This window comes from Zingiber officinale, chromosome 9A, assembly GCF_018446385.1.
Source record: "Zingiber officinale cultivar Zhangliang chromosome 9A, Zo_v1.1, whole genome shotgun sequence".
Lineage (NCBI taxonomy): Eukaryota > Viridiplantae > Streptophyta > Magnoliopsida > Zingiberales > Zingiberaceae > Zingiber > Zingiber officinale.
Genome location: NC_056002.1, coordinates 97,110,293 through 97,254,471, shown reverse-complemented (window position 1 = coordinate 97,254,471; position 144,179 = coordinate 97,110,293). Strand labels below are relative to the sequence as shown.

At 37.9% G+C, this 144,179-nt stretch overlaps 3 protein-coding genes and 1 long non-coding RNA gene across 6 annotated transcripts; 3 read left to right on the top strand and 1 right to left on the bottom strand.

Annotated features, from left to right (window-relative positions):
• Positions 1-55,739: 55,739 nt before the first annotated feature.
• On the top strand, positions 55,740-62,400 carry LOC122021632. The gene is made up of 3 exons (XR_006122591.1): positions 55,740-56,153; positions 60,416-60,905; positions 62,194-62,400. It is a non-coding gene; the product is annotated as an uncharacterized LOC122021632 (long non-coding RNA).
• Positions 56,407-60,877, bottom strand: LOC122021631 (auxin-induced protein 5NG4-like). Of its 3 annotated transcripts, XM_042579770.1 has the most exons (7): positions 60,742-60,877; positions 58,800-59,067; positions 58,665-58,727; positions 58,236-58,575; positions 57,996-58,154; positions 57,628-57,779; positions 56,407-57,534 (listed from the first exon to the last, which is right to left on the bottom strand). In XM_042579770.1, exons 2-7 carry the CDS (start codon positions 58,985-58,987, stop codon positions 57,369-57,371), a joined length of 1,068 nt encoding a protein of 355 aa, XP_042435704.1. In that variant the 5' UTR covers positions 58,988-59,067; positions 60,742-60,877; the 3' UTR covers positions 56,407-57,368. The 3 variants fall into 3 exon arrangements, with proteins under 3 accessions (XP_042435704.1, XP_042435705.1, XP_042435706.1); XM_042579771.1 differs by lacking the exon at positions 58,800-59,067 and having other exon boundaries at positions 60,742-60,875; XM_042579772.1 differs by lacking the exons at positions 58,665-58,727; positions 58,800-59,067 and having other exon boundaries at positions 60,742-60,869.
• A 579-nt stretch (positions 62,401-62,979) lies between the features above and the next one.
• On the top strand, positions 62,980-63,459 carry LOC122019359 (E3 ubiquitin-protein ligase RHA2A-like). The gene has a single exon (XM_042576832.1). The coding sequence runs from the start codon at positions 62,980-62,982 to the stop codon at positions 63,457-63,459; it is 480 nt and encodes a 159-aa protein (XP_042432766.1).
• Positions 63,460-76,558: 13,099 nt separating this feature from the next.
• Positions 76,559-77,568, top strand: LOC122019358. Its single transcript, XM_042576830.1, has 2 exons — positions 76,559-77,371; positions 77,419-77,568. The coding sequence occupies exons 1-2, from the start codon at positions 76,559-76,561 to the stop codon at positions 77,566-77,568; spliced, it is 963 nt and encodes a 320-aa protein (XP_042432764.1).
• Positions 77,569-144,179: the final 66,611 nt, after the last annotated feature.

Below are 144,179 nucleotides of genomic sequence, written 5' to 3'. Positions count from 1 at the left end.
CTAGATTTGTTTAACGACAACCTCGGAAGTCGGGTACTAGCCTCTTACTTTAAATTACTTGTTATCTTTTCTAATTAGACCTTGGTATTTTCTCTACTCATAACTTCTCATAATCCTCTACAAAGGTTTAATAGGGCACATATGGCTAATAAAAATCTGCACATATGGATACTAAAAATCTGCATATATGAATCTGCACATATGGCTAATAAAAATCTGCACATATGGATACTAAAAATCTGCACATATGAATACAAAAATCTGCACATGTGAACAACAAAAATCTCCACACGTGAAACATTAAAAATCTACAAATAAAACAGAATTAAGAACTAATACTGCTCATGCTATTCTATACTGCATACTTTAAATAAAGGCTATTCTTGCCTTTTTGAGTTGCAATGAAGATACTAATCCCATTCTTATACATGGCAACGAGATGAAACACTAATACTACAAAGTGAACAGCCAAAATTCTCAAAAATCAGCAAGCATAAATAGAACCTGTTTACACACTTTGATTTGCAATCTAGATTATGCAAACCTTCTAGAAAAGAACTAAACTCAACAATAACTAGCATACCTAGCAAATGTTATAGATTAGCTACGCCATTGATTTGTATCTCACAGCAGGAAACAGCATAACAGGTAATCTAAACATTTCTTACTGTGCTTACTTGCTATGAATTAAAATGAACTCCTTCTATACATTTAAACTCAAACCATAAATTAGCATGCTTAATATGTATGCTACGGAAGGTAAGGAATGAAAGGAAAAACCCTAGCTTATAATCCTATTCAACAGCAACCCAAGCAAGAAACTTTCGGCACAGCAACTTAGCATGGTAAATTCTGCACAGCAACCTCTAAAAGAAAACTAACGTAGAAATTTCAACACAACAACCCTTGCTTACTCAAAAGGGAAGCCCTAGCATAAAAATCCGAAAACCTAATGCCCTAACATGGCAAATTCGGTACAGACACCTTAACACAGCAATTTAGCACAGCAACGCAAACCCTAGCATATAGTTCTACTTGGCACAGCAAGATCCGGAAGCAAGGAAACGAAATCCAAAAGTTCGGAGCAACTCCTACCATAGGTGAGTAGTACTTACAGTGATTTCTTGGACTTACAGCCGAAGGAAAGGGCTGCTATGGTTCGGCGAGACTCAAAATCACAGCACCATCTTCGCGTCTACGTGCTCTCCGCGTCGAGGAGGTCACGATGATGAGAAGGATTCTCGGAAAAACCCCCTCGCCGACCGCCGGAGGAGGAGCCCTAACTCAGCTTCGTCTTCGCCCAAGCACAGCGCCGTCGCACGCATCGGGAGAAAGGTAGGAAAGGTTTTTGGTCTCGGGGAAAAGAAATTAGGTCTTTTTAAAACTAGGGTTTTATTTATCAACTATAACATATATATTTCTCGCTTCATACTTATTAACAAAACACTCGTAGCTCGGTTGGTTGGCTGCGTTCGGTTAAGTCAGGTTCGGCCGGAGGTCTTGGGTTCGTGTCTCAACTTCCACATTTTTGGTCAAAACTTCTTTCTTTTTGTAAACATACTAAACAACCTCCAAAAATTACGTAAAATACTCTAAAAATTCCTAAAAATCTCTAGAATATTTTAAAAGTATTTCTAAATGTTTTTGAAGACATTTAGAACTCGAAATAGGGAAAATTGGGTCGTTACATAAGGGCTTTGGATTTCTAAAATTTTGGTATGGGATAGAAGGGGTGAGGGTATAAAATGTATATATTCCCTCCAACCATGGTTTTAATATCCCACAAGAAGTTATGGTTGCGTACCAAGTGACATAGGCATTAGTATTGATCTTGCAAAAGCAACACCAACGTGGCCTTGGCTTCTTATCACCAAGCTTGGTACCGGTTTTCGAATATCAGCACCAACATGATGTTGATCTTCTCGGACTAGTATTACAATGTATATAAAGATTAAAATAGTTTAGAACAACGCTAGGAAGGTCTAAAAAGAGTAAATGAGAGCATATTTAGACTCTTGTGTTCCATATGAACTCATAGGACTTAAAATGGGTCTGATCAGAGTCCTCTAGGTCCATCAATGGATTTTGACCAAAATCCATTGATTAACCTAGGGCCCTTAGATTTCTAAAATTTTGATATAGGCTGGAAGGGGTGAGTGTATAAAATGTATATATATCCTCCAACTATGGTTCTAAGACTCATACAAGAATTTATAGCTCCGTGCCAAGTGGCACGGACGTTAGTGCTGCTCTTGCAAAAGCAACACCAATGTGGGCTTGGCTTCTCATCACCAAGCTTGGTGCTAGTTTCCAAAGGTTAGTACCAACATGGTGCTAATCTTCTCAGACTAGCATCACAATGTACATAAAGATTCAAATCATTTGGAACAACGTTAATAAGGTCTAAAAAGAGTAAATGGGGGCATATTTGGACTCTTGTGACCCATATGAACCCATAAGTCTTGAAATGGGTTTGATCAAAGTTCTCTAGGTCCATCAATAAGTTTTGACTAAAACTTAATGATTGACATAGGAGCCTTGGATTTCTTAAATTTTAGTATGGGATGGAAAGGATGAGTGTATAGAATGTATATATGCCCTCCAACCATGGTTCTGAGACTCCCATAAGAAGTTGTGGTCGCATGCCAAGTTACATGGATGTTGGTGCTAATCTTGCTAAATCAACACTAACAACCAGCACCATGTTGGTGTTGATTTAGCAAAAGTAGCACCATGTTGGTGTTGCTCTTGCAAAACCAGCATCAACGTGGCCTTAGCTTCCGATCACCAAGCTTGGTGCTTGTTTTTGAAGATCAGTACCAACATGGTGTTGATCTTCTCAGACCAACACCACAATGTACATAAAGATTCAAATAATTTGGAACAACACTAGGAAGGTCTAAAAATAATAAATGAGGATATATTCAGACTCTTGTAATCCATATGAACTCATAGACATAAAATGGGTCTGATCATAGTCCTCTAGGTCCATCAATGGATTTTGATCTAAACTCATTGATTGACCTAGAACCACTGAAATTTTTGAATGAGATGGAAGGGGTGAGTGTATAGAATGTATATATGTCCTCCAACCATGGTTCTAAGACTCCCACAAGAAGTTATGGTCGCATGTCAAGTGGCACGGATATTGGTATTGATCTTACAAAACCAGCACCATGTTGGTGATAGTCTTGCAAAAGCAGCACCACGTTGGTGCTGCTCTTGCAAACGTGGTGTTACTCTTGCAAAACTAGCACAACGTTAGTGCTGGTCTTGCAAAAGCAACACCAATGTGGCCTTGGTTTCTTATCACCAAGCTTTGTGTTGGTTCCAGAAGATCAATACCAACGTGGTGATGATTTTCTCAAACCAACACCACAAGTACAACAAGATTCAAATCATTTGAACCAACACTAAGAAGGCCTAAAAAGTATAAAGGAGGGCATATTTGAACTCCTATGATCCATGTGAACCCATAGGATTTAGAATAGGTCTGATTAGGGTCCTCTAGGTTCATCAATGGATTTTGATTGAAACTCATTAATTGACCTAGGAGCCTTGGATTTCTAATATTTTGATATGAGATGGAAGAAGTGAGTGTATAGAATGTATATATGTCCTGCAACTATATGTAGGATCAAAACGCGCTAGAGGGGGGTGAATAGTGCTCGTGGCTTTCACTTTTCGTATTCAAAAAACTTACGAATAAAGCAGTGGAATAATAAATAGCACAACACAGAATGACCCAAGTATTTTTACTTGGTTCGGAGCCTTGGGCAACTCCTACTCCAAGTCCCACACTCGTTGAGTTTTTACTTTGGGAAATCGCTATAAGTTTGGAAAAAGTATAATTAAGTATTACAATTAAATGCACTAGAAATTTATACTGACAATAAGAGATCGTAAAACTGAAGCTTCAAGTCATCGGAATGTCGTTACTGTTGGATCGAGAAGCGCTAGATGGGGTGAATAACGCTCGTGGCTTTCACACATTTCGGATTCGAAAATCGTTCAAGTAAATGCAGCGGCAATAATAAAGAAAAGACAAACACAGAAAGACACAGGGTATTTACTTGGTTCGGAGCCTTGTGCGACTCATATTCCAAGGCCCACGTTCATTAAACGTTTACTTTGAGCAACACCTACTATTTCATAAAATGATTACAAATGAAGTACAATTGAATACAAAAAATATACCGACAACAATAGAAATCACAGATTCAGAGCTTCGGGTTGTCGGTGTCAAGTCGCAGCTTCGTCGGAAGGTCTCTTTAGCAGCTTGTAGCAGAAGGGTTGCTTGTTCAATGTTGATTTTGTTGCTGCCTCGAGACTACCTTAAATAGGCTATTGGAGGCGCCTCAAAGCTCCTCCAAGGTGCCTCAAATATGAAGTTTTATCCCCGAGTCGTGCGCTGTGATAAGCCCTGCTGCCTGCTCGTTATCCCTGCCTGGAGGCGCCTCCATCAATCCTTTGAGGCGCCTCAAAGCTGTCCAAGGCGCCTCGGACTCCATTTGAGGTGCCTCAAGCCTCACTTCGCAGCCAACTAACCCCTTTGCACCCGAGGCGCCTCCAAGCTCCATGGAGGCACCTCGGACATTGTTCATCCGAGGGAAAACCTTGTTCTTTTGTACCTGCAAGATATGTTAGTCCCAAAATACAAACATATCATGCAAAAACAAAGTTAGCACAGATAAATATATTAAATTAAGTGTTCGACAGTCTCCAGACTATCCTGTTCTGACTTCGGATTTCCGATCGGAAACCCTAGGTCAAACCGACGCCTATTGTTCCCTCTTCCGGGGAACGCGTCCTCACCTACTCCCCTCAGGAGAGATTACCTGATGCCAGAACGATCCTCCAAATCGACTGGATTTTTCCGCCTAGGGTTACCACCCCCTAAGGTTTTTCCCCACCAGGGTTACCACCCCCGAGGACCTAAGGTTACCCCCCTTAGGATTTTCCTTCACCTAGGGTTACCACCCCCTAGGACCTAAGGTTACCACCCCTTAGGATTTTCCTTCACCTAGGGTTACCACCCCCTAGGACCTAGGGTTATCGCCCTTTAGGGTTTTCACCTTGCCTAACCGCAGCTAGGACTTTTGCCTAAGAATACTTAGGACTTTCTTGCAAGCTCAATCAGATATGTTAGATCACAAATAAGCTTAACTTTGAATTCCTTTTCCATTATCAAAACAAAGGTTCGATCGTCGGATGCTTCCCACACCAACAGTTACAGCTTTCCTGGATCATCTCATTAGCAGTGCACTGAAGAAAGATGGCTCAGAAGTGATTGATACAAGCTGCTAGTCGAGACTACCATATAAAGGTTGTTGAGGGTGCCTTCAAGCCCCTTGAGGGCGCCTCCAATCACCGGGTCAGCCATTGCGTGGATGAGAGTCGATGTAGTCTACACCTATCCACCTGAAGGCGCCTCCAACCTCCTGGAGGGCGCCTTCAAGGCTGTCCGAGGTGCCTCTAGCTTCTTTGGAGGGTGCCTCTAGCTCTGTTGTGCATGCTCCTTTTGGCTTGCAACCCAGGTGCATCCAAGTTCCATGGAGGGTGCCTTGGGTACTATTCATCCATGGCAAAACTTGCTTCTTTGTCCCTACAAGATATGTTAGTCCCAAAAATACCCTGCAACACAAAGTTAGCACATAATAATGAATATAAAAAGATGTTTGACAATCACTAGATTGTCCCGTTCTGACTTCGGATTTTCGACCGAAAACCTAAGGTCTAACCGACACCAACTGTTCTCTTAGCGGGGAATGCGACCTCACCTAACCCCAACCATTCCATTAGATTAATTCTACACACAATCAACAACTAATTACAAAATGTATCACCATCTAAATTAATCAAATTTAACCATGATTTATATCTAAGATCAAAAACCTACATACAATCACATAATCAAACCATACCTAAATCTACACATAATCTACAACTAAGTAGTTCACAGGAGAAGAACTCACCTCACTAATCAAAACCTGCTCTGATACCAAAAATATTGTCACGCCCCAGGTAGTCCCTGCCAGAAGAAATTTCGACAGCATCTCCCCTGTACGGGTGACAATATGAATCCAGAATACATATATCCATACATCGGCACACACGACCAGAACAATACTATACAAATAATAACCAAACCACGCAGTTTATATCAACATTCCACATAGTTTAATATGAACAATCCACGCAGTTTAATATAAAGAAAAAGAAGATATAGAAATCATCGCAGATATATATATAACGTCCTACTCCACTACAACGAAGAAAACGAAATCCACGAAGTAATGAAAATATCTGCAGTGGAAAACAAAAGTAGCAAACCCAAAGGTTCGACATTAAGTCCATAATACAAAACCCACATCACCGGTATATACATAGAGGTGAAAACAGAAATCGACAACTAGAAATCCTCGCGACAAGGGGGCTAGCGACTGGATTATCTCCCGACGGCATCAACCTGAAAGGTAGTAATATAACGGTGTGAGTCCAAAGAACTCAGCAGGTAATCCAATAGATATGTACAGCAACATATAACTACCAGCAACAATCCTACGGTACAGTATCCTAACTGTATAACATATAGTACAGTCTCCTAACAGTATAACAGGATGCATAACTGAATAAACTGCAGTAACCAACAATAAGCATGTAATACAGTCTACTGTAAGAATAATAATAAATGCATAACTAAAATAAACTGTACTCACCTGCGAGACTTGTGAAACTGACTGTGAACATACATAGATAAAAATAGTCAGAGCAAATGCATATAACCTATATGCATGTCAATCATATGCAATCACCAAAATGCATCAATCACAAATAATGCAATATGTGCGTATGATGCAAATGACATGTCCAGGTCACCCCTACTGCCAGTCAGCCATCTCACACACAATGGTGAGACCGAATGGGTAGGGCTGTGACAACCGTGCACTCTGCCGTCACTACCCCTGATGAGTGACCGAGTGGACGGGATGCTGTCGGAGTACACCTATCCTCCTACCTCAAACATAGTGAGGGAGCGCAATGCTCTCATCTCCCGGTACACAATGATGGGGAGGGACCCCGGCGTGCTACCACGCTCCTGTCACGCTACCCATGAGCGTCCTAGCGGAGCACCACCGAGCAACCTACCATACACACCCTAAGTGTTGTGCCACTACCCATGCAGTGGTCACGTGTGCAGAGGTCCATGTAGCCGGCCGACGAGCTCAACAATAATGGAGTCGTCAATCGCCCAGCATGCAAACATGCGATATGGTGCATGCGGCTACAGCATGTCATACCTGAACATATCCTCCTCCATATATCGGTGCCATAAAGGTAAACACATATATAAAGAGGATAATAAACAACATGAATCCAACATCACATATCCAACATATCCATCAACTAATCCAGTATAGAGGGAAGCACAATAAATACCTCTATCTCTATGAACACAGATACACATAGCCAGAAAAAAAAAGCATGTCAGACTAATGTATAACAGTTAACAGTAGAAGCATGTATCAGGTATCAACTAAACTAAACCCAGGGCGTGCTTAATCTACCAAATACTACTAGTTATATGTAAACTACACATTCATAAATCCAATAACACATATCAAGAAGGTATAGCAACTAATCTAGTGGACAGAAACACTATATATATATATATATACATATCCATCTCTATAAACATAGATACACATGGCAAAAGATAAAAGCATCCAGTTCTAATGTAAAGTAACTAACAGTAGAAGCATGTATCAATTATCATCTAAGCTAAGATGAGGGAAGAGATAAATCCACCAACTGCCACTAGTAATTATATATAAACTGCACATATCATAAGACACTATCAAGGGATAAGTCAAAGGGTACCCGCCTCAAATAGCAGGTAGTATCACGCCAAATCCAACGTCGAGACTCCTGTCTCGAATCAGAGTCCTGTGTCAAACAATATATATATTTTATTTAGCTAAATTCAAATGAATAGCTAAATAAAATCCCTAAAACTAAATTAGGGCAAAACCCTAATCAACACAACCTCAATCTACATAATTAAATCTAATGGTTAATTAGGATTAGTTACCTAATCCCTAATCAGCAATTAGATTAGAAATCCAACAGTTGACTAGGGTTAATTACCCTAACCCTAACCATTCCATTAGATTAATTCTACACACAATCAACAACTAATTACAACATGTATCACCATCTAAATTAATCAAATCTAACCATGATTTACATCTAAGATCAAAAACTTACATACAATCACATAATCAAACCATACCTAAATCTACACATAATCTACAACTAAGTAGTTCACAGGAGAAGAACTCACCTCACTAATCGAAACCTGCTCTGATACCAAAAATATTGTCACGCCCCAGGTAGTCCCTGCTAGAAGAAATTTCGACAGCATCTCCCCTGTACGGGTGACAATATGAATCCAAAATACATATATCCATACATCGGCCCACACGGCCGGAACAATGCTATACAAATAATAACCAAACCACGCAGTTTATATCAACATTCCACACAGTTTAATATGAACAATCCACGCAGTTTAATATAAAGAAAAAGACGATATGGAAATCATCGCAGATATATGTATAACGTCCTACTCCACTACAACGAAGAAAACGAAATCCACGAAGTAATGAAAATATCCGCAGCGGAAAACAAAAGTAGCAAACCAAAGGTTCGACATAAAGTCCACAATACAAAACCCACATCACCGGTATATACATAGAGACGAAAACAGAAATCGACAACTAGAAATCCTCGCGACAAGGGGGCTAGCGACTGAAATATCTCCCGACGGCATCAACCTGAAAGGTAGTAATATAACGGTGTGAGTCCAAAGAACTCAGCAGGTAATCCAATAAATATGTACAGCAACATATAACTACCAGCAACAATCCTACAATACAGTATCCTAACTGTATAACATATAGTACAGTCTCCTAACAGTATAACAGGATGCATAACTGAATAAACTGCAGTAACCAACAATAAGCATGTAATACAGTCTACTACAAGAATAATAAGAAATGCATAACTGAAATAAACTGTACTCACCTGCGAGACTTGTGCACCTGACTGTGAATATACACAGATAAAAATAGTCAGAGCAAAAGCATATAACCTGTTTGCATGTCAATCATATGAAATCACCAAAATGCATCAATCACAAATAATGCAATCTGTGCATATGATGCAAATGACATGTCCTGGTCACCCCTACTGCCAGTCAGCCATCTCACACACAATGGTGAGACCGAGTGGATAGGGTTGTGACAACCGTGCACTCTGCCGTCACTACCCCTGATGAGTGACCGAGTGGATGGGATGTTGTCGGAGTACACCTATCCTCCTACCTCAAACATAGTGAGGGAGCGCAATGCTCTCATCTCCCGGTACACAATGACGGGGAGGGACCCCGGCGTGCTACCACTCTCCTGTCACGCGACCCATGAGCGTCCTAGAGGAGCACCATCGGGCAACCTACCATACACACCCTAAGTGTTGTGCCACTACCCATGCAGTGGTCACGTGTGCAGAGGTCCATGTAGTTGGCCGACGAGCTCAACAATAATGGAGTCGTCAATCGCCCAGCATGCAAACATGTGATATGGTGCATGCGGCTACAGCATGTCATACCGGTTCCACTGTACAAAAATTTTGTACAAGTGTCAAACATTTCCTTAAATAACCTATTGTGTTCTTTAGAAGTTAAATTAGGAATCGTAGACGGAACTTAACATCATTAATTTCAAATTTAACTTATCTGTTCTTAATGGTTTAGATTTGAATCGCAAGTGGAACTTAACACTATTGATTCAAATCTACCTAAGTTATTAATTCCATAAATATTAATTTCCAAAATTGGCTTCCAGGACTTCATGGCAAGGCACATGACCTTCTTGGATATGGGAGCAATCACCACCGCCTAGGCAAAGCCTTTTAAGGAAAGCTAATATTTATTTCCTTAAATAACTCTAGGTTAACCAAAAGGAACAATCGAATCACAAATTCGAAAAAGAAGAAAACACAAACTTGAAAAATAAATTCGATAAACTAGATCTAATTGCCTCTTGTATTTAGAATTCTTACAAAGAAAATAACTAGTATGATGCGGAAGAAAATTACTAGTTATACCTTCTCTTTGTAAGCTAATGACCTCGAGATCTTCTGCCGTATTCCTCGCCTCGCCTTGGATGTCGTGTGGGTGACGATCCTCCAAGATGAACACTACCCAAAAGCTTCCTCCTCTTCTTCTAAAATTTGGCCACCACCACCACCAAGGAGAAGAGAGCAAAGGGAAAGGGAGAAGGGAGAGGGACGGCCACCAAGAGATCTCCAAGCAAGAGAATAAGAGTTGTGTCTCATGAAGCCCCCTCACCCCTTCTTTTATATTACTTGCCCAAGGCAAATAAGGAAAAACTTTTTACAAAAAATAAAATTATCCAAGAGTTTTTCCTTTTCCCTTTTAATTTTTCCTTTTCTTTCCTCTTGATTGAATCAATCACCAAATTTGATTTTGTGATGATTTTAATTTATTTTATTATGGTCGGCCCCTTGCTTGGGCACCAAGAAAGGTGGTCAGCCACCTTATCAAGGGAATAAAGGAAATATAATTTTTAAAAATTTTACAAGAAGAAATCCTCTTATAAAATTTACAAGCTCTCTTTCCTAAAGTAGGAGTTAAAAAAGGAAAGTTCTAAAAATTAAAACCATGTTTTAAAATTTAAAACTTCTCTAATAAAATTTACTTTTTTAACATGATGATAAAAATTTTTAATTTTAAAACTTATCTCCCTTTTTTTTCTTAAACCATGAGGATGGTTAAAAAAGAAAAGTTTTAAAACTTTTAAAACTCTCTATTAAAACATGTGGCCTAATTCAAATAAGGAAAGTTTTAAAAATTAAAATCTCTCTTTTAAAACTTATAGTTTTCTACAAAGAGAAGATTTTAAAAATTCAAAACACCCCTCCTATTTGAAATAATTGTGGTCGGCCCCCTACATGCTTGGTCACCAAGCAATAGGGCCGGCCCTATTAAAAGGAGATGTGGCCGGTCATTGCTTGGTCATCAAGCAATGGGTCGACCCCCTTCTTGGACACCAAGACGGGCCTTTCTTTGGATGGACTTGAGGCTTTAATGAGTCTACGACAGGGACCTAGAGGAGAAATTGGTGTTGGCCTTCCGATGAGCTTGAGTATCCCGTGCTCGCCCCGAACACACAACTCAAGTTCATCGATAATAACTCATTCCACTAGAGAGTTATTACCACACTACCGCACCAATCCCAAATTACATTATGGGCTCCTTCTTATTATGAGTGTGTTAGTCTCCCTGTGTTTAAGATTACGAATGTCCACTAATTAAGTAAGTTACTGATAACTCACTTAATTAATATCTAGCTCCAAGAGTAGTACCACTCAACTTCATTGTCATGTCGGACTAAGTCCACCTACAAGGTTTAACATGGCAATCCTTATAAGCTCCTCTTGGGGACATTCTCAACCTAGATAACTAGGACACAGATTCCTTCTATAATCAACAACACACACTATAAGTAATATCATTTCCCAATTTATCGGGCATATTGATTTATCGAGCTAAACCTCACCCTTTGATAAGTTAAAGAAATAAATATTAAATATATGTGCTTGTTATTATATTAGGATTAAGAGCACACACTTCCATAATAACTAAGGTCTAGTTCTTTTACTAAGCCAGTACAAAAAAAACTTGCCTAAATGATCCTACTCAATACACTTAAAGTGTATCAGTGTAATTTATTAGTCAAGATAAACTAATACTTAATTACACTACGACTATTCTGATGGTTTGTTCCATTCCATCTTAGTCGTGAGCTACTGTTTGTAATTTATAGAGAACCGACAACATGATCTTCTGAGTGTGACACCACACTCCATGTTATCTACTATATAAATTAATTGAACAATTACATTTAACAAATAAATGTAGATATTGACCAATGTGATTCTTTTATTTCAAAAATCAAATGTTTACAAAAACTAGGCTTTTAGTATACACTCCAACAACAATGACGGGGAGGGACCCCGGCGTGCTACCACGCTCCTGTCACGCTACCCATGAGCGTCCTAGCGGAGCACCACCAGGCAACCTACCATACACACCCTAAGTGCTGTGCCACTACCCATGCAGTGGTCACGTGTGCAGAGGTCCATGTAGCCGGCCAACGAGCTCAACAATAATGGAGTCGTCAATCGCCCAGCATGTAAACATGCGATATGGTGTATGCGGCTACAGTATGTCATACCTGAACATATCCTCCTCCATATATCGGTGCTAGAAAGGTAAACACATATATAAAGAGGATAATAAACAACATGAATCCAACATCACATATCCAACATATCTATCAACTAATCCAGTATAGAGGGAAGCACAATAAATACCTCTATCTCTATGAACACAGATACACATAGCCAGAAAGAAAAGCATGTCAGACTAATGTATAGCAGCTAACAGTAGAAGCATGTATCAGGTATCAACTAAACTAAACCCAGGGACGTGCTTAATCTACCAAATACTACTAGTTATATGTAAACTACACATTCATAAATCCAACAACACATATCAAGTAGGTATAGCAACTAATCCAGTGGACAGAAACACTATATATATATACATATCCATCTCTATAAACATAGATACACATGGCAAAAGATAAAAGCATCCAGTTCTAATGTAAAGTAACTAACAGTAGAAGCATGTATCAGGTATCATCTAAGCTTAAATCAGGGAAGAGATAAATCCACCAACTACCACTAGTAATTATATATAAACTGCACATATCATAAGACACTATCAAGGGATAAGTCAAAGGGTACCCGCCTCAAATAGCAGGTAGTATCACGCCAAATCCAACGTCGAGACGCCTGTCTCGAATCAGAGTCCAGTATCAAACAATATATATATTTTATTTAGCTAAATCCAAATGAATAGCTAAATAAAATCCCTAAAACTAAATTAGGACAAAACCCTAATCAACACAACCTCAATCTACATAATTAAATCTAATGGTTAATTAGGATTAGTTACCTAATCCCTAATCAGCAATTAGATTAGAAATCCAACGGTTGACTAGGGTTAATTACCCTAACCCTAACCATTCCATTAGATTAATTCTACACACAATCAACAACTAATTACAATATGTATCACCATCTAAATTAATCAAATCTAACCATGATTTACATCTAAGATCAAAAACCTACATACAATCACATAATCAAACCATACCTAAATCTACACATAATCTACAACTAAGTAGTTCACAGGAGAAGAACTCACCTCACTAATCGAAAGCCACAGGTGATGCTGCTGGAAATCACCTTACGATCACAATTCCAGCATCACAGCATACAACACCTACTAGAATCAATCGGATCACACCAACAAGATTTAACTAATCTGATCAAGATTGGAATCCAATACCAACTCTACTCACCTTACCTTAACATGAATAGTTGCTGCCGGAACGTAGAAAGCCACCCAATAACACCCCTCTACCGGATTCCACCATACTTGTCTCTGCCGACAGCTACAATTGATCCCATCATCTTTAACCTAAACCTAATCAACCACAAGAAGATGAGGATCAAGAATAGTGTATCGGTGAAACAAGAAGAGGATTGAGGAATCGCAGAAATGCTAGGGCACATATCGGAGAAACTCCAGAGAAGAGGAGAAATCGAAGCTAGCTTACCCTCAGAGCCCTAATTACCTCTTCACGCCGACGATCGAGTGGATCTGGCTCGATCCAGTAGCGTCAGTTCGTCCCCATGACAAAACCAGTGGCGAGGAGAAAAGATCAGAGCTAGAAGGAGAAGGGCCTCAGCTGGATCTGGGCTTACTAGGCGTCGATGCCGGTAGAGGAAGATCGCCGGAGCTGGAGCCTTGCTCCCGTCGCCGTCGCTCGTCCGCAAGAGAGAACAGAGAAGGTAGAGAGGGGAGATCGGGGAAGAGAGGGTCGGGGAAGAAGGGAAAGAGTTCGAGTCGGGTGGAGAATCGGCGATTTGGTTTGGGAGAAAAGAAAATAAAGGAATATATATATTAAACATTCCCTCACTTAAACGGGTATCCCAAACAGGTTTAATCCGCGCCCGAAATTGATCCCCTCAAAACCCGTCATACGAGCTCCAAAAAATTTCCATAAATTTCTAAAAATTCTGGAAAAATTTAATAAGGCTATTTCTGAAATAACCCTATTTATATAATTTTTTCGATATCTCACACCAGTCCTCCAGACCGACTGGACTTTTGTTCAGCGCCCGAGTCTTCGGGTCTTTCTGCTGGATGTCCGCTCCACGACTCGCCCAGTCTTTCACCTGGTTCGCGACACTAGGACTTTCCACCTAGAGTCCCCGACTCTAGGACTTTTGCCCAAGACCTCGACTCACCAAGTCTTTCTGCCTAGGGTTTCCCCCCTAGGACCTAAGGTTACCGCCTCCTAGGATTTTTCCTTTGCCTAACCGCAGCTAGGACCTTTCTTGACCTAGGATTACCACCCCCTAGAACCTAGGGTTACCACCCCCAAGGGTTTTCCACCTGCCTAACTGCAGCTAGGACTTTTTCCTAAGTACACTTAGGACTTTCCTGCAAAGCTCATTCAAGCATATTAGATAACAAAATAACTTAACTTGAACCCTTTGACATAATCAAAACATCGGTTTGATCGTCGGATGATTCCCGCACCAACAATCTCCCCCTTTTTTTATTATGACAACATGGTTCAAAGTTAAGTAAAAATATAACAAGCAATAAATAAAAAAATTTAAACATGAGCATGAATGTAAGAAAACTTATGCTATGCTCCCTTTTTCATTTTGTTTAAACTCTTAATTTGCTTAACTTTGATTTTTCTCTCCCCCTTTAACATAAATCAAAAAGAATACTAAGAATAGAGAAAAAAAGTAAGTAAAAAAAAATAATTATCCTATTTAACTTTAGGCTCCCCCTGAATGGTAACACTTAGCTGAATTTAAAATGCTTAGCTAATTTAGAAATACTTTGAAAAATATTTAATTTAGTCTAGAAAAACATAAGTTTTGAAATTTTCATACCTTTTTCGAATAACCAACTTAGCTAAATATTCAGCTTTAAAATGATTGCGTTGAGAAAATACCTTGCCAAATAGCTAAGTTTTAGAGAATAATTTAACTAAGTTTAGTTTTAAAAAAAAAACTTGATTAAGTACTTATCTTGAGGGGGTTTTTATAAAAGCATAGTTAAGTACTTAGCTTGAAAAATACTTAGCTTAAAAACACTTTGATAAATTTAGTACTCAACTTTAAAATATGTGAAATTTTTTTGATAAACTTATTTTCCACAACTTAGCTAAATTTTTGCTTTGAAAATACTTAGCTAAGCTTTTGAAAATTGTTAGAGAAAAACTTAGTTAAGTACTTCATCTTAAAAAAAATGATAAAAAGCTTAGTAAAAAAAATTTGTTCAAAACTTAGCTTTAAAAATAATGATTTTGAAGAAAAGAACTTAGTTTCAAAAATAATTTATTTTTTATTCCAAAAAGAATGAACTTTCATTTTTAGAATATTTTAAAAAAAAACTTTAACTTTAGAGAAGAATTTTAACTTGACTCCCTTCACTCCCCCTTAATTAATGCCTTAATAAATTCTTAGGGTCCTAGAGTCCAAACATGTAAAATAAAGTTTATTTTCTATTTTCCTAATTTTCCATCTCACCCATTCTAGGTTATCAAACATGTTTAGCTTATTAGTGAGTGTGAGATGGGGTTAACTTCATTTTAATTTTATCAAAACATATTGAAATTGATATTAAAATCTAAGTTTGAATTTCCAATGAATTTGGATTATATATATATATATATATATATATATATATATATATATATATATATATATATATATATTAAGATTTTGAAAATATATTAAGTTTGAAATAATAATCTTAAGTATGAGTTGAAAAGTAATTAAGATTATTGAAAGTCTAAGAATTAATAATTTTTTAAAAAATAATTATAATAATTAAGATTTTTGAACTTTTACTATGATTGAGATTTTAAATTAATTAAAGATAATTAACTTTTTGAAATTAATTATGATAATTATAATGATTTGAAAGTAATGATCATTTTGAAAAATAGTTTGAAAATATTTATAGAATTAAGTAAGATTTTAAATTTAATTATAATTTTAAAATTAATTATAAAAATTAAGTAAGATTTCGAAATTAATTATGACTTTAAAATATTTATGAATATTAATTATGATTTTTAAAATTAGTTATAATTTTGAAATTAAGATTAAAATTAATTAAGTTAAATTTATTAAATTCAATTAAGGTTGATTAATTAGATTAAATTAAATTAGGTTAAATAAATTCGATTAAGTTCATCCTAGATCCATCTCACCCGATTCTAAGTTGTCAATTAGGGAACCTTGTATTTTATTGTGAGATGGTTAACTTTAATTTAGATTATGTCTAAGGATTAATTTACATTTGAGTTAGACTTAGATTTTCCAAATAGTCAATTAGATACACATTTCAAAGATTGACTCCCAGGCTATGGCGAGGCACTAGGCTTTCTTGGGTATGAGATTATCCACCACTTCTAGACAGAGCCTTTCAAAGAAATTATATATTTAATTTCCTTTTTGAAATCCCTAGGGCTAACTAATCAAGTATAAATTACGCCTGAGTCATTAATCTAGCCTAATCTAAGCATGCAAATTATAAAGAAAAGAAAATAACAATCATCAAACAATTCTATTTATTTATAAAGATAGTTTTTTCTATTTACTTCTCCTGGATCATAGCCTCGATATATTCTATCAAGGTAATGTATCTGATCCTTGGGGATCCAATAATGACCTAGTCCAACTTGATTGACCAAGTTAGACTTAGGCACCCATGCTTGGACTACCTTTCTATTTGGTCTGTTAACAAGTGATAGGTATGAACGAAATTTCCTTTTTGTTCTAAATCCTAGTCCGGATCTATTGTATACAGCCTTCTATTTTTCAAGAATCAAGTCAAGATTTTTAGAACCCAGTGTAAACCGTTCCAATGTGATCTTCAAATCCTTGACTTGAGTTTTCAGGCTGGAATTCTCTTCCTCAAGCTTTTGAACTTGAGTTGAGGTTTCAGTCTGATTAGGGTCAGTCAAGGATTTAGAGTTAGTCACTTCTTTAAGAGTTGTTATCTCCTTTAGAAGTGATTTGATCCGAATGTTAGATTTAGCTAATTTATGCATCAGATAATTAATTAAGTTATATAACCGAGAAGTACTTACAGAGGGGTTAGGCCCTTCGAAATGGATACGGATTCGTGACTTCTCTCAGACTCAACTTCCGATTCGTCCTCGCTTCCGGATTCGTTGATTTGGTCCTGGGCAGTCAGTGCAAGGTAGCTTGTCTGTTCGAGCTCTTCATCGAACTCTTCTGATGAGGACTCGTCCCAGGTTGCCTTCAAAGCTTTCTTCTTTCTTTGCTTCTTTGCATTCTTTTGATTAGGACAGTTGGCTTTGATATGTCCCTTTTGGTTGTAGCCATAGTAGGTTACTTTAAACTTCATCTTGGAACTTGGTTGAACCTCCTTGGACTGGATCACCTTCTTGACATCTTTATTATTGAAGCCCTTCTTCTTTTTGTAGAGCTTTCTCACCAGATTTATGAGTTTGGCTATGATCTCCTCATCGTCATCGTCTGAGTCTGGTTTTTCTTTTGACTCCGATTCGGTCCTGCGCCTTGCTTTAGGTTCTTTGGTTCTGCTTGTACCTGCAATTAAGGCAATACCTTTCTCGGTCGATCGAGCGTTAACCTGTTCATGCGGTTCAAATTCAGCAAACAATTCGTCTAATTTAATTGAAGAGAGATCCTTGGATACCTTGTAAGCATCTACCATTGATGCCCATAAGGTATTCCTCGGGAAAGCATTGAGTGAATACCTGATTATGTCTCTATTTTCTACCTTTTGTCTGATTGCGTGGAGACCGTTGAGGAGGTCTTGGATGCGTGCATGCAGTTGGCTTGTCGTTTCACCTTCCTGCAACTTTATATTATATAATTTATTAAAAATGAGATCCCTCTTACTTACCTTCGTATCTGATGTACCCTCATGTAGCTCAATTAGTTTTTGCCACAATTCTTTGGCACTTGAGAAGGGGCTAACTCGGTTCAGCTCCTCTTTGGTTAGGTCGCACTGAAGTGTACAGGTTGCTTTGGCATTTGCTTCTACCTTCTTTATCAGAGATGCATCCCAGTTCTCGCATGATATCATCTTGCTGTCACCGTCAGTTGGGAGTTCAAGACCAGTCTTGACAGTCATCCATACTTCGAAATGAGTCTGAAGGTATGACTCCATTCGGCCCTTCCAGTAGCCAAAGTCTTCTCCGGTAAAGAGCGGAGGTCGGGTTGTACTGTAGCCTTCTTGAATAGCCATAGAACTTGCACAAGGAAAACAAAAAGAAACTTGTCCCAGGACTTGATCCTGGATTAGTAGTGCGGGTTAAAAGAAAACTAACACGCGATCTCGAGTGGTGTTGCACCAACTTCGAGAAAAAATTGATTACGAAAAAAAATCAGAGGTCGACAAGAATAACGATTCCGATCGACTCCAAAAAATTAAAAATCACCACGAAAAAATGTGTTTGACTGGTGATTGCACCAAATCGAAGCGACCCCGCTCTGATATCAATTGTTGGATTGAAACACGCTAGGGGGGTGAATAGCGCTCGTGGCTTTCACTTTTCATATTCGGAAAACTTATGAGTAAAAGCAGTGGAATAATAAATAGCACAACACAGAAGGACCCAAGTATTTTTACTTGGTTCGGAGCCTTGGGTGACTCCTACTCCAAGGCCCACGCTCGTTGAGCGTTTACTTTGGGCAATCACTATAAGTTCAGAAAAAGTACAATTAAGTATTACAATTAAATGCACTAGAAATTTATACCGACAATAAGAGATCATAAAACTGAAACTTCAAGTCGTCGAAATGTCGTTACAGCTTTCCCGGATCGTCTCGTTAGTAGTGCACTGAAGAAAGATGACTCAGAAGTGATTAATACAAGCTGCTGGTCGAGACTGCCTTATAAAGGCTATTAATGGCGCCTTCAAGCCCCTTAAGGATGCCTCCAATCACCGGGCCAGCCACTGCGTGGATGAGAGCCAAAGTGGTCTATGCCTATCCACCTGAAGGCGCCTCCAACCTCCTGGAGGGCACCTTTAAGGTTGTCCAAGGCATCTCCAGCTTCTTTGGAGGGCACCTCCAGCTCTGCTGCGCGTGCTCCTTCTGCCTTGCATCCGAGGCGTGTCCAAGCTCTATGGAGGGCGCCTCGGGTACTGTTCATCCATGGCAAAACTTACTCCTTTGTCCCTGCAAGATATGTTAGTCCCAAAAATACCCTGCAACACAAAGTTAGCACATAATAATGAATATAAAAAGATGTTTGACAGTCACTGGACTGTCCGGTTCTGACTTTGAATTTCTGACCGAAAATCCTAGGTCAAATCGACGTCTACTGTTCCCTCAGCGGGTAACGCATCCTCACCTACTCCACTCAGGAGAGTATACCTATTGCCAGTTCGGTCCTCCAGATTGATTGGACTTTTGTTCAACGCCCGAGTCTTCAGGTCTTTCTGCTGGATGTCCACTCCACGACCCACCCAGTCTTTCACCTGGTTCGCGACACCAAGACTTTCCACCTAGAGTCCCCAACTCTATGACTTTTGTCTGAAGACCTCGACTCGCCAAGTCTTTTCGCCTAGGGTTACCGCCCCCTAAGGTTTTCCCTTTGCCTAACCGTAACTAGGACTTTCCTTCACCTAGGGTTACCACCCCCTAGGACCTACGATTACCACCCCTTAGGATTTTCCACCTGCCTAACCACAGCTAGGACTTTTGCCTAAGTACACTTAGGACTTTCCTGCAAAGCTCATTCAAGCACATTAGATAACAAAATAACTTAACTTAAACCCTTTGACATAATCAAAACATCAGTTTGATCATCGGATGCTTCCCGCACCAACACTATAGTCCTGAGACTCACATAAGAATCTATGGTTGCGTGCTAAGTGGCACAAACGTTGGTGTTGATTGTACAAAATTAGCACCAATGTGGTACTGCTCTTGCAAAACTAGTACCACATTGGTCTACCATGATATTGAAGATACGAGTGTGGAGAAGGTAGAGATATTGTGAAGTTATGGTTTTGAGTATCCTATGAGAAGTTATAGTTGTGTGCCAAGTGGCACTGATCCTAGTTTTGGTATCATAATTCATAATACCAGCACCACTCTGGTTCTGTTCTTCACATATCAGCACCATCATGCCAATGACATTGTGTATGCTATTTGGCTTGACAGTAAATTAATTTATGTGACTATTCAATATAAAGTTCACATTTCATACACAACAATCTTCAATAATTGATTAACAATATTATTAACACCAAATCAACCATATCACAAGTATTCCATTACATTTACTATAGGGCCACATTTACTAAAATTGTTACAAATACAATATAGAAATCGCATAAGACTGATGAAACCATAATTCTTTTATATTTTACAAATACATATATACAAGTATCATAAGTACACAATATTAGTTTTACAATTCATACCCAAGTTTTCATGTTACAACATAATGGATAATTAGACTGAAAATATTGAGAACTTGTCCCTCAAAATTGATATTGATACATCAATTCTAAATTTTTTTATGTTTACTTATTTGAAGTCCATCTTTAGATCATATAATAGGCATCTAATGTATTGCAACACAAAGAAGTCATAGTCATTAATGTAAATAACATGAACAATTTAGTATTTCAAATTTTAGATAAATTTATAATTCACACTGACTCTCTTGTACTTACCTGGCTTTTTATTGTGGGTAATCAACTCTGACATAGACCCATTTGTCAAAGGGATGGTGATATTCTAAACTAGGATGAATAGTAGCAAGTTTCTCAAGAGACAATTCTTTTAATTTTGATACCTTTAAGAATGAAATAGAAAAACTAACATCAACAGTAATTTATACCGTAATACTTGCATAAACAGAAATATTATATTCTCACCAATGCTTTAAAATCTGTCGATGATTTACCATGATATCCATAAGAGTTGTAATGATTGAAAGTCATTACTTTTGTGTCAATAGACAATAAGTGAAAGTGTGCATCACCTATAGTAATAGGTATAAATATATACCTAACCTCTCTCTCTACCATGTCGATTTTTATGATTTGTGTCATGGCACCCTTCCATAAAAATTTTGATGTTAACAATAATTGTGCAAACATATATATATAAGTAAGCAATTAATACAACATATTCAACCATTATATAATATTCGATAATTTAAATTTCATATAATGAAGATGGTTGAAATATATATAGAAATATATAGAGAGTTGTTGTATGACGTACTACATGAGGAGGCCCCCTTAAATAGAATCAAGCAATAAATATCAATTAACTCTCCTCTTGTAAAAACATTAGCATTTATACCAGACAATAAGAAAATTATAGTTAAACAAAAAGATGATTCCTCCCAAACAAGTTCTGTAGTAGGCCTAAAAAGCAAATCAATAACTTTCAATAAGGTAACTAAATATTAGAAGTTGTGAATTTTTAAACTTGTGCCAGAATTACTATATAATGAGGGGTTAAAACTTCGATACTTTATTTTTTCCAATGTATTTAACAAGAGGTCACATCTTCATCTTGTTGGGGTTGCAAGGTTGCAAACATAGTCCCACATTGAAAACACATGGGAAAGATCATGGATTTATAAGAGAAAGATATCTCCATTTGGCATGAGGCCTTTTGGGGAGAACTCAAGAGCAAAATCATGAGGGCTTAGGCCCAAAGTGGACAATATCATGCAATTGTAGAGATATCTAAATTCTTTTCGATCCTACAATTGGTATCAGAGCCCGGACTGCCAGAAGGTTTAAGCACCGACTGTGCACAAGAGTTATGGTCTGATTAAGCCATGTAGGTACAATATTGACCTCTAACAAAGAAAGTGGGGGCTCCTATGTTCGGATCAAGAGGACCAGACACCAGGCAGGAAGTCCTAGTAGGTCGGGTGGACCGAGGGGTAGGAAGACCTGGTGGGTCGAGGATTGGACATGGGAAGCCTGTAGTCCTTTGTTTGAGGGGGGGGATTGTTGGGGTTGCAAGGTTGCAAACATAGTCCCACATTGAAAACACATGGGAAAGATCATGGATTTATAAGAGAAAGATATCTCCATTTGGCATGAGGCCTTTTAGGGAGAACCCAAGAGCAAAACTATGAGGGCTTAGGCCCAAAGTGGACAATGTCATGCAATTATGGAGATATCTAAATTCTTTTTGATCCTACACATCTTATTTTTTCTTCTTGAGAGTTTTAAATTATTTCTTGACATATTACCATAAACAAAAAGAAATTGTAAATAGTGATTAAAATCAAACTACTTAAACTAATTGACGTGTAAATACAGACTTACTATAATGGCTTGCAATCTCATTTTGTCAAGTTTATCAATTCTTTCAACCTCCTTATTGGCCTCTTCTTCAGAATTTCCTTCAGGAATTGAGATAATCTCTCCCTCCTCTTGTTTATCATAGTGATCAATTTTTTCTTTTCCCCAGTCAAGAACAATTCCTTGTCCTGTGATGTTCTCAGAAGGTTTACAGATTTCTATCTTGCATCTCTTCTTCTAAGGTAAAAGCTTAGACCACATAGGACTATCAACAGGAGTATCCATGTAATCATAGTGACTTCGATCACATCGTCTCCTAATTCTTGTTCTAGAAGCAACTGGTTCAGGATGATAATCCACTATAGGGTCACTTAATTCAGCCAAGATGGCCTGCTTTTCTATTATTCCAAGTAATTCTTTCACTCTTTCATTTAGCTGCATGTTCTCCATTATTAGCTCCTTGATTCGGTTTAGATGAATAATACAATTAGGACATTTACTATCATTTGGGCATCTAACTTCTACATCATGTACCGGTATGTCTACCAATGTATTTTCGGAAGGGGTAGGGAATAGTTCACTAATAACCTATCAAATTATAACTAATTATTTAGACACTGCAAATGAAGTTAGGTGATAGTCTTTGATATTTTTTCTTTAGCTGAGACTTGGTCCAACAAAGCTTTCACCTTACTAATATATGAAGGAGTAGACCTCCACTTATTTATTTGTGGACCTTCAATATTATATGATTTCTTGATTAAGACATGCTACAAAAATCATATCTGCTTTAATATACGTAATCTTACATACATAATAATGTCCATATAAAAAATCATATTTACCATTAAAAAGCTTACAGTTAAAAGACCAGTAAATCCCTTTAGATTTGGAACTGAAGTGGTCATTTGATATGTCTAACTTGATGAAAAAAGATCCCTGATGGTAGGTAATTATGGAATAATAAATTGATGAATCACTGTAATCCAATTGAATCTGTCTAGATTTTCAAAATCATCTACAATATCTACAAAACCTAATAGAATCTTGTATGTACTAGAAGAAAATAGCACATAAACAAATATATACAAAATATATAATTTACAAAATACTAAAAATCATGATCTACTTCAACTCTATGATAATGGAGTTTAAGCAACTCCTCAATTCTTGATCTAGTAGATTCTTTTTTATTAGAGAAATGAACAAGAAAGAGATCACATGATGCATTAGTTGAGTTCATAGAAACGGAAGCACCTCTATATGAAATATCACCAACAGAGATACATCTCTTCTAGTGAAGTAACTAGGACACCTACAAATTTACAATGATTAATTTTTTATTATGTACTTCTAACTTTAAAATTAGAAAATGTACCTGAAAATTTAAAGGTTTGAGATGTTGAATCCCAACTTTGAAATATATTAACCAGTGACCAAGAATTTACTGAATATCTTGTATGTCTAAAAATACTGCAAGCGAGAACTATTTAATGATTTTTTGTGTTGATCATGTAAATGAACTAACTAACGATCTTGTCCTTTCATTATTGGACAACAAAAAAACCATTAAAGTGACTTAATACACTAGTCTATTGGAGTTTATGATCAACATCAACTAATGACTAGAATTATTCAAAGTGTACATTATTAACATAAATAAACAAATGTACATATGCATAAATAATGGTTTTAAGATTTTGACATTAATATACTAATATATTTTTTGACTTATATATCTTTATCAATATGTTGGAGTGGTGCTAGTTTTCATATTGATATCATATTGATGTTGGTTTTTCAGACATATGGAATAACACATTGGTGTGACTTCTATATTTTTTAAAATTGGTGGTGCTAGTTTTCAAAAACCACCATCATATTAGTGGTGGTTTTCTAAAACCAACACCAATGTGCCCAGTTTTTAAAACCATCATCAATGTAGTAATCAATGGATTTTTGTAAACCAGCACCAACGTTGATACTAGTGTAAGATATGGAAATTAAATAATATGTATTATTAGAGAAATAATCTTATTAATTTTTTTTAAAAAAAAATTTAAAATTTAAACGGAGTCTGTATGACACGTTTAAGTGGATGAATCGATTAGACTTAGAGAAAGTTTGTTTGGAATACCTATTTAAGTGAGAGTTGATTGAGAAATTAACTTAGAGTTTAATTAATTAAATCCTAATTATAAATGTGGAGTTACTGTGCCCTAAAAGCCTCATTCGATCACCCTCTCCCCTCCTCACACGCTGCCATTGTGTCGATCATTGACCGCCGACACTCATGTCCAAGGCAGGCTAGCCATCGCCGGTGTAACTCTCCCTCCACCTCTCTTGATTGTCTACACAAATCCACAGCCACTCCAGTGCCCTAGCTCCACTCCATTGCCGCACATCTGCCCTTCAACTGGATCCATTGCCTCAGCCACCACTACCTCCCAATCACCGACACCAACTGCCCCTCTCATGATCTAGTCGTCGACCATGGGAGAGAAGGGAGTGTAGCTTGTCAGCGGGCACCTCTCCTTTCTTCCCCGATTCTATCTTCCGTCGATCCATAGTTGTATTCTTGATCTTCTCCTATTTTCGTTGTTCGCGAATCTTGGTGCTCGCTGTGTTATCCTGTCGCCAACTCTTGATCATTGACAGTGCCACCGAAGTGTTGATCAACGACGTCTGGAATCGATGCCTTCTCTTGTCGACGTCATCACTAGACGATATCGATGCACACAGCCTCAAGCGATGGCAGCCATAGATCTGTTTCATCGTTGCCGCACATAGCTACATTGCTACCCTAGCCTGGATTAGCGTCGCCTTACCCTCTTCCTTTCTATAGCTGCCCAATTACTAGGTGGCTGGAAGACCTGGTAATGGAGAGGAGTCTGTCGGTATTAGATTGAGGTAAGGCATACTTAGAATTGGATTACCAAAAATCAGTTTTCCATTCTTTGTATTGGGATGTGGAGATTTGATGCTTGGTTGATCTTTGTAGCTTCAGCCAACACTATTTACCAATGATCCATAGTTTTCCATTCTTTCCATCCTGTTCTAGTAGTGAACTCCTCCGACTATGAGCCACCAACGATCACCTTGAACTTAGGTGAGTTTTGAGGGTAATCCATGGTTGTAAATCCTAATTTAATTAGGTTATGGTATGATGAAGATTAATTGTTGGATTAAACCTAATCTAGTCAATAAGATGGATTAATTAGTGTTGATAATAGGGTTAACCCTAATTTGATCGCTGGGTTAGATTAATTGAAGTTGATCATTAAATTAGGATTTATTAATGATCGTTCGATTAGGATTTTTTTTCCAATTAGTTTGGGGATTGGATTTAGCTGAATGTTACATATACAATTAGCTAAATTAAATATGTGACGCAAACTTTGATTCGAGACGAGCATCTCGACGTGGGATTGCTTAGCACAATCAACAGATAAAGGCAGGTACTTCCGACTTTGTCTCTTTAGCACTTTAACCTTAGCGCATGAGCTATATATTCGGACAGTTGTTGTATTTACACTGACTCTACTCATATTTAACCTGAGCTTGATACTTACCTGCTTGACCTTAGAAATATTCGATTTGATATCTATATAGTCTCCTGTTGCAATCCATGATATTTAGCAAATACTAGATACCTTGTTACTTGCATTGATTGATGTATATTCATGTACACTATTGAGCATGCTGGTTTTATTGTAGCATAATTGATTGCTATTTATGTATTTGTGGTGATGGTTGTTCTTATCGTGCTCATCATATCATTGCATGCATACTGACGATTATGTCTCTCTTGTGGTTGAGAGAGTCGTTGTCCAGTGCCACACACTCGAACACTCATGAATAGTGGTAGCTGAAGCAAATGTCGCTTGTCCTGTCATGTCCACTCGGCCACTTATGTGTAGTGGTAGCTGGAGTTGCGAACGGCAGGGACCCCATTGCTATGTAACTAGTCAGCTACTATACAAACTGTCCACTCAGTCACTCAAGAATAGTAACGATTGGAGTGTCGTACAATTGGCATTGTTCCAACCTCCCAACAATACAGGAGTCGTGGTAGCTGAGGGATGGACGGAGTGACCATATTGTGCATATGAATATGCTATTGTGTTTGCATATGTTGTTTTATTGTATTTATAGGGATGTGATATGTTTACATACGATTGAGATATGTCTATTGCATGTATATCAACACATACTTACTTATTGGTCGTATATATATGTCATACATGCTTTTGTAGTTATGAGCAGTACTATTACAGATCCTCACTTACACTTAACTTTCTAGTGCTTGATTAGTATACGGGTTCAAGTATGGATATTTATTATGATATCACTGTTGTTCATATTATTATTTCCCCATGAAACTGTATACCTTTGAATCTCTAGATATATTATATTTATGGATTGTTTGTCTATTATCCGCTGAGTCATCAGCACTCACCACCCCTTGTACTGGTTTTTCTTTCACCAGGGAGTAGGTAGAGGATTTATGAAGTCACCTAGAGATCCTGTCCACCAATCCCATGTTACATCGTGAGATTTCTTTCGTTATTACTTCCACTCGCATTATTGGTTTTGGACTTGTACGTGTAATATGTATCTTCTATATAGAGTTTATCCTTCTGACTTCTTGTATTTGTTTTGATGTTGTTGTGTCAAGCCGAGCTGGCTCGCAATCAATTATTTTAAGTTTATATGTTTACTTTATGTTTTCTGTTGTGCTTTTGATCTAGCTATGTCGGTTGCTATTTATCTTACGTGATTGTGTTTGTTTCTAGCTATGTGAGTTGATATTATTATTCTTGTTTAGTCATGTGGCTATGTATACATATTTCAATTGTCACTATTACAGGAAAGGTACTATCCAATTTTCATCAGACAACCTTACCCTCGAGGTGTGATAGCTAGTATGCAAAAATCAACACAAATATGTAGTTAATGGATTTTTAAAACTCGGCACCAACGTTGGTGCTGGTCTTTGCAAACTAGCACCAACGTGAAAACGAGCACCAACGTTGGTGCTGGTCTTTGCAAACCCACAACAATGTTGGTTTGGTTTGTAAAAATCAGTACCAACATGTAGTCAATGGATTTTTAAAAATCAGCTCCAACGTTGGTGTTGGTTTTTAAAGACCAGCACTAACATTGCAATTTTTGAAATTCAACACCATTATGTTCTTCGAAATCAAGAACCAAAGTGTTCTCAGAGTGATTTTTATAATCTGGTTCTTATAAACTATGATGGGCAAAAAGACAAATACTCAACATACCTTCGTAACATCTTTTTGTGTCATTCTGAAATGCAAGTAGAAAAAGAAGATGGAGAAGATGAACAACATAGTTGTGAGTGAAAACCCTAACTCATTTAACTCGACCTGTGAGTTGAATAAGATGACTTGTGTCTAGGGTTAGAAGCAAAGAAAGAGAGGAGTGGATGAATAGTGAAAAGGATTTAGGGCTTTCGTTTTAGGGAAAAGAGGGAAGCCAAGGAAGAGAAAGACTAAAAATAAGTTTGCTCGAAGGAAGAGAGAGATTAAAAAAATTCAAATTTACGTCGCGTCATCAACCCACATATGTTGTCATCTATAGTCTGTCGGTGTGCAGGATATCAAAATAAATTATATATTTATTATTTTTATTAAATTTAAAAATATAGATGAAAAAATGGCGATAAGTATGTTTGGATTGCTGAATCAATCAACAAGATTTAGTATTTTTATTTTTTTAGTCATCGCTATATTATTAAAATGTGTAGTTTAATTGGGCCTAAATTGACAAGAGCCCATATCTTATTAGGCTGGAAGGCCAGCCAAGCTCAGCTACAACCGAGAAAACATTTTTAAGTATGGAGTAGAAATTCAGTAAGGTAGTGAATATTTAATTGTATCCTAATTTTAATTTAATATTTTGAGGGAGCATGATTGCATTTTTCAAAATGCCAGCAAATTTAATAGATATTTCAAAAAGTTGAACTTAATGTATTTTTTTTATTGTTGAAATGTATTTTGAAGCAATTAATAAACAATTTAAGTTAGGTTATTAAATATTTTAACAGTGTTTAAAGATATATTTATGAAATTTGAGAGAGATTATAGAATTGATTGTAATATTTAAATTTGATTTAGATTGGTATTATTAGGGATGAGGGATAATGTGTGATACTATTGGTATCTAGTTGGCTCCACCCCTAAGTTGTCGAGTAAGTCTGAGTTGATCCACCGGTCTTACCTCACGACATTTGCCATAACACAAAGGGATACAACAATTATCATAATGTGAATGGATCCTCTTCATGAAATGTATCTCTTGGACTTTTCTCCCTATATAAGATAAGGTGAGGAAGGTTATCTACCATCTTGTCTCGTCTCTTTTACTCTATTTGTATCACTTCTTTTTTATATTATATTATTTGGGGTTTCATGATGACTAAGGCATTAGAAGGACCTCGTCGGATAGCTCTCGGTAAGTTTTTTGATGCATGTTATTCTTCATAAAATCGACTGTCACAAGAAGAAAACAAAGAGAAAGCTTCCACATCATCACTTTGTGGTGCGAGGTAGCTTTCTACGATGCGTCATCGTTACATGATGCGGAGTATAAGCTCGAATAATTACAATAATATATATAGAAAAATTAAAGTGCAAGTAAGTTAATATAAATATACTAACGACTTTGTGTTGAAGCTTGGGCGTAGTCGTTGGAGTGATGTTTCGGTGTCGTAGAGAGCTTTTCGGAACAATGCTTGAGTACGAAAGTTATAATAATTGATGTATTAATGTTGCTGGTCGAAGCTTCTTTTATAGCCCTTTCCAGATGTCAGGACCACGTCTGGGTGCTTGGACCACGCTGTCGTGGCTACACCTCAGTGAAACTCTATTTGCAAAGTTGATCCAACTCTGAGCGCTTGGACCCTTACGTGTGTCAGTCAATCAGAGTGCACCAACTCAGTTACACATGTGGTTGGGTTTGACCCCATCCAGGTATTTGGACCTACTCGAGGCGCTCAGACCTCCTTTTTCTAGCCAACTTTCAGACTTGATTTCTTGCACCACAGAGTTAGCAAAATAAATAATAATATAAAAAATAAGTATTAATATTTTGACAATTTTGGGATTATTTGATCCTGACTTTGGGTTTCATTGAAAACCCTAGATGACTGATGTCTACTGTTCTCTCAACCGGGAGCACATTTTCACTGGATCTCACTCCTCTAATGTCTATCTCTACTTACCCTTTGTAGACTTACTTAACCTTGATATCTTGACTCACCAGGTCTTTCTGCCAGATGCATGCTCCATCTGGACTTTAACTAGTTGTCAGGTCTTGCAGACTCAACTGTACTTCCTTCTATAAATCAACATATCTAGTCTTCCTGTACCAGTTATCAAACTTAACTGAACTTTAGCTTGATGTCAGGTCCCATCAAGTCTTTCTGTCCTACACACTTGGTAAATAAATTAGAAAACACAAGTCTAACTTTAACCTTTATTGTATATCAAAATCTGAGTTTAATTATTAGTGTGAACTGTACCAACATTTTTTTTTTTTTTTTTTGATGTAATGGCAGCCTGAGTTAAAGTTAGGAAAATAAAGTGATTTCTCGCTAAGTAAAAAAGTTATGCATTAAGTTCAAAAAATATGCATCAAGTCCTAAACCCCAAGTAAAAGAGATTTTCAGTAAGTCCAAAATCCTAAGTAAAAGGGATTTTCTTAACTTAACCTTTACTCTCCCCTTTGTCATATATCAAAAAAGATAAGTGAAATTTAAGTATAACATTCAGAAACCATTAAGAAAATTGTGTAATCTACAATTTTGCAAATAAGTTTAAAAAATTGAAAATAAGTCTTGAAAATTTGGCATATAAATGTTGCAAACAAGTTTTCAAATAAATGTTCAATGTTTCAAATTTTTCCAATACATTTTTCAAAATTTTCAAAGATATTTTCAAAGTAGTTTTAGAACTTGCAAAGATATTTTCAAAGTATTTTGTTTAAGCACATTTTGCAATGGTTTTTCAAAATAAGTTAACTAATCTAAAAATAGGTATCAAAGCTAGACAAGATTTAAGTAGTCCTCAAAAGTTTTAAATAATTTTTTATTTAAAAGTAATTGTCAAAGATTTGCAAAATTATAAATTTTTCAAGAACTTTCAAAGATTTTTCAAAACATTTTCAAATGCATTTTCAAAACATTATCAAGATTTTTTCAAACAAGATTCCAAAAATGTTTTCTAACGCATGATTTCAAAGAATATTATCCAAAAGAGTTATTCTAAGTTTTCAGACATAGTTTCAAAAATTTAGAAAACTAATTTTGAAAGAACTTTGTACTTTTCAATCAAGACTCTCCTTCAACCTAACATGCCCTTAGGAATCCTTGTTAACCATAAAGAGAACTTCTTATGTGACTTAGAGGTTGATCCAAATCAAAAGAATAATTAAAATATTTTTTAAAATATTTTGAAAAAAAAATTCAAAAGCATTTTCAAAAGTTTTTAAAAGTAGTTTTCAAAGACATGTTTAACCATCTTCAAAATATTTTTAAGGAATTTCTAAAAGTATTTTTAACGTATTTTTAAAAATTTACAACACTTCCTCCCATTAACCTAACATTCTCTTTTTGGTAATATTCTTATTTTAAGGTATGTAGAATAATACAATAAAAATATTTCTAAGTAATTTACATAACATTTCAATGTAAACATGATAATTTAAGAGTTTTAAGAAATTTTTAATTTAATGCATCATCTAAGGTAAAATTTTTAGAATTTATTAATTATATTTGAATCAATTAATTGGTTTCATATTAAATTAATTATGTTAAAATTAATTGAGTTTAATTTGAATTAGTTTAATTATTTTATAAAATTTCTTAATTTAATAATTAATTAATTATGGATTGAATTAATATTGGATTAAATTATTCCTGAATATTGAATTAAGATTTTGAATTAATCTTAGATTATTATTAATTAAGTTTAAGTTTGTTTTTGGATTAAGTTAATTAATTTTGAATTATTGAGTTTGAATTAAGTGAACTTTAATCAAATTTCAATTAATAGTTAAAATTAACTTAATTTTAAGATTAAAATAATTATTAGATTGATTATTATTTTAATTTAATTAAAAGTGATTAATTATTACTTACTTAATTCAATAAATGCATTAATTGAGGATTGATTAGTTTATTGTTAATTTCAGAATAATTAAATTAGAATATTTAATTTATTATTAATTAATTATTGAATTTTGGAATAGCTGAATTTATTAAGTTAGGAAGAATTAATTTTTGAATTGATTAACATAATTAATTACTAAAATAAAAGTTAGTATATTATATGTATTTCTAAATAATTTCAAATGTTCATTAAGTTAATAATTGATTGTTAAAAATTAACTTAGTTACGTTGATTTTAGATTAATAATTAATTATATATGAATTATTTTGACTAGTTAATTAAAATTGATTAAATATTTATTAAATTATCACTTTCGGATTTATTATCAATGATTAACATTAATTAATATTTCATTAGCAAATTGGTATTATTTTGATTATCATTAAATATAATAAAATAAGATTAATTAAATTAAAAACGACAATTAATTATAAAGTTAAATTAGAATCAATTATTCTACATATTAATTATTTAATAATTAATAATTTAATTCTGAATTTTTACTTAAATTAGATTAATTCATTTTCTATTAATTTAGTTAGAAATTTTTAAATTTAATTGTGCATTTTTAAAATAATTTTAAAAGGATTTTTAAAATTTTTAAAAATATTTTTTAAATGTATTTTAATAATATTTTTTAAATAATTTTAATTTTTTTAAAATTATTTTTAAAAAATTAAAATGATTTTTAAAATATTTTTTAAAATGATTTTTTAAAGATTTTTTTAAAATGAGTTTTAAAAGATTTTTTTAAATAATGTATAAATGATTTTTAAAAGATTTTTAAAAAAACTTCCGTTCGAACGAATGTTATACTAACAAAATAATTTTTAATATATATAAAACTGATTTCATTATTTAATAGAAATAAAAAAAACAAACACGCCGATCATGATCATATTTTTTTATATTATTTAATAAGAATTCTTATTATTTAAAAATAAATAAATCTTAGATAGCATTTCGTAAAAGAAAAAGGAGCTATAAAAGAAAGTGCATTTTGAAGATCACCTATCATTTATTTGGATACAACAGTTTGTTATCGAAAAGTGTAGGTCAAATATCAAAAATATAGTTTTAAAATGATTAAATTACATATTAATTTGTTATTTTATCTAATCAATTGGCTGATAATAAAAATTAGTTGAATCAATTTCTATTTAAAAAATAGTAGACTGAATTTTTTTTATTTGATCGATTTATCTATGTGTCGAAATTTTAAAATTTCTAGTAATTTGATTTACTTTGTTTTTATTAAAGTTGATTTTGGATAAAATTGATTGATAGATCAAACGATTTCGGATTAATATGAAAATAATTTCTATGTGTTTTACTAATTTTTCTGATTATATCTATGCCCTCAAACATCAATTTAATCGAATATATTGAGAGTAGTGATTTTTTTAATACGAATTAAATTTTTCAAACACATTCGTATTCAAAAAATGATTGTTCTTAATTTATTAAGTCAAATTGACGTTTTAAGGCATGGATATAATCAGGAGAATTAAACGTATTGGTATAATTTCCCTAGGTCAATGTTGACCAGGTTGACTAAGCTTGAAGTGGCTCAAGTTTACGTCGTAATGTGCGAGTTTCAATGTTTGATAATATATCAAGATTATTTTGACAATGTATGGAGATTGCAAGAGCAATCGTCCGTTTGGGGAGATTTGTCAAGGTTGGCCAATTTAATATGATGAAGAGTCAGATAGGTCAAGGTTGACCGGATACTTGGCTGGGAAGTCCAACAGAAAGGTTGGCAGAAGATAAAAATCTAAGTGGGTTAGTGTTGACCGGACACTTTGTGGCAAAGTTCTAACGAGTGAAGCCAGACAGAAGAAAAATCTTGGTGAATGAAGCCAGGTGAAAGACATAGTGAGTGAAGCTAGGCATATGAGAAATCCTAGTGAGTGAAGCCAGGTGAAAAATCTAGTGAGTGAAGCTAGGCAGATGGGAAATCTTGGTGAGTGAAGCCAAGTAAAAGTCCTAGTGAGTGAAACTAGGCAGATGAAAATCCTGGTGAGTGAAGCCATGTGAAAACCCTAGTAAGTGAAGCTAGACAATAAGGAAGTCATGGTGAGTGAAGTCGGGCACGTGGAAATCCAGGTGGGTCCAGGGTGATCGGCCAGCTGGTGCTTAAAAGTCCAAGTGGGTTATGGAGGACCAGACACTTGGCATGGAGAGAAAAGTCGAAGTGGGTCAAAGAATTGACCGGACTGCCCGGACACTTGGTGACGAAGTCCCAACAGCTCAAGGTTGACTAGATGCTAGGCACGAGCGAGTCTCAATAAGTCACGGTTGACCAAATGTTGGGTTTGGGAATCCTATACTTGATTTAGGCAAGTTAGGATTAGTCAATTTGATCAAGAGATCAATTGTGTTAGTCCCCCAAGGTAGTTTTGATGTGATCAACTAAGTCAGGTTAGGTCATGTTGGTTTTTAACCCTTGTGTCTAAGTGTGCAGGAACTTAGGAGCACAGGAAGTTGAGCGAAAGACACAACTAGCGAGAAGGATGGTGCGGAAGAGAACTGACGGGTTCGATGCGTCTAAGGGACGAGGTGCTGCGGAAGAGTATGCAGGCGGACGAGAAGGAGGCGTGCGGCGTTTCCAAGGGACGAGAAGCCGGAGAGAAAGTTTGCTTGAGAAGGTTGGAAGTTGGGTTCGGGTGAGCCCTATTCCGGATGGCCGAAACCACCCAAGCAAGCGGAACCGGAGTCAGAGTGGAAGACCCGGACCTAAAGGAGCAGAGTCGGAGTAAGAACCCGAACCAAACAAGTTAACAAGCTATTAACTTGGGTTCGGGTGCCCAGACCATGAATTTTATCCGAATCACATCAAACGCGATCTGTTGCGACAGGGATAAAATTTTATCGCACTCCAAATGCCTGGAACCTTTCCAAGCGCCCTGACCAGGGCTATAAATACATCCCTAGTCCCAGAAACCTAGATAGAACAAGAAGAACACTAAAGAATACTTGTAAACGATTTCTTTTGTCTAGTTTCGTATTTTTAGTACTTCAACTATTGTAAAGAGGATTCTCTGCCTGAAGGAGAAATTAGTGTGCTTTCCACTTTCTTGGATTAACAACCTCCCCGGTTGTAACCAAGTAATTCGTTGTGCCTCTTCCTTTTTAATCAGTCTTATATATTTTATGTAAGTGTTAATTTTGTTAAATCTATAAAGTTCGAGGAAGGTTGTTTTTCTTTACAGGGCTATTCACCCCACCCCTCCCCTCTACCCGGCCGCCAAGAGTTCTAACAAGTGGTATCAGAGTCAGGACGCCTTAGAAGGACTAACCGCCAACTGAAGCAAACAAGAAATGGCTTGAGCTAGCATCTACCCATCAACGTTCGAGGGGGAGTTCGCATTTTGGAAACGTCGAATGGAGGTATTTCTTAAAATAGATTTTAATATTTTATTAACAATAAAATATGGTTATGAAGTACCAAAGAACACGAACGGAGAAGAACTCGAAGAACACCTCTGGACCAAAAAGTAGTGCAACGAGCTTATGTCAAATGGTAAGGTTGAATTTCATCTTATAAACGTACTACCAGTTGAGGATCTTGATAGAATTGACAACTACCAAAGTGCAAAAGAACTTTGGGAAAAGTTCTTGAAGCTCCACGAAGAACCAAAAAAAGTTGAATCCAACTCCTTAGCTTAATGGACACCGAACCATCATTAGAAGAATCTGAAATCGAGGAAATCGCCGGAACAACTCTAATAGCCGAGTACCTGCCTGAAGACAAAGAAACCACTTCTGAGATGAACATCGATGAAGGGGGAGAGTCTTTGAAAGAAAGTAGCAAAGAAGGGGGAGCATCGGACAATGAAATAACAATGATAAGTAAGGTACATTTCCGATCCCCTGAAAACTATTTAAGTTCATTAAAGTGCTTTCTAAAAGTATGTTTAATTTAAAAAATAAAATGCAAATTTGAAATAAACTTTAGAAAATAGAATAGAAGATTTTGATAAATTGAACTTTGAAAATAAAAATTTAAAAGCACAAATAAACAAATTGAAAAATAACTATGTTGTTAGAGTGTATACTAAAAATCTACCTTTTGTAAATATTTATTTTGAAATAAAGAATCACATTGGTCAAAAATATCTATATTTATGCTAAATATAGTTGTTCAATTAATTTTTATTGTAGATAACATGGTGTGTGGTGTCACACACAGAAGATCATGTTATCGGTTCTTTATAAATTATAAACAGTAGCTCGCGACTAAGATGGAAAGGAATAAACTATTGGAATAGTCGTAGTGTAATTAAGTATAAGTTTATCTTGACTGATAAATTACACTAGTACACTCTAAGTGTATTGAGTAGGACCATTTAAGATAAGTTCTTTTTGTACTGACTTAATAAAAGAACAAGACCTTAGTTATTATAAAAGTGTGTGCTCTTAATCCTAATATAATAACAAGCACATATAATTAGTATTCATTTCTTTAACTTATCAAAGGGTGAGATTTATCTCAATAAATCAAAAGGCCCGATAAGTTGGGAAATAATATTACTTATAGTGTGTGATGTTGATTATAGAAGGAAACTGTGTCCTAGTAATCTAGGTTGATAATGCCTCCAAGAGGAGCTCATAAGGATTGTCATGTTAAACCCTGAAGGTGGACTTAGTCTTACATGACAATAAGGTTATGTGGTATTACTCTTGGACTAAAATATTAATTAAAGAAAGTTGTCAGTAACTCATTTAATTAGTGGACATTCGACATCTTAAACACAAGGAGACTAACACACTCATAATAAGTAGGAGCCCAAAATATAATTTGGGATTGGTGTAATAATTCAATAATAATTCTTTAGTGGTATGAATTATTATTGATGAAATTAAGTTGGGTGTTCGGGGCGAACACGGGAAGCTTAATTTCATCGGGAGACCAAAACCAATTTTTCCTCTCGGTCCCTATCGTAGCCTCTTGTATATAGAGAATTATACCCACCACATACCCACCTTTCTACCCACCTTGAGGTGGTCGGCCAAGCTAGCTTGGAGCCCAAGCTAGGGCCGACCAAAGCTAAGGGTGGAGCCAATTTAAGGTGGCCGACCAAAGCTTGGATCCCAAGCTTAGGTGGTCGACCACTAGAAAAATAAAAGAGATTTTATTTAAAATCTTTTCTTATGTGGATATTATGGTTTTAAAATAGAGTTTAAAATTTAAATCTTTCCTTCTACAAAAGATTAAGCGAAAGATTTGATATCTTTCCTTATTTGTAGTTAAAAGGAAGATTTTAATTTTTGATAAAACTTTCCTTTTTTGTAACCATGTTCATGATTTAAAAGAGAGTTTTAAAATTAAATATTTCCTTTTATAAGTTTCTACAAAAGATTAAAAAAAGATTTGATATCTTTCCTTATTTGTAGATTGAAAGGAAGATTTTAATTTTAGAGAAAACTTTCCTTTTTAGAAATCATCTACATGTTTTAATAGAGAGATTTTAATTTATAAAATTTCCTTTTATAACCAACTATGAAGGAAAAAATTATTAGAGAAATTTTTATTAAAATTTCGAAAGCAAATTAGGAAGTTTTAATTCTTGTGTTATTAATACTTTCCTTACTTGGAGCTATGAGGTGGCCGGCCACTTAATATAAGAAAAGGAAATTTTTTTAATTAATTAAATTTTCCTTTTCATGGAAAAGAAAATAAGAAAATTTTTATTTAAATTTTCCTTATTTGTCAAGACCAAGGATTATAAAAGAAAGGGAGGTGGTGCTTTTATGAGATAAAACTCTATTATATTTTCCTCCCTCTCTTCCTTGGTGGTGGCCGGTTCTAGTCCTTGCTCTTCTCCTTTTCTCTTTTTCCTTGGTGGCCGGCGACATCAATACTAGAGGGGTTTTTGGTGGCTGGTTCTAGCTTGGAGAAGAAGGATAGAAAGGAGGCTTTGCTCTTGCATCCCTTGGAGCTCATTGGTTGGTGACGAATCTTGCTAGAAGAAAGGAGGCTTGGTGGTTTTCATCTCAGTAGATCATTGCCCACACAACGTCCGAGATAAGAAGAGAAATACAGTAGAAGATCAAGAGGTTATTGCTTACAAAGAAAGGTATAACTAGTAATTGTTTTCTGCATCATACTAGTTTTCTTTGTATGAATTCCAAATACAAGAGGCTAGTAATTCTAGATTTTTGGATTAGATATTCGAAGTTGTGTTTCTTTTGTTTTGTTTTTTCGAATTTGTGATTCGATTGTTCCTTTTGGTTAAACCTAGAGTTATATAAGGAAATTAAATATTAGGTTTCTTTAAAAGGTTTTGTCTAGGCGGTGGTGGATGATCTCATACCCAAGAAGGCCTAGTGGCTCGCCATGCAGTCCTGGAAGCCAATTATAGAAATTAATATTTAATTGAATTTATAACATAGGTGGATTTGGATCAATAATGTTAAGCATCATTTGCGATCCAAATCTAAACCATTAAAAACATATAAGTTAAATTTGGAATCAATAATGTTAAGTTCCGTTTGCGATTCTGAATTTAATTTCTAAAGAACACAATAGGTTGTTAGGAAAGGTTCAAGACTTGTACAAAATGTTTGTACAGTGAAACCGGTATAATCTTCCTAGGACCAACCAACATATGCATGCTCAAATATTCCTCAAAATTTAAAATTTAAAGGAATAAGCTGTTAGACCGTTGGCGGCCAACTAGAGGGGTGAATAGTCCTAACAAAGAAAAAGAACATTTCTCGAATTTATATCTTAATTAATCTAACACTTACATAAATAAAATAAATGACTGAAAGAAAAAAGGCACAAAAGGGTTACTTAGTTACAATTGGGGAGATTGTTAATCCAAGAAAGTTGGAGCTCAGTAAACAATCTCCTTCAGACGGAGAATCCTCTTACAACAGTTAGAGTACTAAATTACAGAACAAAATAAAACTAGAATGAATCACAAGTGTTGTTCTGAATCTCTTAGACCAGGGTTGTATTTATTGCCTTGATCGAGGCGTCTGGAAGGGTTCCAGACACCTATAATAGGATAGAATTCTATCCCTGATGCAACGATTAAACGTCACGTCAATTTGGGTAAAGTTTAGATTATGGGCGCCCGGATGGTTCCGACACCCCGACTAGTTCCAGGTGCCCCCACTAGGTCCGGGCGCCCGGACAAGGAAAGTCAACACAGTTGACATTTTTCATCCGGGTCTTTCGCTCTGGTTCCGCTCGTCTCGGTCTAGGTCTTCTGCTCCAGTTCTGCTCGCCTCGGACCGGATCTTCCGCTCCGGCTCCACTCGCTTGGGTGATTTCGGTCATTTGAAGTAGGGCTCACCCGAACCCAACTTTCGGCCTTCTCGAGCAACCTGCTGCTCAGAATTTTCGTCCCTTGGAAACCCCGCGTACCTCCTTCTCGTCTGCCTGCGTACTCTTCCGCAGCACCTCGTCCCTCAGACACACCGAGCCCGTCGGCGCTCTCCCGTGTCGTCCTTCTCACTAGCTACATCTTTTGCTTGACTTCTTGTGCTCCTAAGTTCCTGCACACTTAGACACAAGGTTAAACCCAACAGGACCTAACATAACTTGTTTAATCACATCAAAACTACCTTAGGGTTCTAACAATCTCCCCTTTTTTGATATGAACAACCCAAATTAAGTTAGAATAAACCAACATAAGGTAAAAGTAATAAATTTGCTATTAAGTGCAAAAAGTAAAAAAAAAAAATTAAAGCTACCTCCCCCTGGACTTAAATTTTCCTTCATTCTCCCCCTTTGATCACATAAAAAAATGAGGTACCTCAAAAGTTTAAGGATAAAATTTTGAGTTTATAAAGTTTTTAAAAACTTTGTGATAGATAATTTTATAAAAACTTTAAGTTTTGTAAAAAAAAATCTAAGTTAAAAAAAAATGCAAGAAAATAATGTTTAAGTAATTTTGACAACTATTTAAAGCATTATTAATCACAAGTAAATGCTTTATCAATTAGTCAATTAAACATTTTATTTCATTAATTGACTTCCAGATTGTGGCAAGGCACTAGGCCTTCTTGGTTATTGGAGCAACAATCACTTCCTAGTCAAAGCCTCTTAAGGAAATCAAACATTTATTCTACTCTCTGAAAGTCCTAAATTTAAATATCTAATTCAAATACGATTTTGAAACCCAATATAGGTTCCTTCCAACTTGGTTAATCAGAAATTTCTTAGGTACATATTTTCTTAACAGTTTTCTGATTTGGCCCCTATAAAATCTAATGAGCCAATTTAAATTATTATATCTTTTAATATATGTGCATGTACGCTTTTTCAACTCTTCTATTTCTGTTTTCAATTTTTCATTTTCCAATTTCACTTTTTCAAAATCTTCTAATCAACAACAAATAGCTAATATTGATTTTAACTCCTTATTTTCTACTTCTAAGTTATGAGATGTTTTAATCAAAAACTTTATAAATTTAAATAGCCTATTAGGCGGTAAGGATCGTACCTGACTTACCTTGTCGAATTCATCATCTGAGACTCCCCTGTAGAACTGTTCTCTTCTAATGTTTCTCCCCCTTCATCAATGCTCTCGATGCTCATTGCGGAAGAGCTTGCTTCATCCTCTTTGTCTTGATGACTTGCCATTAGTGTGATTCCGGCGTAGGCCTCAATTTTTGATTCTGATGAGGTTTCGTCCCAGGTTGCTTTTAGGTTATTGTGCCTATCTTGGGTTGGTCTCCTGTCTGTGCTTGTGTCCTTATGCTTGTCCTTGCTTTTCAATTTTGGGCAGTTGTCTTTTACGTGCCCTTCTTCATTGCAGTGGTAGCATTTTACCTTTCTTTTTCGTCTCTTACCCTGCACTTGATTAAACTTATTGGATTTAAACAATTTTTAAAATCTCTTTAAATCTCCTTACCATTAAAGCTATTTCTTCATCGTCAAGTGATGTCTCAGAATCTGGTTCGTTCACTTTTACTTTTAAAGCAGCATTTTGCCTTGATTCTTTCTTTAGACCTGCACATCTTGACTCATGAATTTCAAAAGTTGAAAAATATTCTTCTAAGGTGCTTACCTCTAAATCCTTAGAGATGAAATATGCAACTACTAAAGTTGACCATTTCGGAGTCCTAGTTTGATGATTAGTTCCTTGATTCTTGAGTGGAGGTGTGCGACGGTTTCACCTTCTTCTAACCGAAGGTTGCTGATATGGTTCCGGAGCAGGTCCTGTCTTGTTAGTTTTGCCTCCGAGATCCCTTCGTGTAGTTCCAGGAATTTCTCCCAGAGCTCCTTGGCTGACTCATAGGCTCCGATACGGTTGACTTCTTGAGGTGGTAAAACACTAAGAAAATGAAATTCTGTTTTGCCATTTGCCACGAAGTCGGCTTGCTCCTTCTTCATCCACTGATATTCTTCTGTCTTTTGGGGCTACGAAACCATATTTCATAATGATTAATAATTTAAAATATATTTTAAAAATACCTCCATCTTCTTTTTCCAATTCTCGAATTCCTCCTCGAACTTTGGTGGATGGATGCTTGATCTGGCCATCTCATGTGTTTCATTCGACGGTTAGTCCTCCTGAAGCGAACCCACTCTGATACCACTTGTTAGACCGTTTGCGACCGGCTAGAGGGGTGAATAGCCATAACAAATAAAAAGAACCTTTCTCAAATATACGGCTTGATTAATCTAACACTTACATAAATAAAATAAATGGCTGAAAGAAAAGAAACACGAAAGGGTTACTTGGTTACAACCGGGGAGGTTGTTAATCCAAGGAAGTTGAAGCTCAGTAAACAATCTCCTTCAGGCGGAGAAACCTCTTAGAGCAGTTGCAATACTCAATTACAGAACAAAACAAAACTAGAATGAATCACAAGTGTTGTTCTGAACCTCTTAGACTAGAGCTATATTTACAGCCCTGGTTGGGGCACCTGGAAGGGTTCCAAACGCCTAGAATGAGATAGAATTCTATCCCTGACACAACGGTTAAACGCCATGTTAATTTGGGTAAAGTTTGGATTTCGGACGCTCGGAAGGGCTCCGAGTGCCCGGATGGTTTGAGCGCCCCGGACTGGTTCCAGGCGCCTCGACCAGGTCCGGGCACCCCGACCAGGTCTAAGCGCCCAGTCCAAGAAAGTCAACATAGTTGATTTTTTTCGTCCGGCTCTTCCGCTCCGGTTCCGTTCGCCTCAGTCCAGGTCTTCCACTTCGGTTCCGCTCACCTCGGTCTGGGTCTTCCACACTGGCTCCGCTTGCTTGGGTGATTTCGGCCATCCGAAGTAGAGCTCACCCGAACCCAACTTCCGACCTTCTCGAGCAACCTTCCACTCCGACTTTTCATCCATCGGAATCGTCGCGCGCCTCCTTCTCGTCCGCCCGCATACTCTTCCACAGCACCTCGTCCATCAGATGCACCGAGCCTGTCATCTCTCTCTCGTGCCGTATTTCTCACTAGTTGCTTCTTTTGCTCGACTTCCTGTGCTCCTAAGTTTCTGTACACTTATACACAAGGTTAAACCCAACAGGACCTAACCTAACTTGTTTGATCACATCAAAACTATCTTGGGGTTCCAACATAAGCATCTTACAATTTCACAAAGGCAAAATTAGAAAATTATCAAGGAAATATGATCCTGCCCCGAAGCTGAGTGGACGGCTGCCGAAAAATACCGCTGATGTGGATCTCCATGTGCGGTGGAAACGCCTCGTTCCTGCAATCACAAGTCGTTAGTGCTAAGCCGGGAAGGGGTTCCCGGCGACGGCCCTCCGACGCTTAAGTCACACAACGGCAAGAAGAGAAATGAAAGAAATGAAGAAGTGAATGGTGGTGCTCAGAGACGTTTCTGCGCGTGCCTCCGCGGGTGACTACCCTTCTTCTTATATAGAGCTTCGATGGGTTGACTACACACTTCCCGGGCGGACGTGACTTCCTAAGCTTTCCTCAATAGCTAACATCGGGAAAGGATCCCTGACACCTTACCTTAACGGGGCGGACACATTTATGCCAAAACGGCGCAATCTTCTTACGTATGATTTCCTGTCCATTTGCGCCGTCAGCCGGCGACATCGACTCCCAAAAGGATGTTAAGACATATTTCCCTTCTGAAATGTCAACCGTTAATCTGATGTCACTTCCTTGGGTCTATCCGGCCGACTCACTCTTTGGTCTTCGACGGGTATCTCTATTCTGATCGGCATGAGTATCTCTTTCCCCGACCCACCTTAGATTCGGCCCGCCTTCTTTTAATTCTTTAGGCTGATCGAGTTGTGGGCTCGGCATCACCGCCACAAACTCCTCCTGCCGCTCGGCCCATGGGGACTTTGGTCTGGCTAGTCTCTTAGCCGACCGCCCTTTGAAATTGATGACCATCCGAACGTTGAACCTCCTTGGCGGTAGGCCCCCTAGGTCATCACCGGATCAAAATATATCCCTAAAAAATTTCTAATTAACTCAGTTGGGAAGAACTTAAATTAGGTTCCAAAGTCATGCCTAAATTAATTCTTATGCATATCCTATTTTTTTAAAAATAAATTATTTTACATGATTTATGTTAGAAATTAATTAGAGGTTAATTTTCTAAGAAAATTTTTGAAATTTTCTAATAGTTAAATTACTTTTTATGAATTATTTAACAAAAATTAAATCTTTCCATTTGAAATTATCTCACAGAGCCTATTTACAATTTTTTTTTATGAAATTCTATCATTTTTCTTTATACAATTTTTTTTTGAAAGTTGCTGACCATTATTGAAAATTCATTTTTTTTTTTATTTATAAATTATATTTTTTAAAAAATTAAAAAATTTTTCAAACTATTTTCTTTTGACTAAATTTTTTTACACTTTCATATTTTATTGGAGTTTCTTCCTTAGACTTTTTAAACCATCCTAGTAATATGTTTAACGTACCTCACTTAATGTGATTAAAAGGGGGAGTAGTAAAGATTAAGTATAGGGTGAGGTAGTAAAATTTTAATCTTTTTTTGTACTTAATTTTTGTACTTGCAAAATTATTTTTGCAAATATTATAACTATCTATTTATGGTTTACCCTAACTTAACTTGATTTTGATCATATCAAAAAGGGAGAAATTGTTAGTACCCTAAGGTAGTTTTGATGTGATCAACCAAGTAAGGTTAGGTGATGTTGGTTTTTAACCCCTATATCTATGTGTACATGAACTTAGGAGCATAGGAAGTCGAACGAAAGATGTAGCTAGCGAGAAGGATGGCACGGAAGAGAGCTGACGGGCTCGGTGCTTCTGAGGGATGAGGTCCTGCGGAAGAGTACGTGGGCGGATGAGAAGGAGGCGCGTGGTGTTTCCGAGGGACGAGAAGCCAGAGTGGAAGTTTGCTCGAGAAGGCCGGAAGTTGGGTTCGGGTGAGCCCTATTCTGGATGGCCAAAATCACCCAAGCAAGCGGAACTAGAGCCGGAGTGGAAGATCTAGACCTAAGCGAGCGGAGCCGAAGCAAGAACCCTGACCAAACAAGTTATCAAGCTGTTAACTTGGGTCCGGGCACCAGGACTTGGTCTGGGTGCCCGGACCATGAATCTTATCCGGATCACGTCAAACGTGATCTGTTACGATAGGGATAAAATTTATTCCCCTCTAGGAGTCTGGAACCCTTCCAGGCGCTTTGACCAGGGCTATGAATATAGCCCTGGTCCCAGAAGCCTAGATAGAACAAGAAGAACACTAAAGAATACTTGTAAACGATTTCTTTTGTCTAGCTTCGTATTTTTAGTACTTCAACTGCTGTAAAGAGGCTTCCTCACCTGAAGGAGAAATTAGTGCACTTTCCTCTTCCTTGGATTAACAACCTCCTCGATTGTAACCAAGTAATTCGTTGTGCCTCTTCCTTTTTAATTAGTCATATATATTTTATGTAAGTGTTAATTTTATTAAAGCTATAAAGTTCGAGGAAGATTGTTTTTCTTTGCAGGACTATTCACCCTCCTCTAGTCGGCCGCCAAGGGTCTTAACAAATTGAACCAGAGCCTAATCGATTAGCCGATCGATTGGGAGAGTGATGTGAGAAAAAGGGGCCTAATCGATCGGCCGATCGATTGGGAGACATTCTCGCGAGCACGGAGAGGTTCCCAATCGATTGGGAACCGCCAATTGAGCGGGGTTGGATTTCTCGCAAGGTTTCTGTTGGATCGAGAAGCGCTAGAGGGGGGTGAATAGCGCTCGGGCTATTTCGTTCAATTCGTAAAACTATTAGAGTTAAAACACGCAGCGGAATAAAGAAACAAACACAGAGACACAGGAGAATTTACTTCGTTCGGAGCCTAGATCGACTCCTACTCGAAGGCCCGCGATCCTTGATCGCTTTCCGTGAGCAACAACTATAAGCTCGATAAGAATTACAAACTAATTACAATGAAAGTATAATAACAACTTTATACCGACAACTAAGGAAGAAGAAACAGAGCTCCGGGTCGTCAGGAGGTTGTTGCAGTACTTCTGGATCGTGTCGTTAGCAGCTATATGCAAAGGAATCGCTTGGAGTGAATTGTTCTGAGCTGCTGGTCGAAACCCCCTTATAAAGGGTGTTCAAGGCGCCTTGAAAGCCATCCAAGGCGCCTCCATGCTGGCCGAGTCACACTCTGCGATAAGGGCTGAACTGGTCGAACCTTATTAGGTTCAAGGCGCCTTCATGCATCCTCAAGGCGCCTTCATCCACCGGTCCAAGGTGCCTTGAGCCTCCTTCAAGGCGCCTCCAAGCCTGCTTCGCAGCCAGCTCATGTTTTGCACCCGAGGCGCCTCCAAGCTCCATGGAGGAGCCTCGGACACTGTTCATCCGAGGTTAACTTGTGCTCCTTTGGTCCTGCAAAAGTGTTAGTCCCAAACACATACCCTGCAAAACCAAGTTAGCACAAAACAACAGTAAATATGATAAAAGAATATTATGATAGTCTCTGGACTGTCCGGGTCTGACTTCGGATTTTCGACCGGAAACCCTAGGTCAACCCGACGCCTACTGTTCCCTCTTCGGGGAACGCGTCCTCACCTACTCCACTCAGGAGATTTACCTGATGCCAGTGCGATCCTCCAGATCGACTGGACTTTTGCTCGGTGCTCGATGCTTCCAGACTTTCTACTGGACTTCCGCTTCCCGGCTAGTCCAGTCTTTCACCTGGTTCGCGACACTAGGACTTTCCACCTAGGGTTACCCCCCCTAGGACTTTTGCTTGAAGCACTCGACCCACCAAGACTTTCCGCATAGGGTTACCACCCCCTATGACCTAGGGTTACCACCCCCTAGGGTTTTCACCTGCCTAACCACAGTTAGAAGTTTCCTGAAACACATAGTCAAGCACGTTAGATCACAACACAACCTTAACTTTGAATCCTTTGTCATTATCAAAACTTAGATTCGATCGTTTGATGCTTCCCGCACCAACAATCTCCCTCTTTTTGATTATGGCAACCCAAATTCAAAGTTAAGTAAAACAAATGCATAAATATATTAAAAGATTTTAAGTGAGCAAGTTTAAGTATATAAATTCAAAAAGCATAACTTAAGCTAACACTTAAACTTTGTGAAGCTCCCCCTTAATACAGGGCTTCCTTTTACATTTGAATTAGATAGATTTTTACATTTGAATTTCCTACTCTCCCCCTTTTCCATTTATCAAAAAATAAGTCAATTTTCAATTTTTCTTTTTGACCTAAACTTTTGAAAGCAATGAGTTAAAATTTTGCAAAACTATAATTTTCAATACCTTTGGCGAAGTAATGAATCTGAAGGGTAACTTAGAAAAAAACATCTTAGCAAGAATTTTATAAAGTTACTTAACTAAGCCTTTTGCAAACATTGAATTTTAAAAATATAGCTTAAGTTAAAAAAGGGACTTATCTTAATTTGAATAAAACAATACTTATATTTGAAAAAATAGGAGTAAGAATTTGTTAATTTTTGAACGAAGAGGGAGTAGCTAAAAATTTAATTTAGGTTTATTTATTCAGTTGGTCCTTAAGTCCCAGCATGAGTCAAGTTAAATAGTTGTTAACTTATTAATTTATTTTGATAAGGTATCAGAACCCTAAAGTACAAGCATGCTTAATCTTAATATTTCCTTCACCAACTGTCTAACCTTTAGATACTTGCTGTTTGCCTAGAGGGCAGCAACTTTCACTTGGTTAGTCGAATTCAGTCATTTAGTCCAGTTAGATTTGACTAGAGCTAGAAGACTTGACTTGATTACTGCTAATAAAGTATTTAACGCCCAGACCCATATTGATGTACAGAAATAAACATTCTTGAGTCCAAGCTGTACCCTATGCATCTCACACCATTCTATGTTTTTCAAACACAAGCAAGGTATACCTAGGTGTTTATGAGATGCTCTGGCTTAAATCTAGGGGAACATGATATCTAGGGTAGAGCCTAAACTAAGTCCAATTTTTTTGAAAATTCTAAGAAAATGGGATTTTAAAATCATTATTTTTCCTAGAATTTTTAAAACCAATTTAAAAGTGATTTTGAAATTATACTCACAATTTTGAAAAAGTGACACATAAGTACTGAATTAAGTATAAGTCAGCTAAACATCAGATAACCAAATCCAAGATACAATCCAAAAGATGAGTACGATATCCAGATCCAAGAAGTGAGTGACATATCCAGATAGTCTAAAAAGATAGAGTCAAGCAGGTGGATCGTCAGCTGGAGGATCCGCTAGAGGCTGCTCGGGTGTCGGCTGAGGCTGTCCCTGACGCCGTATCTCGCCTCGGAGAGACGTGAAATCTGCAGCCATCTCGGATCGCATAGATCGAAGGAAGCGATGGCTATCTAGCACAGCTCGTCGCGTCTGAGAGGACTGGATCTCGAGCCGAGTCAGTCTGTCCTCGACAGAAAGTGGTGCCGAAGATGAAGGCCCGGCTGATGTGGAGGGTCCCACAGAGGTGGAAGGATCTGTGAAAAAGTCCTCTACCAGGAAATCGGGCCACTCCTCATCCGCATCTGGTACGTCCTCGGCCTCTGGAGCACCAAGGGCAGCAACTAGTGGCGGTCAGCCCTTCCAGGCCAGAATCCCCTCGGCAATGACCTCTGCCTCCGCTAATCTAAAGCTACGCTGACCTAACTCATCATAAATGGTAAGTGGGATGAGTACCCCTCTAGTAATGTCTATCCTAGAGCTGGAGAATATCTGGGTCAGGATATGGCAGTAAGGCATATGAATCACTCCAGATGTAACTGTACTAGATGCAAGAATGATGTTATGAAACATATAGAGAGCTATGTCTATATCTAGGCGCTGGCTGAGGGTGTACAGAAAGAACGAGTGGGGCGGTCGCATCTTCGAGATGTCTCGAGATGAGATGGGTAGAATGCATGCTGTTAGGACTCTGTACATAGCATAGTCCTGAATGCAAAGAAGAGTCGATCTGAACTCGGTCAGGCCCATGGGTCTCTCCTCCCCAAAAAAATGCATGTAGATGTCGTCTAAGGTAATGTGGGAATATGGATCACCAAAAGGTAGCTCCCTACTCGGGTAACATAAGAATGCACACTGGGAGTCCCTAAGCTCTAAGCTGGTGCGAAGTAGGGAGGGAGTAAACTGAAGGTCAGTACCACCAACTCTGGTGGAATAGGTACTATCATCAACCTTTTCAAGGTTGTGATAGAACTGGGCACACAGGTCTTGGTTAATTGTAGTGGTACAGTCAACCAGTTTATCTAGATGATAGTAGTTTATCATCTGGATTGCGGGTTGACAGTATTGGGATAAAAATTCCCGACCAATATATCTAGATTTAATAGACTCAAAGGTGAACCTAGCGAAATCTATCCTATGATGTTCCGAGGGGAATCTAGGGTCCGTGGAAGGGGCCCTAGCCGGTATGGGATCCACAATACGACACTTCCTATTGTTGACATTATACAAGAAAAATAGCAAAACTAGCAAGAAATTTATGTAATAGATGATTGAGAAGAGTTTAGATTATACCTAGGAGGCATTGCTAGAATTAAAGGAGGAAGAGATGGGTTGAAGGCGCCTTGGTTGGGAAAAATCGCACTTGGTTGTGTTTCGGCAGAAAAACGAACAGAAGGGGGAGCTTCTGTTCGTGCAAAAACGTTGAGTGAGGGCGCCTTAAAGGCTTCCTTAAGGCGCCTTTGGAGGCGCCTTAAAGGCTCCTTAAGGCGTCTTAAACAGGTCGGCGGGAAATTTCCAGCCGCTGTTGAGGGCGCCTCCCTCGTGTGGGAGGCGCCTTCGTTCAGGCGCCACGTGTGCTTTATTTATTTATTATTTTTATTATTTTTATTTGGAATTGAATTTAATTTAACTTTTGGTTAATTAAATTTTGGATATTTATTTTAAGTGGATTAATTATTTGAAATATAATTTAAATTTGAAAATTTTGAAAAAATAATTTTTAATTTGAAAATTAATTTTTATGTTAATAAATTTGAAAAATAATTTTAAAGATTTTTTTCAAATTAAGTTTTAAAAGAAAATGATTTTTTTAAAAGATTTTTCAAATAATTTTAAAATTAAGTTTTTAAAAGATTTTATTTTTAAAAGTCATTTTGAAATTAAGTTTTTTTTAAAAGATTTTTAAAATGATTTTTAAGAGATTTTTTCAAATACTTATGAAATTAAGTTTTTAAAAGAATTTTTAAAATAATTTTTAAGAGACTTTTTCAAATAATTTTGAAATTAAGTTTTTAAAAGAATTTTTAAAATAATTTTTTAAAAGAATTTTTAAAATAGTTTTTAAAAGATTTTTGAAATAATTTTTAAAAGTAATTTTGAAATTAAGTTTTTTAAGGGATTTTTAAAAGTGATTTTGAAAAAAGTTTTTTTTTTTTAAATAATTTTAAAAGTAATTTTGAAATTAAAATTTTTTTTAAAGGATTTTTATTTTTAAAAGTCATTTTGAAATTAAGTTTTTTTAAAGGATTTTTATTTTTAAAAGTCATTTTGAAATTAAGTTTTTTTTTAAAGATTTTTAAAATAATTTTGAAATTAAGTTTTTAAAAGATTTTTAAAATGATTTTTAAAGAGACTTTTTCAAATAATTTTGAAATTAAGTTTTTAAAAGATTTTTTTAAAATAATTTTTAAAGGTAATTTTGAAATTAAGTTTTTAAAAGATTTTTTTAAAAAAATAATTTTTAAAGGTAATTTTGAAATTAAGTTTTTAAAAGATTTTTAAAATGATTTTTAAAGGTAATTTTGAAATTAAGTTTTTAAAAGATTTTTTAAAATAATTTTTTTTTAAAAGAATTTTTTAAAATAGTTTTTAAAAGTTTTTTTTAAATAATTTTTTAAAAGAATTTTTTAAATAGTTTTTAAAAGATTTTTGAAATAATTTTTAAAAGTAATTTTGAAAATTTGTTTTTAAAAGATTTTTTAAAATGATTTTTAAAGGTAATTTTGAAATTAAGTTTTTTTTTTAAATCATTTTGAATTTGAATTAATTATCAGTTTGATTTTAATTACTTAGTTATCTCACCCGATCTAAATTTTTAATCAGGGAATCTTATAATTTTTGTGAGATGAATTGAGGTTCAATTTAAGGGTTTGTTTAACTTTGTGTTAGATTCAGGTTTAGCTTTGAGTTCAACAAGTAAGCATTCTTTGGATAAACTTCTGGGCTATGGTGAGTCACAAGGAACTTATTAAAGTAATCATGCCTTCGAGGTTTTCCAAATAGTCCTACCCATTGAACTTAATACTAAACCTTGGTCTAACTGGTTAGGATCCATTTAAGGGTAGCTTCGGTCAGTTCCACTTGGCCAAATGCACCAGGTCGAAGCCATATCTTCCTAGACATGCGATGCCCAAGCTTCCCTAACGTACTATCATCCAAAAACTTCATCAATACCGTGGGTCAAGTTAAACCTAGTCCATTTTATCTAATCTTAATTACCCTGCCGGGTAGTCTACTCTTGTTTACCCATTTCGGGTAGATTAAGATGGGTTACCCAGTCGGATAGTTTAGTTGGGGGTGCCAGCTATTCTGGATCCTCCTTCTAATTTTTTATTTGATTTAAGTTGAATTTTGAATTAATTTTAAATTTTGAATTTCGAGTTTAATTTAATTCCAAATTTTTAATTTAATTTTGAATTTTAATTTAATTGTTGAATTAATTTCAAATTTTAAATTTAATTTTGAATTTTAATTTAATTTTGAATTTTAATTTAATTTTTAATTTAATTTCAAAATTTAATTTAATTTTGAATTTTAATTTAATTTCGAATTTTAATTTAATTTTTAATTTAAATTTAATTTTTAATTTAATTTCAAATTTTAATTTCGTTTTATTAAGATCGTTTTCCTTTTTGATCCCCCTGGATCATAGCCTCGATATGGTCTATCGAGGTAGTGTATTTGATCATTCGGGATCCAATATTGACCAAGTCCAACTTGATTAATCAATTTGGACTTGGGGACCCATGCTTGGACTGTTTTCCTATTTGTTCTTTCTACAAGAGATAAATAGGATTTATATTTTCTTTTTAGTTTAAATCCTAGACCAGTTCTATTGTAAACGACTCTTTGTGTCCCAAGAATTAGGTCAAGATTCTTGGAACCTAAAGAAAACCGTTCTAGTGTTTTCTCCAGATCCTTGACTTGAGTTTTCAGGCTGGAATTCTCTTTCTCAAGTTTTTGGACTTGAGTTGAGTTTACAGTCTGAACTAGTTCAGTTAGAGATTTGGAGTTAGTCGCTTCTTTAAGGACTTCTACTTCCTTTAGAAGGGACTTAACTCTAAGGTTCGACTTAGCTAATCTTCGCAATAAGTAATTAACTAGATTATTAAGGTGAGGGATACGGATCCGTGGCTTCGCTCGGGCTCGGCCTCCGACTCTGTCTCGCTCACGGATTCGTCGATCTGGTCCCGGGCCATCAGTGCGAGTAAACTCGTCTGATCGAGTTCATTGTCGGTATCTTCTTCTGAGGATTCGTCCCACGTCGCCTTTAGGGCCTTCTTCCTTCTTTGCTTCTTCGCATCCTTTTGATTAGGGCAGTTGCCCTTGATGTGCCCCTTCTGGTTGCACCCGTAGCAGATCACTTCGAATTTTACCTTAGAACTTGGTTGGACCTCCTTGGATTGGACTGCCTTCTTTAGGTCCTTCTTATTGAAGCCTTTCTTCTTCTTGTAGAGTCTCTTCACAAGGTTCATGAGCTCCGTTGTTAGTTCTTCATCTTCATCATCTGAGTCGGGTTCTTCTTTTGACTCTGGTTCAGTTCTTCGTCGTGGTCTTGGTTCGCGCGTTCGACTGGTACCTGCAACCAAAGCAACCCCCTTCTCGGTTGGTTGTGCATTAGTTTGCTCATGTAATTCAAACTCACATAATAATTCATCTAACTTTATTGAAGATAAATCCTTGGAGACTTTGTAGGCATCTACCATTGATGCCCACAATGTGCTCCTCGAAAACGAATTTAGTGCGTACCTTATGACGTCCCGATTCTCTACCTTTTGCCCTATTCCGTGGAGAGAGTTAAGGATGTCTTGAATTCTTGCGTGTAGAGAACTTGCCGTCTCACCTTCCTACATTTTCAGATTATATAGTTTATTAAGTAAAAGATCTCTTTTACATACCTTGGTGTCGGAGGTGCCCTCGTGGAGTTCTATCAGTTTCTCCCACAGCTCCTTTGCGGTTGAAAATGGGTTGACTCTGTTGAGCTCCTCCTTGGTAAGACCACACTGGAGGGTGCAGGTAGCTTTGGCGTCAGCTTCCACCTTCTTGATTAGGGATGACTCCCATTTCTCGCAGGGTGTAGGCTTGCCATCATCGTCGATTGGTAGTTGTATCCCAGTCTTGATTATCATCCAGGTTTTGAATTGGATTTTTAGGTAGGTTTCCATTCGTCCCTTCCAGTACCCGAAATCTTCTCCGGAGAAGAGGGGGGGGGGGGGCGAACGGTGCTGAAACCCTCTTGTTGGGCCATTGAGAGAATATGCAAAAGAAATAAGAAAAAAATATGTCCCAAGACTAAGTCTTGGATTAGTAGTGCAGGAGTAAAGAATTGAAAAAGAACTAACTCAAGTGGTGTTGCACCAACCTCGAGCAAGATCGATACGAACGAAAAAAAACTGGAATATAGTAATAATACTAATTTCAGTTGACTCCGAAAAATTTAAAACACCGCGAAAAAATTGTGTGATTAGTGGTTGCACCAAATCAACGCAACCCCGCTCTGATACCAATTGTTGGATCAAGAAGCGCTAGAGGGGGGGTGAATAGCGCTCGCGGCTATTTCGTTCGATTCGTAAAACTATCGGAGTTAAAACACGCAACGGAATAAAGAAACAAACACAGAGACACAGGAGAATTTACTTCGTTTGGAGCCTAGATCGACTCCTACTCGAAGGCCCGCGATCCTTGATCGCTTTCCGTGGGCAACAACTATAAGCTCGATAAGAATTACAAACTAATTACAATGAAAGTATAATAACAACTTTATACCGACAACTAAGGAAGAAGAAACAGAGCTCCGGGTCGTCGAGAGGTTGTTGCAGCACTTCTGGATCATGTCGTTAGCAGCTATATGCAAAGGAATCGCTTAGAGTGAATTGTTCTGAGCTGCTGGTCGAAACCCCCTTATAAAGGGTGTTCAAGGCGCCTTGAAAGCCATCCAAGGCGCCTCCATGCTGGCCGAGTCACACGCTGCGATAAGGGCTGAACTGGTCGAACCTTATTAGGTTCAAGGCGCCTTCATGCATCCTCAAGGCGCCTTCATCCACCGGTCCAAGGTGCATTAAGCCTCCTTCAAGGCGCCTCCAAGCCTGCTTCGCAGCCAGCTCATGTTTTGCACCCGAGGCGCCTCCAAGCTCCATGGAGGAGCCTCGGACACTGTTCATCCGAGGTTAACTTGTGCTCCTTTGGTCCTGCAAAAGTGTTAGTCCCAAACACATACCCTGCAAAACCAAGTTAGCACAAAACAACAGTAAATATGATAACAGAATATTATGACAGTCTCTGGACTGTCCGGGTCTGACTTCGGATTTCTGACCAGAAACCCTAGATCGACCCGACGCCTACTGTTCCCTCTTCGGGGAACGCATCCTCACCTACTCCACTCAGGAGATTTACCTGATGCCAGTGCGATCCTCCAGATCGACTGGACTTTTGCTCGGTGCTCGATGCTTCCGGACTTTCTGCTGGACTTCCGCTTCTCGGCTGGTCCAGTCTTTCACCTGTTTCGCGACACCAGGACTTTCCACCTAGGGTTACCCCCAGGACTTTTGCCTGAAGCACTCGACCCACCAAGACTTTCCGCATAGGGTACCACCCCCTATGACCTAGGGTTACCACCCCCTAGGGTTTTCACCTGCCTAACCACAGTTAGGACTTTCCTGAAACACTTAGTCAAGCACGTTAGATCACAACACAACCTTAACTTTGAATCCTTTGCCATTATCAAAACTTAGGTTCGATCGTCGGATGTTTCCCGCACCAACAGTTGCAAGAAAGCCTGAATCAATCGGTTAATCAATTCCGAGTGTTTCTAGCAAGAGCACAGAGGCACTCTAAATCATTCGATCAATGGATTCAAGCCTCCCTAATCGATCAACCGATCGATTAGAATATGACCGTTGCACAAGTAGCGAGCTTTGGACAGTTGAGATTGGGAGTAGGCCCAATCTATTGGGAGCCCTAGGAGCGCAGAGTATAAAGCTGTTGGCGAGCTTTCTTCTCCACAGACTTCTCCTGATATTCTTTACTGAGCTCACATCTCTTCACGCCAATTCTTGGAGGCTCTTGGGGACAAGTGTTGCTGCACTTCCAGGGTTCAAGTGGCAATCTACATCAACAAGATTAAGCCAGAAGAAGGTTTTATTTTTATTCTTGTGTATTTACTTCTTGCATATGTTGTATCTTGTTGTGAGAGTCTTGTATGAGATTTCTCCACCTCCGGTTGTATCCGAGAAGGAGTTTCTTTCTTAGTGCAGAGTGTTCATGTGTGTGGATCCTTGGATTAGTCATCACTTTTTGAGATGGATACCAAGTAAATCTTTGTGTTAGCATTTGGAACTTGCTTTAAGTCTATTCCGTTGCAAATCATCATCATCGAAGCATGAGAAGCTTTTTTCCCCCCCCCCCCCCCCCCCCCTTCTTTCTCTAGCTCCGAAGTGACCCAACAAAACGAACCCATAGAAACTAGTTTTATATAAATCCAAGGATATTTAGTCCATCAATAGATGGACTAAAATTGGTTGATGGACCAAACAACCTCGAATTGACGTAAAATCATCTTCTGTGTGTTCGTATAGTTCTCTTGATTATATTCATGCTCTAAAATGTCAATTTGACTCAATGTATTGAGAGCCGTGATTTTTTGAACACGAATGTATTTGAAAAATATAATTCATGTTCAAAAAATTACTGCTCTAAATATATTCGGTCAAATTGGCATTTAAGAGCATAGATACAATCGAGAGAACTAGATGAACACATATGAGCTGATTTCATATCAATCCGATTTTGGGCAAAATCGACTAATGGACCAAACATTCTCGTATTGACATGAAACCAGCTCCTATGTAATTCGTCTAGTTCTCCTAATTATATTCATACCCTCAAGCATTAATTTAATTCAATATATTGAGAGAAGTGACTTTTAAATAGGAATATATTTGAAAAATCTAATTTATATTCAAAAAATAAATATTTTGAATATATTGGGTCAAATTGATATTTAAGAATATGGATATAGGAACTATTTTCATATCAATCCGAGGATGTTTGATCCATCAATCAATTTTGGACAAAATCGATTGATGGATCAAACATTCCAAAAATTATTATTTTTAATATATATGATCAAATTGATGTTTAAGGTCGTTTGATCTATGAATCAATTTGATTCAAAATTGACTTTAATAAAAATAAATAAATTAGTTAATTTATTTACTCGAAATTTTAAAATTTTAGTATATAAAGAAATAGATTCGACTACTTATTTTTGATTTAACTATTTTTTTTATCAATTTAGGTGTAAAATATAAAGGAGATGTAATTTGGTCATTTTAAAACTATTTGATAATTTTTATACTTTTCCTACGCCGGTTTTGTAAAGCGGTTGATACCAATACAAATCAATTGATAAGATTAACAAAGACATCGAAATGTTCCTACGCAAATCCCATCCGTAGTACTCCAACAAGCAATCGCTGCTTGCTCTCCACGCTGATGCAGACCGACGCCGTATGAATCAAAGCTGTCGCCGTCGCTGCTGCCCATGCGCATGACCGTGGCCTTAATGAGGTGTGCTGGGCGCCGGGGTGAGTTTGGACAGACAGCGTGGGGTTTTGCGAGGGATGGATCACGGGATTCGGGTCGGCTGCGGACAGATCTCCATCCAGACAACTGCGCGGTGGCTCCACCTCACAGCCATGTGCACGCTCGGATTGAGGCAGCAGCTGGAGTGGACCCTCGCGATGGCGATGGTGGTGGGGAAGATGAAGGTGGTGGTGGCGGAGAAGGAAGCTTCGAGTGAGGTATAAGGTTGGCTGTGGTTGTTTATGGTGTTCATTCTCGTCGTAAAGTAGATTAGTAATTAATTTCGGGTTGAATTGCATCGATATTGGTGGCACATAAAGTGTTCGATGTAATGCCGAAGATTAAAGTTTTTTGTTATTGACTTTACTACTGCGGTGATTCCATAAAAGGTGTCGTTTTTTGAAAAGATGGCTATGAGAGCCCCTCAAGCAATCACATTTGGGTGAAGAGTTGGTTGGCACTCTCTTCTATTAAAGGTGTTTTCAACGGCCTTTTTTGAAGCATCCATCCTGTTGGAGCCTGTTGATAGCATTTTTTTTATCATCAGGCAAAACAAAAGTAGACTTACCTTTGCTGGTGTATGGTATTGATTCTTGTTATAAAGTAGATTTAGATTGAACTATGTTAATATTGAGTGCATTTAAAGGTGTTCAGTGTTCAGTGTAGTGCTTCTACACTGATATTTTTAAATTTTTAAGTTAATTAAACAGCACTTTGGAACGTAGGCCTTCTCCTTTTATACTTATTTTTTTTTTCCTTGCTATAGGTTTTCTTTCTATCAAATAAAAGGTTTTGCAAATTTGACTGTTAAACTGTTGTTCTCCCTCTAATTTGACTGCTAAACTGTTGTTCTCCCTCTAAAACAGGAGTGCATCTTTCTAATTGCTTCACAGTTTTGTTGCAAGTCATGCCTTGATTAAAAACAAGATAAGGTCTCCAAGACTTGTAGTTATCGTATTAAATGTGAAAGCACTAGATTGCATTAGTTGTCACTCAACACTATCAATGAAGTCTACACCACATCCAACAATGGTTGAGTTTTCAAGATCCAAGAAATGAGATGTCTGACTTGGTTATGATATTATTTCATAATTTCTTGTCAATTTCTCAAGTATTTCATCTAAAACACAAAAAGCATTGCCCCAAATTTCAGATGCTGCCTGATTTTTAATAGCTGAAAATCACACATAGTGGATTCTTTCCTTGAAAATTTGGAAGCATCTCATGATTACAACATTGCATTTAAGGTCTTGTTTCTCCTTTACTTTAAGCATTCAGAGGTTTCTCCATCAATTAACACACCTACATTTTTTTTAACAATTGTACATGATTCTCACAAATCACAACTCACACTGTCATGTACAAGATGGACAAGACATTGATTATGAAGAGGTTGTTAATTAATTAAGCTAATTAAACAGCACTTTGGAATCTCATGGGATCTCAGGAACTGCACAAATTTCTTTATGTGAATTTTCTTCATCAAGGAGATGCTTTGTTAGATCCTTTTTCAATACAACTTGTGTTGCCTTCTTCTCCTCACTCTTTCCCCAGAGAACAAAGTAGAGTCCAAGAACAATAAAACTGGATCCAATTATCCTATAGTAAATAAAGAAAAAGTTAGTTCTTCAAATTAATTATAGATATTTAGGAAACAATATAACATAAATGGAGTTGAAATGTTTGCCTTACCCTCCTGAGTACAACTCATCACCAAGTATAACAGCTGCCATAATGGCCACCACCACAGTCTGCACTGGTTGGAAGACTGCTACAAAAAGAGGACCTCCTCTATCAATGCACCAAATCTGGAGGGAGAAAGAGATCCCTGATGATACAAGACCCTGTAAAACACTAAAAATTATAAGCATGAGATTTAAGGAATTTGATCATCTATTACAACTTTTAGAATTATGGAAACTGTCGCAATGGTCCTTTGTGATGATTTTTTCAACAAGTGTATCTGCGACGACCTCTTATTGTCGCAAAAGCTCTTTGTGATGATTTGTCTTTCCTTTCTTTTTACAAATGATCATGAGATGGATGAATGGTGAATTTACAGCGTAGAGGATGGTGAAAAGTTCCCCTCCTGAGTGGACTTTCCACCTTTCTATGTCCTTCTCTGCAAAGGCTGCTATAATGAGGAACTGGATTAGACCAAAGAAGCAGGTAATTGTGGTGACTGAGAGCCTTGCAGGGTACTTCTTGAGCACTGGAACCTGTGTATAATTTGAGGTAGATTTTACTCCATGATGAATTATGATTCTTACTATAAATCATTCAGCGAGTGAGATGATCACCTGAAGCACCATCCAACCAGACCATGCTATGCAATTGCCGAGGATGTAGACACAACCAAGGGTCCAGTTCAGGATTGTGTTGGAAGAGGCAAAAAGGAAAAACTTGCCATTCAGCAAGGCAGGGCCCTTGTAGAGGGTAATAATGGTGGCACCTCCAATGCTGGCTACTGTTCCTACCACCTTTGCCACACCATATCTGCTATTGATATTGATCTGTTCAAGCCTTAGAGCTGCTGCCATGACAAATGTTATGGCTGGAACTGAGTTCTGAATTGCAGAAGCATAGGTTGGAGATAGGTAGTACAAGCCCAACAGGTAAAATCCTTGGTTAGCAGTTATCCTGAAAAGGAAAAGTTCTAGGGTATATAGCATATAATTTGTTTGCAGCTATTGCACCAAATTAAATTAATGAAATACATAAATCCTTACCCACATAATGCTAGAAGAAAGAGTTGAAAGAGGAAGGATATGGTAAGGGGTGGTCTATCTTTTCTGAAACAGAGATTAAAAAAAAACAATCAAGAAGAGTTACATCAAGCTAGTGAATTTATTGTTGTATCTTACTTCTCTAGAAAATATGCAAAGGGGGCCAACAGAACCAAAGCAATGATGTTCCTATAAACTGGGAACACTATTTGGCTGATACCCAAGTTGAGTGCAGTCCTGGAAACTATGTGAAACCCTGCATAGCAGAATTGGAGTGCAAGCACAGCTACAAGAAGCTTCACTTTCTCAGAGACCTGTGAACCCATCTCCTTGTCACTGAGGCTGGTGCTTGCATTGCATCAAGAACGGATGAGGCTTTATATAGAGTTTTTTGCTTATCTGGTGGCTGATGAGCATCAAGAGGAACAAAAATTAGTATTGATGGAGGGTGGTGTTGTGTCAGTAATAATTTTGGTGGGCTATCTGTGTCTTCTTTTGAATTGACACAATGAAGAACTCTCTCCTTCATTATCTTTTCTGATCAATGAGTAGTCTTGTTGTCAATACTTTTAATAGGATGTTGGTTTGTATAACATGGTTCTTGAAATTGGTTGAGGAGACAGGAAGAAGTTAAAGCATGTTAGCCAGGCTGCTAAAATCATAGAATGAGTGTGGAAAGGGCATTGTCATTTCCTTATTTACTAGATCGTACTACCTCCACCATATTCGTACTCGTTAGCATGCATGTTAATGTTGGAAACTATAAAATTTATCCAACCTCAAGTCAATTCTCCAAGTATGGTGAGTAATTTATTCCTTGTTCTTGTTACACATCTCTTAGAAAAGACATGTTTTGCTGAAGGCATTAAACCTATCATGCTAATGCTTTGTCTACATTTAAATTTGTTTTTATATATATTATTTGGTCTACCTTTTATATGTGGTCGGTCGTGTGGATATAGGTAAATTCTTCTCGAATCATATAAAACTTGTGTCTACTTTAAATGTTTTTTCTGAATTTATGAAAGAAAAAAAAATAATTTCAGGTTGTTACTTTCAAGTTCTTATTATTCTTAATGATACTGTTTTTCCCCTACTTTTTTGTATTTCTCACATCTCACGGTACCTGCAGAGTGATTGGTTCCTAACTCTGGCATTTTGTAGTTACCCCTAATATTACTTGTGTAGTTGAAAACATAGCTTTCGTCTGCAAAATATAATGATAGATGAAATATATTGTCATGTTAGTGTTGCTCTACAGTGAAAACTAATCTTTCAGATATGGAGGAGCATTAAACTAAGAAACATATCCATTATCAAACTAATGATAGAGTGTGGTTGGTTTGCAAGGGAAGAGTAAAGAAATCAAATATCATGTGGAGCTTTCAATAGATGCAGTTAAACAAAATGAATCACATGAATTGGTTCGTTGCTTGATCTCCAAAACATTTAAATTACTTTTCATAACCTTGAGAACTCTAGATCTGGTACTTTTGCATGCAATCAACCCACTTTTTAAAGTCAAAAAGACCAGCACATGCTTGATTAGGTTCACATTCTTCTCCCTCCTTCCTGATTTGTACTTTGAAAAAAAAACAGATGATTAGTGAGAATAACACTTCCAAGGAAGAATCTCTCTTTATTATTCCTTATACATTTTTTCCAGGAGAAACATTTTTTTTCTTCTTGACATTTATTATATTTCATATTTCTTGTTTTGAGCCAACTGTGAGTAACTGCTTTACTGTCTATAGTCTGTGGAGATACTTCCATTTAACAGAAAGTTTCCAGAAGAATTGAACCAAGCAACTAAATAAGACTGCTGATGAATCGCTCACCAGGGAAGTACAAAACTATTCCAACCCTCACCCATCATTATCTTAGAGGAAAAGAGAGCTCTAGTTACTGAAGCAAGGGCTTTTCAAGCATGGGCACGAGTATCCTCCTCTATCTTGGAAACCTTAAGATCCATATCTGTTCTTCTGGTTGCAGTCATTTTTCTCATTGACGACAAATGTGATTTGCACAATTAAATAATAAGACTACTCTTCAGTAGGATGACCATGAAATCTGTGCTTACATTGCATGTCTAGTTGTGCCCAGAAACACAAACATGATGAGCAGTTGGCAGGGCGATGAGTCCTTCAAAGTAGCAGAGGCCTGCAACATGCTCCATGAGTGGAAGGATGGTGGAAGAGCCCCACTTGGTTCATGTGGTTAGTAGCTCTGCAAGAGCAAGTTGAGGTAAGTAGTGTTTAAAATACTTTGTTGCACAAGGTTTTTCTTTTTTTTATGTTTTGTTTTTTGCTCTGTGAATTGATGCCATAATATATGGTTTTCACAATTATTAGGAGCTTAAAATCCTGTTATATTCAGTCGGTTTGCTAGTAACAAGCTAATCTAATGCGACATCCATAGGATATTTTTCTTTCAATTTAACTAATTGCACACTCTTATGCTAATGTCAACAATAGTAGTATGAGTCTCATGGCATCTCAGTTTAAGGCACAATAATCATGGATTTGTTGTTTAATATGACAAACTAACTTGACTTGACTAACTCATCTCGCTTAACCCATTTAGTCCATTCGGCCCTTCGACCTTGCTCGCCTAAGTAGCTCGGTCTGACCGGCCTAGTTTGCTAGTTGACTCAGCTTGTCAAATACGCATAATTTATTTGATCTATCTAAGATTCCAGAGTAGAGTTATTTCCAACATTCTCAATTTATCACATTAAATGTAAAATAATTCTTCTTTTTAAATGTTTAACAAAAGAAGAAGAAAAAATCACACTCGGAGGGGTCCCAAGATCTCAGCGTATCATCGTAATATAATACCAACTTGCGCATTTTAATTAATTAATCGATCAATTAAATAATTAATAATTTCACAAGCCATGTGGAGATAATATAAATCACACATTATTAATTTTTATAATCCCATTTGCTCATTGAGCTTATCGATTGACAATAACATGATATGCATTGCCGTCGATGAAAATTTTCAATCTTTGACTTTGACTATCGCTATTACTAATTTCCTCCTCCAAAGTTTACTTATTTGTTTTAAGAAACATTATGTTTAGTAATTTATAACTATAAAAATAAGTCACATCAAAATGCTTGGATCATCAAAATTTTAACAAAATAATGACATGAAAATTATAGCTTTAATAAATTATATTTCACATCATCATTCTGTCAAACAGCTTTACTGCACTACTGTCTATGATGAGGCAATAGTTTTTAAAGTGAAAGGAACTTTGGGACCTGAATAAAAATTGCCTATTTAGGAGATCAATTTCACAATTGGTCCATGTACTTAGATTTAATTGCATTATGCCCTGAGGATAAATCTAACTTAGTAGCTAAGGAAGGATCTCTATGCAATTAATTGCATTTTGCTTTTATTAAAGGCTTAAAAGTATATTACTACATATTTGTTGAATGGAGACTTTGTTATTGCATACATCATCATTTATCTTTGTTTTGTTTTTTTGTTGTTGTTGAAAAATCATTGTTTCTCCCTTAAGTCACCAGTGACGCAAGCAATAAATTGACATGAAGCCCCAACGAGCATGGTGGAGCTGAAGGAGTGTTGGGTCGCTCTTTTGCTTAGTGCATGTTGGATTTAGTAGAAAAATTTAAGTTGAGCGATTGTGGCTAAAGTATTCACAGGTGAAAAAAGTTCATAGTTTATTTTCACAAATGAAGTATCGATTCGGCATTTAACTGTTTTACCGGGATGACGAAAACCTAGTGTAGCATTTCTGTATTTATTTTAGAAATCAATAGAAAATTTTTGTGGGTTGGACGGATCAATTTTTAAAATTAGTTGGATTTTTCCAAACACATGAATTATAAAAAGGAATAATAATAAATTGACATGAAAATAAACACAAATTTTAATAAAAAAATATTCAAAAATTCTTTTATCAAAATGAAATAACAATAATAAAAAAATGTGGACATGAAATACTTTGGTTTTTTTTAGTACCTCGAATAAAGCCAGAGCTATCTTTGTCATTGCCATTTGCGATAAAGTTTGTTTTCCAATGAGTTATAATTTTCTACTAAAGTCACATCACAAATTCACAATTCAAAAAATAATAATTTTAAAAATAAACAAAATATTTCCTCGAATTTAATAATTTTAAAAATTATGAATGTTAAACGCCCTCGAATATTCTTATTACACCACCAAAATACCCAATTGATTTATTATTATTATTATTATTATTATTATTATTATTATTATTATTTATTTATTTATTTATTTTATATATAAATTGTTACTTCATCGTTACAGTGGAATAGCAATGGGTCTCTCGAACCGTCTCCACGACGCCCCCGGCGACTCCCTCCCGCTCCTCCTCCTGGCCGCGGCAGCGTCCTCCATCGCCTACCTCCGCGCGCTCCTCCTCCGCATCCTCCCCCTCTCCTCCTCCGCTGACCCAGACGACTCCGCCGACTGTGACGGCTCCCTCGGATCCGGCCTAGCGGGCCTCGCCCTCCTTGCCGACCACCTCGCCGCCGATCGAACCTTCCCTTTCCTCCTCCCCCGCGGCGATGACCTCCGCCCGGATTGCTCCGTCTGTCTCTGCCGCCTCGCCGACGGCGACCGCGTCCGCCGCATCCCCTGCGGCCATGTCTTCCACCGAGACTGCCTCGACGGATGGCTGCTCCAGCTCAACCTCTCCTGCCCTCTCTGCCGCTACCGTCTCGTCGCGCCGGAGCTCCGCGCCGCCGCAGATCGTCGGATCGGAGCTGAGCTCGTCGCCTGCCTCTCCCAATCTTGATCCTACGGTCAGGATCTGTTAAGATGACGTCACGATATTATCTTGATTCGTCTTTTTATTTTCTTTTTTTCCCCTCCAATTTATTTTAAGGCCTCGCCTTTTTTTTTCTTTTTTCTTTTTGTTGTTGTTTGTCTACTGTCCTTTTTGTGTGGTGATGCACTCTTTTCTTTTTTTATGGAAGACGTTTTTAATTTGGGACAGGTTGTGGTAAAATATTTTCTATAATAATTCTTCTAAAATATATATTTTCTACGTAAATAAGGGTTCATTTAACATGGATATTAATTAGCTAATGATGTGAACATGCTTGAATGAACTTGGATTTTTTTCCCCTTCCTTTAATCTTCTCCTCCTTCGCTACTTTTAGTATGAGAATTTATATTTTAGATTGTTTTAGAAAGGAAAACACATGATACTTAATCTAATCAATGAAGTGGATTTTAAATAATTTTATTGAACTTAATTTTTAATTACTATATGGATTTCATATAATTTGATTTTCATATGAGATAATATTTAGAGCGGATAATTTTTTAAAATATAATCGAATGCTTTGATATACTCATTTATTGATACATATTTTTACTTACCTTTGTGAAATATTTTATAGTTGTAAAGTTGAAAGGTCTATATTGTTGGTAGTTTTGAGAGCATGAAAATTAAAACGAAGTAATTAAATAAAGCGATAACTATTCATATGGATCTCCCGAAGAACCGCAACCGAAGACGCCGGTCGATGAAGAGATTGCTGCTGTCGAAAGCACGATCACGGAGCAACCGAAAGTACTTCAAAATTCACGAGCCAAATCTCAGTCTACGGATGTTCTTCCTTTGCTTGCACACGATCACCTCCAATGCTCCTCTACTCTGATCACCTTTGCAACACAATTCGTCGTTCCATTTCTGATTGCCTTGGACGCCTCTTATAAGAAGGCTAAGGAAGACGAAGGGGAAAGGACACCCCTTCGTCTCCCTGGCGTTTGCAGCAAACATGCGTTTGCAGCAGCGAAAGGGATGAACCTTTTCGTCTGCTAAGTGTAACACCCAACATCTCCCACTCGTCCAAGTCAATCCATATGGTCACATAGACTACAAGGTGATCAAGTCACGAAGACCAGAGCGAAATTAGTCACAAAGACCAAATAAGTCACGAAGACTTTATGAGGATCAAGTCACGAAGACCAGAGCAAAATTAGTCACAAAGACCAAATAAGTCACGAAGACTTTATGAGGATCAAGTCACGAAGACCAGAGCAAAATTTAGTCACAAAGACCAAATAAGTCACATAGACTTTATGAGAATCAAGTCACGAAGACCAGATCAGAACATCCATTCCCCACATTAGGGAAAATGGTTCGTGCGACAGCAAGCACAGTGAGCATTCAATTGCTAAGAAGATTGTCACACCTTACTTAGCTGCTCCATAGAACAAATCAGAGACATAAATGTCCATAGAACGAATCATAGACATAAATGGCTTGCCTTTGCCCTAAATTAAATTATTTACATCATCATGAACATCTCTAATCCCTCATATTGACCATATGTCAAGAGCATGTTCAACACCTCCAATCAAACAAATTATTCACAATTACATTTTATGTATTGAACTAAAAATGTAACCGGTACCAGTGAATAAATGTCGCAGATGTAAATTAATCTTAATCTTCCTTTTTAGCTAGAATCTATTCATTCTAATCAGTCGCTTTCCTAGTTATGCTCCATAGACCGAATCATCCATAGCCAATAGGAAACATGTTAAAGTAGCAGACACTGGTCAGAACTTCAAGTAGACAGCTAAATAGTCACTTAGGGTAAAATCGAGATAACTTATAATCTCAAGGGTCTCACATAGTAGAGAAGCAGGGATCCATTCTCCTACAACCCTTCTTGTCGCCATAACACATGTGGTATGAATCACATGCTACGATGTTATTCTCTTTACCAAAAAGAGCGCATGTTTTTTCCTAAATTTAACATCGTACAGATTTCGATCTAGACATTCCTAATGTCTAATCCTGAATTCAACATACGAATTCTAATCTGGCTTCAAGCAGATTCAGTAAATGGTGGGTGCATTTACTCCAATCATTATACAAATGATCTCATCTTGACACAAATATCAAGGCGACATTAACTTATGGGTATGTGTTACCCCCTTAAGTTCGGCGGTCAGGCTGGACATAAAGGATTGGCTCGTTGCTCCTTGATCCAGCCTATTGGGCATGTGCGCGGGGCACATGCCAAGCAGCGGAGCATACGGACGGCGCGGGGCTGTCCAAGCCCAAGTCTGCAGGAGGCGGACTTGGCAAAACAGCAGGCGTGGCATGGGCGCAGGCCATGCCAAGCGAAGCGGAGGCGCGGGGCTGCCCAAGCCCAAGCAGCGGAGCATTCGGACGGCGTAGGGCTGTCCAAGCCCAAGTTTGGCAGGAGGCAGACTTGGCAAGGCGTGGCATGCGCGCAAGGCATGCCAAGCGAAGCGGAGGCGCGGGGCTGCCCAAGCCCAAGCCTTACAGGAGAAAGGCTTGGCAAACCAGCATGCGTGGCATGGGCGGAAGCCATGCCAAGGAGCAGATTGGCAGTGCGCGGTGCACTGTCCAAGTCTAAGTCTACAGGAGGCGGACTTAGCAGCGAAGCGGGCGTGGCATGTGTGCTAGACATGCCAAGCGGCCAGTGGAGCAACAGCATGGGGCTGTCCAAAGCCCAAGCCTTAGTTGAGCAAGGCTTGGCAATGATCCGGGCGTGGCTGTGCACAAGCCATGTCGATGTTGCGGATACGGTAGCACGCGGGGTGCTGCCCAAGCCCAAGTCATGCAGACTTGGCATTGAGGCGAGCAAGGCATGTGTGCTGGACATGCCGAAGCAGCAAAGGCGGACAGACGGGACTTGTCCGTTGTGCGAGCAGATGGACTTGCTCGGGTTGCCGATGGAGCGGACAGACGGGACTTGTTCGAGGCAACGAACATGCGGGCAGACGGGACTTGCCCGTGGCGCCAAGGAAACGGACAGACGGGACTTGTTCGTGGTGCCAAACAGACGGAGCCGTGGACCGAGCACTTGGCGTGCGAACATGCTTTGGCGCGGGGCCAAAGAAACGGAGCCATGGAGAAACGCGGACAGGTGGACTGTTCGTGGTGCGGACAGATGGACTGCCCGTGGTGCCAAAGGTGGACAGATGGACTGTCCGTGGTGCCGAAGACTTGGAGCCGTTGTGCGAACACTGGGCGGACAGATGGACTGTTCGTGGGTGCCAACGAAGCCATGACGTGGTCAAGCACAAGGGTGCGGATTGACACTTGGCGTGGACCAATGCGGTGGAGCCATGGGGCGAAGCACAAGGGGAGCATGCTGACACTTGGCGTGGATCCAATCAGCATCATGATGGAGCAAGCACATGGGTGCTAGGCGGCCACTTGGCATGGAGCCAATGGAAGCCAAAGACACTTGGACATGGCGGTTTTGGAAGTTGAGGAAGTTATGTCCAAGTGGCACAAGTGGTTGGTGTAACCACCTCGTAACCTCCATTGTAACCGCCGCCTATGCATGATAAATAGGCTTGGTGGGTTCATTGGAGAGGCATCCAAGAGGCATCCAAGCAAGGTGCAAGGATGTGCCAAAGGAGTGTGCGAGGGTGTGCATTGTGAGCAAATTCGTGGAGAATTTGTGAGGCGGTTTGTGAAGAGTTGTGAGCAACTCGTGAAGGATTTGTATGGGCGGATCCTTAGCGGCTTGTAAGTGATTCTGTAATTGTTCCATTGTATTTCCTTTGTTGAGGCAATAAAGGTTGGGAGTTTTCCCGTAATCTGTTGGTGTTGCTTTGCGTGGCTTTCTTGTGGCGTTGCTTTGAGATTTTCGTGTGCCATTGCGGTGCATTTGTTGGGAAAGGCTGAGAGTCAAGTGTGGAACTTGGCTGCCGCGCAGGAGATTTTCAGAGGCGAAAATTTACCCCTGTGACAATATGTCTCTATTCACAGCTACATAAGCTGTCTCATAAGCAACGGTCTTACCTCTATTCATACTTAACAAATAGAGATGAATGTCCATGTGAGTGGACCAATCCCAATATGCCAACATGCTTATCGAGACTTTTATTCGAATGTAACCAAGACATATACACTGAATAGATCATGGAATTTTTCATTTATCAAAATGTCTTAACAATTGTTACATTCTTCGAAGTCCCAAAAACTTCACATGCCCATGAAATGACTCTTAGTCAATGGCTTAGTAAAAGGATCAGCAAGCATATTCCGTGTAGGGATGTACTCAAGAATAATCTTTTTCTTGTCAACAATATCCCTTACAAAATTATACTTAATTTCTATATGCTTGCCTTTGCTGTGGTATTTGGGATCCTTGGAAAAAGCTATCGCAGCTTGACTGTCACAGTACATAGTAACAGGACTCCCACTATCCTCAGCAATCATCAGATGCTTCAGGAACCTTCTTAGCCAGACAGTCTCTTGCACAGCCGCTGCACAAGCCACATACTCAGCTTCCATTGTCGACAAGGCTACACAAGGCTGCTTCTTGCTATTCCATGAGATGGCGCCACCATTCAGCAAGAAGACATAACCAGATGTGGATTTCCTGTCATCAAGGTCCCTGCCCAATCTGCATCTGAGTAGCCATTAAGGCTCATATCTGATCCTTGGAAACAGAGGCAATAATCAGCTGTTCCTTTAAGATATCTGAATATCCTCTTCACCGCTTTCCAGTGTCTCGATCCTGGGTTTGATTGGAAACGACTAACTAAGCTAACAACATAGCTTATATCAGGACGAGTACACAACATAGTGTACATCAAACTACCAATAGCACTGGCATATGGTTTCTTCTTCATTTCGGCTATTTTCTCAGGAGTCTTGGGATACATACTTTTGCTCAAGATAGTACCTTTCGCAATAGGCGTCTGTTCAATGTTGCAATCTGACATATTGAAGTGTTGTAGCATCTTAGTGATATAAGCTTCTTGAGACAAACCCAAAAGCCTCTTTGATCGGTCTCTAACGATCTTCACTCCTAAGATGTACTCTGCTTCTCTCATATCTATTATGTCAAATTGTGATAAAAGCCAACTTTTGACTTCTATCACACACTTTATGTCACTTCCAGCTATTAGCATATCATCAACATATAATGATAAAATGACAAGCTTTCCTTTTTCATTTTTTAGGTAAACACAATGATCCTCATTGATCATTTTGAAACCATAAGATAATATTACTTTATTAAATCTTATGTTCCATTATCTTGACGCTTGCTTTAGCTCATATATATACTTCCGAAGTCTACATACTCTTTTCTCTTAGCCTTCAGCAACATAACCTTCTGGTTGTACCATATAGATTTCTTCGTCAAGATTACCATTAAGGAAAGCCGTTTTTACATCCATCTGATGTAATTCCATGTCATATTGTGCTACTATAGCTAGGATGACACGTATTGACACAAACTTTACAACTGGGGAGAATGTCTCTTCAAAGTCAATACCCTCCATTTGGGTATATCCTTTTGCAATTAATCGAGCTTTGTATTGATTAATCGATCCATCTGCTTTCCTCTTTACTTTGAGAATTCACTTATTCCCAATAGCCCTTCGGCCTAGAGGAAGATCGACTAAATCCCAAACTTGATTCTTTCTCATTGACTCCATTTCTTCATCCATTGCAATTTTCCATTCTTTTCTAACTGAGCTGCTCAAATCTTCCTCAACTGTTTGAGGTTCCTCATTGTCAACTGGGAGAACCATTAATGCCTCATTCTCAATATTAAACCTTCTCCGAGGAATAATCTGACGACTACTTCTTCGAAGGTTAGACTGTTGAGTAACTAACCCATTTAGTGGCAAATTACTCCCACTCGGTTGACTAGATTCAGGCATCTCCTGATTCGTTGATAAAGGAACATTATCCTCCTCCTTTATCTCATATAGAGGAATTGTCTTATCAACTTCACCTCATGTTGGGAACTCAGTTTCTAGAAAAGTAGCATCTCTTGACTCTATTTCAGAGATGATTTTATCTTGTCGCTCACCAATAAAAACTTAACCCTTAGAAGTCTCAGAGTACCTTATAAAGATACACTTCTTACCTCTAGGTCCTAATTTTCCAAATTCATGAGTTTTATCATGAACGTAGACAGCTGATCCCCATGGTCTCAGATTACTTAAATCCGGCTTTCTGCCTGTCCAACGTTCATGTGAGGTAGATGGAACTGACTTTGAAGGCACTTTGTTAAGTATATAGGCTGCAACTAATAATGCATCTCCCTAATAGGAGATTGACAAATTATCCTGTGCCATCATAGACCTAACTATTTCAAGAAGAGTCCTATTTCTTCTTTCAGCAACCCCATTTTGCTGTGGAGTTCCAGGGATAGTAAGCTGTCTAATTATCCCTTTCTCATTACACATTGTCTTGAACTGATCAGACAAATATTCTCCTCCACGGTCAGTGCGCAAGGTTTTAACCTTACGTTCTAATTGATTCTCAACTTCGTTCAAGTAACGAATAAAGCAATCCAATGCTTCAGATTTGTGAGAAATCAAATACACATGACCAAAACGTGTGAAGTCATCGATAAATGTAATGAAATAAGAACTCCCATTTCTAGCCTTCATATTCATCGGACCACAAATATCCGAATGAATTAATTGTAATGGTGATTCAGCCCTAATAGCCTTATCAAACAATTTCCTAGTCGTCTTTCCAGCAAGACAATGCTCACATACAGACAAGTTAATCTTAGCATGAATGCCTAATAGGCCCTCCTTAGCTAATCTATTCATTCGTTCTTGTCCTATATGTCCCAATCTAGCATGCCAAATTTTATCATTAACATCAACATTACTAGTAAGAGCAATGTTTAAAAAACAACTATTATTATTTGGTTCTACATCAAAAACCATAAAACCATTTGTTACATAACCATATCCAATTAACACAGAGTTAATTCGAAGTTCCACACAACGGCTATAAAAATTTACATTGTAACCTAAATCAAGAAGACAAATAACGGAAACCAGATTCCGTCGAATCTCAGGAGTGTACAGGACATCATGTAGAAACAAGGTGCCTCCACCACGTAGGTTGAGCTTGCAAGTGCCAATTCCTTTGACTTCAATTCTTGCATTGTTTCCTACATATATCCATTTGTTGCCATCTGGTACCCGACGGTACTCCACATATGTAGCTCGATCACGAGCTACGTGGTTCGTTGCTCCTGAATCTACAATCCACAAAGGATATGAATCAGCTAACAACACTGTACTTGCAACATATTGCTCGTGGAAAGAAGACAAAAATGGATTTACCTTTTTAGGCTCAGTACAATCCCGAGCAAAATGGCCCTTCTTGTCACAATTGAAGCAAGTCAACCTGCTCTTAGGTTTTTGTCCATATTTCTTTCCTTTCTTCTTGATATGGTTTTTCGCAGCAACAGCATTAGCCTCCTTTCCTTTCCCTTTTCCTTTCTTGAACCACTTGTTCTTATTCTTGGAACCAGAACCTTCAGCTACAAAAGCTTGACCCGAAATCCTTACGGATTCAATCCTCTCCGCCTCAATTTCCACATGCGTGAGACATCAGTGAAAGTCTTGATACTCTCACTATGGGTCAGGTTCTGTTTCATCGTTTCCCAAGAATCAGGAAGGGAACGGATAACTGCCTGAACCTGTTGTTCATCGGTCAACATATAACCAGCAGTCTTAAGCTCTCGAATCATGTTACCCATCTTCCTGAGATGTTGGGCCATGGTAACATTCGAGCGCTTCTTACAACTATCAAACTTGATAGTTAGCTGACGGAGCTTACTCAGACTGACTCCATTGTACTTCTCTCTAAGGGCTACCCAGACAGCATGAGCCGATGGTAATGGCTCATATTCAAATACTAGGTCATCTACCATTGAACTAATCAATATGCCCTTAGCAATGGAGTCCTTCATTTTCCATGCCTTATAGGCATCAAGGTCACGTCTGTGCTGTGCTGAAGAACCATCAACCGGTTCCTCCATAATTTGGTTTACAACCTCTAGAACTTCTTGTTCCTCAAGAACATATTGTATCTTGAGGTGTCAGATTTTGTAGTTATCCCCATATAATTTCTCACCCTTATTGAGTTCAGCTATGATGTTTTTAGTTGCCATGATCTACATAAATAAACAAATTATTTATTATTTCAGTGTAATTCATATATGTGCAATTAATCATTGACTCAGTGTAAATTAGAATTAGTTTACAAAATCAAGTGATAACATTGTTTCCACTCATCATTTGTATATTCTAATCTAATCAACATTGAACAATTTTATTGCACACATCCCATCTAATGAACGAATCATTTTTCATATGAACTAATCATATGGATATATAAACTAATCATATCATGAAATGAACTAATCATTTCCAAGTTATTTAACATATAACATAACTTTTAATATATAGTTCTGTTCGTACAAAACAACATAAATTATTACATGACTCAAAAACTAGATGAGCTAACACTGCTCGTACATAACGACAGCAAACATAACACTAATAGGCCAACACTGCTCCCACTAGGACAAACACTAGTATAACAACCAACACTATCCTTATTAACCTGGACTCATTTGGGATAATCTCAGATGGGGTAGCTTCAGGATTCTCTATTAGATCCATTTCTGGATCTTCCTCGAGCATCTCCTGGTCCTCTTCAGACTCTTCAGGCTCTTCTTCACCCATATGGTGAAGTAGTTCCTCACACAGTACTGAATATGTGACACGCCCTTGATGACACCCTCATACATAGTCTGCTATTATCCTGGGATACTCTGGCAATGAATGCATCAATGCCCAGATCCTATAACTGTCCAGGACTGGAAACTCTTCTTGTTCAAGTTTCCAAAATAGTCTATCCAGCCGTCTAACATGTCCGTCAACTCCATAAGCAGACTTATACTCTATCTCCTAAATCTCCTCTCGGAGCTGGTTTCGCCGCACTTCGCGACGAGTCAATGTGGTAATCGTCCGTGCCATATGAAAAATTGAATTTAAATAAGTCAGTACAAAACCGACTAACTAATACAAAACCAGTTTAATTCAATTTATACAGGCATACCATTATTATAAATCAAGAAAAATAAATCTTCTCGATTTTCAGGAGTTTAAGTCGACTGACCCATTAGACCGGTCAATCAGGAGTCTGGATGTTAAACTTAGTCTATTGTCCTCATTAGAACTAATCTAATTGAACCTATGTTCTGTTCTCGTTTAAGCCCATTTGAGTCAATCTCAGACTTATTGATCAAACTTAGGTCCGTTTCATTCTTCCAGTGCCTATTGGATTAAGTCTGACCCATTAGAATAAATCCAATGTTTCTGATCAAATTTGACACAACGGAACTAATCCGGTCATATTTGATCAGCCCAACTTCTGTAATCAAGAATACCCAATTAATTCAATAATAACCTGGACTGGTTAAACCAACAAATAATTTAAACCAGCTTTAGGTATCATTGAATCAAATTGGTCTGCCTAAATCAATTAATAATTTAAACCAGACTTGGGTTTGATTGATCAAGTTGGTAGGGTTCTATTTTCGATAAATTGAACCATAATTTAATTAAATATTTATTTATTAATTAATAATACATTCCTATATGTATTTAATTAATTAATAAAAATATTTAATTAAATTTACCTACTGTTCATGTCCGGGAAAAAAAAATATGCACCTCTTTTTTTTTTTAATACATTTTTTTTAACACAATTTTTCACTGTGCACTACTGTTCATGCATGCAAGAAAACGAACAGGTTTTTTTTTCCAATCGATTGAAGAATCGATTAAACACAGACATACTGTGCCGTCAAAATCTACTGTTCATGCGATTTTTTTTCGATGTTTAATCGATTCAAACTTAAAATTGAATCGATTCAGATATTTTCTCTACAGTGCTTCGTTAAAACGAGAACTGTTCATTTTACTCTTGAATCGATTCATGAATCGATTCAAGTGCATGCGTTTTACTGTGCTTCGTCAAAAAAGCAGTATTCACGAATTTGAATCGATTGAATCAAAATTTCAATCGATTCAATTCAATTGAATCGATTGGTTAATCGATTCAATTGATGAACAGTGTTACTGTTCATCTTCTTCTTCGCGACAGAAGAAGAAAAAACGTGAGCTTTTTCGCCTCGATTTCCATGCTTTCAAAATTATACATGCTCTGATACCATTGTTGGTAGTTTTGAGAGCATGAAAACTAAAACGAAGCAATTAAATAAAGCGGTAACTACTCACATGGATCTCCCGAAGAACCGCAACCGAAGACGCCGGTCGATGAAGAGATTGCTGCTGTCGGAAGCACGATCACGGAGCAACCGAAAAGTGCTTCAAAATTCACGAGCCAAATCCCAGCCTACGGATGTTCTTCCTTTGCTCGCACACGATCACCTCCAATGCTCCTCTACTCTGATCACCTTTGCAACACAATTCGTCGTTCCATTTCTGATTGCCTTGGACGCCTCTTATAAGAAGGCTAAGGAGGACGAAGGGGAAAGGACGCCCCTTCATCTCCCTGGCGTTTGCAGCAAACATGCGTTTGCAGCAGCGAAAGGGACGAACCTTTTCGTTTGCCAAGTGTAACACCCAACATATATAACCTGCTACGCGAGTCCTAGGCGAATCGAGTGGACGACGACACGAGCAAGGCACCGTCCGCTGGCCATCCGCACGAGCAGGCCATCATGCTAGGGATGATAGTCATTGGTCTATGCTCCTGGTGTTGTCTAGTCGTTAACCCAATGCTTTTCCAACGCTTTTCCATGTAGGTAGTCTCATTGAAGTCAGTTCTATGTTAGGATCATCGGAGGTTGAGGTTAATAAAAATCTATCAACTGAGGTTCCTCATCATCGTGCAAGTATTGGAAGTCGGGACTTAATGGAATCCTATTGCTACTGAGGGCGTCAGCCCAACACACCGGGTCATGATATGAACTATGAAAGGATCTTATTTATCCTCTCTTTCTTCCTCATGGATTGTGATCGAGGTAGGTTCTCCTAATGGTGTCAATTCGAATGGGTCAAGTTGAGTTCAGGTTGAATTGGAAAAAATATATATAAAAAATCTCAATCTGAACCCAAATACAACTAAAACCCCTAAATCCAGTGGTGTAGCCACCCTTGGGTTAGGGTAGACTCCAACCCCAATCATAAAAAAAAAAAAAAAAAAAACTAAGAAAAATTTTAGCCCCACCATAGTATTAATTTCCTTTTAAGTTTTTTACCTATTAAAATTGAGCAACTTTTTTCCTATTATATTTGGTTTAGTTAAAATTGCACGTTTGAAACTTTAATTAAACTAAAAATTTTGCAACGCTTTACCCCTCACCTACACGATGGTTCTGTCGCACGCCGCAAGAGCAAGTAGAGCCGCCACCTTGCTTGTTCCTCCTCGTAGTCGCAAAGCCACAGATGCGAAAGATTTTAGTTTTTGATTCTCTTTGTCTTTTCCTTCACTAGGTTTGAGCCAGGGATGGAGCCAGGAATTTTATATCGAGAGGGCGAAATATATGTGTTTATGTTGAGGGGAGGCGACCATGTCGTTGCCTCCCATTCTCCTCTCTTTCACCCCCTATTCCTATACCTTATACATTTTTTATACTTAAAATTATTCCGTCCCTAGTTTGGGTAGATCTGTTCTTCTTTAGAATGAATATCTTTTGACCTCCTTTTTCGACTATGTAATTTTTCTATTTCTTGAAGATATTAATATTATTTATGATACAGTGCATAATGGTAGGGTCCGGTCGTCAAAAGTCAAGGGGGTGTGACAGTCAAAAGTCAAGGGGGCATGACAGTCAAAAGTCAAGGAGATATGACAGTCAGAAGTCAAGGGGGTGTGGCAGTCATAAGTCAAGGGTACGCGGCAGTTAGCATACAGAGTAGGACCACCTGGGGCCATCCGGCGTATAAAGCCAGGGCGGGGTCTGTCGGTCAGGAAACTAAGTCTGCGGCGTGACGCATGATCAAGGCGAAGCCTGACCTGTCTTCACCGATAGGGTTTCCTCAAGTTAGCCCGCGTAAACAGACTTGCCATTCTCGGTCAGGTCTGAATCATAAAAGCAGGAAGAAATGAACTCCGATCGCACCCCTCCATCCATCCAGTATGTTCATCATCACTTAACGGACCGACCTGGGCTGCCTCGATCACACCCGAGCAGGATAGAAAGCACTACGCGACAACAGGTCAGGGAATCGTAACCACCTGTCAGAGAATAGCTACTGCATGTCAGGGAATATTCCAACGGTTAGGGTCATCTGCAAATATAACCTTCCTCCAATCTATATGAGAAAGATGCGTGTCCTCCACCACTTGACAAAGTCCTGACACCCGACATCCTCTGGCAGGGGTCAGTCTCCAGAAGGTATGCACTGTCATATAAAAAGGGACGCCCTCTCCCCTACATAGGTACCCTCACTCGCACACTTGTCTCCTACTTTTCTTCTTCCTTCGTACAGTATTCTTCTGGGGAAAAAGTTCTTTCCTTGAGCGTCAGAGGGCCTGCTCCAGGGACTTTTTCCCAAGTTCTTGGCCTCTAATGTTCCGTGTGCTTATCTTAGTGTGTGCAAAGTTCTAGTATCGCCGACTCAGGTCCAACAGTCCTTCAGGGCCATGTGGGGGTCCGTTCTCTGAAGCCCGTACGACCGCAGCATCATAGTCTCCTCCTCGTCAATGCCTGCGACACTTCATCCGGCCTTCATTTGACTCAAATTCCGGGCAGGATCAATTTGATGCCATTTGTGGAAACTTTCTTCACCTGTTCTGGAGTGTAAAGATGGAGGACACCGGAAGAATCAACGTAACCATGATGATGGGAGAGTACGAACAGTTCAAGGAAGCCAAGAGGCGGACAACCTCCAAAAAATAGACCACCGCTTCTCGACCATACAAGATGCCGACAGTTTCTAAAGATCCGACTCACGTTTCTGATAGAGGGTCTAAAAGAAAATAGCCTGAGGAGTTTCCTCTAGCCTTCTATCAGGAGTCGGGCGTCGATTATTATCATAAGGGACCGGACGGCTATAACAAGAAAGAGAAGCCGCATGCTTCTATGGCGGAAAGCTCCCTGCCCAAGGATTTGAAGAAGGGTAAAGCTATAGCCCTCAGGCAGGATCCTAGAGTGGAGCCTGAGGAGCAAGTGCCCTTCTCTACAAGGATACTCAAGGAAAAACTACCCAAGGGGTACAAGCCTCCTGCTATCGAAAAATATGATGGTAGCCAAGACCTGGAGGATCATCTCCACAAGTTTAGGAACGCTACACTGTTGCATCAGTACATCGATGCTATCAAGTGCCGAGTGTTCTTGAACACTCTATCTGGCTCGACACAGAAATGGTTTGATGGATTGCCAAACGGGTCCATCACCTGTTTTCATGATTTCAAGACTATCTTCCTGCGCCACTTCACTAGCAGCAGGAAGTACCAAAAGATGGATCACTGTCTCTTCGCTCTCAAGCAAGGGCCAACCGAGCTCTTGAGGAGTTATATCAGGCACTTCAATCAGATAGCTCAGGATGTTCCATCCGCTACCTCCGAAATATTAATGAGCGTCTTCTCCCACGGATTGGTAGAGGGAGAGTTCTTTCGAGATCTCATTCAAGATCCTGTAAAGAACTTCGATGAAATGCCGGGGAGGGCCTTTAGTTACATCAACGTGGAGGAATCTCAAGCGGCTTGGCAGAAAGCAGACAAGGCGCCTGCTTCCACCAACAAACTAGAGAAGAGGTCACCTAAACCGCCAACCCAACCTCTTCCGCGAGTCCGGGTGTCAGACCGAACTTTCCACCCGGTCAGGATCCCCGGTCGGCCCAACTCGTGGCTGTCGTCCATGCACCGCGGCCTGGTCACTGGGGCCCTCGTTACTGTACTTATCACCGGTCCCACACTCACATCATGAGTGACTGCTTCCAGTTCGCTCGTGACTCCCGGCGCGTAGCCGAGTTGGGCCTTCCCCCACCTGAACTCGCACCTAAGCTTCAACGGTTGGTGGATAGCCAACAGGTTGCCGTAGGTCTGGCAGGTAAACCCTGGCCTGATAATGCTGGGCAGGGAAGTAAGTAGCCTGGTCAAAACCAGGAGTTAGAGAGGCCTAGGAGGAAGAAAACCGGGGCAACGCGACCATCCGAGAGATCGGCATGATCTCTGGGGGGCCCACAGACGAAGATTCTGCCAGGGCACGAAAATCTCATGAGCGTCGTCTAGAGATACATACTGTAGAATGCAACATGGAGCAAGCTGTCGGGCCCATAATTAGCTTTGGGCCACAGGATCTGGAGGGGCTGGAGCTTCCGCATGATGATGCTCTCATAATTAAGGCCGTCATAGCCAACAGTCGCGTGGCCAGAGTTTTCGTAGATACCGGGAGCTCTGTCAACGTGTTGTCCAAAAGTGCATTCAAGAGCATGCAGATTGACGCCAGTGAGCTCCAACCTGTGACTACTTCATTGTACGACTTCACCGGCAATGAGGTACGACCCATGGGCCAGATCAAGATGGCAATATCTTTGGGTAGTGAATCGCTGGTGCGGACAAGGAGGAGCACCTTCATAGTCATGGATTCACCTTCCTCATATAACGTCATCCTAGGGAGACCGACCCTGCACGAGTTTCGGGCAGCAGTTTCTACTTTTCATCAAAAGATCAAATTCCTTGTGGGAGAATGGGTCAGGGAAGTCAAGGGAGAGCAATTGGTCTCTCGCAGATGCTATATATACATGGTGAAGGTGGAGGCTCGTAAGGCCCAAAGAACCCAGGATAGCAGGATCCACGTCATCCAAGAGGAGCCTTTGCCTATAGCAGAGGAGCTTATCCCTTGGGAGGAGATTAAGCTATATCCTGAATACCCTGAAAGCATCACCCGCATATCCAGTGACTTGCCCATTGAGGTCAAGACGGACTTGGTCTAGTGCTTGACTCGCAACAAGGATGTTTTCGCTTGGTCCCCTGAAGAGCTACCCGGAGTCAAGCCCGAGGTGGTCGAACATAAGTTACATCTTCTACCTGACTCTTGGCTGGTTAAGCAGAAGAAGAGGAATTTCTTGACTGAGTATAATAAGATCATCCGAGCTGAGGTGGATCATCACAGGAAGGTGGGTCATGTTAGAGAAGTACAGTTCCCGTCCTGGATCTCTAATGTGGTCTTGGTTTCTAAGCCCAATAATAAGTGGAGGGTCTACATCAACTTTCACGACCTCAACTGCGCTAGCCCCAAGGACTATTACCCGCTACCCAGGATCGATCAAATGGTGGACTCGATCTCAGATTGCGAGAGGATTTGTATGCTTGACGCCTATCAAGGTTATCATCAAATCCCTCTGGCATGGAAAGATCAATAAAAGGTCAGTTTCATTACGGCTGATGGTACCTTCTATTACACTGTCATGTCCTTTGCACTAAGGAATATAGGGGCGACCTATCAAAGAATGATGGATAAGATCTTTAGAGAGCACATAGGTCGTAATGTGGAGATTTATATGGGCGACATACTCATCAAGTCCACTCTAGCCGTTAATTTTGTAATATATCAAAAATATAGCAAGGATTTAAAATAAATGTTGATATAATTAAATGATTTTAATAGAAATAAATAAGTATATATATATATACCAAAAGCTAGGCTTTTAGTATACACTCTAACAATCTCCCACTTATACTAAAAGACTAAGCTGCCATATCTGTTGCCATACATCTGATTCCCAACCCTTCAACATGCCCATCAAAAGCTCTTGCCTTAAGGACCTTAGTGAAAGGATCTATAGGTCATCACCTGATGCAATCTAGGCAGCAACAACTTCTCCTCGTTTATACGATTTCTCGTATTGGGTGGTACTTGCGCTCTATTGTGTTTACTTGCCTTATAGACTTATGGTTTCTTCGAGTTTGCTACTGCACCAACATTATTACAATAAATTGTAACAATCTTTGGACAAACCAGAAATCATATCTAAGTCTATCTTGAGGTTATTGAGTCATTCAGCTTTTATGGCTACCTCAGAGGCTTGCCATATACTAAGCTTCTATGGTGGAGTCCAGAAAAACACCTATGCTTATCACTCTTCCATAGTTATGACTTTATCTCCTAAAGTAAACACAAAACCCCGAGGTTGGCTTATTATTATCCCTTTCCGATTGGAAGCCAAAATTCATGCAACCCACTAGGACCAAATTAACTGCCTTGTACGTTAGCATATAATCTCTAGTGCCTCTAAGGTACTTCAATATATGCTTTACTGCAGTCCACTGTCCTTGTCCAGGGTTACTTTGATATCTGCTAACTATGCCCTTGGCAAAACAGATTTCTGATCTCGTGCATAGCATATATTAGGCTTCCGATAGCCGAAGCATAAAGAACTGCCTTTATTTCCTTTATCTCCTTTGATGTCTACAGAGACATATCTTTAGATAAAGTTACTCCATCCTAAAAAAGTAAGAAACCTTTCTTGGAGTTTTGCATGCTTAAAACGAGCAAGGATCTTTTCGATGTATGAAGCTTGGAATAAGTAAAATATTCTTTTCTTGCGATCCCTTATTACTTTGATCTCAAGAATATATACATTCTCCCAAGTCCTTTATATCGAATTGTTTGGACAACCATACCCTTACTTCTGACAACATTTTGATATTGTTTCCAATTACCAAAAATGTTATCTACGTATAGTACAAGAAATACCACCACGCTTTCATCACACCTTTTGTATACACAAGACTTATCCAATTACTAAATGAATCCAAAGGTCTGGATTACTTTGATAAACTGGATGTTCCAAGACCTTGAAGCTCTGTATCAGTCCATAGACTGATTGAGCTTGCACACAAGATGCTCTTAGCCCTTTGCAATGAACCCTTCTGGTTGCTTTATATGGATGCTTTCTTCAAGACTTCCATTAAGGAATGCTGTCTTGACATCCACTTACCAAATAGATAAAAGAATCCGGATAGACTTAAGCATGAATACCAGTGAAAAAGTTTCCTTTTTCATCTAGCCTTGCTTTGAAAGTTTCTACCTTCCTGTCTATCCCTCTTTTCCTATTATAGACCATTTTATACCCAAAGGCTTTTATACCATTTGGTGGTTCTACAAGCTTCCAGATTTTATTAGAATACATATATTCTAATTCTGTGATTCATTACTCTTTGCCAAGATATTGCATCTTTATCTTGGAGTGCTTCGTCATATGTCCGGAGATCAGGTTCATGTCCTCTAGGGATCGAGTCCAAAAACTCTCCCAAAACATGAATCTTTTTAGGTTACCTAACAACCCTCCCACTATGACAAGGCACTTTTTGCAATTGTATATCATTTGTGATACGTGTTGCAGTTTCCTTGTGGTATCTCATCTTGTACAATTGGTACTAGATTAGACATGTCTTTTATTATTTCCTTAAGAACAAGTTTTCTTATGGGCACATGGTTTATTGCATAGTCCTTTTTCTAAAATTGGTCATTGATGCTAACAATGACCTTCTGATTTTTAAGACTATAAACCTACTTTCATTTCTCTAGGATAAGCCACAAACAAGTGAATTCCTGTCCAACTTATCATTGTCTCTCTTCAGCATATGTGCTGGACTACCCGAATCCAAATATGCTTCAAAATAAGCTTATGCCTATTCAGCAATTCTATATGAGTAGAGAGTTCTGACTTTGGAATGTACTATGTTCACTTCCGTTTACAGAGTATATCCTTAAAATGAATTTGGTAAAATAACTCATCATCAATCTACTTATTTCCATAAGAGTCCTATACCTTCTTTCTACTACACCATTCTGTAGAGGTGTACCAGGTGCAGTTAGTTTGGATTGAATCCCTACTTCTGATAAGTGACTCCTAAATTCTCCCAAGAGGTACTTGCCACTATGATTTCACCATAGTGTCTTTTTACTTTGTCGTTTCTCCACATCAGCCTAGTATTCTTTGAACTAATCAAAGTACTTAGTCTTGCGGTACATTAAGTAAATTTATTTGTATCTTGAATAGTTGTCTATAAAATAGACGAAATATTCAATACTACCTCTTGTCTGGATAGTCATAGGATCACACAAATCAGAATGAACCAATTTCAACATATCTTTGACTCCATACCCCTTAGACTTGAAAGCTTCTTGGTTAATTTTTCTTCCAAGTATAAGACTCGTAGGTTGGAAAGATTTCCACTACTAATGAACCCAAAAGTTCATCAGCTACCAATGAATCATACTCAAGTTAATATAACCTAGCCTTAGATGCCAAAGATATAATTGGTTCATTTTCGAATGTTACTTTCTCTTAAAGTTAGAAGATGTGTTACTAATTTCCATTTGTTGCATCGTGAGAGTTATTGGATTTATAAATTGCCAACCAACGTACCAGAACAGATAATTCCCTCTTTTTCTTAATAACAACTTTGTTATTAAAAGAGGCAGAATATCAAGTTCTTTGAATAGTTTAGAAACTGAAAACTATTTCTTGGTGCGTAAAGACAATTACTCAAAAATCCATGTTTTATTCTTATCAAAAGATAAACATCTCCCACTGCAACAGCTACCATTTTTACAGTAGCGCCCATGTAGACGGTGTTTTAATTTTCATTTAGTTGTCGGGTTTCCTGGAACCCTGCAATGAATTGCGGACATGATTAATGGCATCTGTATCTACACTCCAGGTTCTGGTAGATAACACCACTAAACATGTTTCTACTAATAAATTAAATACACCTATATTGTTCTTAGTTCTAAGAAGACAATCTACCTTAATGTCCAAGTCCTATTTCCAATCATTACAATTGGGATTACTAAGTCTTTTCTATAGTATGACTACTAGGGGATTGACAAATATTTTAAATCCTAAGAATCACAAAAATACTTGATCAAGATCAACTCCTTAAAAATCCCCATGAATTTTGTATGCCACGATAGTGTGGACGTATACAAAATCGAAGAGGAGATTTTATTCATTAATTTTATTATCTCGTCAACTTTACTTTATGACGAATAAAATTAATAGTTGATCTGTCTTTGATCAAATATTTGGTCAAAAAATTTTGAATTTAAAAAAATATTGATTCCTCAAACAATATTATTTAAATTCACCAACACCTCAAACACCGTGAATTTTGCATGCCACGTTAGTGTGGACGTATACAAATTCAACATTTGTAAAAGGAGGGTTTTAACCCATTAATTTTATTATCTTGTCAACCTAACTTTTTGACAAATAAAATTAATAGTTGGTATCATTTGGTCACACAAATAATAGCAGTGACTCCGATGGGAGGATACTATTAGATGTGTCTAAGTGTATACCATTACTTGACACTAAGTCCATTAATAAGATTATGCCCTTCCGTTGGGGAAGATCACACGCTCTTAATTAACTTCCTATAGTCATCCAAAAATGGAAGTCTGTTCTAGTGATCCACAAACAAGCTCATCCGTTATGGAGGAAGGCACTCAGAGCCAACGCGCAAGCTTGTTTGCATCACTTACAAACCAGTAATGGAGACCATGGGATTTACTTAAAAATCCCTCTCCCACTTAGTTATTTATAAATGAGGAATTTTAACTATGCTAGCCTACTAAATATGTAAACTAACATGCACACACAGCACAATATAAAAGCAATAAATAGAAAATTTAATTTTCAACTATTATGGCTTTTATCTTTAGTTGTCCTCCGTGTGTTGTCATCCCAAGCTGCTGCCATATTTGGCCACTGCCACCGGGTCTAGCTGTCGCATCCATCTTGCTCCTAGTTCCGCTGCGCCTCTGGTCCTTAGAAGGTTCCATGCTTTGCAAGATTCGATCCGCGACATAAATAGAATTTTACATTTTGATCCTATATTCCATAAAAGGAATGTACATGTATCTAGATCAAAAATAAAATCCTAATAAAACTAAATACAGCTCCTGCTGTATTTTATAATACAATCATGCACACACAATAAAATGCCCTTGACATGTCTAAGGGTCCAATTACACACATAATAACTATAAGCCATAATAGTTGGATCCTGAATCCACAAAGTTAGCACATCCTACTATTATCCTGCTTAAATTATGTATGACATGTGCATAATTAAACTAATACCAAATACACAGAGGCAAAACCCTAGCTCTGATACCAATTGTTGGTTGCTACTCGGAAAACCTAGAGGTTCCACTGTACAAAAATTTTGTACAAAGGTCTGAACCTTTTCCTAGCTACCATGTGTTCTTTTAAATTAAATTTTGGATCGCCTGCGGAACTTAACACGTTTGATCCAAAACTTAATCTATTTGTTCTTTTAGGTTTTGACTTGGATCTCCTGCGGAACTTAACACATTCGACCCAAATCACCTTAAGTTATTAATTCCTTTAAATATTAATTTCCATAATTGGTTCCCAGTACTGACGTGGCGAGGCACATGACCTTCTTGGATATGGGAGCAACCACCACCGACTAGACAAAACCTTTTATGGAAAGCTAATATTTAATTTCCTAAAATAACTTTAGGTTAACCGAAAAGAACAATCAAATCACAAGGAAAAATAAAACAAAAGAACACATCATCGAAAAACATATTCGAAATACTAGAATCGTAAGCCTCTTGTATTTAGTATTATTTCCAAAAATAACTAGTATGATGCGGAAAGAAAAATTACTAGTTATACCTTTTAGAAATACCTCTTGATCTTCTACCGTATTCCTCTTTTAACCTCGGACGTTGTGTGGGCAACGATCTTCCGAGATGAGAACCACCTAGCACCTTCTTCTTCCTTACAAGTTTCGGCCATCAAAACTTCTCCTAGGATGAAGAGGTTCGGCCACCACCACCATGCTCCAAGGGATGCTAGAAAAGAGGCTTCTTTTCTCTCCTTCTTCTCCTTCTTAGTTCCGGCCACCAAAGCTATCTCCACCATGAGAAGGTTTAGGCCACACAAAGGAGAGGAGAGGAAAGAAAGGGCCGGCCACACCCAAGGAAGAAAAGAGGGAGAAAAATAGAATAGAGTCGTTAGCCTTGAAGCCTCCTCTACCCCCTGTTTTATAATCCTTGGTCTTGGCAAATAAGGAAAATTTAATAAAAACTTCCTTAATTCTTTTGCCATTGAAAAGGAAATTTTATTTAATTAAAAACAATTTTTCTTTTCAATTTTGCAATGGCCGGCCACACCAAGAAATCTCCAAGCAAATAAAATTTTAAACACCAATTAAAACTTCCTTATTTGCTTCCGGAAATTTATAAAAATTTCTCAAAAATTTTTATCCCTTCATGATTGGTTTATAAAAAGGAAATTTAATAAATTAAAATCTTTCTTTTAAACATGTGGATAAAAAGAAAGTTATCTCTATAAATTAAAATCTCTTTTAATCTACAAATAAGGAAAGATATCAAATCTTTTCTTAATCTTTTGTAGAAACTTATAAAAGAGAATATTTAATTTTAAACTCTCTTTTAAATCATGAACATAATTAAAAAGGAAAGTTTTCTTAAAATTTAAAATCCTCCTTTAATCAACAAATAAGGAAAGATTTCAAATTTTGAACTCTCTTTTAAACATGTAGATGATTTACAAATAAGGAAAGTTTTTACCAAAAATTAAAACCATCCTTTTAAACTACAAATAAGGAAAGAGATTAATCTCTTCTCTTAATCTTTTGTAGAAAACTATAAAAGGAAATTTTTAATTTTTAAACTCTCTTTTAAAATCATGATATCCACATAAGAAATAATTTTAATAAAAATCCTTTTTAATATTCTAGTGGCCGGCCACCTAAGCTTGGGACCCAAGCTTTGGCCGGCCACCTACATGGCTCATCCATTTGGTCTTGGCCGGCCCTAGCTTGGGTTCCAAGCTAGCTTGGCCGGCCCCATTGGATGGGTAAGAAGGTGGGTATGCGGTGGGTATAAATCTCTATATACTAGAGGCTACGATAGGGACCGAGAGGAGGAATTGGTTTTGGTCTCCCGATGAAATTAAGCATCCCGTGTTCGCCCCGAACACACAACTTAATTTCATCAATAATAATTCATTCCACTAAAGAACTATTATTGAACTACCGCACCAATCCCAAATTACATTTTGGGCTCCTTCTTATTATGAGTGTGTTAGTCTCCCTGTGTTTAAGATAACAAATGTCCACTAATTAAGTAAGTTACAGACAACTCGCTTAATTAATATCTAGCTCCAAGAGTAGTACCACTCAACTTCATCGTCATGTCGGACTAAGTCCACCTGCAGGGTTTAACATGACAATCCTTATGAGCTCCTCTTTGGGACATTCTCAACCTAGATCACTAGGACACAGTTTCCTTCTATAATCAACAACACACACTATAAGTGATATCATTTCCCAACTTATCGGGCTTATTGATTTATCGAACTAAATCTCACCCATTGATAAATTAAAGAAATAAATATCAAATATATGTGCTTGTTATTATATTAGGATTAAGAGCACACACTTCCATAATAACTGAGGTCTTTGTTCCTTTATAAAGTCAGTATAAAAGGAACGACCTCAAATGGTCCTACTCAATACACTCTAAGTGTACTAGTGTAATTATATAGTTAAGATAAACTAATACCTAATTACACTACGACCTTCCAATGGTTTGTTCCTTTCCATCTTGGTCGTGAGCTACTGTTTATAATTTATAAGGAACCGATAACATGATCTTCTGTATGTGACACCACACACCATGTTATCTACAATATAAATTAATTGAGCAACTACATTTATCATAAATGTAGACATTTGACCAATGTGATTCTTATTTCTAGATAAATGTTTATATCAAAAGCTAGGCTTTTAGTATACACTCTAACAATCTCCCACTTATACTAAAAGACTAAGCTGCCATATCTGCTGCCATACATCTGATTCCCAACCCTTCAACATGCCCATCAAAAGCTCTTGCCTTAAGGACCTTAGTGAAAGGATCTATAGGTCATCACCTGATGTAATCTAGGCAGCAACAACTTCTCCTCGTTTATACGATTTCTCGTATTGGGTGGTACTTGCGCTCTATTGTGTTTACTTGCCTTATAGACTTATGGTTTCTTCAAGTTTGCTACTGCACCAACATTATTACAATAAATTGTAACAATCTTTGGACAAACCAGAAATCATATCTAAGTCTATCTTGAGGTTATTGAGTCATTCAGCTTTTATGGCTACCTCAGAGGCTTGCCATATACTAAGCTTCTATGGTGGAGTCCAGAAAAACACCTATGCTTATCACTCTTTCATAGTTATGACTTTATCTCCTAAAGTAAACACAAAACCCCGAGGTTGACTTATTATTATTCCTTTCCGATTGGAAGCCAAAATTCATGCAACCCACTAGGACCAAATTAACTGCCTTGTACGCTAGCATATAATCTCTAGTGCCTCTAAGGTACTTCAATATATGCTTTACTGCAGTCCACTGTCCTTGTCCAGGGTTACTTTGATATCTGCTAACTATGCCCTTGGCAAAACAGATTTCTGATCTCGTGCATAGCATATATTAGGCTTCCGATAGCCGAAGCATAAAGAACTGCCTTTATTTCCTTTATCTCCTTTGATGTCTGCAGAGACATATCTTTAGATAAAGTTACTCCATCCTAAAAAAGTAAGAAACCTTTCTTGGAGTTTTGCATGCTTAAAACGAGCAAGGATTTTTTCGATGTATGAAGCTTGGAATAAGTAAAATATTCTTTTCTTGCGATCCCTTATTACTTTGATCTCAAGAATATATACATTCTCCCAAGTCCTTTATATCGAATTGTTTGGACAACCATACCCTTACTTCTGACAACATTTTGATATTGTTTCCAATTACCAAAAATGTTATCTACATATAGTACAAGAAATACCACCACGCTTTCATCACACCTTTTGTATACACAAGACTTATCCAGTTACTAAATGAATCCAATGGTCTGGATTACTTTGATAAACTGGATGTTCCAAGACCTTGAAGCTTTGTATCAGTCCATAGACTGATTGAGCTTGCACACAAGATGCTCTTAGCCCTTTGCAATGAACCCTTCTGGTTGCTTTATATGGATGCTTTCTTCAAGACTTCCATTAAGGAATGCTGTCTTGACATCCACTTACCAAATAGATAAAAGAATCCGGATAGACTTAAGCATGGCTACCAGTGAAAAAGTTTCCTTTTTCATCTAGCCTTGCTTTGAAAGTTTCTACCTTCCTGTCTATCCCTCTTTTCCTATTATAGACCTTTTTATACCCAAAGGCTTTTACACCATTTGGTGGTTCTACAAGTTTCCATATTTTATTAGAATACATATATTCTAATTCTGTGATTCATTACTCTTTGCCAAGATATTGCATCTTTATCTTGGAGTGCTTCGTCATATGTCCGGAGATCAGGTTCATGTCCTCCAGGGATCGAGTCCAAAAACTCTCCCAAAACATGAATCTTTTTAGGTTGCCTAACAACCCTCCCACTATGACAAGGCACTTTTTGCAATTGTATATCATTTGTGATACGTGTTGCAGTTTCCTTGTGGTATCTCATCTTGTACAATTGGTACTAGATTAGACATGTCTTTTATTATTTCCTTAAGAACAAGTTTTCTTATGGGCACATGGTTTATTACATAGTACTTTTTCTAAAATTGGTCATTGATGCTAACAATGACCTTCTGATTTTTAAGACTATAAACCTACTTTCATTTCTCTAGGATAAGCCACAAACAAGTGAATTCCTGTCCAACTTATCATTGTCTCTCTTCAGCATATGTGCTGGACTACCCGAATCCAAATATGCTTCAAAATAAGCTTATGCCTATTCAGCAATTCTATATGAGTAGAGAGTTCAGTTCTGACTTTGGAATGTACTATGTTCACTTCCGTTTCCAGAGTATATCCTTAAAATGAATTTGGTAAAATAACTCATCATCAATCTACTTATTTCCATAAGAGTCCTATACCTTCTTTCTACTACACCATTCTGTAAAGGTGTACCAGGTGCAGTTAGTTTGGATTGATTCCCTACTTCTGATAAGTGACTCCTAAATTCTCCCAAGAGGTACTTGCCACTATGATTTCACCATAGTGTCTTTTTACTTTGTCGTTTCTCCACATCAGCCTAGTATTCTTTGAACTAATCAAAGTACTTAGTCTTGCGGTACATTAAGTAAATTTATTTGTATCTTGAATAGTTGTCTATAAAATAGACGAAATATTCAATACTACCTCTTGTCTGGATAGTCATAGGATCACACAAATCAGAATGAACCAATTTCAACATATCTTTGACTCCATACCCCTTAGACTTGAAAGCTTCTTGGTTATTTTTTCTTCCAAGTAAGACTCGCAGGTTGGAAAGATTTCCACTACTAATGAACCCAAAAGTTCATCAGCTACCAATGAATCATACTCAAGTTAATATAACCTAGCCTTAGATGCCAAAGATATAATTGGTTCATTTCCGAAGGTTACTTTCTCTTAAAGTTAGAAGATGTGTTACTAATTTCCATTTGTTGCATCGTGAGAGTTATTGGATTTATAAATTGCCAACCAACGTACCAGAACAGATAACTTCCCTTTTTTTCTTAATAACAACTTTGTTATTAAAAGAGGCAGAATATCAAGTTCTTTGAATAGTTTAGAAACTGAAAACTATTTCTTGGTGCGTAAAGATAATTACTCAAAAATCCATGTTTTATTCTTATCAAAAGATAAACATCTCCCACTGCAACAGCTACCATTTTTACAGTAGTGCCCATGTAGACGGTGTTTTAATTTTCATTTAGTTGTCGGGTTTCCTGGAACCCTGCAATGAATTGCGGACATGATTAATGGCATCTGTATCTACACTCCAGGTTCTGGTAGATAACACCACTAAACATGTTTCTACTAATAAATTAAATACACCTATATTGTTCTTAGTTCTAAGAAGACAGTCTACCTTAATGTCCAAGTCCTATTTCCAATCATTACAATTGGGATTACTTAGTCTTTTCTATAGTATGACTACTAGGGGATTGACAAACATTTTAAATCCTAAGAATCACAAAAATACTTGATCAAGATCAACTCCTTAAAAATCTCCATGAATTTTGTATGTCACGATAGTGTGGACGTATACAAAATCGAAGAGGAGATTTTATTCATTAATTTTATTATCTCGTCAACTTTACTTTATGACGAATAAAATTAATAGTTGATCTGTCTTTGATCAAATATTTGGTCAAAAAATTTTGAATTTAAAAAAATATTGATTCCTCAAACAATATTATTTAAATTCACCAACACCTCAAACACCGTGAATTTTGCATGCCACGTTAGTGTGGACGTATACAAATTCAACATTTGTAAAAGGAGGGTTTTAACCCATTAATTTTATTATCTTGTCAACCTAACTTTTTGACAAATAAAATTAATAGTTGGTATCATTTGGTCACACAAATAATAGCAGTGACTCCGATGGGGAGGATACTATTAGATGTGTCTAAGTGTATACCATTACTTGACACTAAGTCCATTAATAAGATTATGCCCCTTTCGTTGGGGAAGATCACACACTCTTAATTAACTTCCTATAGTCATCCAAAAATGGAAGTCTGTTCTAGTGATCCACAAACAAGCTCATCCGTTATGGAGGAAGGCACTCAGAGCCAACGCGCAAGCTTGTTTGCATCACTTACAAACCAGTAATGGAGACCATGGGATTTACTTAAAAATCCCTCTCCCACTTAGTTATTTATAAATGTGGAATTTTAACTATGCTAGCCTACTAAATATGTAAACTAACATGCACACACAGCACAATATAAAAGCAATAAATAGAAAATTTAATTTTCAACTATTATGGCTTTTATCTCTAGTTGTCCTCCGTGTGTTGTCATCCCAAGCTGCTGCCATATTTGGCCACTGCCACCGGGTCTAGCTGTCGCATCCATCTTGCTCCTAGTTCCGCTGCGCCTCTGGTCCTTAGAAGGTTCCATGCTTTGCAAGATTCGATCCGCGACATAAATAGAATTTTACATTTTGATCCTATATTCCATAAAAGGAATGTACATGTATCTAGATAAAAAATAAAATCCTAATAAAACTAAATACAGCTCCTGCTGTATTTTATAATACAATCATGCACACACAATAAAATGCCCTTGACATGTCCAAGGGTCCAATCACGCACATAATAACTATAAGCCATAATAGTTGGATCCTGCATCCACAAAGTTAGCACATCCTACTATTAACCTGCCTAAATTATGTATGACATGTGCATAATTAAACTAATACCAAATACACAGAGGCAAAACCCTAGCTCTGATACCAAATACATTTATCTATATTACATGTAAATTCCTTTGTGGAATACAAGATCGATAAATGTAAATTTTTATTCTTTTTGTTGCGGCTTGTATCCTTGCTATGCGTGGTGCTATTTTGAGGACCAGAGGCGCGACGGAGAAGAAAGCGAAATAGTCGCGACGACTTGATCCATTGGTGGCATATTGGAGGGCAGCGATCCATTGGCGGCATATTGGAGGACAACGTTGGATGAGGCCATAATAGTTGGAAATTTTATTTTCATATTTATTGCCTTTATATGATGTTTTATGTGTTGTGATGTGTGCTGTGATGTGTGTTGTGATGTGTGCGCATGTTAAAAGTCCTCGATTTAAATAACTAAGTAGGAGAGGGATTATTTAAATAAATCCCACGGTCTCCATTATTGGTTTGTAAGTGATGCATTCAAACTTACGCGTTGGCTTTAAGTGTCTTCCTCTATATTGGATGAGTTTGTTTGCGGATCACTAGATCAAACTTCCTCTATGGATGATTATAAGAAATTATTTAGGTATGTGTGATCTTCTCCATCTGAAGGGGCGCAATCCTAATTAATTGACTAAGTATCAAGTAATGGTATATACTTAGGCGCATTTAATAGTATCCTCCCCATCGGAGTCACTACTATTATTTGTGTGACCCAAGATGAACAAACTATTAATTTTATTTGTCATAAAGTTAGGTTGACAAGATAATAAAATTAATGGGTAAAACCTCCTCTTACAAATGTTTAAATTAGTATACGCCCACACTATCGTAGCATACGAAATTCAGGGTGTTTTGAGGTGTTGGTGAATTTAAATTATATTGTTTGAAGAATCAATATTATTTTAAATTCTAAAGTTTTGACCAAATATTTTATTTTGTGATTCTTAGGATTTCAAAATGGCTTTCAATCCTCTTGATGTTATTTTAAAAGAAAACAAACTTACTGGTCCAAATTATATTGATTGAAAACGAAACTTGGACATTATCTTAACTGCTGAAGAATACAAGTTTGTACTTCTTGAGGTCTGTCCTAGCGTGCCTGATAAGGATTCTAGTGAAGAGGAGATAGAGAGACATAGGAAATGGATCAAGGCAGATGAGATGGCGCGGTGTTACATTTTGACTTCTATGTTAAATGTGCTACAACATCAGCATCAGACCCTACCCACCTCCTATGACATGATGCTCAATCTCAAGGAATTCTTCGGACACCAGAATCGGGCTGCCAGGTAGGAGACCATGAGAAACCCTCGTAGAAAGGAGAACAATGAAGGTATATCTTATTCATTAGTGGTTGAAACATGTTTAGCGGTGTTATCTACCGGTACCTGGTGTGTAGATATGGGAGCCACTGATCATGTCTGCAATTCATTGCAGAGGTTCCAGGAAACTAGACGACTACATGAAGGAGAGATCACCGTTTACATGGGCAATGCTATGAGAGTGACGATTGTTGCAGTGGCAGATGTTTATTTATCTTTTAATAGGAATAAAACTTTGATTTTGAAAAATTATCTTTACGTACCATATTTTAGAAAGAACTTGTTTTCAGTTTCTAAATTATTTATGGATGGATATTCTGTTTCTTTTGATGATAAAGTGGTTGTCAAGAAAAATAGGATGATTATCTGTTCTGATGCGTTATTTGGCAATTTGTATACTCTTAATTCAATAACTCCCACGATGTAACAAATGGAAATTAATAACACATTTTCTAATTCTAATAAGAGAAAGCAACGTTCGAAAATGAACTAAACATATCTTTGGCATCTAAGGTTGGGTCATATTAACTTGAGTAGGATTCAAAGGTTAATAGCCAATGGACCTTTGGGTTCATTGGTAGTGGAAAACTTTCCGACCTGCGAGTTTTGCTTGGAAGAAAAAATGACCAAGAGACCTTTTAAGGTAAAGGAGTATATAGCCAAAAAAGTGTTGGAATTGGTTCATTCTGATTTGTGTGGGCCTATGACTATCCAAGTAAGAGGTGGTTTCAAATATTTTGTCTCTTCCATAGACGACTATTTGAGATATGGGTACATTTACTTGATGTGTCGTAAGTCTGAGTGCTTTGATAAGTTCAAAGAGTACAAGGCTGATGTGGAGAAACGCCATGGTAAAAGTATCAAGACACTACGGTCTAATGTTGGTGGAGAGTACCTCTTAGGAGAGTTTAGGAGTTACTTATGAGAGGCCGGGATTCAATCCCAATTGTCTGCACCTAGTACACCCCAACAGAATGGTGTGACGGAACGAAGGAATATGACTCTTATGGAAATGGTTAGATCAATGATGAGTTATTCAGAATTACCAAATTCATTTTGGGAATATGCTCTGGAAATGGCGGCGTACATTCTGAACTTGGTACCTTCTAAGTCAGTACCTTCTACTCCCACAGAATTGTGAAATGGGCGTAACCTTAGTTTGAAACACATTCGGATTTAGGGTAGTCCAACACATGTGTTGAAGGGAGACACTAATAAGTTGGAATCACGTACAGAAGTTCCCTTATTCGTGGGATATCCTAGAGGAATGAAAGGTGGTTTGTTTTATAGTCCTAAAGATCAGAAGGTCATTGTTAGCTCCAATGCCCGATTTTTAGAAGAGGACTACGTAATGAACCATAAGCCCATGAGTAAAATTGTTCTTGAGGAAATAAGAGAGGACACTTCTGTTAGTAAGAGCCCTAGAGCCACTCATTTGATGATTGTATTATGGACTTATTGTATCATATTCTTATATAAATAAAGGCATTTGTTTTTGATTATTATACTTACTTGTATTGGTGCCAAATAAACTAAGTATAATAGCGTCCTTGAGTAGAAGGTTTTTACCTATATCAATCGGTTAGTTGAACTGATAGTGAGATGATATAGGGAACATCACTCTTAATCATTCTTAGTCAAGTATTACCATTCAGGGACAATGTTAATGCAATAAGACTAGCATGTAGGTCAACTCGATGACTTGATCTCACAAGTCATGGATATAGAGATATCAAGTTGACACATGAGTATGCATTGGAGAATGTATACTGAATGACCTGCCATGAGAAAGTATCATGGATCGTTATATGAGTGTCATATACTTTCTCATGTGGCTATTAGTATGACTACTAGTCCTTAGACCTGAAGTCACCATGGTTCCCTACATAAGGAGTTATGTACTTAGGTTTTATCAAACATCACCCGTAACTGGGAGAACTATAAAGGCGATTACTGGGTATGTAACGAATTATGCAGAGGGATGTGAGTGATGTAGATGGGATCTATCCCTCCTATATGACGGGAGCGACATCGATATTCTTGATAAAGTGATACCACGAAGTGCATGGCCATGCCCAAATGAGTCAATATGAGATATTGAGCTCATTTGATTTAGTGAGTCTACTTGGAGTTCAAGATTTAGATTGATTAGAGGATGACACGGTCTATACCTCACATTGATCAATCTAGATGTCTAGGATAGAAGGACACTTGTTATATATTGTGAGGAGTCACAATTAGTAGTCACAAGGTGATGTTGGATCTCAACATTCTTGTAACTTGGGTAGTAATGATGTGTTGCTAGATACCGCTCATTACTTATGCTTCTAAAAGGGTTTAGGAGCATTACCAACGTTACAAGAACCTATAGGGTCACGCACAAAGGGCAATTAGATGGAGATTAGGTTCATTTGATGAACCTAAAGGATTAGGTTCATGTGATGAACCAAATTGGATTAAGAGTAATATAAATTATGCTAATTGAGTTGGACTCAATTTGGTTCATGTGTTAAATGAGTCTAATTTGGACTTAGACTCATTGAATTAATTTAATTCAATGAATATAGATTCATTAAATTAAAATTGACTTGAACCAATGGTTAGATTAGATCAACCAAGAGAGAGAAGTGGTCAAGTTTGACTTGACTTGAGAGGAAGATGAAAGGTCAAGTTTGACTTGACCATTTGCCACCTCATTGGTGAGTTGGCATTGAGTGGGCCAATGATAATGCTCCACATCATCATGGTTACTTAAGTGAGATGTCACCTCATGGGAGTTACCAAGAGTTGTGACTCTTGATATTCCATGGATGTTACAACCTCCACTAAAGTGGCCGGCCACTTTGATTTCATGAGGAGAGTTTCATTTTTGTGGTAACTCCATCATCTTCTTCCTCTCTAGCTTTCTTCTTGCTCTCCCTCTCCTCCATTACTGATCTCTAAGGTTGCTAGCACATCCTTAGAGATTTTTCTCCATCTCTTGCTTGTGTGGATACACATAGAGAAGTGTCTACTTTGACACTTTCGAGATCCGGCGAACCGAGGACAAGCGAGATTGCGAAGGGCTTCACATCAAGGGTATATTCCTTCTCCTTTGTAGATCTACTGTAGATCGAGGTTTAGAAACTCGTACTCATAAGTTTTTCGAAAGTTTTATCTTCTCATGGATCTGGTGGCGGGGGTTTCGGGGTTTCCGCGACGCGAAAAAGCGGTTTTCGCGGCCCGAAAAACCCAACAGTGGTATCAGAGCCACGTGCGAAGACTTGTACAAGTTTAGTTTGATTTTTTATGAAAAATATAGGTTCTGTGATATTCTGTAATTTTATGATTTTTAGAGTTTTTATGGGTATTTTTCTCGTAGAAGCGAAGCACAAGTGTTTCGACACTTGTAGGCTTCGACTACCGAGAAGCTTTTTCCGAAACGGCAAGGTTTCACCCCAAAAATTTTTGGGACAGCGGACTAAGGCGCTGTAGGATCGCTTAGGGACACTCGGAATGGTTAGATCACGGGTAGGGGCGCTGCCCCTGGCCCCGCAAGGGGATTCGTTCCGCGATTGCGCCCGAAAACTGCTAAACGGGACCGCCGGGAATTCTTACTCGTAAAAATTATAAAAATTGGTATTAAAATTGTAGAAAATTATAGAAAATACATAATTTAGAATTATGTATAATTTGTGATAGTCATGGCCCAAAAAGACCCAATTGGATTGGTATATTTTGTGTTGTAATTCATAATACGACCTGCGTGCCGTCATGTGATTGTGTGTGCTGTATTTTTATACGCGACCTGGGCATCGTGCCTTTCTCTATTTATTCTTGTTGTAAATTAGTTTAGACTCGAATGTAACTTAAGTTTCAAAATTGTAATGTACAAAATTGGAGCCGTGGAAGGTCCACTCGAGACGGAGTTACGAGGAGGGCGCGAGCAACACAAGGTGGTCAAAGGGAGGAGCTTGAGAAGCTGTTGACCCTAGGTTGACCATCCGATCTTCTCATTGGCTTGAGAAGATCGTAGTAGGGCCATGACTAATCACGAATTAATTTAATTAATTGCTTGTGTGTATGTGATGCATGATTAGTAATTAATTAGTGCCTAACGATTAGATTAGATCTAAATCGTGTACAAGATGCACCCTTTCGATTAGATTAGATCTATCGCATATTTGATACACATCGACGATTAGATTAGATCTAAATCGCGTCAACTCTAATGCCTACCATGCCGTGATACCTATCACTACCTTGATCACATGTGTTGTTGAATCTGCCAAAGCAGAGCAACATATATTATCTTGGTAGGGTACGGAGGGATAATCTTGGTCCCGCTTATCAACGCATGGGCGAATACAAACTCAATTAGATTGAGTATTCCTAGTTAACTCTGTTGGATCGAGTACAATTATAGGCATTCTTCCAACGGTTGGAAATATAAGACATAATCACATTTATATTAATTCTTGGGCGTATTAGCCAAAGCTAACTCAAGTTTTAATATAACTGCGGATAATGATCCTATAAACAAGAGTTGCATAGAGATGTAATTGGTAAATCGTTACCTACCGATCATACTAAATCTTGGGCGTATTAGCCAAAGCTAACTCAAGGGTTAGTATGATGTGGATCTTGTCCCACATGAATTATAGAATTCAGTGGGAGCATCATTTAGTTAAAGGCCTAATTAAATGATTTAAAAGAATATGATATTTATTTTTTTGTATTTTTCTGTTGTAGATAACCATGACGTTGAATACGAACACCTTCTCTCTGCGTTCTGTCCTTGAGAAGGACAAGCTCAACGGAGCAAATTTCCTGGACTGGTACAGGAACTTGAGAATAGTTCTCACCCAGGAACGTAAACTGTACGTTCTGGAGCAGCCCATTCCGGAGGCTCCTCCTGCCAATGCCACGCGAGCAGACAAAGATGCTTACAAGAAACATCAAGATGACACATTAGATGTGTCCTGTCTAATGCTCGCGACAATGAACTCTGAGCTTCAGAATGATTGGGTACATATGTTCTCAAAATGATTGGGTACATAGAAAACCTACAGAGGTTGGGGTTCCCGCTTGGCCAAGAGCTGGCCACTGACCTGATCTTGCAATCCTTGCCGGATAGCTATAGTCAGTTCGTTCTAAACTACAATATGAACAAAATTGACAAGCCACTACCCGAGCTGCTTAGTATGTTAAGAACTGCTGAGCTGAACCTTAAGAAGGCAAAGCCCCACACTGTTCTGATGGTTCAGAAACACAAGGGCAAGGGCAAGCCCAAAGGCAAAGGAAAGTCCCAAGCCAAGGGCAAAGGCAAGGCACTGAAGCCTAAAGGAGGGGTCGCCAAGGATGCTACCTGCATCCACTGTGGTCAGACCGGTCACTGGAAGAGGAATTGCAAGGTGTACCTGGAAGATCTTAAGAAGAAGCGAAGTGAGACTTCCACTTCAAGTATATATGTTATAGAAGTCAATCTATCTATTTCTTCATCATGGGTATTAGATACCGGATGTGCATCTCACATTTGTACTAATGTGCAGGCGTTGGCATTGGCGAAGGGCGAGGTGGACCTACGCGAGGCAATGGAGCACGGGTTGCTGCTGTTGCTGTAGGGACTTATTTTCTATCTCTGCCCTCTGGGCTTGTATTAGAGTTGGATGATTGTTGTTATGTGCCTGCATTAACTAAGAACATAATTTCAGTTTCTTGTTTGGACAAGAAAGGTTTCTCTTTTATTATAAAGGACAAATGTTGTTCTGTTTATTTAAAAGATATGTTCTATTATAGTGCACCTCTGATGAACGGACTCTACATTCTAGACCTTGAAAGCCCTATCTATAACATAAATACCAAGAGGTTCAAGTCAAATGAGCTGAACCAAACTTATCTCTGATACTGTCGCTTAGGTCATATAAATGACAAGCGCTTATCCCATCTCCATAAGGATGGTTTGCTGGACTCATTTGATTTTGAATCTTATGAGACGTGCGAGTCATGCCTATTAGGCAAGATGACCAAGACTCCCTTTAGTGGGCACAGCAAAAGAGCGACTGATTTGTTAGGACTCATACATAGTGATGTATGTGGCCCTTTCAATGTCGCTGCTAGAGGCGGTTATAGGTACTTCATCATATTTACTGATGACTTCAGTAGATATGGTTATGTGTACTTGATGACACATAAGTTAGAATCTTTTGAAAGTTCAAAGAATTCAAGAATGAAGTACAGAACCAGCTTGGCAAGAGTATTAAGATACTTCGATCAGATCGAGGTGGTGAATACCTTAGCCATGAGTTTCATGACTATCTAGCTGAGTGTGGGATCCTATCCCAACTCACTCCTCCTGGAACACCACAGTGGAATGGTGTATCTGAAAGGAGGAATCGTACCCTATTAGATATGATACGATCTATGATGAGTCACACAGATCTTCCGACATACCTTTGGGGCTATGCTCTAAACACGGCAGCTTTTATACTCAACCGAGTTCCATCCAAGGCCGTGATAAAGAGACCATATAGGATATGGACTGGGAGAGATGCCCAAGTGTCTTTCATGAGGATTTGGGGTTGTGAGGCTTACGTTAGACGTAAGGTCTCAGACAAATTAGGACCCAAATCCGACAAGTGCTATTTCATTGGATATCCCAAGGAAACTAAGGGATATTACTTCTACATTACCAGTCAGCACAAGGAAGTTGTGGCAAAGACTGGGGTCTTTCTAGAAAAGGACTTTGTTTCTAGAAAGACTAGTGGGAGTACGTTTGATCTTGAAAAAGTTCAAGATGCGGACCATAGCGCTGAAGCCTTGATGGAAATTGAACTGGAACCACAAAGTGTTGTGGATGATGTTGTTCCACAAGGAGTTGAGGAACAACAACCAGTTCAAGTAGACATACCTCTTCGCAGGTCTAATAGGGTACGTCGTCAACCTGAGAGATACTCATTTCTCTTATCTGACCATGATGACATTGTGTTCATAGAGGATGAGCCTACCACCTATCAGGAAGCTGTGATGAGACTAGATTCCGAGAAATGGCTTGAGGCCATGAGATCCGAGATGGAATCCATGTACACCAACCAAGTATGGACTTTGGTTGATCCACCTGAAGGGGTAAAACCCATTGGGTGTAAGTGGGTCTTTAAGAGAAAGACTGACATGAATGGACTTATCTATAAGGGTCGCTTGGTAGCTAAAGGTTTCAAGCAGATTCATGGTATTGACTATGATGAAACCTTTTCTCCAGTAGTGATGTTTAAGTTTATTCGGATCATGCTTGCTATTGCAGCTTACCATGACTATGAGATATGGCAGATGGATGTCAAAATCACGTTTCTGAATGGAAACCTGCTCGAGGATGTGTACATGACACAACCTGAGGGTTTTGTAGATCCATAGCATACTAGCAGAGTATGCAAGCTGCATAGGTCCATTTATGGACTAAAGCAAGCTTCTCGGAGCTGGAATCTTCGATTCAATGATGCAATCAAACAGTTTGGTTTTATCAAGAACGAAGATGAGCCTTGTGTCTACAAGAAGGTTGTAGGGGATATAGTTGTCTTCCTCATATTATGTGGATGACATATTACTCATTGGCAGGGACATCCCTTTGCTTCAGTCTGTCAAGACCTCGCTAGGGAGTTGCTTCTCAATGAAGGATTTATGTGAGGCATCCCGCATTCTAGGGATACAGATCTATAGAGATAGATCTAAGAAATTTTTTGGCCTAAGTCAGAGTACATATATTGACAAGGTACTCCTTCGGTTTGCCATGCAGAACTCAAAGAAGGGATTTCTGCCGATGTCACATGGCGTAAGTCTTTCGAAGACTCAAGGTCCCTCTTCTAGAGAGGAGAGAGACCGCATGGATCAGATCCCTTATGCCTCAGCCATAGGATCTATCATGTACACCATGCTATGTACTCAACCTGATGTCTCGTATGCTTTGAGCATGACGAGTAGATACCAGTTAGATCCAGGTGAAAGTCACTGGATAGTGGTCAAGAATATTCTTAAGTACTTAAGAATGACTAAAGAATATTTCTTGATATATGGAGGCAATGATGAGCTAGCTGTAAAGGGTTACAGTGATGCCAGCTTCCAGACTGACCAGGATGATTATCGATCGCAGTCAGGGTTCGTAGTTTGCATAAATGATGGTGCTGTGAGCTGGAAGAGTTCGAAGCAGGACACAGTAGTTGATTCTACGACAGAGGCCGAGTACATTGCTGCATCAGAGGCAGCAAAGGAGGCAGTTTGGATTTGTAAGTTCATCACTGAACTTGGGGTGGTTCCCAGTATCGCTGACCCTATTGAGCTCTATTGTGACAACAATGGAGCTATAGCACAGGCGAAGGAACCTTGCTCACACCAGCGGACCAAACACATACTACGGCGCTTCCATCTCATTCGAGAGATTATCGAGAGAGGAGATGTGAAGATATGTAGAGTACCTGCAGAGGCTAACTTCGCAGATCCCTTGACCAAGGCTTTGGCACAGAGAAAGCATGATGGTCACACTAGGTCATTAGGGCTTAGAGCCTACACTGATTGACACTAGTGCTAGTGGGAGATTGTTAGTTAGAGCCCTAAAGCCAATCATTTGATGATTGTATTATGGACTTATTGTATCATATTCTTATATAAATAAAGGCATTTATTTTTGGTTATTATACTTACTTGTATTGGTGCCAAATAAACTAAGTATAATAACGTCCTTAAGTAGAAAGTTCTTACCTATATCAATCGGTTAGTTGAACCGATAGTGAGATGATATAGGGAACACTACTCTTAATTATTCCTAGTCGAGTATTAACATTCAGGGACAATGTTAATGCAATAAGACTAGCATGTAGGTCAACTCGATGACTTGATCTCACAAGTCATGGATATAGAGATATCAAGTTGACACATGGGTATGAATTGGAGAATGTATACTGAATGACCCGCCATGAGAAAGTATCATGGATCGTTATATGAGTGTCATATACTTTCTCATGTGGCTATTAGTATGACTACTAGTCCTTAGACCTGAAGTCACCATGGTTCCCTACATAAGGAGTTATGTACTTTGGTTTCGTCAAACGTCACCCGTAACTGGGTGGACTATAAAGGCGATTACTGGGTATGTAACGAATTATGTAGAGGGATATGAGCGATGTAGATGGGATCTATCCGTCCTATATGACGGGAGCGACATCGATATTTTTGATAGAGTGAGACCACGAAGTGCATGGCCATGCTCAAATGAGTCAATATGAGATATTGAGCTCATTTGATTTAGTGAGTCTACTTGGAGTTCAAGATTTAGATTGGTCAGAGGATGACATGGTCTATGCCTCACATTGACTAATCTAGATGTCTAGGATAGAAGGACACTTGTTATATATTGTGAGGAGTCACAATTAGTAGTCACAAGGTGATGTTGGATCTCAACATTCTTGTAACTTGGGTAGTAATGATGTGTTGCTAGATACCTCTCATTACTTATGCTTCTAAAAGGGTTTAGGAGCATTGGCAACGTTACAAGAACCTATAGGGTCACACACAAAGGGCAATTAGATGGAGATTAGGTTTATTTGATGAACCTAAAGGATTAGGTTCATGTGATGAACCAAATTGGATTAAGAGTAATCCAAATTATGCTATTTGAGTTGGACTCAATTTGGTTCATGTGTTAAATGAATCTAATTTGGACTTAGACTCATTGAATTAATTTAATTCAATGAATATAGATTCATTAAATTAAAATTGGCTTGAACCATTGGTTAGATTAGATCAACCAAGAGAGAGAAGTGGTCAAGTTTGACTTGACTTGAGAGGAAGATGAAAGGTCAAGTTTGTTAGGATGTATAATAAAAGCCTAGCTTTTGGTATAAACATTTATCTAGAAATAAGAATCACATTGGTCAAATGTCTACATTTATGATAAATGTAGTTGTTCAATTAATTTATATTGTAGATAACATAGTGTGTGGTGTCACACACAGAGGATTATGTTATCAGTACCTTATAAATTATAAACAGTAGCTCACGACCAAGATGGAAAGGAACAAACCATTGGAAGGTCATAGTGTGATTAGGTATTAGTTTATCTTAACTATATAATTATACTAGTACACTTAGAGTGTATTGAGTAGGACCATTAGAGGTCGTTTCTTTTATACTGACTTTATAAAGGAACAAATACCTCAGTTATTATGGAAGTGTGTGCTCTAAATCCTAATATAATAACAAGCACATATATTTGATATTTATTTCTTTAATTTATCAATGGGTGAGATTTAGTTCGATAAATCAATAAGCCCGATAAGTTGGGAAATGATATCACTTATAGTGTGTGTTGTTGGTTATAGAAGGAAACTGTGTCCTAGTAATCTAGATTGAGAATGTCCCCAAGAGGAGCTCATAAGGATTGTCATGTTAAACCCTGCAAGTGGACTTAGTCCGACATGACGATAAAGTTGAGTGGTACTACTTTTGGACTAAGATATTAATTAAATGAGTTGTCAGTAACTCACTTAATTAGTGGACATTCGACATCTTAAACACAGGGAGACTAACACACTCATAATAAGAAGGAGCCCAAAAATGTAATTTGAGATTGGTGCAGTAGTTCAATAATAGTTCTCTAGTGGAATGAATTATTATTGATAAAATTAAGTTGTGTGTTCGGGGCGAACACGGGATGCTTAATTTTATCGGGAGACCAAAACCAATTCCTCCTCTCGGTCCCTATCGTAGCCTCTTAATTATAGAGTACTATACCCACCTTCTTACCCATCCTATAGGGGCCGGCTAAGCTAGCTTGGAGACCAAGCTAGGGCCAGCCATGGCTTGGTTCATGGGTGAATTCATGTGGCCGACCCTACCTTAAACTCAAGCTTAGGTGGCCGACCCTATTAAAATAAAAAGGAATTTTAATTTTAAAATTTTTCTTATATGGATATCATGATTTAAAAGAGAGTTTAAAAATTTAAATCTTTCCTTTTATAAGATTCTACAAAAGATTAAGATAAAAGCTAAATCTATTTCCTTATTTGTAGATTAAAAGGTTGATTTTAATTTTGGTAAAAACTTTCCTTTTAATCATGTTCATGATTTAAAAGAAAGTTTAAAAATTAAAAATTCTCTTTTATTAGTTTATACAAAAGATTAAGAAAAGATTTAATATCTTTTCTTATTTGTAGATTGAAAGGAGATTTTAATTTTTAGATATAACTTTCCTTTTTTGGAAATTATCCACATATTTAAAAGAAAGTTTTTAATTTCCTTTTTATTAACCAATCATAAAGGGATAAAAATTATTGGAGAAATTTTTTATAAATTTTTGGAAACAAATTAGGAAGTTTTAATTTTTGTTTTAAATTAAATTCTCCTTGTTTTGGGGAAAGAGGTGGCCGACCATTGTAATTGTAAAAAGAAAATTGTTTAATTAAAATAATTTTTCTTTTTCATGGTAAAGGAATTAAGGAAATTTTTATTTAAACTTCCTTATTTGCCAAGACCAAGGATTATAAAAGAGGGGGTAGAGGTGCCTTTATGGTGAACGACTCTATTCTTTTTCTTCCTCTCTTTTCTTCCTAGGTGTGGCCGACCCCTAGAGTTTCCCCTTCCCCTTCTCTCTTCTCCTTCTTGTGGTCGAGACTTCATCACCTCATGGAGACATAGAAGTGACCGGATCTAGCTTGGAGAAAAGGAGAGAAAGGAGGCTTGTTTCTTGCATCCCTTGGATCTTGGTTGGTGGAAAAAGTTCTTCATCCTTTGGAAGTTTTTGCTTGGCCGAAACTTGAAGGAAGGAAGAAGAAGGTGCCTTGGTGGTTCTCATCTCGGAAGATCATTGCCCACACAATGTCCGAGGTTAGAAGAGGAATACGGTAGAAGATCAAGAGGTTATTGAAAGTTCAAAAAGAAAGGTATAACTACTAATTATTTTCCGCATCATACTAGTTTTATTTCTTTGTAAAAATACCAAATACAAGACGCATGTGATTCTAGATTTCGAATTAGTTTTCGATGTTGTGTTCTTTTGTTTTCTTTTCGAACTTGTGCTTCGATTATTCTTTTTGGTTAACCTAGAGTTATTTAAGGAAATTAAATATTAACTTTCCTTAAGAGGCTTTGTCTAGGCGGTGGTGGTTGTTTCCATATCCAAGAAGGCCATGTGCCTCGCCAATGCAGTCCTGGAAGCCAAATTTAAAAATTAATATTTAATTAACTTTGTGACCTAGGTGATTTGGATCGAACGTGTTAAGTTCCGCAGGAGATCCAAGTCTAAACCTAAAAGAACATATAATTTAAACTTGGGATCAAACGTGTTAAGTTCCGCAGGCGATCCAAGTTTAATTTAAAAGAACACATGGTAGCTAGGAAAGTTTCAGACCTTTGTACAAATTTTTGTATAGTGGAACCATTAGGCTTTCCGAGTAGCAACCAACAATTGGTATCAGAGCTAGGGTTTTACCTCTGTGTAATTGGTATTAGTTTAATTATACACATGCCATACATAATTTAGGCAGGATAATAGTAGGATGTGCTAACTTTGTGGATGCAGGATCCAACTATTATGGCTTATAGATATTGTGTGTGTGATTGGACCCTTGGACTTGTCAAGGGCATTTTATTGTGTGTGCATGATTGTATTATAAAATACAGTAGGAGCTGTATTTAGTTTTATTAGGATTTTATTTATTGCGTGTTGCCTCTGAGTGCCTTCCTCCATATCGGATGAGCTTGTTTGCGGATCACTAGATTAAACTTCCATTTTGGATGACTGTAGAAATTAAGAGCGTGTGATCTTCCCCATCGGAAGGGGCACAATCTTATTAATAGACTTAGTGTCAAGTAATGGTATACACTTAGGCACGTCTAATAGTATCCTCCCCATCGGAGTCACTGCTATTATTTGTGTGACCGAAGAAAACCAACTATTAATTTGTCAAATAAATAGGTTGACAAGATAATAAAATTAAAAACTCCTCTTACAATTGTTTGATTTTGTATACGTCCACACTATCGTGGCATACAAAATTCACGGTGTTTGAGGTAATTTTATTTTGTCATAAAGATTTATTGACAAGATAATTAATGGGTAAAACTCTCCTCTTACAAATGTTTAAATTTTGTATACGTCCACACTATCGTGGCATGTAAAATTCACGGTGTTTGAGGTGTTGGTGAATTTAAATAATATTGTTTGAGGAATCAATGTTATTTTAAATTCAAAAGTTTTGACCAAATATTTGATCAAAGACAGATCAACTATTAATTTTATTCGTCATAAAGTAAAGTTGACGAGATAATAAAATTAATGGATAAAATCTCTTCTTTGATTTTGTATACGTCCACACTATCGTGGCATACAAAATTCATCAGGATTTTAAGGAATTGATCTTGATCAAATATTTTTGTGATTCTTAGGATTTAAAACGTTTGTCAATTCCCTAGATGTTTACTATAGAAAAGACTTAGTAGTCCCAATTGTGATAATTGGAAATAGGACTTGGACATTAAGGAAGACTATCTTCTTAGAATTAAGAACAATATAAGTGTATTTAATTCATTAGTTGAAACATGTTTAGTGGTGTTATCTACCAAAACCTGGAGTGTAGATACAGATGCTGTTAATCATGTCCGCAATTCATTGTAGGGTTCCAGGAAACCCGACAACTAAATGAAAATAAAAACACCGTCCACATGGGCACTGCTGTAAAAGTGGCAGTTGTTGTAGTGGGAGATGTTTATTCTTTGATAAGAATAAAATATGGATTTTAAGTAATTGTCTTTACGTACCAAGTTTAGAAAGAACTAGTTTTCAGTTTCTAAAAGAACTTGATATTCTGCATCTTTTAATAACAAAGTTGTTATTAAGAAAAAGAGGGAAGTTATCTGTTCTAGTATGTTGGTTGGCAATTTATAAATCCAATAACTCCCACGATGTAACACATGGAAATTAGTAACACATCTTCTAACTTTAAGAGAAAGCAACCTTCGGAAATGAACCAATTATATCTTTGGTATCTAAGGCTAGGTTATATTAACTCGAGTAGGATTCATTGGTAGCTGATGAACTTTTGGGTTCATTAGTAGTGGAAATCTTTCCAACCTGCGAATCTTACTTGGAAGGAAAAATAACCAAGAAGCTTTTAAGTCTAAGGGGTATGGAGCCAAAGATATGTTGGAATTGGTTCATTCTTATTTGTGTGATCCTATGACTATCCAGACAAGAGGTAGTATCGAATATTTCATCTATTTTATAGACAACTATTCAAGATACAAATACATTTACTTGATGTGCCGCAAGACTAAGTGTTTTGATTAGTTCAAAGAGTACAAGGCTGATGCGGAGAAACGTTAAAGTAAAAGTATCAAGTCACTATGGTAAGATTATAGTGGCAAGTACCTCTTGGGACAATTTAGGAGTCACTTTTCAAAAGTAGGGATTCAATCCCAACTAACTGCACCTGGTACACCCCAACAGAATGGTGTAGTGGAAAGAAGGTATAGGACTCTTATGGTAATAATTAGATGAGTTATTCAGAAAATTACCAAATTCGTTTAAGGATATACTCTGAAAATGGAAGTGAACATAGTACCTTCCAAAGTCAACTCTCTACTCATATAGAATTGCTGAATAGGCGTAAGCCTATTTTGAAGCATATTCAAATTCGGGTAGTCCAGCACATATGCTGAAGAGAGACAATGATAAGTTGGATAGGAATTCACTTGTTTGTGGGTTATCCTAAAGAAACGAAAGTAGGTTTATAGTCTTAAAAATCAGAAAGGTCATTGTTAGCATCAATGACTAATTTTTAGAGGACTATATAATGAATCACAAGCCCATAAGTAAATTTGTTCTTAATAAAGGTCACGTCTAATCTAGTACCAACTGTACAAGATGAAATATCACAAGAAACTGCAACACGTATCACAATTGATACACAATTATAGACAGTGCCTAATCGTAGTGGGAGGGTTGTCAATCAACCTAAAAGATTCATGTTTTGGGAGAGTCTTTTGGACTTGATCCCAAATAAACATGAGCCTGATCCCGGACATATGATGAAGCACTCCAAGATAAAGATGCAGCATCTTGGCAAAGAGTAATGAATAACAGAATTAGAATATATGTATTCTAATAAAATCTGGAAGCTTGTAGAAACACTAGATGGTGTAAAAGCCATTTGGTGTAAAAAGGTCTATAATAGGAAGAGAGGGATAAACAAGAAGGTAGAAACTTTCAAAGCAAGGCTTGTTGAAAAATGAAACCTTTTCACCGGTAGCCATGCTTAAGTCTATCCGGATTCTTTTATCTATTTGGCAAGTGGATGTCAAGACAGCATTCCTTAATGGAAGTCTTGAAGAAAGCATCCATATAAAGCAACCAGAAGGGTTCATTGCAAAGGGCAAAGAGCATCTTGTGTGTAAGCTCAATCAGTCTATGGACTGAGGCAAAGCTTCAAGGTCTTGGAACATCTGGTTTATCAAAGTAATCCAGACCTATGGATTTATTTAGTAACCAGAGAAGTCTTGTGTATACAAAAAGTATGATGGAAACGTGGTGGTATTTCTTGTACTATACACAGATAACATTTTTGGTAGTTGGAAATAATATCAAAATGTTGTCAGAAGTAAGGGTATGGTTGTCCAAATAATTTGATATGAAGGACTTGGGAGAATGTATATATTCTTGGGATCAAAGTAATAAGAGATCGCAAGAAAAGAATATTTTACTTATCCCAAGCTTCATATATAAAAAAAAAACCTTGCTCGTTTTAAGCATACAAGAAAGGTTTCTTACCTTTTTAGCATGGATAACTTTATCTAAAGAGATATCTCCGTAGACATCAAAAGAGATAGAGGAAATAAAGACAGTTCTTTATGCCTCGGTTGTCGAAAGCCTAATGTATGCTATGCACGAGATCAGAAATCTGTTTTGCCAAGGGCAAAGTTAGCAGATATCAAAGTAACCCTAGACAAGGACATTGAACTGCAGTAAAGCATATATTGAAGTACCTTAGAGGCACTAGAGATTATATCCTAGCTTACAAGGCAGTTATTTTGGTCCCTGTGGGTTGCACGGATTTTGACTTCCAATCGGATAGGGACAATAGTAAGTCAACCTCGGGGTTTTGTGTTTACTTTAGGAGGTAAAGTCATAACTATGGAAGAGTGATAAACATAGGTGTTTTTCTGGACTCCACCATAGAAGCTGAGTATATGGCAAGCCTCTGAGGTAGCCATAAAAGCTGAATGACTCAATAACCTCAAGATAGACTTAGATATGATTTCTGGTTTGTCTAAAGATTATTACAATTTATTGTAATAATAGTGGTGTAGTAGCAAACTCGAAGAAACCATAAGTCTATAAGGCAAGTAAATACAATAGAGCGCAAGTACCACCCAATACGATAAATCGTATAAACGAGGAGAAGTTGTTGCTGCCTAGATTGCATCAGATGATGACCTATAGATCTTTTCACTAAGGCCCTTAAGGCAAGAGCTTTTGATGGGCATGTTGAAGGGTTGGGAATCAGATGTATGGCAGCAGATATGGCATCTTAGTCATTTAGTATAAGTGGGAGATTGTTAGGATGTATACTAAAAGCCTAGCTTTTGGTATAAACATTTATCTAGAAATAAGAATCACATTGGTCAAATGTCTACATTTATGATAAATGTAGTTGTTCAATTAATTTATATTGTATATAACATAGTGTGTGGTGTCACACACAGAGGATTATGTTATCAGAACTTTATAAATTATAAACAGTAGCTCACGACCAAGATGGAAAGGAACAAACCATTGGAAGGTCATAGTGTGATTAGGTATTAGTTTATCTTAACTATATAATTACACTAGTACACTTAGAGTGTATTGAGTAGGACCATTAAAGGTCGTTTCTTTTATACTGACTTTATAAAGGAACAAATACCTCAGTTATTATGGAAGCGTGAGCTCTTAATCCTAATATAATAACAAGCACATATATTTGATATTTATTTCTTTAATTTATCAATGGGTGAGATTTAGTTCGATAAATTAATAAGCCTGATAAGTTGGGAAATGATATCACTTATAGTGTGTGTTGTTGATTATAGAAGGAAACTGTGTCCTAGTAATCTAGGTTGAGAATGCCCAAGCGGAGCTCATAAGGATTGTCATGTTAAACCCTGCAGGTGGACTTAGTCCGACATGACGATAAAGTTGAGTGATACTACTTTTGGACTAAGATATTAATTAAATGAGTTGTCAGTAACTTACTTAATTAGTGGACATTCGACATCTTAAACACAGGGAGACTAACACACTCATAATAAGAAGCAGCCCAAAAATGTAATTTGGGATTGGTGCGGTAGTTCAATAATAGTTCTCTAGTGGAATGAATTATTATTGATAAAATTAAGTTGTGTGTTCAGGGCGAACACGGGATTCTTAATTTTATCGGGAGACCAAAACCAATTCCTCCTCTCAGTCCCTATCGTAGCCTCTTAATTATAGAGTACTATACTCACCTTCTTACCCATCCTATAGGGGTCGGCTAAGCTAGCTTGGAGACCAAGCTAGGGCCGGCCATGGCTTGGTTCATGGGTGAATTCATGTGGCCGACCCTAGCTTAAACTCAAGCTTAGGTGGCCGGCCCTATTAAAATAAAAAGGAATTTTAATTTTAAAAAATTTTCTTATGTGGATAACATGATTTAAAAGAGAGTTTAAAAATTTAAATCTTTCCTTTTATAAGATTCTACAAAAGATTAAGAGAAGAGCTAAATCTCTTTCCTTATTTGTAGATTAAAAGGTTGATTTTAATTTTGGTAAAAACTTTCCTTTTAATCATGTTCATGATTTAAAAGAAAGTTTAAAAATTAAAAATTCTCTTTTATTAGTTTCTACAAAAGATTAATAAAAGATTTAATATCTTTCCTTATTTGTAGATTGAAAGGAGATTTTAATTTTTAGAGATAACTTTTCTTTTTGGAAATTATCCACATGTTTAAAAGAAAGTTTTTAATTTCCTTTTTATTAACCAATCATAAAGGGATAAAAATTATTGGAGAAATTTTTTATAAATTTCTGGAAACAAATTAGGAAGTTTTAATTTTTGTTTTAAATTAAAACTCTCCTTATTTTGGGGAAAGAGGTGGCCGAGCATTGTAATTGTAAAAAGAAAATTGTTTTAATTAAAATAATTTTTCTTTTTCATGGTAAAGGAATTAAGGAAATTTTTATTTAAATATCCTTATTTGCCAAGACCAAGGATTATAAAAGAGGGGGTAGAGGTGCCTTCATGGTGAACGACTCTATTCTTTTTCTTCCTCTCTTTTCTTCCTAGGTGTGGCCGACCCCTAGAGTTTCCCCTTCCCCTTCTCTCTTCTCCTTCTTGTGGTCGAGACTTCATCACCTCATGGAGACATAGAAGTGACCGGATCTAGCTTGGAGAAAAGGAGAGAAAGGAGGCTTGTTTCTTGCATCCCTTGGATCTTGGTTGGTGGAAAAAGTTCTTCATCCTTTGGAAGTTTTTGCTTGGCCGAAACTTGAAGGAAGGAAGAAGAAGGTGCCTTGGTGGTTCTCATCTCGGAAGATCATTGCCCACACAATGTCCGAGGTTAGAAGAGGAATACGGTAGAAGATCAAGAGGTCATTGAAAGTTCAAAAAGAAAGGTATAACTAGTAATTATTTTCCGCATCATACTAGTTTTATTTCTTTGTAAAAATACCAAATACAAGAGACATATGATTCTAGATTTCGAATTAGTTTTCGATGTTGTGTTCTTTTGTTTAATTTTTGAACTTGTGCTTCGATTATTCTTTTTGGTTAACCTAGAGTTATTTAAGGAAATTAAATATTAACTTTCCTTAAGAGGCTTTGTCTAGGCGGTGGTGGTTGTTCCCATATCCAAGAAGGCCATGTGCCTCGCCATGCAGGCCTGGAAGCCAAATTTGAAAATTAATATTTAATTAACTTTGTGACCTAGGTGATTTGGATCGAACGTGTTAAGTTCCGCAGGAGATCCAAGTCTAAACCTAAAAGAACATATAAGTTAAACTTGGGATCAAACGTGTTAAGTTCCGCAGGCGATCCAAGTTTAATTTAAAAGAACACATGGTAGCTAGGAAAGGTTCAGACCTTTGTACAAATTTTTGTATAGTGGAACCATTAGGCTTTCCGAGTAGCAACCAACAAAGATTGACTTGACCATTTGCCACCTCATTGGTGAGTTGGCATTGAGTGGGCCAATGATGATGCTCCACATCATCATGGTTACTTAAGTGAGATGTCACCTCATGGGAGTTACCAAGAGTTGTGACTCTTGGTATCCCATGGAGGTTACAACCTCCACAAAAGTGGCAAACCACTTTGATTTCATGAGGAGAGTTTCATTTTTATAGTAACTCCTTCATCTTCTTCCTCTCTAGCTTTCTTCTTGCTCTCCCTCTCCTCCATTACTGATCTCTAAGGTTGCTAGCACATCCTTAGAGATTTTTCTCCATCTCTTGCTTGTATGGATACACATAGAGAAGTGTCTACTTTGACACTTTCGAGATCCGGCGAACCGAGGACAAGCGGGATTGCGAAGGGCTTCGCATCAAGGGTATATTCCTTCTCCTTTGCAGATCTATTATAGATCGAGGTTTAGAAACTCGTACTCATAAGTTTTTCGAAAGTTTTTATCTTCGCACGTATCCGGTGGCGGGGGTTTCGGGGTTTCCGCGACGTGAAAAAGGGATTTTCCCGGCCCGAAAAACCCAACAACTTCTACTTTAGTACCAACGGTTCAAGATGAGATACCACAAGAAACTGTAACACGTGTCACAAATGATGCACAATTATAGGTAGTGCCTCGTCGTAGTGGGAGGGTTGTTAGGCAACTTGAAAGATTCATGTTTTTGGGAGAGTCTTCAGACTTGATCCCTGGTGAACATGAAGTTGATCCCTGGACATATGATGAAACACTCCAAGATAAAGATGCATCATCTTGGCAAAGTACGATGAACTCTGTGTTGGTTGTTGCTGGGAATATCGTACCGGTTCCCTTGTATAAGTATTTTGTACAAGTCTTGAACCATTCCTGACAACCTATTGTGTTCTTTAAAATTAAATTTGGAATCACAAACAGAACTTAACATTATTGATTCCAAATTCAACTTATCTGTTCTTAGTGGTTTAGACTTAGATTGCAAACGATGTTTAACATTATTGATCCAAATCCACCCATGTTACAAATTCAATTAAATATTAATTTCAGAGATCGGCTTCCAGGTTAAACATGGTGAGGCACTAGGCCTTCTTGGGTATGGGAGCATCCACCACTTCCTAGATAAAGCCTTTCAACGAAATTCAATATTTAATTTCCTTATAGTAACCCTAGGTTTAACCAAAAAGAACAATCGAATCACAAGTTCATAAAACAAAAGAAACACAAAATCGAAAACATAAATTCGATAACCTAGATTCATTAGCCTCTTGTGTTTGGTATTTCAAGATCTAAATAAAAGGATGAACTAGTTATGATGCGGAAACTAATAACTAGTTATACCTTTAATAGCTTATAGACCTCACGATCTTCTGCCGTATTCCTCTTCTTATCTCGGACATCGTGTGGGCGACGATCTACCGAGACGAGAATCCACCCAAGCCTCCTTCTTCTCCAAGCAAGTTTCGACCAACAACAAACTCCTTGAGTTGAAGAACTTCAGCCACCAACTAAGCTCCAAGGGATGCTAAGAAATAATGCCTCCTATCTCTCCTTCTTCTCCAAGCAAAATCCGACCACCAAGATCTCTCCAAGAAGATGATGCCGCCGGCCACTTAAGAAGAAGAATAGGGGAAGAGGAAGAAGAGAGGGCCGACCACCATAAGGAAGAGAGGAATAGAAGATAGTGTTGGTGCAATCATACCCTGGAAGTTTCAATGTGTTGACAATTGTTTAAGTTTAGGTTAATACGTTGAATCTAACATGCATTGTGAGTTTGCAGGAGAAGTTTCTTGCAGGTCGGAAGACCGGATGCAAGAGAAGTCCAAGAAGGTCGAGGACCAGATTCTTGGCAAAAGAGTCCTTGCAGGTCAGAAAATCGGATGCAAGGTAAGAGAAGTCCAAAAAGGCCGAGGACCGGATTCTTAGCGAGAGAAGTTCCTGCAAGTCAGAAGGTTGGATGCGTGTTAAGCTCACTTGGCAAAAATTGATTGGTAAATCGATTTAGATATGGCTCTGAGGTAAAATGCTTTTGAATCGATTAGCCGATCGATTAGAAGGAAGCTAATCAATCGACCGATCGATCAGGAAGTTTCTGCACGAAGCACAGAGTGCTTCTGGATCGATCAGTCGATCGATTGGGGTAATCCAATCGATCGAGTGATCGATCCAGGAAGCTTCTGTGCGAAGCGCAGAATGCTTCTGGATCGATCTACCGATCGATCGAGAAGTTTCTGCGCAAAGCACAGAATGCTTCTGGATCAATCAGTCAATTGATTGGAGTAATCCAATCGATCGAGCGATCGATCCAGGAAGCTTCTATGCGAAGCACAGAAGTCTCCTGAATCGATCAGCCGATCGATTGAAGTTACTCAATCGATCGGCCGATCGATTCACAGAGTCATTGCGATTTTGCGATTTCACGAGCGTGTGTCTGAATCGATTCAAGCACTGCACCAATCAATTCAAGTTCAAGTGAAGTAATCTACGTGGTTGATCTTGACGCGATGGCTTCCAACGGATACTTGTGAATCGATTCAAATATAATCCCAATCGATTCACGGTGACGGTTATGTGAGAAACGACTAGTTTTCACGTCATTTAAAAGAGTTGGAAGAAAAAGAAACGGATCATCCTTGAGAAAACTACTGTTCTATTGCTCTAGTGTGATCAATCTTTGAAGTGCTCAAGATCTCTCAAGGAATTGAAGATCAAGCTTTCCATCTCCACACGTTTTCAAGATTCACGTCACAAGGAAGAAGCATTTCAAGTTTGTAATCTTTCTTTTCTTCCTCATTGTTGTGAGTGTGATCTTTTCTCTTGGAAAGGGAGGCTTGTAAGTCTTGTAAGGTTTCTCCACCTTCGGTGTTACTCCGAGAAGGAGAAGTTTGATAGTGGAAAGTGTGACGGTGGTGTGGATCCTTGGACTAATCACCTCCTTGAGGAGGTGGATACCAAGTAAATACAAGAGTTAGCATTGCCTTCAAGTGTTCGCTGCGAAAGATTAAATTTATCAAGAAAACAAAGTGAGCCATTCACCCCCCTCTAGCTCAACCGATCCTAACAAGTGGCATCGGAGCATTGGTTTACTTTTGAGGATTCATCGCCAAGAAAGCACAAGTTAAAGAGCTACAAGATGTCATTGAAGGAGGGACATAGTACTTCACGACCACCATTCTATGAAGGTATTAATTTTGCTTATTGGAAGAGCCGCATGGAGCATTATCTCATGACCAAAATTGACATGTGGTTCTCAATCATGGAGGGTTTCACGGCGCCAACCGAAAATGGAAAGATGCTTGAATCATCACGGTGGACCGCTGAACAAAAATTGAAGGCTCAAGCAAATGCTAAGGCAATTGTGACTCTCCAGTGTGGGTTGAGTTCAGAACAACTCAACAAGGTTGGACCTTTCAAAAGCGCCAAGGATTTATGGGATAAGCTCATTGAGCTAAATGAAGGCACCAAGGATTCAAGAATTGCAAAGAGAGATCTTTTGATAAATCAACTTCAAAATTTCACAATGAAGGATGGAGAAACGATAAGTTCACTACATGGGAGATTCAAGGAACTATTAAATGGTCTTCATTTAGTTGGAGAGAGTGTGGAGAACCGAGATCTCATAAGATATGCCTTAAAATCTTTCCCAAGAAACTCATTATGGTCATCCATGGTGGATGCCTATAAGGTTTCAAGGGATTTGTCAATAGTAAAATTGGATGAATTATTTTGTGAACTTGAATTTCATGAGCAAGCTAACACAAGCCACAAAGAGAAAGGTATAGCCTTGGTTGTAGGTGAAAAGAGCAAAAAGAAGCACAAAGAAAAGAAGAAGGAGAAGAAGGAATCATCTTCAGAATCTGAGCGAGTTAGTGATAGTGATAGTGATGAAGAGCTATCATCAAGTGAAATGGCAAACTTTGTTAGAAGAATGATGAGACATTCAAGGAAGTTTGATAAGAAGGATGTTAAAAAGATTTTCAATGATGAAAAGAGAAAAGGTAAATCTCTTGTAGATTCTAAGACTAAGACTGATGTAATTTGCTATGAATGAAAGAAAAAGAGGCACTACAAAATGGAGTGTCCAAAGTTGAGGAAGCAAGAGGAAAAGACCAAGAAAAAGAAGAAGGCTTTGAAAGCCACATGGGACGACTCATCGTCAAGCTCATCGGAAGAAGATGAAAGGAAGAGCTCAAAGCATATGGCTCTCATGGCCTTAAGCCATGTTGAAGATAGTGAAGATGAAGATAGTCATGGAGAGGATGTGGAGTCTTCAACTGAGTCATCATCTAGTGATGATGAGGTAATTTCTCCCAAGCTTGATAAGATGTATGCCACTAGCTAAATCAAAAGGGAAGGTTAAAAAATTGCAAAATGAATTGAAATTACTTAAAAATGAAATTGTGTCATGTGAAATTTGCATGCTTCATGAAAATGACAAAAATGATTTTGATGATCTTAAAAAGGAAAATGCATCGTTGAATTTACAAGTTGATGATCTTAGAGGTGCTCTAGAAAAATTTACTTCAAGCTCAAAATATTTAGACATGATTCTAGGAGCTCAAAGGGGTGTGTACAACAAAGCGGGACTAGGTTTTAATTACAAGATAAGGAAGTTAAATTCATGTCTCTAATTAGTAGAAATCATGCTTCAAGGGTTAAGTTTGTTCAAGCTTGGGTACCCAAGCAATTTGTTATTGATGCTATCGGACCCAAAGTTTGGGTACCAAAACATTTGGTTCACCATGTGTAAACAGGCATGCGCCGAGGGGGAGCATCCAACAACATGGTTCGTAGATAGTGGATACTCTAAGCATATGACGGGAGACTCTTCAAAATTTTCATCATTTAGACACAAAAGTAAAGGTACCGTATCTTTTGGTAATAGTGGTGAATTAAAAGTCATAGGAATAGGAGATGTTAGAATTTCTGAAAATTTTGTGATAAGAAATGTGTTATTAGTGAAAGGCATGGTCTTTAATCTTTTAAGTGTTAGTCAATTATGTGATTCGGGTTATGGAGTTGAGTTCAATTCATCTCAATGCCTAATCAAGCATAGTGAACTAAACACAAACATTCTCATAGGCCATAGAAGAGAAAATATTTATCAAGTTGAACTATTTGGTGCTACTAATGTGTTTGCTAAGTGTCTCATGTCTAAAGAGGAGGAGACTTGGCTTTGGCACCGAAGACTTGCTCACACCAACATGAGGAATATCAAAAGACTCTCAAAGAAGGAGTTGGTGCAAGGATTGCCAAAGTTAAAGTTTCAAAAAGACAAAATATGTGATGCATGTCAAATGGGTAAAGAAACCAAACCTACTCATAAAGGTAAGAACATAGTAAGTAGCTCAAGTGCTTTGGAGCTCATTCATATGGATTTATTTGATAGTAGTAGACATATTTCTTTAAATGATAGTAGATATTACTTTGTGATTGTAGATTATTACACTAGATATACATGGGTGTTTTTCTTGAAACATAAGGATCAAACTCTAGATACCTTGATTGCTTTTTGCAATAGGGTAGAAAATGAAAATAGTCATAAGATTAACAAGATAAGAAGTGATCATGGAGGTGAATTTGAAAATGATAGATTCACAAGTTTTTGTATGGAAAAAGGTTATAAACATGAATTTTCAACCCCTAGGACTACTCAACAAAATGAAGTTGTTGAGAGGAAAAATAGGGTTTTGCAAGAGGCCGCTCGGAGCATGTTAAATGAATATTCACTTCATAGTTTCCTATGGGCCGAAGCAATTAATACGGCATGTTATGTGCAAAATTGAACATTAATCCATATGTTTCTAGGAAAAACACCTCATGAGTTGTGGTTTGGTAAACCACCTACAATTAAGAATCTTAGAGTGTTTGGGTGTAAGGTCTATATTCTAAATACCAAAGATCATTTGGGAAAGTTCTCCACTAAGGCGGATGAGGGTATTCTTGTAGGTTACTCAAGTCACAGCAAGGCATATCGAATTTACAACAAAAGATCAAAATTAGTTGAAGAATCACTAAATGTTGTATTTGAAGAAAATCCTTCTTTGAACTCTACAAGAGCAAACGATGAAGAATTACAATTTGAATTAGAGAAACTAACACTAAACGAAGTAAATCATCAAGGAGAAGAATACCAAGAGAATGATGGAAAGAAAAATGAACCTTTGCCACTTGAACCAAAAATTATAACAAATCAAGAATCAAGATCTACTAGGATTCATGTAAATCATCCCTTGGATCAAGTAGTAGGAGACATCACTCAAGGAGTGAGAGCTCGATCTTACTTTAGAAATGAAGGAAGCCAAGTCACCCTAATATCTCAAATAGAACCAAAAACCATTGATGATGCCTTGTTTGATCCGGAGTGGATCTTAGTAATGCAAGATGAACTATCTCAATTTGAAAGAAGTCAAGTTTGGGATTTAGTTCCTAGGCCTACCAACAAATCAATTATTGATACAAAATGGGTTTTTAGAAACAAACTTGATGATAAGGGAATAGTTGTGAGAAACAAAGCTAGATTGGTTGCTAGGGGTTTCAATCAAGTAAAAGGATTAGATTATGATGAAAGTTATGCACCCGTAGCAAGATTGGAGTCTATTAGGATGATGTTGGCCTTTGCCACCCACAAGGGGTTCAAGTTATACCAAATGGATGTAAAATCAGCATTTTTAAACGGTGTTATAAAAGAAGAAGTATATGTTGAGCAACCACCGGGATTTGAGAATTTGGAGTGTCCAAACCATGTATATAAACTTAAAAAGGCCTTATATGGGCTTAAACAAGCTCCTCGAGCTTGGTATGAACGATTGTCAACATTTTTAGTATCAAAAGGATTTCATAGAGGGAAAATTGATCCCACATTATTCTTAAAAAATAGTGGTAATGATATGTTTGTGGCCCAACTATATGTAGATGACATTATTTGTGGCTCCACAAATAAAGACTTTTTAAATGAATTCATTAGTCACATGGAGAGTGAGCTTGAAATGAGTTTGGTTGGCGAGTTAACATTTTTTCTAGGGTTACAAATCAAGCAAACAAAAGAGGGCATTTACATTCATCAATCAAAATATGTCAAAGAGCTATTTAAGAAGTTTGGAATGGAAAATGCAAAGGAAATATCTACTCCCATGGCCACTAGTACTAAATTAGATAAAGACATTGAGGGGAAAGAGGTTGACTCCAAGGTATATCGTAGTGCTATAGGAAGCCTTCTCTATCTTACGGCTAGTAGACCCGATATACTTTTTGCCGTAGGAATGTGTGCAAGGTATCAATCTTGCGCCAAGGAGTCACATTTGAGTGCCATTAAGCGAATTCTCCGATATCTTAAGGGAACTCAAAATGTTGGTCTTTGGTATCCTAGAACCGAATCTTTTGACCTAGTGGGCTATACCGATTCTGATTATGTCGGATGCAAATTGGATCACAAAAGTACTAGGGGTAGTTGTCAATTTCTAGGATCCTCTCTAGTAAATTGGTCAAGTAGAAAACAACACTGTGTAGCACTCTCCATAACCGAAGCGGAATACATTGCCATGGGAGAGTGTGTATCACAATTATTGTGGATGACTCATACTCTAGAGGACTATAAGCTTACCTACAACAATGTTCAAGTTCTTTGTGATAATGTGAGTATGATTAACTTGACCAAAAATCCCGTCCATCATTTAAGAACGAAACATATAGAGGTTAAACATCATTTTATTCGTGATCATGTGACTCGAGGTTGTTAGAGTGTATACTGAAAGCCTAAGCTTTTGTAGACATTTATTTTGAATAAAGAATCACATTTAGTCAAATTATCTACATTTATTTGTATTTGTTCAATTAATTTATATTGAAGATAACATAGTATGTGGTGTCACATACAGAAGATAATGTTATCAGTACCTTATAAATTATAAACAATAGCTCACGACCAAGATGGAAAAGAACAAACCATTGAAAGGTCGTAGTGTAATTAGGTATTAGTTTATCTTAACTACATAATTACACTAGTACACTTAGAGTGTATTGAGTAGGACCATTAGAGGTCGTTTCTTTTATACTGACTTTATAAAGGAACAAAGACCTCAGTTATTATGGAAGTGTGTGCTCTTAATCCTAATATAATAACAAGCACATATATTTGATATTTATTTCTTTAATTTATCAATGGGTGAGATTTAGTTTGATAAATCAATAAGCCCGATAAGTTGGGAGATGATATCACTTATAGTGTGTGTTGTTGATTATAAAAGGAAACTGTGTCCTAGAAATCTAGGTTGAGAATGTCCCCAAGAGGAGCTCATAAGGATTGTCATGTTAAACCCTGCAGGTGGACTTAGTCCGACATGATAATAAGGTTGAGTGGTACTACTCTTGGACTAAGATATTAATTAAATGAGTTGTCAGTAATTCATTTAATTAGTGGACATTCATTATCTTAAACACAGGGAGACTAACACACTCATAATAAGGAGCCCAAAAATGTAATTTGGGATTGGTGCGGTAGTTCAATAATAGTTCTCTACTGGAATGAATTATTATTGATAAAATTAAGTTGTGTGTTCGGGGCGAACACGGGATGCTTAATTTTATCAGGAGACCAAAATCAATTCCTCCTCTCGGTCCCTATCGTAGCCACTTAGTTATAGAGTACTATACCCACCTATACCCACCTTTATACCCATGTTATAGGGGTCAGCCAAGCTAGCATGGGGATCAAGCTAGGGCCGGCCAAGCCTTGGTCCATGGGAGGTCGGCCCTAGCTTGAACCCAAGCCTAGGTGGCCGACTATTAAAAATACAAAAGGAATTTTAATTTTTAAATTTTTTCTTATGTGGAATACATGATTTAAAAGAGAGTTTAAAAATTAAAATATTTCCTTTTATAAGATTCTACAAAAGATTAAGAGAAGAGTTAAATTTCTTTCCTTATTTGTAGATTAAAAGGTTGATTTTAATTTTGGTAAAAACTTTCCTTGTTTATAAATCATCCACATGTTGAAAAGATAAATTTTTAAATTAAAGAAATTTCCTTTTATAGCATCAATCATGAAGGGATTATTAAAGAGAAATTTTATTTTAAAATTTTTCCGGAAGCAAATTAGGAAGCTTTAATTTTTCTAGCGAAAAATTTCCTTGTTTGCTTGTTTGATGTGGCCGGCCATAAGCATGTAGAAAAGGATTTTAATTTTAATTAATTAAAATTTTATTTTTCAATGGAAAAAGAATTAAGGAAGGTTTTATTAAATTTTCCTTATTTGCCAAGGCTAAGGAATATAAAAGAGAGGGTTTGGGTGCCTTCATTGACACAACCTCTATTCTATTTCTCCCTCTTTTCTTCCTTGGTGTGGCCGGCCCCTTCAAGTTCTCTCCTCTCCTTGGTGTGGCCAAACCTCTCTTCTTTCTTGGAGATCAAGTGGTGGCCGGATCCTAGCTTGGAGAAGAAGGAGAGGAAGCTTGCATCCCATGGAGCTTGGTTGGTGGAAAAAGTTCTTCATCCTTTGGAAGTTTTGTCCTTGGCCGAAACTTGAAGGAAGGAGAAGAAGGTGCTAGGTGGTTCTCGTCTCGGAAGATATTTGCCCACACAACGTCCGAGATTAGAAGAGGAATATGGTAGAAGGTCAAGAGGTCATTATTCTCAAAGAAAGGTATAACTAAAATTGTTTTCCGCATCATGTTAGTTTTGTTTCTTTGTAAAAATACCAAATACAAGAGGCATGCGATTCTAGTTTTTCAAATTATTTTTCAAAGTTGTGTTCTTTTGTTTTTTCTTTTCTTGTGATTTGATTGTTCTTAGCGGTTAACCTAGGGTTACTATAGGAAGGTTAAATATTTAATTTCCTTAAAAGGCTTTGTCTAGTCGGTGGTGGTTGCTCCCATATCCAAGAAGGCCAAGTGCCTCGTCATGCAGTACTGGAAGCCGATTTTGGAAATAGATATTTAATTGTCTTCGTGACCTAGGTGATTTGGATCGAACGTGTTAAGTTCCGCAGGAGATCCAAATCTAAATCTAAAAGAACAAATAAATTAAACTTAGGATCAAACGTCTTAAGTTCCGCAGGCGATCCAAGTTTAATTTAAAAGAACACATGGTAGCTAGAAAAAGGTTCAGACCTTTGTACAAAATTTTTGTACAGTGGAACCATTAGGTTTTCCGAGTAGCAACCAACAATTGGTATCTGAGCTAGGGTTTTGCCTCTGTGTATTTGGTATTAGTTTAATTATGCACATGTCATACATAATTTAGGCAGGATAATAGTAGGATGTGCTAACTTTGTGGATGTAGGATCCAACTATTATGGCTTATAGATATTATGTGTGTGATTGGACCCTTGGACATGTCAAGGGCATTTTATTGTGTATGCATGATTGTATTATAAAATACAGCAGGAGCTGTATTTAGTTTTATTAGGATTTTATTTTTGATCTAGATACATGTACATTCCTTCGAGGAATATAGGATCGAAAAATGTAAAATTCTATTTATGTCGCTGATCGAATCTTGCAAGGCGTGGAACCTTTTGAGGACCAGAGGCGCAGCGGAACAAGGAGCAAGATGGATGCGACAACTAGACCCGTTGGCGGTGGCCAAAAATGGCAGCAGCTAGGGATGACAACACACGGCGGACAACAATAGATAAAAGCCATAATAGTTGAAAATTAGTTTTTCTATTTATTACTTTTATACTGTTCTGTGTGTGCTTGTTAGTATGCATGTTAAGTAGGCTAGCATAGTCAAAATTCCTCACTTTAAATAACTAAGTGGGAGAGGGATTTTAAATAAATTCCACGGTCTCCATTACTAGTTTGTAAGTGATGCAAACAAGCTTGCGCGTTGGCTCTGAGTGCCTTCCTCCATATCGGATGAGTTTGTTTGTGGATCACTAGATCAAACTTCCATTTTTGGATGACTATAGGAAATTAATTAAGAGCGTGTGATCTTCCCCATCGGAAGGGGCACAATCTTATTAATGGACTTAGTGTCAAGTAATGGTATACACTTAGGCACGTCTAATAGTATCCTCCCCATCAGAGTCACTGCTATTATTCGTGTGACCAAAGGAAACCAACTATTAATTTTATTTTTCAAAAAGTTAGGTTGACAAGATAATAAAATTAATGGGTTACACCCTCCTTTTACAAATGTTGAATTTGTATACATCTACACTATCGTGGTATACAAAATTCACGGTGTTTTGAAGTGTTGGTTAATTTAAAATAGTATTGTTTGAGGAATTAATATTATTCTAAATTTAGAGTTCTGATCAAAAGTTATTTATGATTCTTAGGATGACTTTCAACCCACTGACCATCATACTAAAAGAGAATAGACTTACTGGTCCTAACTACATAGATTTGAAAAGGAACCTGGACATTGTTTTTACTGCTGAAAGCTATAAGTTTGTACTAACTGAGCCTTGCCCTGATGCACCCAATGGTGAATCTACCCAAGAGGAGATTGAGTATCATAGGAAATGGGTAAAAGCAGATGAGATGGCGCGGTGCTACATTTTGACTTCAATGTCAAATGTATTGCAACATCAGCATCAAGATTTACCAACAGCTTATGATATCATGAACAATCTCAAGGAACTCTTTGGTCACCAGGATCGGGCCTCTAGGCAAGAAGCCATGAGAAAATTAATGACGGCCACCATGCAAGAGGGTACTCCTGTGAGGGATCATATCCTAAAGATGATGACTTATCTAAACGAAATACAAATCCTTGGAGGAGAAATTGATGGGGAAACCCAGATCGATATGATCCTCCAAACGCTACCTAGAAGTTTTCAGCAATTCCGCCTGAATTATAATATGAATAAAAGGGTATATTCATTGGCGGAACTACTGACAGAACTTCAGGTAGTAGAAGGTTTGTTTCGTCACAATTCTCAGATTCACTATGCTGAAAATGGTTCTACTTCTAAACCGAAAGGAAAGAAGAAGAAGAAACAAGTTAGCTCAGCAAAGAAGGTGAATAAATCTCAGAGTACAGGACCTAAAGCTGGAGTGAAGAAGCCGAAGGGCAAGTGCTTCATCTGCAAGCAGTCAGGGCATTGGAAGGTGGACTGTCCTCGTAGGAATCAAAACAACAAAGGTATATCTCATGCTCTAGTTGTTGAAACATGTTTAGCGGTGTTATGTACCAGCACCTGGTGTGTAGATACGAGAGCCACTGATCATGTCTGCAATTCTTTGCAGGGGTTCCAGGAAACCCGACGACTATATGAAGGAGAAATAACCGTCTACATGGGCAATGCTACTAAGGTGGCGGCTATTACAGTGGGAGACGTCTACTTATCTTTTGATAGGAATAGAAAATTGGTTTTAAGAAATTATCTTTATGTACCCAGTTTTAGAAAGAATTTAATTTCAGTTTCTAAATTATATTTGGATGGATATTCTATTTCCTTTAATAACAATGTAGTTATAAAGAGAAATAAAGTGATTATCTGTTCTGGTGCATTAGTTGGCAATTTATATACTTTAAATCCAATTTCTCCCACAAAGTAAAATATGGAAATTTATAACACATGTAACACCCACGAAATTATAAGATAGGTATATGAATATTATTTTCTTTGGAGCATAGAAATGAAAAGAATAAGAGAAAAAGGAAAATGAAAAAAAAAAGAAAATCTAGAACAAGAAAAGGTGAGGTCAAGGATTGAACCTTGAACCTCCCACAATTGATGGAGAGATAAATTGATGAATGATAACCATTAGGATAAGGAGAAATGATTGGATAGAAAGGAATGAAAAATTTAGTTAAAGGAGAAAAGAAAACTAAGCAAAAAGAACAAGAGAAAACCTCTCACATCCATGATATATGTGATGAGCTGTGTGCCCAATTTATGCATGAAATATATGATGTGCTGTGTGCCCAATTTTATGCATAAAATATATGATGTGCTGTGTGCCCAAATCTTTACATACCATCATGATGAGCTGTGTGCCCAAAAGTCTATATGGTATGATATGGTAAGTGACACGATGTACAAGAAAAGATAAGAACCATGATATGTAAAAACATGCTATTTTACTTTATGTATGGCTTGTACCAAGGGTGAGCTCCTAAGCACCCCGGGGTCGATGGACTAAGAAACGGGCCTCGTTAGGGATGGGCTCCTAAGTGCCCCTAGGTCGATGGACTAAGAAACGGGCCTAGTATGTATGCCTTGTAGGGTTCAAGACTTGCTACCTTGGACCTACATAGGACGTGCGCATTTATGTATGTGGTACAAGCCGGGGCCCTAATCTTGTTAAGATTATGTTTAAGTATGTATATTATAAGTTTTCAAAGGACATATTGCATATGTTTTCATGATACATGTTTATGAATTCACCTTGCATGTACCTTATGATTATGCCATGATATTTATGATGATGTTATGATATGTCAAGGTGCAATTGATGATTATGTTATGTTATGCCATGATACCTTACGCTTATGTTATGATATGCCATGATATGCTGCATGATATAATGAATTTCCTCCATGTGTTATGTCTTGTGATTTTTGATATGTTATACGGTTTTGTGAGTAGGAAAGGAACTTACTGAGCCATGAGTGCTCACAGCTTACTTTCTTGTACCACAGATAAAGGCAAGGAATGGATGAACTAGGGGAGCAGCAGGAGGGGCTAGAAGGATGTGTGTGTGGTAGTGCCTTGGATAAAGGAGAAAGACCTGCTTTTGTTTAATAAGAACTATGCCTAGTTATGTTACTGCTTTATGACTCCATGACATTTAATTTTGTGTTTGGGCATTTTGAATTAAAAATCATATTAAGTATACTATGTGGTGTTATATGTCCAGGTGATTAGTCATGTTGATTTTAAAGAAAAGAAAAGTAGTTTTTAACTTCTATAAATAAGACTTCCGCTGTAATAAGTATGTATATGTATGTGTAAGTAACCCCCATCGCCTTAGCAGGAGGGGCGGGGCGTTACAACACATCTTCTAACTCTAATAAGAGAAAACAACCTTCGAAAATGAACCAAGCATATCTTTGGCATCTAAGGCTTGGTCATATTAACTTAAGTAGGATTCAAAGGCTTGTAGCCGATGGACTATTGGGTTCATTAGAGTTGGAAAATTTTCCAACTTATGAATCTTGCTTGGAAGGTAAAATGACCAAGAGACCTTTTAAGGCCAAGGGGTATAGAGCCAAAGAAGCGTTTGAATTGGTTCATTCTGATTTGTGTGGTCCTATGTCTATCCAGGCGAGAGATGGTTTTGAATATTTTATCTTTTTTATAGACGATTAATCAAGATACAGATATATTTACCTAATGCGCTGCAAGTCTGAGTGCTTTGATAAGTTCAAAGAGTACAAGGCTGATGTGGAGAAACGACTAGGTAAAAGTATCAAGACACTACGGTCTGATCGTGGTGGCGAATACCTCTTAGGAGAGTTTAGAAATTACTTATCAGAGGCTGGGATTCAATCCCAATTGTCCGCACCTGGTATACCCCAACAGAATGGTGTGACAGAACAAAGGAATAGGACTCTTATAGAGATGGTTAGATCGATGATGAGTTATTCAGAATTACCAAATTCATTTTGGGGATACACTCTGGAAACGGCAGCGCACATTTTGAACTTAGTACCTTCTAAATCAGTATCTTCTACTCCCACAGAATTGTGGAATGGGCGAAAACCCAGTCTAAGACATATTCGGATTTGGGGTAGTCCAACACATGTGCTGAAACTAGATGCTGATAAGTTAGAATCTCGTACAGAAGTTCGCGTGTTTGTGGGTTATCCCAGAGGAACGAAAGGTGGTTTATTTTATAGTCCTAAAGACCAGAAGGTCATTGTTAGCACCAATGCCCAGTTTTTAGAAGAAGACTATATAATAGATCACAAGCCCAGTAGAAAAATTGTTTTAGAAGAACTTAGAGAGGACACGTCTACTTTAGTACCAACAGTACAAGATGAAGTACCACAAGAGATTGCAACACGTGTCACACATGATACACAACCACAGACGGTGCCTTGTCATAGTGGGAGAGTTGTGAGGGAACCTGAGAAATTCATGTTTTTGGGAGAGTCTTCGGACTTGATCCCGGGTAAACATGAACCTGATCCTCGAACATATGACGAAGCACTCCAAGATATAGATGCAGTATCTTGGCAAAAGGCAATGAATTCTGAAATAGAGTCTATGTACTCTAATAAGGTCTGGGAGTTTGTAGAACCACCTGATGGTGTAAAAGTCGTTGGATGCAAGTGGATCTACAAAAGGAAAAGAGGGACAGATGGGAAGGTAGAAACCTTCAAAGCAAGGCTTATTGCAAAAGGGTACACTCAGAAAGAGGGAATCGATTATGAGGAGACCTTTTCACCGGTAGCCATGCTTAAGTCTATCCGGATACTCTTATCCATTGTCGCTCATATGGATTATGAGATTTGGCAAATGGATGTCAAGACAGCTTTCCTTAATGGGAGTCTTGAAGAAAACATCCATATGAAGCAATGAGAAGGGTTCATTGAAAAATGCAAAGAGCATCTAGTGTGCAAGCTCAATCGGTCCATTTATGGACTGAAGCAAGCTTTAAGGTCTTGGAACATCCGGTTTAATGAAGTAATCCAGTCATATGGATTTATTCAGTGTTCGGATGAGTCTTGTGTATATAAGAAGTATAACGGAAATGTGGTGGCATTTCTTGTACTATACGTAGATGATATTTTGTTAATTGACAACAATGTCAAGGTATTATCGGACGTAAGGGTATGGTTGTCCAAACAATTTGATATGAAGGACTTAGAGATTGTGCACACATTCTTGAGATCAATGTTATAAGGGATCGCAAGAAAAGAATGTTGTGTCTGTCCCAAGCTTCATATATAGATACAATTCTTGCTCGTTTTAGTATACAGAATTCCAAGAAAGGTTTCTTACCTTTTAGGCATGGAGTAGCTCTATCTAAAGAGATGTCTCCGAAGACATCAAAGGAGATAGAGGACATGAAAGGAGTTCCTTATGCTTCGGCTGTAGGAAGCCTTATGTATGCAATGTTGTGTACGAGACCTGATATCTGTTTTACCGTGGGCATGGTTAGCAGATATCAGAGTAACCCTGGACAAGGACATTGGACTGCAGTAAAGCATATATTAAAGTACCTGAGAAGGACTAGAGATTATATGCTAGTTTACCAAGTAGACGATTTGCTCCCTGTGGGTTACACGGATTCAGATTTCCAATCAGATAGGGACAACAATAAGTCTACATCAGGCTATGTATTTACTTTAGGAGGTGGAGCCATTGCATGAAGGAGTGTTAAGTAGAAATGTGTTTCAGACTCAACCATGGAAGTTGAGTATGTGTCAACCTCTGAGGCAGCTAAAGAAGCAGTATGACTCAGAAACTTCCTAATGGACTTAGATGTGATTCCTGGTTTGCCCAAATCATCACAATTTATTGTGATAATAGCAGTGCAGTTGCAAACTCAAAGGAACCACGAGCCCATAAGGCAAGTAAACATATAGAGCGCAAGTACCACCTGATACGAGATATCGTGAAGCGAGGAGAAGTTGTCATCGCCAAGATTACATCAGCAGATAACCTGGCAGATCCTTTCACTAAGGCTCTTCTAGCAAAAGCTTTCGATCGGCATGTGGAGGGGATGGGAATCAGATGTATGGCAGCAGATATGGCAGCTTAGTCATTAGTATAAGTGGGAGATTGTTAGAGTGTATACTGAAAGCCTAAGCTTTTGTAGACATTTATTTTGAATAAAGAATCACATTTGGTCAAATTATCTACATTTATTTGTAGTTGTTCAATTAATTTATATTGAAGATAACATAGTATGTGGTGTCACATACAGAAGATAATGTTATCAGTACCTTATAAATTATAAACAGTAGCTCACGACCAAGATGGAAAGGAACAAACCATTGGAAGGTCATAGTGTAATTAGGTATTAGTTTATCTTAACTATATAATTATACTAGTACACTTAGAGTGTATTGAGTAGGACCATTAGATGTCGTTTCTTTTATACTGACTTTATAAAGGAACAAAGACCTCAGTTATTATGGAAGTGTGTGCTCTTAATCCTAATATAATAACAAGCACATATATTTGATATTTATTTCTTTAATTTATCAATGGGTGAGATTTAGTTTGATAAATCAATAAGCCCGATAAGTTGGGAGATGATATCACTTATAGTGTGTGTTGTTGATTATAAAAGGAAACTGTGTCCTAGAAATCTAGGTTGAGAATGTCCCCAAGAGGAGCTCATAAGGATTGTCATGTTAAACCTTGTAGGTGGACTTAGTCCGACATGATAATAAGGTTGTGTGGTACTACTCTTGGACTAAGATATTAATTAAATGAGTTGTCAGTAATTCATTTAATTAGTGGACATTCATTATCTTAAACACAGGGAGACTAACACACTCATAATAAGAAGAAGCCCAAAAATGTAATTTGGGATTGGTGCGGTAGTTCAATAATAGTTCTCTAGTGGAATGAATTATTATTGATAAAATTAGGTTGTGTGTTCGGGGCGAATACGGGATGCATAATTTTATCAGGAGACCAAAACCAATTCCTCCTCTCGGTCCATATCGTAGCCTCTTAGTTATAGAGTACTATACCCACCTATACCCACCTTTATACCCATGTTATAGGGGCCGACCACGCTAGCTTGGGGATCAAGATAGGGCCGACCAAGCCTTGGTCCATGGGTGGCCGACCCTAGGTTGAACCCAAGCCTAGGTGGCCGACCATTAAAAATACAAAAGGAATTTTAATTTTTAAATTTTTTCTTATGTGGAATACATGATTTAAAAGAGAGTTTAAAAATTAAAATATTTCCTTTTATAAGATTCTACAAAAGATTAAGAGAAGAGTTAAATCTCTTTCCTTATTTGTAGATTAAAAGGTTGATTTTAATTTTGGTAAAAACTTTCCTTGTTTATAAATCATCCTCATGTTGAAAAGATAAATTTTTAAATTAAAGAAATTTCCTTTTATAGCATCAATCATGAAGGGATTATTAAAGAGAAATTTTATTTTAAAATTTTTCCGGAAGCAAATTAGGAAGCTTTAATTTTTCTAGCGAAAAATTTCCTTGTTTGCTTGTTTGATGTGGCCGGCCATAAGCATGTAGAAAAGGATTTTAATTTTAATTAATTAAAATTTTCTTTTTCAATGGCAAAAGAATTAAGGAAGGTTTTATTAAATTTTCCTTATTTGCCAAGGCTAAGGAATATAAAAGAGGGGGTTTGGGTGCCTTCATTGACACAACCTCTATTCTATTTCTCCCTCTTTTCTTCCTTGGTGTGGCCGGCCCCTTCAAGTTCTCTCCTCTCCTTGGTGTGGCGGAACCTCTCTTCTTTCTTGGAGATCAAGTGGTGGCCGGATCCTAGCTTGGAGAAGAAGGAGAGAAAGCTTGCATCCCTTGGTGCTTGGTTGGTGGAAAAAGTTCTTCATCTTTTGGAAGTTTTGTCTTTGGTCGAAACTTGAAGGAAGGAGAAGAAGGTGTTAGGTGGTTCTTGTCTCGGAAGATCGTTGCCCACACAACGTCCAAGATTAGAAGAGGAATATGGTAGAAGATCAAGAGGTCATTATTCTCAAAGAAAGGTATAACTAAAATTGTTTTTCGCATCATGTTAGTTTTGTTTCTTTGTAAAAATACCAAATACAAGAGACATGCGATTCTAGTTTTTCGAATTATTTTTCAAAGTTGTGTTCTTTTGTTTTTTCTTTTCCTTGTGATTTGATTGTTCTTAGCGGTTAACCTAGGGTTACTATAGGAAGGTTAAATATTTAATTTCCTTAAAAGGCTTTGTCTAGTCGGTGGTGGTTTCTCCCATATCCAAGAAGGCCAAGTGCCTCATCATGCAGTACTGGAAGCCGATTCTGGAAATAAATATTTAATTGTCTTCGTGACCTAGGTGATTTGGATCGAACGTGTTAAGTTCCGCAGGAGATCCAAATCTAAATCTAAAAGAACAAATAAATTAAACTTAGGATCAAACGTGTTAAGTTCCGCAAGCGATCTAAGTTTAATTTAAAAGAACACATGGTAGCTAGGAAAAGGTTCAGACCTTTGTACAAAATTTTTGTACAGTGAGACCATTTGGTTTTCCGAGTAACAACCAACAGAGGTGACATCATTTTAAATTATGTTGAGTCAAAATCAAACTTAGCCGATATCTTCACTAAACCTCTTCCCGAAGTCGAATTTAGCTTTCTTAGAAGGGAATTGGGAATGTGTTGTATTGATTAAATCACATCCTTCATGATCATTTTATAGGTAATGCATTTTAAGGTCTCTTCACCTTAATTTTACCTCTCACAAAAATCTAGAATTGTCCTCTTAATATGATTTTGATGGGGGTGAGAAGTTAGAGACATTTATCTTGGTCATAATGCTTGTTATGATACATTATTTTGGTCAAGAAAAATGACTTTCTTATGAAACATTCATTTGTCTAATCATGGGGAAAGCAATTGTACAAATCAAGTGCACGTTGCCCTACGATTATGATTGGAAATTTTAAATCTACCATATGTGTAAAACTTATTTTTAAAACCTTGGGTGAAGTTTGTTATTGGATGGGAGTTAACACTGAATATTTCGATACATACTTACTCAAATCATTGAAGTTTTCGACAATCTTCAATTTTGTGTAAGTTTTCGCTAAGAAGAGTCAAATCTTGTCAAACTTTATTTTTATTTGATAATATGCGATATGTATAGTGTCTACACAAAATTTCATGATTTTTTGAGTAGTGTACATTTGTTTGTGCATTTCCAAAACTTGGATCTGAATGTTTTCAAAAGTACAGTAATATTAGACCTCTCAATCGATCGGTTGATCGATTGAGAGGCTTGTGTTTCACTACAGAAGGCATCTGAATCGATCAATGGATCGATTCAGAGCGTTTCGATCGATCAATGGATCGATTGGAACGCGTTTTTGATTTTCCAGAGGGCATCTGAATCGATCAACGGATTGGTTTAGAGCGTTTGGATCGATCAATGGATCGATTGAGACACATGTTCATTTCTCACAGAAGCGTCGTGAATCGATTGACCGATCGATTCACTCGTTCTCAATTGATCGGTCGATCGATTGGGAATTTAAAACCCATCTTAAATCCCGATTAACCTAGTTTCTCTCTCACTCCACCTCATTTTCTCTCCCGGCTCTTTTCGTGCCCTAGCTCTTAGGCGATTTTCCCGGCGACTCTCCCGCCTGCATTGACCGTTCTCTCCGACGATTTTCTCCGGCGAAGGGCGCTCTTCCACCTTTCTCTCACCTCTGCTCCTTCTACGACCTAGGCCGCCCCTTTCTTCCTTGTCTCCGCGTTGCTCGCACACAATGCGAACTCAAAACCCTAAGTATTTTCGTTACTCCTTTCTCATTTTTTTGGGTTCTTGCTCCTAAACTTGAACTAATCTACATATGTTTTGTTTTTTTTGTGTGTTGCTTTGCATTTTCTTCCTGCATTGCATTGTATGCACTATCCTCATCTTCATCTTCTTCCTTGCATTTTCTGTTGCACTTCTTTGCTATCTAATAGGAAGAAACAAAAAGTTCGTGAATCGGGCGAAGGATCGTCCTTACCATCATCACGCCCATTACCTCCTTCTGATCTGAGATTCCCTAATGCTGCTATGCAACAGGCCTTTGGCAAGCACACCTTCAAACTAATAACCCCTAGGTCTGTTGATCTTTCATTCTATAGGGTCTCTTGCTTTGATACCTATTCCCGTTTCAGGCACTATAAACTTGAGTCATTGTTATTTTGTGAGAGGAGTATCAATGTAAGTCTTGTCTCTGAATTCTATAACAATTTGCATACTTCTGATGGTGTTAACTATCGCACTCGTGTTGCGAAACGAAGCTTGGACTTTTCATATGAGATCCTTCAGTCCATTCTAGGATGTCTACCATCCGACAATGACTTTGTTTTTTATCCTACCCTTCCTGATGAGTTGCCTCCACCTTTTGAGCATCTCAGCATTGCATCTATGCATCAGTTCTTTTTTGGTCGTCCTCGTCCTGACGGGCCGGATGCTCACATCACAAATTTATCCTCTCTTGAGTTATCGGCTGAAAACGCCGCCATGTTTAAGGTGATCATCAACTGTCTCTTTCCTATTGTCTCCCGCGCCTTAGCAGCTCTTTGACCTCCTCACATGTTTGCATTATATGCCATTCGGCACTCCCTTGACATCAACATCACCTTGAACATATTTCATTGCATCATTCATTTCACTCAATCAGTGCAGGACACGATTCACATGCCTTTCGGTCATCTCATCACTGACTGGCTGGAGTTTATGAAGATAGATGTCTCTCGGGGATGATTGGAGCCCATGACTATTGCCTACTCTCGGATTTCGTCATGCTCTTTCACGAAGACGGGCTTAGCGGGCGGTCCCGGGGGAGTTCGATGGCGCGATGGGCATGCTCTTGGTGAGGGACCCAGGGCTCGCCACAGGGGGGCTGCACAGGCATTGGTTCTTGCGGCGGTTGATGCTGAGGAGGATATCCCTAAGCCAACTTCTCCGACGTTCGAGGAGACTATCGGTACCCGGCGTGAGGAGCTGACCATGGAGGTAGCAAGCCTACGCACCATGATGGATACCATGGTCCGTCGCTAGTCTACGCTGCAGGCGACTCTGGACACGATCGTGGATTTGGTGAGCTCTTGGGTGACGGGTCATCCATCTTAGTCTGTTCCATCCACTGATCTCGTCCCACATGCTGAGGATGTTCCTGGTGTTGTCTCTGCGGCGGCCCCTGCTCCAGCTACTACGTCTGCTCCTTCTGCTGATCCTGATCTCCCTCCTTCGGGAGATGATATCGTTGAGTTCTATGTCCCCTTATGATACGTGTTATTGTGCGCGACATGGATGTTTGTTATGGAGTCTCACTGTGAACTTCATTTTATTTTGGTTATATGATATGCTGGTTAGTGTATATTTCATTTTGTTTCTACAATCAAGTTCTTATATTATGCTGATGTCTGTGTGTTTGAGGGGGAGTACCCCTCGGATTTATCATGGTTGCTTAGTGCTCGTATTAAGGGGGAGCTTTGTTTTTTATTTTTGACAAAGGGAGAGATATGTTGACGTTTATGCTTAATTACAATTGAAGTTCATGCTTACTACTTATGCTAAATTCAGATAAATTTCAGCGTATAATAATTCATTATATTATTATGGTGTATTGGAAATTAGCCTAAACTTAAATAGATTGTCAAACATCAAAAAGGGGGAGATTGTTGGTGCAATCATGCCCTAGAAGTTTCAATGTGTTGACAATTGTTTAAGTTTAGGTTAATACGTTGAATCTAACAAGCATTGTGAGTTTGCAGGAGAAGTTTCTTGCAGGTCGGAAGACCAGATGCAAGAGAAGTCCAAGAAGGTCGAGGACAGGATTCTTGGCAAAAGAGTCCTTACAGGTCAGAAAACCGGATGCAAGGCAAGCGAAGTCCAAGAAGGTCGAGGATCGGATTCTTGGAGAGAGAAGTTCCTGCAAGTCAGAAGGTTGGATGCGTGTTAAGCTCACTTGGCAAAAATTGATTGGTAAATCGATTTAGATATGGCTGTGAGGCAGAATGCCTTTGAATCGATCAGCCAATCGATTGGAAGGAAGCCAATCGATCGATCGATCGATCGGGAAGTTTCTGCGCGAAGCACAGAATGCTTTTGGATCGATCAGCCGATCGATTGGGGTAATCCAATCGATCAAGCGATTGATCCAGGAAGCTTCTGTGTGAAGCACAAAAGCCTCCTGAATTGATCAGCCGATCGATTGAAGTTACTCAATCGATCGGCCGATCGATTCACAGAGTCATTGCGATTCTGTGATTTCACGAGCGTGTGTCTGAATTGATTCAAGCACTGCACCAATCGATTCAAGTTCAAGTGAAGTAATCTACGTCGTTGATCTTGACGCGATGGCTTCCAACGGATACTTGTGAATCGATTCAAATATAATCCTAATCGATTCACGGCGACGGTTATGTGAGAAATGACTAGTTTTCACGTCATTTAAAAGAGCTGGAAGAAAAAGAAACGGATCATCCTTGAGAAAACTACTATTTTATTGTTCTAGTTTGATCAATCTTTGAAGTGCTCAAGATCTCTCAAGGAATTGAAGATCAAGCTTTCCATCTCCGCACGTTTTCAAGATTTACGTCACAAGGAAGAAGCATTTCAAGTTTGTAATCTTTCTTTTCTTCCTCATTGTTGTGAGTGTGATCTTTTATCTTGGAAAGGGAGGCTTGTAAGTCTTGTAAGGTTTCTCTACCTTCGGTGTTAGTCCGAGAAGGAGAAGTTTGATAGTGGAAAGGGTGACGGTGGTGTGGATCCTTGGACTAGTCACCTCCTTGAGGAGGTGGATACCAAGTAAATACAAGAGTTAGCATTGCCTTCAAGTGTCTGCTACGAAAGATCAAATTTATCAAGAAAATGAAGTGAGTCATTCACCCCCCCTCTAGCTCAACCGATCCTAACAGATAGATTGTTATTCGGTGAGGTACCTCTACCCTCTCTTTTATATTCCTTGGTCTTGGCAAATAAGGAAAGTTTTATTTAAAACTTCCTTAATTTTTTTGCCAATGAAAAGGAAAATTTTAATTGATAAAAATTTCCCTTTCTCTTAATGTGGCTGACCACTACAACTCTTCCAAAAAAGGAAAGTTTTAAACACAAAATTAAAACTTCATAATTTATTTCCAGAAATTTTAAAATAAAAATTTCTCTTTTAAAAATTCCCTTCATGGTTGGTTATAAAAGGAAACTTTTATAAATTAAAATATCTCTATTAAAACATATGGATGATTTACAAAAAGGAAAGTTTTCTCTAAAATTAAAATCTTCCTTTTAACTACAAATAAGGAAAGATATCAAATCTTTCTCTTAATCTTTTGTAGAAAGCTATAAAAAAGGAAAGATTTAATTTTAAAACTCTCTTTTTAAAATCATGAGGATGGTTACAAAAAAGGAAAGTTTTATCAAAAATTAAAATTTTCCTTTTAACTACAAATAAGGAAAGATATCAAACCTTTCTCTTAATCTTTTGTAGAAAACTATAAAAGGAAAGATTTAAATTTTAAACTCTCTTTTAAAACCATGGCTTCCACATAAGAAAAGATTTTAAAAATAAAATCCTTTTAATTTATTTTGGCCGGCCACCTAAGCTTGGGTTCAAGCTAGGGCCGGCCACCAACTCACCTTGGTTTGGCCGACCCTAGCTTGGGCTCTAAGTTAGGCTTGGCCGACCACCTTAAGGTGGGTAAGAAAGTGGGTATAAGACTTTATAAATAAGAGGCTATGACAGGGACCGAGGGGAGGAATTAGTTTTGGTCTCCCGATGAACTTGAGCTTCACGTGTTCGCCCCGAACACCCAACTCGAGTTCATCAATAATAACTCATACCACTAAAGAGTTCTTATTGAACTACCGCACCAATCCCATATTACTATATGGGATCCTTCTTATCATGAGTGTGTTAGTCTCCCTGTGTTTAAGATATAGAATGTCCACTAATTAAATGAGTTACTGACAACTCACTTAATTAATATCTAGCTCCAAGAGTAGTACCACTCAACTTCATCGTCATGTCGGACTAAGTCCACCTGCAGGGTTTGTTGGGATTTTCGAGCCACAAAAACCACTTTTTACGTTGCGAAAACCTCGAAATCCCATGCCACCGGATCCATGCGAATATTAAAATTTTACATGTACAAGTTTTTCTACCCTAGATCTACATTAGATCTACATATTTAAGAGATTACCCTTGTAGCGAAGCCCTTCGCGAATCCCGCTCGTCCAAAAGTTGCCGGATCTCGAGTGTGTTCAAGTGGACACACCTCTATACGTATCCACACGAACAATAGAGATGGAGAAAACACTTAGAGTGTGCTAGCACTCTAATGGTGTTTGGCCAAGGAGGAGGAGAGGGAGAGAAGAGAAGAGAGGAGGAAGAAGATGGAGTTACACAAACAAAATGAAACTCCCACTAATGAGTTAAAATGGCCGGCCACATTGAAAAAAAGGTTATATACCTCCATGGGATATCAAGAGTCACAACTCTTGATCTCCCTCATGATGTGGCACACACATAAGCCAACCTTGATGATGTGGAACATCATCATTGGCCCACTTAATGCCAACTCACAAATGAGATGGTAATGGTCAAGTCAAACTTGACCACTTCTCTCCCATGGTTGATCAAATCTAACCATTTGATTCAAATCAATTTAATATAATGAATCTCTATTCATTGATTAAATTGATTCAATGAAATATAATCTAAATTAGATCCATTGAACACATGAATCAAATCGAGTCCAACTCAATTAGTTTAATTTGGATTACTCTTAATCCAATTTGGTTCATCATATGAACCTAATCCTCTAGGTACATCAAATGAACCTAATCTCCATCTAATTGCCCTTTGTGTGTGACCCTATAGGTTCTTGTAACGTTGACAATGCTCCTAAACCCATTTAGAAGCATAAGTAATGAGCGGTATCTAGCAACACATCATTACTACCCAAGTTACAAGAATGTTGAGATCCAACATCACCTTGTGACTACTAATTGTGACTCTTCACAATATATGACAAGTGTCATTCTATCCTTGACATCTAGATTGATTAATGTGAGGCATAGACCGTGTCAGTCATCCTCTAATCAATCTAAATCTTGAACTCCAAGTAGACTCACTCTAATCAAATGAGCTCAATATCTCATATTGACTCATTTGGGCATGGCCATGCACTTAGTGGTCTCACTCTATCAAGAATAACGATGTCACTCCCGTTATATAGGAGGGATAGATCCCATCTACATCACTCACATCCCTCCGCATAATTTGTTACATACCCAGTAATCGCCTTTATAGTCCACCCAGTTACGGGTGATGTTTGACGAAGCTAAAGTATACAACTTCTTATGTAGGGAACCATGGTGACTTCAAGTCCAAGGACTAATAGTCATACTAATAGCCACATGAGAAAGTATATGACACTCATATAACGATCCATAATACTTTCTCATGGCGGGTCATTCAGTATACATTCTCTAATGCATACCCATGTGGCAACTTGATATCTCTATATCCATGACTTGTGAGATCAAGTCATCGAGTTGACCTACATGCTAGTCTCGTCGCATTAACATTGTCCCTGAATGTTAATACTTGACTAGGAATGATTAAGAGTAGTGTTCTCTATATCATCTCACCATCGATTCAACCAATCGATTGATATAGATAGGAACCTTCTACTCAAGGATGCTATTATACTTAGTTATTTGACACCAATACAAGTAAGTATAATAACCAAAACAAATGCCTTTATATATATATATATATATATATTTAGGAATATGATACAATGAGTCTATACAACAATCATCATATGATTGGCTCTAGGGCTCTAACTAACAATCTCCCACTAGAACTAGTGCCAATCAGTGTAGGATCCAAGGCCCAATGACCTAGTGTGACCATCATGCTTTCTTTGTGCCAAAGCCTTGGTCAAGGGATCTGCGATGTTAGCCTCTGTGGGTATTCTGCAAATCTTCACATCTCCTCTATCGATGATATCTCGAATGAGATGGAAGCATCGTAGTATGTGTTTGGTCCGCTGATGTGAGCGAGGTTCCTTAGCCTGTGCAATTGCTCCATTGTTGTCATAATAGAGCTCTATCGGATCGGCTATGCTAGGAACCACCCCAAGCTCAGTAATGAACTTGCAGATTCAAACTGCCTCCTTTGCTGCTTCTGATGCAGCAATATACTCGGCCTCTGTTGTAGAATCAACGGCTGTGTCCTGCTTCGAACTCTTCCAGCTCACAGGACCACCATTCAAGCAAAACGCGAACCTAGACTACGATCTATAATCATCCTAGTCAGTTTGGAAGCTGGCATCACTGTAACCCTTTACAGCTAGCTCATCATCGCCTCCATATATCAAAAAATATTCTTTAGTCCTTCTTAAGTACTTAAGAATATTCTTGAATGCTATCCAGTGACTTTCACCTGGATCAGACTGGTATCTGCTCGTCATGCTCAAAGCATACGAGACATTAGGATGAGTACATAGCATGGCGTACATGATAGATCTTATGGCTGAAGCATAAGGGATCTGATCCATGCGGTCTCTCACCTCTCTAGAAGAGAAACTTTGAGTCTTCGAAAGACTCACACTATGTGACATCGGCAGAAATCCTTTCTTGGAATTTTGCATGGCAAACCGTAGTAATACCTTGTTAATGTATGTACTCTGACTTAGGCCAAGCAATCTCTTAGATCTATCTCTATAGATCTGTATTCCTAAAATACGGGTTGCTTCACCTAAGTCCTTCATTGAGAAACAATTCCCTAGCCAAGTCTTTACAGATTGCAACAAAGGGATGTCGTTCCCAATGAGTAGTATGTCATCCACATACAATACAAGGAAGATAACTGTGTTCCCTACAACCTTCTTGTAGACATTGTTAGTTAGAGCCCTAGAGCCAATCATTTGATGATTGTATTATGGACTTGTTGTATCATATTGTTATATAAATAAAGACATTTGTTTTGGTTATTATACTTACTTGTATTGGTGCCAAATAAACTAAGTATAATAGCGTCCTTGAGTAGAAGGTTTTCACCTATATCAATCGGTTAGTTGAACCGATAGTGAGATGATATAGGGAACACTACTCTTAATCATTCCTAGTCGAGTATTAACATTCAGGGATAATGTTAATGCAATAAGACTAGCATGTAGGTCAACTCAATGATTTGATCTCATAAGTCATGGATATGGAGATATCAAGTTGACACATGGGTATGCATTGGAGAATGTATACTGAATGACCCGCCATGAGAAAGTATCATGGATCATTATATGAGTGTCATATACTTTCTCATGTGGCTATTAGTATGACTACTAGTCCTTGGACCTGAAGTCACCATGGATCCTTACATAAGGAGTTATGTACTTTGGTTTCGTCAAACGTCACCCGTAACTGGGTGGACTATAAAGGCGATTACTGGATATGTAACGAATTATGTAGAGGGATGTGAGTGAAGTTGATGGGATCTATCCCTCCTATATGACGGGAGCGACATCGATATTCTTGATAGAGTGAGATCACGAAGAGCATGACCATGCTCAAATGAGTCAATATGAGATATTGAGCTCATTTGATTTAGTGAGTCTACTTGGAGTTCTAGATTTAGATTGGTCAGAGGATGACACGGTCTATGCCTCACATTGATCAATCTAGATGTCTAGGATAGAAGGACACTTATCATATATTGTGAGGAGTCACAATTAGTAGTCACAAGGTGATGTTGTATCTCAACATTGTTGTAACTTGGGTAGTAATGATGTGTTGCTAGATACCGCTCATTACTTATGCTCCTAAATGAGTTTAGGGGCATTGCCAACGTTACAAGAACCTATAGGGTCACACACTAAGGACAATCAGATGGAGATTAGGTTCATATGATGAACCAAGAGGATTAGATTCATGTGATGAAACAAATTGGATTAAGAGTAATCCTAATTGGGTTAAATGAGTTGGACTCAAGTTGATTCATGTGTTCAATGTCTAATTTAGATTATGACTCATTGAATCAATTTAATTAAATGAATTAGATTCATTATATTAAATTGTCTTAAATTAAATGGTTGGATTAGATCAACCATGAGAGAGATTAAGTCAAGTTTGACTTGACTTGAGAGGAAGATGAAGAGTCAAGTTTGACTTGAATTTATGCCACCTCATTGGTGAGTTGACATTGAGTGGGCCAATGATGATGCTTCACATCATCATGGTTGCTTAAGTAGGATGCCACCTCATGGGAGTTACCAAGAGTTGTGACTCTTGGCATTCCATGGAGGTTACAACACCTCTTAATGTGGTTGGCCACATCAATTGCATGAGGGAGTTTTCATTTGGTGAAGTAACTCTCATCTTCTTCCTCCTAGAGCTCTCTCTTCTTGCTCTTCCTCTTCTCATCTTGCCGAACCCTACTAAGGTGCTAGCACACTTTAGTTTGGTGATCTCCTTCTTGTGTTCATGTGGATACTTCTAGAGGGTTGTCTACCTTGACAATCTTGAGATCCGGTACCTTTGGACGAGCGGGATTCACGAAAGGCACGCATCAAGGGTAAAACTCATACTCTAATGTAGATCTAGAGTTTGTAAACTCGTACTCGTAATGTTTTTGAAGTTTTATTCTTCGCACGGATCCGGTGGCGTGGCTTTCGGGGTTTCCGCGACGCGAAAAAGCAATTTTCGTGGCCCAAAAAACCCAACAGTGGTATCAGAGTCACGTGCGAAGACTTGTACGAGTTTAGTTTGATTTTTTTGAAAAATATAGCTTCTGTGATATTCTGTAAATTTAAGTTTTTATGGATTTTTATGCGTAATTTTCTCGTAGAAGCGAAGCACAAGTGTTTATACACTTGTAGGCTTCGACTACCGAGAAGATTTTTCCGAAACGGCAAGGTTTCGCCCCAAATCCTTTTGGGACAGCAGACTAAGGCGCTGTAGGATCGCTTAGGGATACTCGCGATGGTTAGATCGCGGGTAGGGGCGCTGCCCCTGGCCCCGCAAGGGGATTCATTCCGTGATTGCACCCGAAAACCGCTAAACGGGACCGCCGGGAAATTTTACTCGTAAAAATTGTAAAAATTAGTATTAAAATTACAGAAAATTATGGAAATTACATAATTTAGAATTATGTATAATTTGTGATGGTCATGGCCCAAAATGACCCAATTTGATTGGAAATGTGTTGTAATTCATATTACGGCCTGCGCGCCGTCATTTGTGTTGTGAGTGTTGTACATTTGAGTCGCGACCTGCGCGTCGTGCCTTTCTCTATTATTTATTCTTATTGTAAATTAGTTTAGACTCGAATGTAACTCGAGTTTCAAAATTGTAATGTAAAAAATTGGAGCTGTGGAAGATCCACTCGAGACGGAGTTACGAGGAGGGCGCGAGCAACACAAGGTGGTCAAAGGGAGGAGCTTGAGAAGCTGTTGACCCTAGGTTGACCATCCGATCTTCTCATTGGCTTGAGAAGATCGTAGTAGGGCCATGACTAATCACAAATTAATTTAATTAATTTCTTATGTGTATGTGATGCATGATTAGTAATTAATTAGTGTCTAACGATTAAATTAGATCTAAATCGTATACAAGATGTACCCTTTCGATTAGATTAGATCTATCACGTATTTGATACACATCGACGATTAGATTAGATCTAAATCGCGTCAACTCTAATGCCTATCGTGCCGTGATACATATCACTACCTTGATCACATGTGTTGTTGAATCTGCCAAAGCAGAGCAACACATATTATCTTGGTAGGGTACGGAGGGACAATCTTGGTCCCGCTTATCAACTCATGGGCGAATACAAACTCAATTAGATTGAGTATTCCTAGTTAACTCGGTTGGATCGAGTACAACTATAGGCATTCTTCCAACGGTTGGAAACATAGGACATAAATCACATTTATATTAATTCTTGGGCGTATTAGCCAAAGCTAACTCAAGTCTTAATATAACTGTGGATAATGATCCTATAAACAGGAGTTGCATAGAGATGTAATTGGTAAATCGTTACCTACCGATCATACTAAATCTTGGGCATATTAGCCAAAGCTAACTCAAGGGTTAGTATGATGTGGATCTTGTCCCACATGAATTATAGAATTCAGTGGGAGCATCATTTAGTTAAAGGCCTAATTAAATAATTTAAAAGAATATGATATTTATTTTCTGCATTTTTCTGTTGTAGATAACCATGACGTCGAATACGAACACCTTCTCTCTGCGTTCTATCCTTGAGAAGGACAAGCTCAACGGAGCAAATTTCCTGGACTGGTACAGGAACTTGAACGTAAACTGTACGTTCTGGAGCAGCCCATTCAGGAGGCTCCTCCTGCCAATGCCCCGCGAGTTGACAAAGATGCTTACAAGAAGCATCAAGATGACACATTAGATGTGCCCTGTCTAATGCTCGCGACCATGAACTCTGAGCTTCAGAAGCAACACGAGTTAATTGGGCACTTACGATATGGTTGAACATCTTCGTTAACTGTATCAAGGACAAGTGCGACATGAGAGATTTGAGATATCAAGGGCACAATTTCAGTACAAGATATCAGATGGGGCTCCCGTAGGCCCATATGTACTCAAAATGATTGGGTACATAGAAACCTACAGAGGTTGGGATTCCCGCTTGGCCAAGAGCTAGCCACTGACCTGATCTTGCAATCCTTGCCGGATAGCTATAGTCAGTTCATTCTAAACTATAATATGAACGAAATTGACAAGCCACTGCCCGAGCTGCTTAGAATGTTAAGAACTGTTGAGCTGAACCTTAAGAAGGCTAAGCCCCACTCTGTTCTGATGGTTTAGAAACACAAGGGCAAGGGCAAGCCCAAAGGCAAGGGAAAGTCCCAAGCCAAGGGCAAAGGCAAGGCACTGAAGCCGAAAGGAGGGGTCGCCAAGGATGCTACCTGCTTCCACTACTGTCAGACTGGGCACTGGAAGAGGAACTGCAAGGTGTACCTGGAAGATCTTAAGAAGAAGCGAAGTGAGACTTCCACTTCAGGAATATATGTTATAGAAGTCAATCTATCAATTTCTTCATCAAGGGTATTAGATACCGGATGAGCTTCTCACATTTGTACTAATGTGCAGGCGCTGAGAAATAGCAGGGCATTGGCGAAGGGAGAGGTGGACCTACGCGTAGGCAATGGAGCACGGGTTGCTGCTGTTGCTGTAGGGACTTATTTTCTATCTCTGCCCTCTAGGCTTGTATTAGAGTTGGATGATTGTTGTTATGTGCCTGCATTAACTAAGAACATAATTTCAGTTTCTTGTTTGGACAAGAAAGGTTTCTCTTTTATAATAAAGGACAAATGCTGTTCAGTTTATTTAAAAGTTATGTTCTATTGTAGTGCACCTATGATGAACGGACTCTACATTCTAGACCTTGAAAGCCCTATCTATAACATTAATACCAAGAGGTTCAAGTCAAATGACGTGAACCAAACCTATCTCTGGCACTGTCGCTTAGGTCATATAAATGACAAGCGCTTATCCCAGCTCCATAAGGATGGTTTGCTGGATTCATTTGATTTTGAATCTTATGAGACGTGAAAGTCATGCCTATTAGGCAAGATGACCAAGACTCCCTTTAGTGGGCACAGCGAAAGAGCGACTGATTTGTTAGGACTTATACATAGTGATGTATGTGGCCCTTTCAATGTCGCTGCTAGAGGCGGTTATAGGTACTTCATCACATTTACTGATGACTTCAGTAGATATGGTTATGTGTACTTGATTACACATAAGTTAGAATCCTTTGAAAAGTTCAAAGAATTCAAGAATGAAGTATAGAACCAGCTTGGTAAGAGTATTAAGATACTTCGATCAGATCGAGGTGGAGAATACCTTAGCCATGAGTTTCGTGACTATCTAGCTGAGTGTTGGATTCTATCCCAACTCACTCCTCCTGGAACACCACAGTGGAATGGTGTATCTGAAAGGAGGAGTCGTACCCTATTAGATATGGTATGATCTATGATGAGTCACACAGATCTTCCGACATACCTTTGGGGCTATGCTCTAAACACGGCAGCATTTATACTCAACCGAGTTCCATCCAAGGCTGTAATAAAGACACCATATAGGATATGGACTGAGAGAGATGAGTAGGTGTCTTTCATGAGGATTTGGGGATGTGAGGCTTACGTTAGACGTCAAGTCTCAGACAAATTAGGATCCAAATCCGACAAGTGCTATTTCATTGGATATACCAAGGAAACTAAGGGATATTACTTCTACATTCCCAGTCAGCACAAGGTAGTTGTGGCAAAGACTGGGGTCTTTCTAGAAAGGGACTTTGTTTCTAGAAAGACTAGTGGGAGCACGTTCGATCTTGAAGAGGTTCA

Excerpts from the sequence above, each read along its gene's own strand:
- LOC122021631 (XM_042579770.1), bottom strand. The coding sequence starts at position 58,987 with ATGGGTTCACAGGTCTCTGAGAAAGTGAAGCTTCTTGTAGCTGTGCTT. Across the intron at positions 58,576-58,664 it reads TTTCTTCTAGCATTATGTGG|GATAACTGCTAACCAAGGAT; the intron begins GTAAGGATTTAT and ends TTTCCTTTTCAG. Across the intron at positions 57,535-57,627 it reads GATGAGTTGTACTCAGGAGG|GATAATTGGATCCAGTTTTA; the intron begins GTAAGGCAAACA and ends TATTTACTATAG.
- LOC122019359 (XM_042576832.1), top strand. The coding sequence starts at position 62,980 with ATGGGTCTCTCGAACCGTCTCCACGACGCCCCCGGCGACTCCCTCCCG.
- LOC122019358 (XM_042576830.1), top strand. The coding sequence starts at position 76,559 with ATGGCGGAAAGCTCCCTGCCCAAGGATTTGAAGAAGGGTAAAGCTATA. Across the intron at positions 77,372-77,418 it reads TCACTGGGGCCCTCGTTACT|TTCGCTCGTGACTCCCGGCG; the intron begins GTACTTATCACC and ends GACTGCTTCCAG.